The sequence below is a fragment of the Notolepis coatsorum genome (genome assembly GCF_963971535.1).
Source record: "Notolepis coatsorum genome assembly, chromosome: 7".
Taxonomy (NCBI): domain Eukaryota; kingdom Metazoa; phylum Chordata; class Actinopteri; order Aulopiformes; family Paralepididae; genus Notolepis; species Notolepis coatsorum.
In genome coordinates this window covers 146727538-146871716 of record NC_140171.1, presented here as the reverse complement: position 1 = coordinate 146871716, position 144179 = coordinate 146727538, and the positions used below count along the sequence as shown (strand labels likewise).

The following is a 144179-nucleotide window of genomic DNA, read 5'->3' as shown; positions in this document are numbered from 1 at the left end:
GGGGGGTAATCACTAGGGGTGCCCAGAGAATGCGACGGGGGGAAATCAAATGATTGTGGTTTCCAAGGGAGCTGAGCAAGAACCTATTCTGCAGGTCCTAGTGGAGGGCAAATTAACAGAGATGATGGCAGACACTGGAGCAGGTTTTTCCTGCATAAAGCAAAAATACGCCGCTCACTTACCCCAGTCTGGACAGTATGTTCGGACGGTCGGATTCTCGGGAAAAACACAATTAATACCCACATCAGATCCAATCTCTATGACGTATAACAACAAGACCATAACAATACCTGTATTAATTTCGGACAGCACCCCGCGCAATCTCTTGGGACGAGATGCAATGTGTAAACTAGGCTGTAAAATCCTATGTACGCCTGAGGGGATTCAAATTGAACAAGACGTGTACCAAATGATGCTACAAGGGACGGGGGAGAAAGAGGCCACTGTGTTCTGGCTGGGCAACATAGATGCAGAGCTGCAAAGGGTCTGTGCCCCCTGGGAGCCATTTCTGAAAACCCAACTGCCTCAGTCTAGACAAACAAACATGGAGGCACATTGCACACTACAATATTTGACGAATAGTGACCTAGTTAGGAACAAGGCATGGTTGCAGGGACAGCCCGAGCAGGTGCAGATTGACTCATCTACGATAATTGTAGGGAGACAGGGCGCGGCGTTGAGGGTTAACACGGGTAAGTATCTACGGGAACAACATAGACTAAGAGACGCCGCCCCACACATCACTCTGAGAATAAATCCTGGTTACGAATCCGAACATCTAGGTTCAATGATACAGGAATCCGAGACTCAAAGGTGGGTCTCCACGGAATCTCCGCTAATTTGGAACAGCGCAGATGGGAGTTTCATAAAAATAATGATTTCCTTTTCAGTTTTGGCAAAACCGCAAGTAATCAGATTACCAGGAGACCCTTGCGTTATTCCAGAGGCGGATGCTTTGCTGGAACAGGACATGTTGGCGCGCACCCCGGAACGGTTGTGGTCAAAACACGACACAGATGTGGGTCTAATATTGTCGGCACAGCCAGTGAAGGTCAGGTTAAAGAAGGGTTGTAGACCACCCTTTATCAGACAGTATACAGTGAAGCCAGAGTCGGAGGAAGCTATATCACATCAGATTGAGGGACTGTTAAAGGGGGGAGTGCTCGTCCCTTTCAAATCCAGATGTAATACACCTATCCACCCAGTGCTAAAGGCGGACAGGGCTAGGTACAGACTGGTACACGATTTGAGGGCGGTGAACGACGTGGTGTCTGGACCAGAGGCGGAAGTCGCTAATCCACACACCCTCCTGACAAACATCCCGAGTAGCTCGCAGTACTATACGGTCATTGATCTCACGCAGGCATTCTTCAGTGTTCCATTGGAAAAAGAGTCTCAGTATCTGTTTGCTTTTACCCACAGGGGGAAACAATACTCTTACACCCGGTTGCCACAAGGGTTCGCGCACTCGCCGCATTACTTCTCGAAGGCGCTCAAGGAAGACTTGCAAGGAGTGTGCGACACACTACTCAGCACGGTTTTACTGTATGCAGATGACATTCTAATCTGCTCGGATACACGTCAGCAGTGCCATGAGGACTCCATCAAAGTTTTGAGTGGATTAGCCGTGGGAGGCCACAAGGCATCCCGTTCAAAACTGCAGTACTGCCAGCCAAAAGTTGAGTACTTGTCTCGCGTCATTCAAAAGGGCATAAAAAGCATCTCACCCACGCAGCTCGAAGCTGTATCCAAGGCACCTAGGCCATTGACGGTCCGACAGATGATGACGTTTTTAGGGATGACTGGGTACAGCTCTGAGTGGGTGGAGGACTATACGATAGCGACAGCGCCGTTGAGGATGATGATAAAAGAGGCGGGTACAGACAAGCTTCGCGCTCCCTTGACATGGACCGAGGAGGGGGAGGACGCGTTCATAAACATTAAGCGTCTGTTGTTACAGGCCCCTGCCCTGGCGCTGCCGGATTATGAGAAGTGTTTCCACCTATTCGTCTCACATAGAGCGCAGCATGCGACAGCTGTCCTGACTCAAACACAGGGGGGGAGTGGGAAAAAACAACCGATAGCATATTACTCTAGAGCTCTTTCGCCGGTAGAGCAGGGTCTGCCACCTTGTTATCAGGCCCTGGCCGCAGCACATTTGATGTATGAGAAGGCAACGGCCGTGACAATGGGATATGACATTTGCATTTGGACACATCACAAATTGGCAAACTTGATTGAAAGAGGCAAATTTGTTCTGACCAGCCAACGGCAACAGGCTTACATGAGGCTCCTGCAGTACTCGGACGTTACGATAAAAACATGCCACGGCAGTAACCCGGCGGATCTGGTACCACTCCCGAGCGAGGGTCAACCGCATGAGTGTGAGGTGGAGGTACAGGCTTTCGTGAAACTCCGTCCTGATTTGGGAGTCGACCCGCTCGCGATAGCAGAACTCTCACTTTTTGTGGATGGGTCCTGCTATCGGGAGGGGGAAAATTTAAGGTCAGGATACGCCGTCGTACAGTGCAAACCTAACGGAGAAACACTAACAAGAAAGGCCGAACAATGCATGCAACCATGTTCGGCCCAGCTTGCAGAACTAATAGCACTAACAGAAGCATGCATAATAGCTAAAGATCGCACGGTTAACATCTTTACAGACTCTGCGTATGCGCATGGCGTATGCCACCTATTCGCGGCCATTTGGAAGGCAAGAGGCTTTAAGAAATCGGACGGCTCACCGATCCTTCACCACAAGCAGGTTGTGGCGCTTATTCAGGCTGTAAAGTTGCCCAAAAGCATTGCTATCGTAAAGTGCCAGGCACACAGAAAAGACCTGTCCTTTGTGACAACGGGAAACAACGCGGCGGACGAGGCCGCGAAGGCGGCGGCTGCGGTGCCGTCCACGGCTGTTCTGATGTTTGCGGCCGAACTGACGACTGAGGTAACTGAGGATAATTTGAGTGATCTTCAGGACTCAGCCACGCAGGCCGAGAAGCAGTCGTGGACGGAGAGGGGGGCTGTAAGGGGGGCAGATGGTCTGTGGAGGAGTCATAACGGTTTGATAGTCGCCTCCATCGATCTTCTGTCCTTAGTGATACCTGAGGCTCATGGTGTTGATCACTGTGGAAGAGCAGAGACCCTGAAACGAATCACGAAAATGGGATTTTGGTCCCCAAAGCTTCAGGTACAAATTGACGTTACACTAGCCAGGTGTTTAACATGCTTACAGGGCAATGTGCGCAAAGGAGTACCGACAGTGGCGGCTTACACACCCCTCCCTGAGGGACCATTCAGACATCTGATTATGGACTATACAGACATGATAACGCCAGTGCAGGGCAAACGATACCTCCTGGTAGTAGAGGACTGCTTTAGTCGCTGGATTGAGGCCATTCCATCTAAACACAAGAACGCGGACACAGTGATCAAGTTCCTGTGTCGCGAGGTCATTCCGAGATTTGGAATTCCCACGATATTACAAAGCGATAATGGCCGCGAGTTCATCGACAAGGTGGTTAAAGGGCTGATGCAGAAATTAGGTATAAGACAGCGCCTTTCCTGTGTCTATAGTCCCGGGTCGCAGGGGAAGGTGGAAAGGGCCAATCTGGTCATTAAAAACAAACTGTTGAAAATCTGTATGCAAACTAAGCTTAACTGGATTGATGCTTTGCCACTTGCTCTGATGGCTATTAGAAGCAGCGTAAACCGCCAAACACAGCTAACACCGCATGAAATGCTTACAGGCCGCAGCATGCCAGCACCGCCATTTAGACACCTGGCTAGGGGCCCGGCATTAGATATTTTTGAGCAAGATCTGAAAAAATATCTTCAGCAAGTGACTAAAATACATGAAGCTGTGTTTCGACAGGAGCAGAGAAAGGAGAGAAAGGGGGAAAAGGAGGCGGAGAAGGAAGCCACCAAACCGAGACTGATCCCTGGGGACTTGGTCTTCGTAAAGGTCCACAAGAGAAAGTGGTCATCACCCCGGAGAGAGGGCCCGTACGAGGTGATCCGATCGACTGGAACGGCAGTCCAAGTCAAAGGATCAGCGACCTGGTTCCACTTCAATCACTGCATAAAGGCCAGCGGCGATCTCTTGGGGGATACAATCGATCGCAGTTATGCAGAACCCGACATGGAGGGTCCGAGACGGCAACTGGAAGGTGCAGTGCCTGCTGATGCTCCCGCAGATGTTGGCAGCAGTGTGCGGACGGTCGGCCGGGCACAACGACGTCATTAAGAACCGTCACGGTCGACCCGTCCTTGAGGATGACGGGTTTGAGTGGGTAGGAGTCCCACGGGGTCCCGCTCAGGCTCAAGTACCAGCAGGCTTTCATGACCAGGCTCAGAATCAGGCGCCCCCTCTTCCCTCCATCGAGGAAGGGGGGGAGAAGATAAGACTACAACCAAACGGGGTGTTTCCCGTAGGACCGCAAGGGCATGTTTTTGATTTTGACCATTCCCCCGTTACAGGCGGGGATACTTACCATTATACTAACGAGGATCGGGTTGTGGGGGTAGATAGGAGAGTTGAGCCTGTCCCGAACCAATCACAGGGGACAGGGGTGAGGGGAAAAAGGGAGGTCAAGGACACTGAGTCGGAAGAGGTGGGGGGACAGGATATGTTCCAGAGGACAGCCGGAACGTTGAGGGACTCAGTGGGCTCACTCTGGGCCAGGTTGAGGGGTTTGCTTCCTTCCGGGGAACAGGATGGGGGCGACTATGACTATGACGAGGAAGACCCGGAGGCTGACCCGATGTATAGGGCGGCTTTAGGGAATGAGTGGTTTAAGTGGGTCCAGTACACGAGCGCGCAGAATCAGATAGAGGATTGTTATGTCTGCTCCAAGGCACGTCCGGATAGGCTGCTGGTGAAGGGCACGAAGTTCAGTTGGGCTCAGTGTGACAGGGACGCAGAGGCATGGGAGGGGCCCCATAATAGTCGCCCTTGGTGCGAGGCAGAGTGTTTGGGGTTTCTCGGCTCTAGTCGTTTTAAGGCGGCAGGAAACGTCACGGATTTCAAGGATGTCACTATGCGGGAACGTTGTAGGAAATTGGATGTACGTGTGCAGGGGGTAGCGACGGGGTTGCCAATACCCAGAGGTGTCAAACTATGGCTGACCAAGGATTTCGAGTGCTTGCAAAAGGAGGGGACCCGGGATGTAGGGGAGGTGGCAGAGGGGCGGTGCACTACTATTTGGAGCATCACGACTAACTGTACGAAAGAAGGAAAGTGTGGACACGGGGTCGTGTTAAAGGGAGTGGATACCAACCCACGGCCTGTAGCTTGCCCTTTTCATGTCCAGGATATGGCACTGGCGGACCAATACTGGCTCTGCGGCGGTAGGAGGTTGAGGAATACACTTCCTTTAGATTGGTCAGGTAGATGTGCCCGGGTTCAGGCGATCATGCCAATGGTGGTCCTACCATTATCAGTGACGGAAGGACCTTCTGAGTCTCCTATCTCTCGAACGAAGCGTAGCTACAAGGCAGACCCAAGGGTGTATCTGGACAGCATAGGACAGCCAAGGGGCATTCCAGCCGAGTTCATGGCTAAGAATGAGATTGCGGCAGGGTTTGAGTCTATTCTGCCATGGATATCGGTCAATAAGAACACCGGGTGGATCAACTATTTGTTTTACAATCAGCAGCGGTATCTCAATTACACCGAGGAGGCGTTGGATGCAATGGGGGACCAGATGCACGCGACCAGTACGGTGGCGTGGCAGAATAGACAGGCTCTGAACTGGTTAATGGCGGAGAAGGGTGGAGTCTGTTCCATGTTTGGACAGTACTGCTGCACATTCATTCCGACGAATGTGGGGCCAGGGGGAAAGTTCTCCGAGGCCATGGCTAAGCTGAAGGATTTGAGGGAGGAGTTGAGGGGGAATTCTGGCCGGAATGAAGAATGGTGGGGGAGTGGGGTGTTGGAAAGATTGGGACAGTGGGGAAGCATAGTGATGCAGACGGGGATATCCATCGGGGTGGCAGGGTTGATATTGGTTCTCCTTTTCTGTTGTGGTATGCCTCTCTTGGGTAGGCTGGTAACTTCACACGTAACGAGCCAAATGCTGATGGTGGGACAGAAAGAGATTGAGCCACAAATCGGGCCATATCCTCAGCTTTATGCTGCCTTAGAGGGAGACGAGGGGATAGAGGATTAGGGGTATGGTGAGGTAGGGACATTTTCTTTTTGTTGGTTCTTTCCTTTAAGAGTGACGGGGGATGGTCTGAGTGCAGTTTTGTTGGTTTATTCCTTTAACTAGGAATTTTAGTCTGATTTTCTAATGATCCTTCGGCATAGAGATTGCAACCATTGAAAATCATTGCATTGTTTTTTATTTTTTTATTATTTTTTGTTTATTTTACTTGTGGTCCTGGTCAAACCGGAATGGGAAGGGGCATCGGCAGAGTGTCGGTTCTGAGCCTGAGGAAGCATTGAGAAGAAGTGGTCTGGGGATCGGTTCTGGGGACTGGAGGGACAAAGGGGGGGGCTAACGCAGTGGGCAAGATGGGCACCTCCCGTCGAAGATGGGGGGGACACGTGGTGAGGTCGGTACCAGCGCCTCCCGTCCAGGCATGGGGACATGCTTCTACGAGGACTGGAGGTGTGGCGTGGTGGTTGCTGTATTGGCAAAATGTGACTTTTGGCAATACGGTGAGGAGACTATGGCGTGGGCATGGAAGGGGGGCTGAGCGATGGACACTGGGACTCAATGTTATGGAAGAGACAATGTCATTTTTTTTGGGAGGGATGTTCTATGTTTAGTTCTGACGGTCAACTTCTCCTTTCCCTGATGAGAGTCGCGGTTTCCGGCCGGAACTGTGGCTCATTTGGTAAGCGGTGGAGGTTGGGGGGATTTGTCTGTCAGGTTAGGATTATAAATTGGGGTATTTTTTTTTTTTTTTTGATGTTTTATTATTACTCTTGTTTTGAGCGGTTTTGTGTTTATTGTGAGAACGGTAGTCAGCCTTTGTTGGTCCGTTAGGGGTCCAGTGAATGAAGTAAGGTTTCTTGTTTAGTTAGACATTTAAAATTTATTATATGGCTAGGTTTCTTGTTTAGATCAGCCATTTAAACTTTTGTTATATAAATATGGTTTCTCGTTTAGTTAGACGTTCACATTTTCTTGGTTATATGATTTGGGTGGGACTAGGGATAGCCCCAAATGGGGGAATGTTGGGGAAAATGTGTATGAGGTGGACTAGTTTAATATAGGTCAACTAGCAGTGCTGAAAGACGGTCTGGCTGACGTTCTTAAAACAATTTGGAACAGATGGACATTTCAGTACGGCATGTTGTGTGCTGGTAATCTCGTACATTGTATGCTTTCATATCTTGTTATTTTCTCTCTTTCACACAGGCACAGCACACACACACAGACACACGGACACACACGTACACAGACACACACAGTCGCACAGATATACACACACACACACACACACACACACACATTCCCTGTGACACAATACACACATACAATACACATACGTCTGTACGCAGACGCACGCACACACAGACACACACACACATACACACACACACACACACACACACATCTCACTCTCTACATCATATCGTGTGTGGACATCATATCTTGTTTATCTCTCTTCATGTTCTCTCTCCGATGTTAAATCTACGTATCATCTTAATGTACGTCATGTCAGATCTGACATGATATGATACGTCATCATATCTGTCATGGGGGGGCAGGACTGAGAGGGGATTTAGGGGACAGGCAAAGGGATTGGAAACAGAGTGTTTTTGTTCAAGCTGTGGTGATCCTCTTTGACCCATAGCTCTTGCTGTTAAAGAACTTCTTTTCTTAAATAAATTACCTATTTGTTACAATTGGAAATATCGTCTCCTGCTGTGTTAAACAACCTTTCCACAACAAAACCAATTTCATTTCATCACTGTAATGTTTTAGAAAAACATAACATGCTAAGTTTCGAGAATTTCCAAGTTTTCAAATATACTTGCTTCATGTACAAGGTTCTGCATGGACTTGCCCCTCCCCCATTGAATGAGTTCATCCAACAGAAAGCAGACACTGGCATTACCACCAGGGCCATCAGTAGAGGGGACTGTAAGGTGCCTTTTCGGTATACTACCATTGCAAAAACTGTGTTCTCTGTTAAAAGTGGTAACTACTGGAATAGCCTACCAGTTGTGATTAGAGAGTGCCCTACATACTCCATGTTCAAGACCCATCTTAAACTGCATCTTAAGGCAAACCAGAACTGTGATCATTTTTAATCTGATTTAGTTTATGCAACTTGTTTATTGATTTATTGCCGGCCCACACACTGGCCCACATTAGTGGCCCACACACCGACTCACACACTGGCCCACACACCGACTCACACACCGGCCCACACACCGGCCCACAGACTGGCCCACATACTGGCCCACACACCGGCCCACACACCGACCCACATACTGGCCCACACACCGGCCCACATTAGTGGCCCACACACCGACTCACACACTGGCCCACACACCGGCCCACAGACTGGCCCACATACTGGCCCACACACCGGCACACACACTGGCCCACATTAGTGGCCCACACACCGACTCACACACTGGCCCACACACCGGCCCACAGACTGGCCCACATACTGGCCCACACACCGGCCCACACACCGTCCCACATACTGGCCCACACACCGGCCCACACACTGGCCCACATTAGTGGCCCACACACCGACTCACACACTGGCCCACACACTGGCCCACACACTGGCCCACACACCGGCCCACATTAGTGGCCCACACACTGGCCCACACACTGGCCCAAAAAAAAAAAAAAAAAAAAAAAAAAAGTATAAAAAAAAGATTTTTTTTTTTTTTTTTTTTTTTGGACCAGCCCACTTTGGTTCCGGCCCATCGGGATTCGTCCCGAACGTCCCGATGGCCAGTCCGCCACTGCTACCGTAAGAGGAACGCCGTTTTCCATAACGAGAGAAGACATAAGTCCTCGATTATGTATTGGCCACAGGCCTTACTAAGCACACATGACAGCGACCAAAACAAAAATTCCCTAGGAAATTTTTTTTTCTCAAGCAGGAGCACAACCCCAGCAGTTTAAGCTGAGGGATTACACTGTATCCCCACAAACATAGTAACACAATATATTGTAAACAAAACATGTTTGAGAGGAGGGGGGGAAGCCCCAGGGAAACCGGGGGGGTCACCCCTTCCCACCTTACCCTTGATACGACCAGGTTGAACAGGTACCCTTTTTAATATGTGAACACGCTACCTGTTCATTGTCATCACAAGCTGAGAGAAGGACTTACTCCTCGATCACATGTCACTAAGCATAGCTTTGCAGGGTAAACAACCCACTTAGTTGTGAGCTTAACCACGTTACTAACGTTACATGAACACACATGTTCTCATCACAACTAAACCAGTTCATTTTTACTCACGTAAAAAACAACGCCGATTTTCTAGGTAGAGAACCTATACCAGTGACAAGACAATTCACACACAACACGCGTCGTATCCTCAATGTATTGCAGCAACACACATTTTGGAAAACATCGTTATTACAAAACATTTAGAAGGAAAGGAAAGAAGAAGTGTTAAGTCCGGCAGGACTCCTACCTCCACCCTGAGCACAGGCCGAGAGGACTGCGAACACTGGTTAACGGGGACAGCCGAAGTCGAACCCGGCGTCTCCTGCGTTGGTGACGAGGGCAATGCCCGCCGCGCCACCCAGCCACTACGTTCTCCATGTTGACGAAGTCCTCGCTGGCAGGGCACCCGGTGTAGGGTCGACTAACATCCTCTGTCAAAGATGACGTCGTAGTCAGAGTGTTAAGGCTTGTTATTCTCACAGTAACGTTCAACAGTGTAGCATTAAGCTAACAGCCACTCCCGACTGATAGCAACAAGCTAACGTTCCTAGCCTAGTGAACGCAACGGGCTAGCGCCGCAGCTAACAGCTGACTGACTAACAGGTAGGCCACACAACTAGCACGCAAGCTAAGCAGCTATCACCTGAACTGTACACAAGAACATAATAAGCCACTTCAGACAGGCCGCCTTCTGAGTCCCTCCTCATCCTAAGAGAGAAGAGAAAAAGAAATGTCAACACAGTTTTCAACAGTTATTTAACAGTGTTATGGTTTGTAACCGACCCCAATCGCACAACACAAGACAGGTATGAGAGTAAGCCAAGAACAGGGCATTTATTGAATACAAACAAAAAGCGGCACTGTCCCTTTAAGGGAGAACACAAAATACTGGAAACAAGAATTAGGGAAAATTGGCACTGTGCCTTTAAGAGGCGAGCAGGCTAAGGGGCTAAGGCTAAAGGACAGGGCCAGGGCAAAGGACAGGGCAGGAACAGGGGCACTGGAGAGGGGAACAGGGACAGAGGCCCGGGGAGGCGGGCTGGAGACAGCGACAGAGAAAACAGGGTTAAGGCCTTGGACAGGGCGAGGGCCAGAGCTGCTTACAGGGATGGAGTAGGAGCGCGCAGGCTAGACGTCTGGAGTGGAGCGCGTCGGCTTGAAGAGCGCGCCGGCTCGGGGTCTGGAGTGGGGCGCGTCGGCTTGAAGAGCGCGCCGGCTCGGAGAGCGCGCCGGCTCGGAGAGACGCATCCTCCCGTAGAGGATTAGGAAGCGATGCGCGTCTGGAGTAGTAGCGCGCCGGCTAGACGTCTGGAGTGGGGCGCGTCGGCTTGAAGAGCGCGCATCCCCCCGTAGGATAGGGAGCGATGTGCACCGGCTTGGAGAGCGCGCCGGCTCGGGGTCTGGAGTGGGGCGCGTCGGCTTGAAGAGCGCGCATCCCCCCGTAGGATAGGGAGCGATGTGCGCCGGCTTGGAGAGCACGCCGGCTCGGGGTCTGGAGTGGGGCGCGTCGGCTTGAAGAGCGCGCCGGCTCGGAGAGAGCGCCGGCTCGGAGAGACGCATCCTCCCGTAGAGGATTAGGAAGCGATGCGCGTCTGGAGTAGTAGCGCGCCGGCTGACGTCTGGAGTGGGGCGCGTCGGCTTGAAGAGCGCGCATCCCCCCGTAGGATAGGGAGCGATGTGCGTCTGGAGTAGTAGCGCGCCGGCTAGACGTCTGGAGTGGGGCGCGTCGGCTTGAAGAGCGCGCATCCCCCCGTAGGATAGGGAGCGATGTGCGTCTGGAGTAGTAGCGCGCCGGCTAGACATCTGGAGTGGGGCGCGTCGGCTTGAAGAGCGCGCATCCCCCCGTAGGATAGGGAGCGATGTGCGTCTGGAGTAGTAGCGCGCCGGCTAGACGTCTGGAGTGGGGCGCGTCGGCTTGAAGAGCGCGCATCCCCCCGTAGGATAGGGAGCGATGTGCGTCTGGAGTAGTAGCGCGCCGGCTAGACGTCTGGAGTGGGACACTGGAAAACCTCCCGTAGAGAATTAGAGAGCGCACCGGCTGTGTCCCACTCCAGGCAAACGGCGACAGGTGGCGATGGCTGGCACCTCGTCTCACGCCGGAGATGAACCAGCATACAGATACAGATAAGATACGGATACGGAACGACCCGACGAGGACTGGAGGGGAAGTCCAGGTATTTAAAGCCCTCTGGGGCGCTAATTAGAACACACATCAGGTGCGTGATGGTAATTGATACTTGACTTAGAAGTGTGTGTTCGGCACGGACCAATCAACACAGAATCCTCACAGTACCTTAAAGGAACGGAGCGAGGCAGGGAACGTCTCCGCCTGGATGACGACCAACCACCTCAAACTGAACCTAAGCAAAACAGAATTGCTCCACCTGCCGGCCAAATCCTCCCCCCTGACCGACCTCTCCATCACAGTCGAGAATGCAGCTGTGACCGCGTCGCCGACCGCCAAGAACCTTGGTGTTGTCCTCGACGACCAGTTGAACTTCTCTGCTCACATCGCAGCGACAACCAGAACCTGCAGATTCCTCCTGAGCAACGTCAGAAGGATACGCCCCTTCCTGACAAAAGAAGCCACCCAACTCCTCGTCCAATCAACAGTCATCTCCCGCCTCGACTACTGCAACGCACTGCTAGCTGGCCTCCCGGCCACTGCCACCAAGCCTCTTCAACTCATTCAAAATGCAGCGGCCCGCCTGATCTCAAACCTACCGAAGTCAGCCCATGTCACCCCACTTCTTAGGGACCTGCACTGGCTCCCCATTGCTGCACGTATCCGCTTCAAGGCCCTCGACCTAGCATACCGTGCGGCAAAGGGAACCGCTCCCGCCTACCTCCGGTCAATGGTCTCTAACTACACACCCTCAAGACCCCTACGCTCTGCGTCTTCTGGCCGCCTCAGATCTACTCCTATCCAAGCTCCCGGAGGGTCATCAAAGAGAAGCCGCCTATTCTCAGTCCTTGCCCCACAATGGTGGAATGAACTACCCATCCCAGTTAGGACAGCCGAATCCCGTCCAATCTTTCGCCGTCGACTAAAGACTCACTTCTTCAACCATTATCTGAAATGATAAAAAAAAAAAAAAAAAATCTAACCCCGACTAACCTTAATGTCATGCACTTGTCCTAATAAACTAACCTACACTGTAACACGCAACACTTTGATGAACATTGTTACTCAGCTGATAGAGTTATACCCTTCTTGCTGTCTTGTCGCACAGAACTTGTAAGTCGCTTTGGATAAAAGCGTCAGCTAAATGACTAAATGTAAATGTAAATGAAATGCAATAAATCAACAAAGTACCTTAGAGGAACGGAGCGAGTGGGTGGGAAGACAGGGAATTAAAGGTCCAGGGAACAGGCGAACCTCACAAACAGACATACAGCGGAGTCTGCACAATTCCCGTAAGGGCTGCAGCCGACTTGAGCATGGATCTTCCGATAACGAAGCTCCAGACCCACTTTTCCTCGTGATTAGGGTTTAAACTTTCACTCGTTTGAAAGATGGGGCCTACACGGGGCCTACACGTTCAACAGTGTAGCATTAAGCTAACAGCCACTCCCGACTGATAGCAACAAGCTAACGTTCCTAGCCTAGTGAACGCAACGGGCTAGCGCCGCAGCTAACAGCTGACTGACTAACAGGTAGGCCACACAACTAGCACGCAAGCTAAGCAGCTATCACCTGAACTGTACACAAGAACATAATAAGCCACTTCAGACAGGCCGCCTTCTGAGTCCCTCCTCATCCTAAGAGAGAAGAGAAAAAGAAATGTCAACACAGTTTTCAACAGTTATTTAACAGTGTTATGGTTTGTAACCGACCCCAATCGCACAACACAAGACAGGTATGAGAGTAAGCCAAGAACAGGGCATTTATTGAATACAAACAAAAAGCGGCACTGTCCCTTTAAGGGAGAACACAAAATACTGGAAACAAGAATTAGGGAAAATTGGCACTGTGCCTTTAAGAGGCGAGCAGGCTAAGGGGCTAAGGCTAAAGGACAGGGCCAGGGCAAAGGACAGGGCAGGAACAGGGGCACTGGAGAGGGGAACAGGGACAGAGGCCCGGGGAGGCGGGCTGGAGACAGCGACAGAGAAAACAGGGTTAAGGCCTTGGACAGGGCGAGGGCCAGAGCTGCTTACAGGGATGGAGTAGGAGCGCGCAGGCTAGACGTCTGGAGTGGAGCGCGTCGGCTTGAAGAGCGCGCCGGCTCGGGGTCTGGAGTGGGGCGCGTCGGCTTGAAGAGCGCGCCGGCTCGGAGAGCGCGCCGGCTCGGAGAGACGCATCCTCCCGTAGAGGATTAGGAAGCGATGCGCGTCTGGAGTAGTAGCGCGCCGGCTAGACGTCTGGAGTGGGGCGCGCTACAGAGGCAGCCAGTTTCTCACAAACAGCCAACGCCTCCTACACAGTCCAGCTGTATAACCGGAGGTTCAATACCTATCCAGCCGCAGCTTTGGAGGACTGCAGGTGGGGATTAGACCAGCGATGCGAGCCCCTAATACGAAAAGAACGGTGGAGGTCAGAATGATCATCATCTTCCAGACACCCCAGTGACGAAGACATTATCGCCGTATTTTCTCGAAAATAGTGAGAGAGAAAACAAAGATATAACGTCAACGTATCTCCTTGCTCTTCTGTTCTCCTTTCTTCAGCTAAATACTTTCTTTTCCTCGTCAAAGTGATTGGTATACAGGCACTTTCTTGTGGTTAAAGTGAAAAAGGAGATGAGTGTGTGGCCACACCCCTGCTTATATAGGTGGCAGATGGGGGTGTGGCCAGACGGATGTTGGTATGTAAAGGTACATTTGTGAGTTTTTATTCAGTGCACATGCACTGGAGTGAGATATGTGCAATAGACGCTGAGCGAGAGCTACACGTAATAGAACGGGACCACACACACACACTGTTTCTATCACACATTTTGAAGTTCATTGATATGGTAAACTTTAAAACTCTGCAAGTTATGTACAAAGCAAGAAATAATCAATTACCATTTATGGTAAATGTAAGAAGCAAATTTCTGGATAAAGAGGGGGGATACAACCTCAGAGGACCATTGAACTTCAAAAAACCTGTGATGAAAACCAACCTGAAAATAATAAACCAACCTGAAAAAATAATGTCCTCTTTCGGAGCCACCCTGTGGAATGGGCTAGACTAAGAGGATGCACTAAAATATTGTGAAAACATAAATCAATTCAAATCTAGACAAAAAAATCTATTTTCGATAGGTACAGAAGGGAAGAAGAGCTTTAATTGCATATTAATAAAAATAATACATATGATACTGTATTGTACATTATCATATTACATTATATAATCATATTATAATTAATTTGTATATTATATTAAACTATATTTACACTATATACTATTATATTATGCTACTATATTATATTGTATATATCATGTACTATATATCTCATATCACATTATATATGTGTTGTATACACTATTATGTACTATATACTATTATATATACTATTATATACTGCAGGTATACTATACTGTAATGTGTACTGTAATGTGTACTATATGTGTGTACTGTAATGTGTACTATATGTATGTACTATGTATGTATGTAAATGAGGAAAAAATTAAAACGAAACGTAAGTCTTCAGGGGTAGGGCCCGAGAAGCCTAGTGCTTCTCCCTAGCCCTTTTCGGACAATTGGACAATGCTGCAATAACAGCTGGTAAAACGTTGGCGATTTATGGAATGACCATTGTTATGTGTCCAAAACCCTGAAAAAAAGATAACTAAACTGAACTGAACTGAACTGAACCTTCCATCGATTTTCGATCCATTAATTGACGGATCAATCTAGCCGCAGGCTATTTATTTGATGTTATCACTACATACACATTTTTTTTCTGATGAGAACATGTTGTCGTCTGACATCAAGGCCTGCAAATGAAAGCTGTAACATCTTTGATAGGTTAACCAAGTGATTAGACAAAAACAAGCCTCCCAATTTAGCATACTGTGGCTCATGTCACTAAGCTAATTGGTAAATGTTTTTGTTTTTGCATTGAAAACCCACAACACAATTAACAGATTTTTTATTTTTATTTAACATATATGGGTGAAGTTGAACATTATATTATGCAAATACATGACCATATCCAAATTAGCTTTTGCACTGCAAGTGAATCAAAGGCTGGTCAGTATTGCGCAAATTTCCCTACACACATGCACACGCATGCACGCACACACACACACACACACACACACACACACACACACACACACACACACACACACACACACACACACACACACACACACACACACACACACACACACAGGCAGCTGGGGGCAGAGAGAGAGAGCGTTCTAGTGTTTATGGACAGAGTTTATGGACAGATATATCTCAGGTTGTGTGAATAGGGAACAAAAGAAGGTGGTTTCCCGGTCTTTAACAATCACAGGTAAGCGCCTACATGTGCATGAACATGTTCACGTTTTTTTTTTTTTTTTTTTTTTTTTATACTGTATATATAATATTTTAAATGTCCCAGTTTTGGGGTTTGAAAATATGGTCACCATATGTAAATAATATCTCAAAAGAGAAAAGTAACAGTCAAAAACCCTTTATATTATTATAGCCTGCACCCTAACGTATCTAACCATTTATATTATTATAGCCTGCACCCTAACTGATCTAACCCAATCTAGAATGTTTGGTTATGACATCATCACAAATGTTCTAGAATGTTTGATTATGACATCATACTGTGACATCACAAATGTTCTAGAACAGGGGTCTCAAACTCGTGGCCCACGGGGCAATTGCGGCCCGCTGGATGATATTTTGCGGCCCCCCAGATTATTTCCAACTTTTTTTTTTAAATGTCATGTCATCACAAACACTGGCATTTAAAGGGTACAAATAAAACAATTCCTGCACCAGAATGCAGGAAATTAAGTCTTTGTAACACAAAATCTCCTGGTGGGGGACCCCCCGCTTAAAAAGTGGCCTGACTGGGGCTATATTTCGCACTATATTTCCTGGCCTGAATGATTTCCCCAGTCTGGCCCTGGTTAAAAGCCTCCAATGCTTATTAGTGTGTGTGCGTTTGAACGTTTGCATGTTTCAACAGAAGGCTAACCCTTTCACTGCCACAATCAGTGATGCGTTGCTCATGGGATGCAACATTTTGTGAGCAGAAGCGCGTGCACGCACACGCACAGATGTACACGCGCGTGCACACAGGAATGAGCTGCACTCGACTGATGCAACTGGTCTCTGACAAGAACAAGTTGCAGGTTGAAAAAACCCTCAGCACGGAACTAGGCAAAATCTGCATATGGCTCGCTGATAACAAACTATCATTACACATGGGCAAAACAGAGTCCATTCTCTTCGGTTCAAATAACAAACTCAGCAAGACCGGCGGCTTCTCAGTTACAGTGGGTGACAATATTGTCTCAAGGAAAGACGAAATTACCTACCTGGGTTCCATCCTAGAGGCAAATCTTTCCTGTGACAAAATGGCATCCAATGTAATAAAAAAAAGTCAACCAACGAACTAGATTCTTGTACCGGATCTCCTCTCTGGTAAACAAGAATACCCTGAAGACTCTGGCAGGAGCACTCATTCAAGGGTACTACGACTATGCGTGCACCTCATGGTACCAAAGCACCTCAAAGGCGCTTAAAACAAAATTACAAACATCACAAAACAAACTGGTCAGACTACTACTTGACCTGAACCCCAGAACCCACCTCACCCCTGCCCACTTTGACAACCTAGGATGGCTTAGAGTAGACGACAGAGTACAGCAACTTGCAATGGGCCTGGTCTACAAGATACACTATACGACCGGGGTACCCATGTACATGTCAAAATACTTCCCAAAGGTCAGTGAATACCACAACCACTACACCAGAGGAAGCTCAACAAATCATGTAAAACCCAGATTCGGCTCAAACAAGGGACTAAACACGTTTCGCAATTATGCCACAACAATGTGGAACGCCCTACCCAAAGCTGTAAAGGAATGTGAATCACTACCCACATTCAAAACCGCTCTTAAAGAGCACCTACGGGAGGCTGCAATTCGAAACTGGCCACCGTAAATGCCCAAAACCCCCACCACCTCCTAATAGACAGTCTCCTCCCCACCGCATGTATATATTCCCTCCCCGCCGTATGTATATTTCTCTCCCACCCACCCACCCCCTCCTAATGTACAGTCCCCTCCCCATCATATATACTCTGTCAGGATCTAGGGGTAACAGTACTGTATATTTGAATACCGTTTATGTCACAAATGTATCAGTACTATATACCTATACCATGCCATACCTATACCATGGCATAAATGTCATGTATGTTGTGTATGTCATAAATGTCTATATGAATTGAAAATGGGGGACCCTGATGGAAACAAGACAAACGTCTTTCTCAGGTCTGCATCCCCTTATTGTATGTATTGAGCCGTACTGTATTGTACCCATTCTGCAATCTGTTAAATAAAGTTTTCATTCATTCATTCATTCATGCGCCAACTCGCAGTACCCACATGGCTACTTTGCATATCAATAGCGCCGGTCGTCAGGTGTTACATTCCATTCGTAGAGGCAATTAGGCACTGTCTTTAGTCTGTCCTTATGCGAGGGAACATTTATGCGCATGCGCGGGAGCGCGCGCACGCGCCTGGGAGAGTGCGCGTGCACGCGGCGTCATTAGCGTGCAACCAGTGTTGATATGAGCATCGCAACACTGGCCACAATTCTCCACTTGCACAATCTGAATGTAGCCACTTCCGGCTGACTTCCGGTTGCCAATGGCACTTCCTGTCCCATCCAAATACATTGGTTTTAGCTACTTTTCTCCCCTTATTTAAACAACTTTGTCGTCACAGAGAGGCAATGAAACGTTTGTATTATTATAGTATAGAATGTATTTAATAAGCAAACGTTTGTCAGCAGGGTTTTTGGGCTGTATTTCATGTAAAAACGTTTACTGTTAGTTTCCTTGCTTAGCCAGCATTAGCTACCAGAAGCTAGTGGTTAAACAGGCCGGATTAGCTTTGAGCTAACTATCTTTCCCGACCCATGTATTCATTCCATTCTAAACATAACGTTAGTTTACAAAACATGACCCGTCTATATAACGTTGAGGAACAAATTATATAGACGGGTAATGTTTTGAACAACTAACGTTACGTTTAGAATGGAATGCATCGGCAAAGATCCGTTAGCTCAAAGCTATTCCGGCCAGTTTATCAACTTCCTGTCATTTAGAAATATGATTTTATAGTGAAAATCATTACCAAAACGTCCGGAAAAACCTAACGGGAGCATTATAGACTGTCATACAAATGTACAAATGCTATAAGGTGGCAAGAAATGCACTATAAACAATACTTTGCGGCGTTGTTTCTTGCGCTAGCCTCTGTTGTTAGCCAGCATTAGCCTTAATAGCTTTGAGCTAACTATCTTTGCTGATGCATAAAGTATTGTTTATAGTGCATTTCTTGCCACCTTATAGCATTTGTACATTTGTATGACGGTCTATAATGCTCCCGTGAGGTTTTTCCGGACGTTTTGGTAATGATTTTCACTATAAAATCATATTTCTAAATGACAGGAAGTTGATAAACTGTCCGGAATAGCTTTGAGCTAACTATCTTTCCCGACCCATGTATTCATTCCATTCTAAACATAACGTTAGTTTACAAAACATGACCTGTCTATATAACGTTGAGGAACAAATTATATAGACGGGTAATGTTTTGAACAACTAACGTTACGTTTAGAATGGAATGAATACATGGGTCGGGAAAGATAGTTAGCTCAAAGCTATTCCGGCCAGTTTATCAACTTCCTGTCATTTCGAAATATGATTTTATAGTGAAAATCATTACCAAAACGTCCGGAAAAACCTCACGGGAGCATTATAGACCGTCATACAAATGTACAAATGCTATAAGGTGGCAAGAAATGCACTATAAACAATACTTTATGCATCGGCAAAGATAGTTAGCTCAAAGATATTAAGGCTAATGCTGGCTAACAACAGAGGCTAGCGCAAGAAACGACGCCGCAAAGTATTGTTTATAGTGCATTTCTTGCCACCTTATAGCATTTGTACCAGTGGCGGCTCTACCACTAGGGGCGCTCGGGCGCCGCCCCCCCCTCAGCTCCTACCCTGGTTATATGACAGAACAAGAAAAATAAGTTTTTAGTTTTTAGTTTTATAGCCCTATAAATAATATAAACATGTTTAAAATTAATAATATTTACTCATTTTAAGTATGTTTGTGTTTCCAATGCACAATATAACGTTATTATCGCAATTAAAAAACACTCGTTTTCCAAAGCAGGAAGTGACATCACGTTTTTTTTATTTTTTTTATTTTTTCGTATTTCTCGGCCCGGGCTATACGCGATAGCGCTCTGAGTGCGCGTCACAGTTTGATCGCTGTATCCGTCACAGCCAATCAGTGCATAACGCTGCTTGGAGTTCACCGCCGAGGGATCCACCGATCCACCCAGTGCTAAGTACACCATAATCCTATATTTCCCTCCCACACTGCTACTTCTCTACTTCCTCCCTGCCACTCTCGACAATACAATGTGTCTCATACCTATATCCACAATCTGCTCCTCCAGAACTGACTCTACCCATCCACGCCAGTTTGCTAGCAACCCGGCTAATCTCTCCTACCCTCCTACAGCCACTAATACACCTGTCACAGTACGGGGAGGCTTATGGAATTGTCAATCAGCAGTCAAGAAAGCTGACTTCATTACTGCCTACGCCCATAGTCTAAATCTGCAGCTCCTGGCTCTAACTGAGACCTGGATAACTCCCAATAACTCATCAACACCTGCAGCATTATCTACAAACTATAACTTCACTCACACACCTCGACCTTCCAGACGGGGTGGAGGCACTGCCCTCATGACATCTCCTTCATGGGCTACAAACGTAACACCACTCCCAGAACTGTCACTCTCCTCTCTCGAATATCATGCAGTATCTGTCTCTAATCCTTTCAATCTCACCATTGTTACACTCTACCGCCCTCCAGGTACACTCGATCACTTCACAGATGAGCTGGACATGCTTCTTAGCTCCTTACCGGAAGATGGTACCCCTCTCCTTCTACTGGGCGACTTCAACCTGCCTGACTCATCTCAGTCAGTCATAGTAGTCTCCCTCCTACAATCGTTTGACCTGACTCCCACTGCCATGCCTCCCACCCACAAAGCAGGCAACTCCTTGGATCTCATATTTTCCCGTAACTCCAGCATCATTAACACCACGGTAACTCCCCTACATGTATCTGACCATTCCTTCATATCCTTCTCACTAACTCTCATGCTTAACCGAAAGGTCTTCACCCCAACTCAAACAGTCTCACTCAGACGCAACCTGCCCTCCCTATCCCCCTCCACCCTCTCCTCTGACATACTATCCGCTCTACCTTTGAGTGACACCTTCTCTGCTCTCTCCACAGAGATGGCAACCTCCACCCTCCTTTCAGCCCTTGCAACCTCCTTCGACAAGCTCTGTCCCCTCGTTGAGAAACCTGCCCGCCGCTCCCCACCCAGTCCATGGCTGACAGATCCAGTGAGAGAACAAAGACAGGTCCTGAGAGCAGCTGAAAGGAAGTATAGAAAGTCACGCCTCACTGCTGACATCGACACATATCACAACCTCTTGTTAACATTCTCCAAAACCATCACTAATGCCAAAGCTTCTTTCTTCCACCATAGGATCGAGGCCTCTGCCAAGAATCTTCGCAAACTGCATGCTACCATGTCCTCCCTCCTCACTCCCCCCCCACCCCCCCCTCCCTCATCTTTCTCTGCCGAAGACTTTGCGATCTTCTTTGAGGAAAAAGTGGAGAACATCCGCAGCTCCTTCTCCCAACCCCCACCCATTCCAAATGCTGAATCGAGAACCTCATCCTTCACTCTGTCATCTTTCTCTCCCATTACAGAAGCAGAGACCCTGACACTGGTAACGTCAAACCGTCCGACTACTTGCCAGCTGGACCAGCTACCCTCCCCACTCCTCCAGACCATAGCACCAGACATCCTCCCATTCCTAACTGCAACCATCAACTCCTCACTCAACTCGGGGGTGGTCCCCACCTCCCTAAAACAAGCCAGAGTCACGCCGCTCATAAAAAAACCAACCCTGAACCCTACTGTCATAGGCAACTACCGTCCTGTCTCTCTTCTCTCCTTCCTTTCTAAAACACTTGAACGTGCTGTATCCAACCAACTTACTACTTATCTCTTACAGAATGACCTCCTAGACCCTAATCAGTCAGGCTTCAGGACTGGTCACTCCACAGAGACAGCCCTCATTGCGGTCACAGAGGCACTTCACTTAGCAAAAGCGAAAGGCCTCTCCTCTGTCCTGATTCTCCTAGATCTATCTGCAGCCTTCGACACAGTCAACCACCAGATCCTCCTTGCGGCCCTCGCAGGAATGGGAGTGGCTGGCTCTGCGCTGACATGGCTGTCATCATACCTCAATGACCGCTCCTACCAAGTGTCATGGAGAGGGACCCTGTCGGCCACCCGCCCCCTGCGGACGGGTGTCCCCCAGGGCTCGGTTTTAGGACCCCTTCTCTTCTCCCTCTACACTAAATCACTGGGTAACATTATCACGTCTCATGGCTTCTCCTACCATTGTTATGCCGACGATACTCAACTCTTCCTCTCCTTCCCTCCCTCAGATATCCACGTCTCTGTGCGGATCTCGGCCTGTCTGTCCGACATCTCAGCCTGGATGACGTCCAACCACCTCAAACTGAACCTAAGCAAAACAGAATTGCTCCACCTGCCGGCCAAATCCTCCCCCCTAACCGACCTTTCAATCACAGTCGAGAATGCAGCTGTGACTGCGTCCCCGACCGCCAAGAACCTTGGTGTTGTCCTCGACGACCAATTGAACTTCTCTGCTCACATCGCAGCGACGACCAGAACCTGCCGATTCCTCCTGAGCAATGTCAGAAGGATACGCCCCTTCCTGACAAAAGAAGCCACCCAACTCCTCGTCCAATCAACAGTCATCTCCCGCCTCGACTACTGCAATGCACTGCTCGCTGGCCTCCCGGCCACTGCCACTAAGCCTCTTCAACTCATTCAGAACGCAGCGGCCCGCCTGATCTCAAACCTACCGAAGTCGGCCCATGTCACCCCACTTCTTAGGGACCTGCACTGGCTCCCCATTGCTGCACGAATCCGCTTCAAGGCCCTCGACCTAGCATACCGTGCGGCAAAGGGAACCGCTCCCGCCTACCTCCGGTCAATGGTCTCTAACTACACACCCTCAAGACCCCTACGCTCTGCATCTTCTGGCCGCCTCAGACCTACTCCTATCCAAGCTCCGGGAGGGTCATCAAAGAGAAGTCGCCTATTCTCAGTCCTTGCCCCACAATGGTGGAATGAACTACCCACCCCAGTTAGGACAGCCGAATCACGTCCAATCTTTCGCCGTCGACTAAAGACGCACTTCTTCAACCATTATCTGAATTAAAAAAAAAAAAAAAAAAAAAAAAAAAAAAAAAAAAATCTAACCCTAACTAACCGTACTGTCATGCACTTGTCCTAATAAACTAACCTACACTGTAGCACTCAACACTTTGATGAACATTGTTGCTCAGCTGATAGAGTTGTGCCCTTCCTGATGGCTTGTCGTACAGAACTTGTAAGTCGCTTTGGATAAAAGCGTCAGCTAAATGACTAAATGTAAATGTAAATGTAACGCGTTGTGCGTTGAAATATGACTATTATGTTGGAATCCGAGCGCGATTTGAAGCGGTCTAGCCAGTAGCGTCAAGAATATCTGTAGCCGCATTTCGCGGAGACGCTCTCTGATTGGCCGACGCCAGTATTTTTTTCCGTAGCCGAATTTCACAGAGACGATCTCTGATTGGCCGAATCCAATTTCTAGGTTATTATTCCTAGGTTGGTCGGTGGAGAATAGATAGAAGTTGTGTTGTTGTGAGAATGATGCAGGCAGCTGTTTGTCTTAGACGAGCGTACCGTGACTGCAAGTTCTTTAGACTGTTAAGCTTAGGCACTCTTTCAAAGTTGGTTAAGGTTAGAGTTTGTCTTAGAGCATGGCGATAGAACGCCAGGTAGTTTGCAGGCTGTTCGAGGCGGAAATGGACAAAGACACAGCTCTTCACTCACACAGCTTCTTGGCTAACAACAAGCTATATGGATGCGGACAATATGGATGGACATCAACACAGGCTGGATGGACAATGCCATGGAGTGGATATACTTTATCAACAAGCCAACAACAAGGTAGATTAGCGATCTTAACTCTAGTTTAATACATGATACGTTGTCTACTGATGCCGCATAACGTTGTAACGTTACAGCTACTGCTAGCTGTTAGCTCCGTTATCTTAGCTGGCCACTTAAACGGAGTAACGTTAACGTTTAAACGTTATGTCGAGGTCATACAATACTACAGTCGACATAAGGTTAACGTTACCCCGTTTCCATGAAGTGTTTAAATAGCAGCAATCTTGTTGAAAATGTAACTTTACTAAAATGCTCTCTCTCTCGCTCTCGCTCTCTCTCTCTCATTCCGCCGCATGTGGGACATAACCACTCAGACTGAGACAATGAATGGTAACTTGTTTAAAATAACGAGCTTTACAAATGTGTTTATTATTGAATGGATCTGACATCATCTGAGAGAGAGAGAGAGAGCGAGAGAGAGAGAGCGAGAGAGAGAGAGAGAGAGAGAGAGCTGTGCGTGTTTGTGTTGGGCTTTTTTTACCAAATTTTTTTTGGTATAGCGCCCCTAGTGGCGAAGTACCCAGCGGCCGCCACTGATTTGTACATTTGTATGACAGTCTATAATGCTCCTGTTAGGTTTTTCCGGACGTTTTGGTAATGATTTTCACTATAAAATCATATTTCTAAATGACAGGAAGTTGATAAACTGGCCGGAATAGCTTTGAGCTAACGGATCTTTGCCGATGCATTCCATTCTAAACGTAACGTTAGTTGTTCAAAACATTACCCGTCTATATAATTTGTTCCTCAACGTTATATAGACGGGTCATGTTTTGTAAACTAACGTTATGTTTAGAATGGAATGAATACATGGGTCGGGAAAGATAGTTAGCTCAAAGCTAATCCGGCCTGTTTAACCACTAGCTTCTGGTAGCTAATGCTGGCTGAGCAAGGAAACTAACAGTAAACGTTTTTACATGAAATACAGCCCAAAAACCCTGCTGACAAACGTTTGCTTATTAAATACATTCTATACTATAATAATACAAACGTTTCATTGCCTCTCTGTGACGACAAAGTTGTTTAAATAAGGGGAGAAAAGTAGCTAAAACCAATGTATTTGGATGGGACAGGAAGTGCCATTGGCAACCGGAAGTCAGCCGGAAGTGGCTACATTCAGATTGTGCAAGTGGAGAATACAGCAGGTTAACCGTCTGTAGTGTGGTAGTGAAATGGTTAACCTTCTGTAGTGTGGTAGTGAAAGGGTTAAGAATGAAAAACCATACCATACCATAATGGAGAGAAACAATTTCGTTGTTAAGTTTGTGGGAAAGGGTTCAATGACAAAATAAATGTGAAGTTTGATACAGTAGCTTGGACTGCCATCTAGAGTAGAACCTTTGGAAGTACATTTTGACCATTGTCACCTTGAGGCCATTATGCTTGACATCCACTTAACTTCCACAAAATCCACCTTTTGTAAAATAAAAAAGTAGATATTTAATGTATTTGAACCAGTGTTTTTTAAAAAGTGCAATCAAATGACATGAAGAATACCTTTGCAATAGGGGTGTGTAACGATGCGACCTCACAACGATTAATTTCGATTACGATTATTCAGGCAACGATTCAATGCATCATGAAATCTCTTCATTTGACCACGATTCGATTCCATTCGATACATTTTCGATACATTTTCGATCAGTTAATTCCCCAAAAAATGTTGAATACACAAATATGGCTGGGGGAACTGATTCACTCAGCATGAATGGACTATAGGTCAATAAGAACAATACACACCAAAAAAAAGCATTAAACAAAAACAAAAAAAAAGCATTTGATTCATTTAGATTATAAATATAATCTATTCTAACATTTTCAAATCGATGCAGTTGAATCGTCACATTAGAATCGATTCATTTCGATTAATCGATGCATCGTTACACCCCTACTTTGCAAGGTACTGTATGTGGGAGATGGAGAGACTCCATCAGATAGTTATACACGTGTTGGACCATGTAGGTGGAGAGTCAGGACAAACTCCCTCTAGTCTTTTGTGAACTCGCAACCCTGAGCGCTACCGGAGTCTCATGGCCAGTACAGAGAGACTCAGAATAGAAGGAGCTTCTATCCCCAGGCCATCAGGATGCTCAACGACAATGACATTATATAACAACCCATCATCTACACTCACAGCACACACATCCACATGCACACACTACTTTAAATAAACACTCACCTTAACACCCACTTTACTCACTTTATATTTATTAGTAAAGAGATTTGCACTACAATTCATACCTCATTGCACCTTATACCCTAAGTTTGTACCCCATCCCATTTCTGCATTGTACCTCACTGTTACTCTTTTTACTCTGTATTGTATATTGTATATGTATATTGACTGAACACTTTATTTGACGTACTTTTGACTTTTTCTATTTTATACTTTTTATCTATTTTTATCTAGCACACTCCCAGGGGCTCATACAGAAAAAAGCATTTCATGAGAAAGTATTCTGTATTTTACTATGACAATTAATAAACAAACTTGAAACTTGAAAAACTGTTTTGAGAAGGTGTATCAGAACGACTTAAATTCAGACTAATTAGTAAATTGAAATAATAGCTAGATCTAACAAAGATGTCAAGTCAAGTCAAGTCAAGAGTTTTATTTGTCACGGCATACAAGCATACAGTGAAATGCGGGGGGTCATGCCTGCAGCGATTGTGCAATAATACAATAATAAGAATAGGAATGAGAATAAGACATTTGTGCAATAATACAAGTAATAAGAATAAGACATAACAGGTATAATGTACATACAGTTTACAAAAAGCATGGTAAGACATGCTAAGGTCCTGCGATAGTGCAATACAATGTTAGCTACGGATGAGGCACTGGGTCTTATGTACACTACTATATACTATACTATACAATCTACATTTATACTATGTGTCCTTATGCTAACTTGCTATATCCATCTGCAGTCCCGGCGCCATGGGCGGGCATTAGGGGGCCGGGCCCGCCCACTGAGTCAGCTGTGCCCACTCTGGTCAATCAAAGTCAACTATCCAAATCCTTAGTCGGGGACAGCCCTAGTGGGCACTGATGTCAACAACAACACTACTGAAGCTAGCACGGCACTCTGTGAGAATTAGTTTTCTACCCTCAAGAACGTCTTTACAGAACATCGCCTTAGTATGCTTCATCGACGCAACTAAGGCCAATTTAATTCAGTTGGCATTTGAGAAGGACTTAACAAAAAAGTTCAGGAATGAGTGGAGGGGCAGTGTTTTAAGAAGATTTCACTCTGTCCCCAAACACTGCTTGCCTCTCTACTTATGATGGTGAGTAGCCTGTGGAGGAATTTTGTTTGCTTTTTTATGCACCTTATTTTTGTCAGTTCAGTTCAGTTTGTCAGTGAATTCAGAAGTGTTGAATAAATGGAGACTTTTTAAAGATATAGAATAGAATAGAATAGAATAGAATAGAAATGTATTATCCTGAGGGAAATTTGACACTGCAAATCACTCAACATTAAACATTTAGACAGAACAAGTCACAAATAAGAATAACAAAACAAATGGCCTAAGAATAGAATAAAATGAAATAGAATAAAAATAGAATAAAAGATACAGTAAATAAATACAGTAAAAATATACTGAAGTCTACAGTAGGTGTAATATTGCACAGTGCTGTTTAAAAAGTAAGAGTCCAGGAAGATGGTAACTGTCACTCTGTGCTCAGTGATGCAGTGAGGCACAGTGATGCATTGTATAGTCTGATGGCTGTCGGAATGAAGGACTTCCTGTGCCGTTCAGTGCTGCATTTAGGTAGTGTGAGCCTATAACATGCTCCTCCTGTCAGCCAAGTCTGTGTATAGTGGGTGGGAGGGGTTTTCCCTGATGGCCTGGAGCTTAGCAAGGTTCCTCCTCTCCGCCACCCTCGCTAGAGTCCAGCTCCACCCCAACCACGTTACTGGCCTTCTTGACCATCTTATCCAGCCTGTTTGTGTCCCCTGCTCTCAGTCCGCTGCCCCAGCAGGTCTGTTATATATATCCGTTCAGTCTGTTTTTGTATAAGTGAAAGTTCTTAAGATAGAGAGAAATTCGATTTTTCAATTGCCTCTCTGCTGTTTAGTTCAGCACCGTGGGCAGCGCCAAGCAAGCCACAGTGCCGCTGTCCCAGCTGAAACGTATAAAAGGGAACCTGTGTTGAAAAACCATTGTGCCCCCCCCGAGAACATTTTATGCCCCCCACTAATTTGTTTCTGCAGCCTGGTCTGTCCATCTGTTTACTATACAAGCAGCACTCCCATTCTCTTTTATTTATTTTTTTTAAATCTTTTTTTTAAGTACAGTACACTGCTTTCTCTTTTTCCCTCTCTCTCTTTCCTTCTCTCTCCCTTATTTATTGTAATTTTCCTTGTATACTATTGCTACTGTCATTTTGTATTTTATTTACTTGTATGCATGCACATAACCTAGCTTGTTTGTTACAGCCTCCCCCCCCCCCCTTCCTCAAAAGGCCTTTGCTTTTTGGTCAGGCTGCTTTTGTATAAGCAGTTGTTATTACTTGCTTACCTGGGTAAATTACATAAATAAAAAATAAATAAAATAAAATGTGAAAGTGTCTAATTACAATTTTACAAGAGTCAAAATTGAGCCTCTCTTTCAGCTCTTCGTTCATGAGGTTCTTCCCCCTCAGATCCTTCAGAAGACCATGCATTGTCACCTCTGTTCTCTGTCCTTTCGCGGTCCTCATCTCTCACTTCAGACACTCCACCCTAGCCAAGGCGTCACAGAGTCTGGCCTTTAGACCAGTAGGAGATGCAGACAATGCATAAGAGGGGTCCTATTAGAAAGAAGGATGAAAATGTTTTGAGTAATATTTACATCACATCACACACAGTCACAGCTTTTCTTTTTTTATTTGTTCTTTATTTAAACTTGAGTGAATTGAAGGGGTACCCTCATTTTTTAATGACACTGAGAGAGAGAGAGAGAGAGAGAGAGAGAGAGAGAGAGAGAGAGAGAGAGAGAGAGAGAGAGAGAGAGAGAGAGAGAGAGAGAGAGAGAGAGAGAGAGAGAGAGAGAGAGAGAGAGAGAGAGAGAGATGAGTTTTAATGCTTCTTGATCAAAATAAATAAAACTGTATTATTTCTGTCTTTGAGTTGCAGGTGTAGGCTTAACCCTAGGCTGTTTTCAGAGCCAAATATATGATAATATGATTTCTTTCTTTCTGCAAACAGCATTCAATTCCGTGGTGTAGCTGTTAGAGCCAGCACAAATAGAGTACTATCAAATAGTCTTATATTATTAATAACCTCATTTTGTTTTGACCCAGAGCAGTGTTGACAGTGAGTGACCACTGGTCAACAGATGATGGGGGCGGGGCTTCAAGCACCGTAGCCAATCGTAAGTTTGTATTTGGTCAGGGGGCGTGGCTTACACGAAACCCACACAAATCGAAGCTAGCAACTAAAGTTAGCTTGTCGGCTACTTCTCTGGTATGTCTGGTAACGTTAACGTTTGAAATTTCGCCCAACAAATGTCTAGCTACAATGGAAGTTCACAATGCAAATGAATTGGACAACGTAACTGACATTTACAAATCATATTAACAAGTTCCCCTCTTTAGTCCTAGATAGCTAGCTAGCTTGTTATTGAACGTAACGCTGCAGCTAATGGTAGCTACTTCTTTAGCTAACAGCTAACGTCACACAGCTAACTAGTGGGGACTGACAGCCAGTTTGCTTGTTTGTTTATTTATTTTGGTTCTGTTTGCATGACCTGGTTCTCAGGCTCCGGGGACATGGCGTCGTTAACGGCGACAGAGCCAGGTTTAGGTGCAATACCACCGGCAGCAGAGTCTATAGTGCCCGCTTGCATGTTCGCACCTGACCGGACCCGCGCAGAGGGCTCTGAGGACGGCGAGGACGCTAACGGCGAGCCCGCGGATCAGTTAGACTTCAGTAGTAAGGTAGGCCCATATTTTTTTTTACTGCAGCCAATTTGATTGATTGATTGAAAATTGTATTGTATTAACAGATTGCAGAATGGGTACAATACAGTACAGCTCAATACACACAATTGTTAAGGGGATGCAGACCAGAGAAAGACTTTCGTCTTGTTTACATCAGGGTCCCCCATTTTCAATCATCATAATTCAATTCAATATCTCAACAGTTTTAACTCTTTATGCTGTAAGCAAGGAATTGCAGTTTTCTAGCTTGGTTAGTTGCTGTCTGCATTTGACACTTTGCATTTTAGGTGTCTATAAAAGTATAAAACACATGATCAAATGAATGACACGTATGTCGCCACATAACTGTATCCAGCTGGCAATCCACTACTATGACATACCAATGCTATGCTATGATCGTTGTTTGTTAATTGTGCTTGCTCTGGTAGTTCATCTTAGTAGAATATATATTGTGCACTAGGCTTAATTGAATGTTGCATACATATATAGCTTGTAGATTAGACAAAATACGACTGGCTCTGTAAACATTGTTTCTGTCTATGCTCATTTGGCTCAGTTTCTCAAAGAAAAATATCTGGGCTTCTTCTGTTGAATTAAAAGCATCAGTAGTGAGTTATTTGTCAATGGATTCAACACTGCCAGTTGTGTGTTGTGAATCTCTCCTCAGCTGGTTCTCGTCAGCCCAACGGGGGAACAGTATGACTCGTTACTACGGCAGCTCCGAGAGCGGATGGATGAAGGTTGTGGAGAAACGATATACGTGGTGGGAGTGGGTTCAGGTAAGAAGCCAACCAGCAACACATCTTCCTCTCACTTTCTCTTTCAACGTTCCCTTGGCCAATATAAACAGAAGAAAATAGATTTTTAATATTGTGTTGTTGAAGCATGGAAAAATGATTTTTTTGTTCTGAAAAGTCATCGAATTCTGTTGAGACTTTTCCCCCCACTGTGTAGGGACCTGGAAGATGTAATATCCCATATGTTCAGTCACATGCTCCAGGCGTGACCTAGCCAATCAGGACTGCCACATTCAATAATCTACTCTGAAACAAATGAACATTTGAACTAGGGATGTCCGATATTATCGGCCTACCGATATTATCGGCCGATATTGGCATTAAAATGTGATATGTTTTAAAAATTTTATTTTATTTTATTTTTTAAAATTTATTTAAAATGTATTTAACCTTTATTTACCCAGGCAAGCAAGTAAGAAAACATTCTGATTTATTTTATTGTCAAAAGTATTCATAATGTTGTGTTAATTCCACAACAAGAGATATGTAATGTTAATTACCTGAAATTATTCAGTTTTTTGGGGGGAAACCCCACATATATCGGTATCGGTTGATATCGGTATCGGAAATGAAGAGTTGGACAATATAGGTATATCGGTATCGGTAAAAAAGCCAATATCGAGCATCCCTAATTTGAACATATTATGCTGAGAGATTGTCGTTAATTAGGCATGCACATTTTTGATTTTCAAAAATGTGAAGTAGGAAGTTCGTCATGTAAGCTGTCAGCTTATGCACTTTGCGCCTTCCCTGGCAGCTAGGCTATTTGTCTGTTGCTCAGTGTCCATTCTGACAAGCCCGCCCCCCCCGCCACACACACACACACACACCTGCTACCAACAAAGCCCTTGTGTATGTGTTTATTTTCTGCCCACCACAGCAACATGTCTGACCCATATGGCTTGTCGAGGTCAAGGGGCATGTGTGAAGGCTTTCTGTTGCCCTGCTGTAGTGAGTCAGTCATCAGCCAGCTAGCTCTTGCTGGCAGGCTGGCTGCTTGGTTTCACTATAGGGGTGGGTGATATGGTGAAAAATATCATATGCATTTACATTTAGTCATTTAGCTGACGCTTTTATCCTAAGTGACTTACAGGTTCTGAACCCAGGACCTTCTAGCTGTTCTCACACTCAGTCGCTGTTAAATTCATCTCTATCGTAGAGAAAACTAAATCTGTAATGTGTCCGAATAGCAGACTTAAATGATGCTCACGAATATTATGTGATATAGTTTGTCTTGTCCAGTAGCCTAATAGCCATTTCTGAGACAAACTGACTGACACAGCTGCACTCACCACCACCTCGCCTGGACAAACTGAAAGGTCCCACTTAGAGCCATATGAAATCCGTTTTATTTTTTTCCAAATCCATTTTATTTTTTTCCAAATTCAGTTTTTTTCCGTTTTAATATTTCAGAATTCTGTATTTTGCTTTGTATGCTCATTTTACCATCAGAAATAGTGTCTAATAAGTGGGAATGAATAAATGTCCACAATTTAATAAGATATAACAGTCCATTTAATAGGGCTGTCTTAAATACTTCGAAGCTTCGTTCGATGGGCATGGGATTCGAATGAAAATAAAATTCGATTATAAAAAATAAATAAAAAAAGTATATATTTTTGCAAAATCAACTCTGCCTCTCTTTGTTAACTACAACAAGCAATGCTGTTTGTTATTTAAGATGAGGTCGGACTCGGCACTGACAGATTTGTGTTCATTGTGCTGCTTTTATAAAGTCCCACAACATAAAAAAAAGAAAAAGTAAATTTTTTTTTCTTCTTTTTTTATAGTTGATTCCATTTTTATTGCTCAATTCCACGATTCCGTCCGCGATTCCGTGATGGCTCTAGTCCCACCCTGTTTTAGATTAAACTGCAACGAGTATGAATTACTAGTAACTAGTTTTTTTTATCACTTTTTTCTTTTCTTTTCTTTTACATAAAACATGACCACACAATACAGTAATAATAATAATAAACCAGACTTCACAGGACAATAATAGTAATAATAATAACAATAATGATAATAAATACAGAACATCTAATTATATGATCACAGACGCCACAAAATACAATTCTTCCCCCACTCCCACCCCAGGACCACGGACCCCAGAGGATCAGCACCCCATGAATGAATCTTCAATAAAAAAACAGCATTTAAAAAGTGAATTGTATCCTTTTTAAATTCCCTTTTTAAAATGGAAAATTGTGCTTAGAAAAGTACTTGAAAGTCCTTGAATTTCATTTAGCAATGTCTGTGGGAACTAGTGGTGTAAAGGTACACATATCCGTACCGAACCGTTTCAGTACTGGACCTAAGGTTCAGTACGGCTGTGTACCGAACTAATACAACGGTACGTTAACCACTAACGAACGCACGTGCAGAATTTTCTTTCCGTGCAGAATTTTATTCAAAACTCGATTACAAGATTCCTTTATTGCCACACAACCAGGTTGGTGGTATTTGGGATCGGTACAGAGTGTATTAAGCTCTACAGTACATAAAACTGGAACACACACAACTCGATTATTAATTTCAATATAGAATATTCGTTGACAGCCATACAAGTACAATTAGTTACTGCACACTACATCACCCCTGAGTGGAACATGGAAAGCCAAACTTCCCCCCACTGTACCGTAAACCTGTGACTTCAAAACCGAGGTACGTACCGAACCGTGGTTTTTTGTGTACCGTTACACCCCTAGCGGGAACCCTGGAATATATCACCTTCCATCCTTTCACCGTTTGTCCCGCTGTAGACGGTGGGGAGTACGGCCTGGTGGAGAAGGACATGGAGGCCTCTGTGGCCACTGTGCGCTCGCTGTGTGAGCAGACGGAGGCCGACCTCATCCTGCTCCGGGAGAGGATGGACGCCGCCGGGAAGATCCGGGACTACCTCATCCGTCGACGCGTGGGCGAGCAGGACTTCTTGGAAGTCAGGTAAAGCAGGAGCAGAGAGAGAGAGAGAGGAGTTAAGTCACCGCTTGGAACTGATATACGATAAGATATTGCTTTATTGATCCCCTTGCGTAAATGTAGGTATCATAGCAGCATGTGGGAGGGGGAGGTACAGGTAGTAGAAGACATACAGGTACAGGTCACATAATTATAGTACAATAAAAGGGCAGTGTAAACAATATACAATATAATTAACTCTGGACACAACAAGGTGTGAGATGAGGGTATGTGTGCCCTCTCAGTTATTTCCCCCCACAATAAATAGTTACAATATATAATCTAATAACCTAAATCTAATATATAATAAAAATGCTAAAATGCTAAATATATGCAATATATAATCTAATAAACCAATAGTCTAAATCTAATCTAATAAAAAAAAATGCTAATTTAGCATATATTCATATAGTTCACAGGGCTCGAAATTGCGACCGAAATTGTATCTGTGCGACATCAAAATATAATTCGGAGCATTCGTGCGAGTGCAAATAATTGTTCTGGTGCGACCATATTGCGATGCTCTTATTTTGAAAATCCCGTGGAGAGTCGTATCCACTCGGCTCACAGCACAGCAGTAGCGTCTGGAACGCGGACATTGCAACAGAGCAAGGCTAGTGTGACTATAACAAGTCCCTGCTGTTTTATTCCGCAACGGGTCAAATGCATCTAACATGCTTTGCAATCCTCGCTGTTCCTTTATGCCCACGTCGTGTTAAAGACCGAAATGAAAGTTACGTTAGTGTAAGCTAACAAGCTAATCCTGATCAGAGCGATAGACAGAGAGAACAGCAGAGGGGACTGAGGAAGGGGGGCGGGGGCAGGGGCAGGCATTCTCCCTGTGTGTGTGTGTGTGTGTGCGTGCGTGTGCGTTTGGAAAGACCAGATGAAGTATAGTATATTTATAGTAAATGTACAGAGGATGGACAGATAATGTTGATATTTAAACATAAAAAATACAATACATAATAAATGTATTCATGATCATCATGCAACATAAAACAATTGCAGGAACGGTTTGGGAGAGGAAGGGGTTTTAGGTTGCGTGTTGTGAGTTCCAAAAAAATGTACTTAAGTTTAAAGCTCAATATATCAAAACGTGGCACTTTACAGTGAACAGGAGGTCTATTTGTATTAAAAACAATAGATTGTTTTTCATTTAAATGTCTGGAAGAGCTCAAAAATAAATCTAAATGTTACTGATTGTGTTAAATGGTCATATAATATTGTCTCATATCGATCGCAGGCAGACCAGGCTGCAGAAACAAATTAGTGGGGGGGCATAAAATGTTCTCGGGGGGGCACAATGGTTTTTCAACACAGGTTCCCTTTTATACATTTCAGCTGCCCACGGTGCTGAACTAAACGGCAGAGAGGCAATTGACAAATCAAATTTCTCTCTATCTTAAGAACATTCACTTATACAAAAACAGACTGAACGGATATATATAACAGACCTGCTGGGGCAGCGAACTGAGAGCAGGGGACACAAACAGGCTGTATAAGATGGTCAGGAAGGCCAGTAGCGTGGTTGGGGTGGAGCTGGACTCTAGCGAGGGTGGCGGAGAGGAGGAACCTTGCTAAGCTCCAGGCCATCAGGGAAAACCCCTCCCACCCACTATACAGAGACTTGGCTGACAGGAGGAGCATGTTATAGGCTCACACTACCTAAATGCAGCACTGAACGGCACAGGAAGTCCTTCATTCCGACAGCCATCAGACTATACAATGCATCACTGTGCCTCACTTACACTGCATCACTGAGCACAGAGTGACAGTTACCATCTTCCTGGACTCTTACTTTTTAAACAGCACTGTGCAATATTACACCTACTGTAGACTTCAGTATATTTTTACTGTATTTATTTACTGTATCTTTTATTCTATTTTTATTCTATTTCATTCTATTCTATTCTTAGGCCATTTGTTTTGTTATTCGTGACTTGTTCTGTCTAAATGTTTAATGTTGAGTGATTTGCAGTGTCAAATTTCCCTCAGGATAATACATTTCTATTCTATTCTATTCTATATCTTTGAAAAGTCTCCATTTATTCAACACTTCTGAATTCACTGACAAACTGAACTGAACTGACAAAAATAAGGTGCATAAAAAAGCTAACAAAATTCCTCCACAGGCTACTCATTAGTAGAGTGGCAAGCAGCGTTTGGGGACAGTGAAATCTTCTTAAAACACTGCCCCTCCACTCATTCCTGAACTTTTTTGTTAAGTCCTTCTCAAATGCCAACTGAATTAAATTGGCCTTGCGTCGATGAAGCCATACTAAGGCAATGTTCTGTAAAGACGTTCTTGAGGGTAGAAAACAAATTCTCACAGAGTGCCGTGCTAGCTTCAGTAGTGTTGTTGTTGACATCAGTGCCCACTAGGGCTGTCCCTGACTAAGGATTTGGATAGTCGACTTTGATTGACAAAAAATGTTAATTTAAATTTTTTACCAGGGTGGGCCCCCTAATGCCCGCCCATGGCGCCGGGTCTGATCGCAGGCCCCTGAATCGAATCGTATCGTATCGTGGCAGACTTTGTGATATCGGCAAATATCGTATCGTTGTCCAAAGAATCGATATTGTATCGTATCGTGATGAAACTGGTGATTCCCACCCCTAACTAGGTCTACACTATACTATAGTTTAAGGCTACTTTCACTGTTTTACTGCATTACAGTACTGTTATATTGTGGTTTTTTTATCAATAAAAAAACATATATTACTTACCGGTATATATTGTTGGTGCTCCTTACATTTAGGTGGGTGCTCCTAATTTTTTTTTCATATAGTGTATAAATGGCAAAAACTAGGGATGTTCGATATTGGCTTTTTTATACCGATATCCGATATACCGATATTGTCCAACTCTTAATTTCCGATACCGATATCAACCGATACCGATATATGCGGGGTTCCCCCCCCAAAAAACACATTATGCATACTTTTCACAATAAATAAAATAAGAATTTCTTCTTACTTGCTTGCCTGTGTAAATAAAGGTTAAATAAATGTAAAAATAAAAACGTATTTCTTATTTTTATATATTTTTAAACCGATAATTTCCGATATTACATTTTAATACCAATATCGGCCGATAATATCGGACATCCCTAGCAAAAACTGATTTCAGGTCAGCATCCATGGGCAACCTGGATAGGATATGGAGAGAGAGAGAGGTGGGGCTTGATGGAACAAGGGATGGAAAGATGGCAGTGGGACAGAATGGGGAAGTTTGCTGTGTGACCCTGGCCGGATGGATCTATTGATTTATTTATTGATTGATCAGCAGGTTCACATTGGGTAGTTGGGGGAGGGGGGGGGGGGGGGCAGTCAATGTTTTGTAAATCAAGGGCTCTCAGTGTAAACCAGCTCAGTTTCTGGTCAGGGAGGGGGCACAAATACTGGACGTGTGTGTGTGTCTCACTCACTCGCTCGCTCTCTCTCATATATCTACTTTTCTCCCACAGGGTGGCGGTAGTAGGCAACGTGGATGCCGGGAAGAGCACCCTCCTCGGGGTGTTAACCCATGGCGAGCTAGACAATGGCAGGGGCTTTGCCCGTCAAAAGCTCTTCAGACACAAGCACGAGATGGAGAGTGGCAGAACCAGCAGCGTGGGCAACGACATCCTGGGCTTCGACCAGGAGGGACAGGTGTGTGTGTGTGTATGTGTATGTGTGTGTGTGTGTGGGGGGGGGGGGGTTCGCACAAGGTCCTTAACACATCAGGTGCCTTTCAGCAGAGGGCGCTGTGGGCCGTGAGTGCCAGCGCTCTGTTCAATGGGGATAAATGCCGGTGTTTGCAGTGCTAAACCTATATTAAATATTATAGCTATGGATCTAATAAGTTCCGGTGAACATGCAAAAAAACAGATACGTTTTGTTCATCCATGATCAAATAGTTCTGAATCAAGAAATACATTTAGTTTTTTATTTAAAGTGTAACTAATTGTCGGAAATTGGTTTTAAGCCATAAATATTGATTTTTTTTTTTTATTAAAAACGTTATATAAAAGTTAATTGTATCCTTTTAAATGCACTTAAAAAATGAAAAATAGTGCTTGGAAAAGTCCTTTGCAATGTCCATCAATATATTTGAGACCTGGAACACAGGACCTAGAATAGGGAGATTAAAATATCAGGACAGGATAGGGTAGAAGAGGTCAAATAGGGACTTGGGAGAGCCCCCTAGTGGTCAACTGGCTTGCCTGGTATGACCAAGCACTTTAAATCAAACCTTTTTATACCAAGGACATCAAATAGATATATGATTGTGGACCTCATTTGAAAATAGTTTTCCCCAGGGCCCCCGTCTCCCTCTTTAGTATTAGATTGTGAAGAATTTGACCACTGTCTAGTAGGGTTGGGCGATGTGTTGAGTTAAAATGTTTTAATTACAATCAATTAACTTTAATAAGGGATATAAAAAAGGTCAGTATCGATGAACATTCTGAATGTATTTTTGATGGTGCATTTATTTAGGCTGTTTTAAGCATTCTATATGCCAACATATCCAGTTAAAACACCACAAATTCACTATTAAGTAAAAGCCAAACCATACGTTAACGTGGAAGCTTAGACATTTCAAGCATCAACAATATGGGGCGGCCGGGTAGCGTAACGGATTAAGCGTCTGTCTACCACCGCAGAGACAGTGGGATCGAATCCGGCTGCCGCGGTACCTCCGGCTTGGTCGGTCGTCCATACTGACACAATTGGCAGTGTCAGCGGGTGGAAAGCCGGTGGGGTGGGTCCTGGTCGTTGTAAAACAGCGACTCCTACAGGTCGGTCAGGGCGCCTACACAGCGAGGGAGGGAACTGGGGAGGGTAGTGTGATCCTCCCACTCGTTACACTTCCCCAGTGAGAGTCCTCGCTGTCAGGTGAAAAGAGGCTGCTGGCTGGGTCCTATGTATCGGAGGAAGCATGTGATAGACTTCAGCGCTCCCTAGACCGGCAAGTGGGGGGCAAATGCGCGCAACGACCAGGAAGGGTCATAACGACTAAAATTGGGATGGGAGAAAAATACAGAAAAATAGGAGGAGAAAAAGTAGATAAAAAAAAGCATCAACAATATAACTTTCTGAATGAATGTTTTATTCCTGGAATTAACGTTAGAAACCTTCGAAAATATAAATACATTTTCTGAATTTATATTCTCCTCTTGTCCAAAGTCGGTGAATGATCCTCCCTCTTCCTCTCTACCGTTGTCCTTCCTCCCTCTTCCTCTCTACCGTTGTCCTTCCTGTCGGTCCCAGGTAGTGAATAAGCCTGACAGCCATGGCGGCAGCTTGGACTGGACTAAGATCTGTGAAAAGTCTTCCAAAGTGATCACGTTCATTGACCTCGCCGGCCACGAGAAGTACCTCAAGACCACTGTCTTCGGCATGACCGGACACCTGCCTGACTTCTGCATGCTGATGGTGAGAGGAGGGAGGGAGGGAGGGAGGGAGGATTTTATTTCTCCACATGGTAAATACACAGGTCACACCATGTTTACAGGAACGTTTTGGAGTTGTATTTCGAGTGTATTTCATGACTGTTGGGAAGTAGGCTACACTGGCACACCTACTTCCAGTGAATGACGCTAAGCTAGGCTAACAGCTCGGCTGTTCCCTAAGCCTAATGCATGCACGGAGAAGAAAAGGGTATGTAATTATACATTTGTCCAAAATAGCTGGTTCAGATATGGTTAATCCAGCTGCCCTATGATCAGATGAATCCATATTATTTATTTTTCCGACATCAAATGCGTAATTTTTTATCGTACAAATATTGTCATATTTATTTGAATTATTATTCATTAATTAATTCCAAGGAGGCCTGTAGGGTTGACATGAAGGAATCACTATGATTTGTCCCAAATAAAGCCCTTAAGAACACGGAGCACACCAGTCTGTCAAGTTAAGTGTGCTCCTCAGCACTCCTAAATCTTGCTCTCAGCCACGGCCGAATCCAAGCTTAGGGACGGTTGGGGAATCTCACAACCGGCCCTAAGATGTCTCAAATGGCCCTGAGAGCAAATTTCTTGTCATAAGTCATTTGAGACCCAATGGCTTTACTCTGAATGTAATGCTTTCTCCGCAAGTTCTACTGTGCAGTCATTTTATAATGCCTTTCCCTCTCTCTCTCTCTCTCTCTCTCTCTCTCTTCATAGGTTGGCAGTAACGCTGGCATCGTTGGCATGACCAAAGAGCACCTCGGCCTGGCATTAGCTCTCAACGTGCCAGTGTTTGTAGTCGTCACTAAAATAGACATGTGCCCAGCCAACATCCTACAAGGTAAAGAGACACTTCACACTATCAATTGATTAGTATCAACTGTTAATAGTTTTATGTGATATTAGTAGGGCTGCAAAATCTAAAGAATTTGCAATATTCAAAGTCGACACATTCTATGGGAATTAATAGCTGTAAGGTACTGAAAATATGTGACAATAAAGGAGTCTGAATCTAATGGGATTATATGGGAATTAACAGGTTATTTGCACAGGATGTATTTACCATGTCATGTGCAGATAGAATCATAAACCATTTACCTTAACCCCTTAATGCCTGTATTTATGACGTGAAATAAATCTCGGCCCGGTACTTAAAGCGTTCCGTCTTGGGACGGATTTCTGTCGATTTGATTTGGAGTTCCGTCAATTTGATTCCGAGTCTGATGGATTTCCCGTCAATTGGCTACCTGGTATAATATGATTTGTAGATGCATACAGATTGAAACTAAATGGAGCCAATCGGAGGCGTCAAATATCATGAAAAAGGGCATTTTTTCCCTACCGGGGCCACGCCAAGCAGAGTCATGGCGAGCGATAATGGCAGGACGCACGCAGCGACCGAGAGACAGGATTACGCTAATAGTTTGTTGTCGGAAATGTATAATAATCACAAGATACATTCAGACTGTTGGATCTAAATAAATGGATTTATGGACACATTTATGCCCGGACCACAAAGCTTATCGAAGGGTTAGCGGAGGCGCGACGGCTCTACCGGAGCACGTCAGCCTGTTATATGAAAATGTAATTGCACTAACGTTACGCACGCCTGCTATACCGATTAGCTAACGTTAGCATAATAACGTTAATGGAAGGAGTAAGCCGGCCGCTAAAAAGAAAACCCACCGCAGTGTTCTCAGACGAAAAGGATGAGCGGGGCCACCCAACAAAAGAAAGTTTAGAGAGGAATGGAAGTTTGAAGATAGCGGTGTTTCAAGAGACTGGCTAGGCTACTGCGGGCTAGTGGTGAGTTAACTTGTTCTGTGTGCCGCAAGTATGTCAAAAAGAAAAACAAGCAACACATTTGTCATTTTCGTGTTACTTCACAGTACAAATACGTGAGTCCTCTGCTGTGGTTGTGAGTATCCTTTATTAGCTTAACTCCGTAGCAACATCACACAGGTGTATCTGTAGACCAGGGGTAGGCAACCCTAGTCACGCATGCCTGCATAGGCACGCAGGGGCATTTTCATAGGCACAGGGGGCACCATACATTTTTTTATATATATATATATATTTTTTTTTTGAAATATTATAGTGAAATATTTTGCACTGTTGTCGCATTTATCTTGTTGAAATCCTCCCACAGGTTCTTTTTACTACCACATATTTAACACTATGGTCGCCAAAAATGCCTTACCACATCATTCCCCACCTTGCTCATTCTGCCAAAGACGCCGTACCACGTCTTTGATATCAATATTTAAAAAATCTGTGATCGCAATCATATTTCTCCCCTGGAGACTTGAGATCTACTGTTGATCCCCTCTCAACTCTCCAACGGTTCAAGAGCGCCATCTGGTGGCCGATCGACGGATCGCTCAAACCGGAAACAGGAAATGGAAGCTGGTGCTCATTCCAATTCGGTCCGATCACTCGCTAATAGACCCAGGACTCGAGCGCGACACAATGGATAGTGATCCGTTACCAATAACTCGATAAACAACATGATTTGGACGTATATACTATTATACAACCTGGAGATGGATCGCATATTTCTACATCCCATAATAGGAATATTTCTGCTCCACGTTCATCGCCCAACGGCCCGAGGAAGCTACGGTTAGTTTCAGCGTTATTTTTTAACATGTTCGATATAAACTGCTCTGATGATCATATCATCCACACTAGATGAATCATCTAACGTTGGCCACGGAATTATAAACGACCCCCCCCCCCCCCATCCGGTCAACATCAGATGATAAGTAGTAACTTCTAGAAGCACGTCCATTTGAAATTTCTTATCTCGCGCCGATTGCTATCAAACTGTATACAATCATCAATATAATGCATTTAGGGCTATAAATCACGTTCTGGAGAAAGCTGCAGAAAATGATAAAAACATACTTATACTTTAGACCGTATTTTAGTATGAATATGTGAATGAAAAAGTATAACGTTGCTACACCCTGAACAATAGATACTTGATGTTGAATGGGCCATAGTAATGTCAATTTAGCAATACAATTTAAAAAGTTATAGCCCTGCAAAGAAGGGGAACTTCTCCATAGATAAATAGAGCTGGCGTGGGATGGTTTATTAAGAATATAAGCCTGGCGACCAAAGTGTTAATTGAGACCCTTTATTTGTTTATTATTTCAATTTAGCTGGAAATACATTGCTACATCATTCAGTAACATTTGCAGAGCCTTATAACAAAAACATTATTACGGTCACCATTGTGACCAGTGGGATTAATCAACAAATTGTATTATTTAGTTTTCTATTTCATTGAACATTGCACATGTTAAAAGCCATTTTCTTTACTCAAAATGTGAGTATTACCAAGTCAACTTGTGTTCTTAAAACAATGACAATAAACATTTTTTTTTTATTATGTTGAAATAATGTGGTTGTGTACTTATTTTTCTGTTAACTTATTATGGATTGAAAACTGAAAACCTTAATGCACAGTAACTGAACTCAATATTTTTAAGTTCTGGTAACTTATTATTATTACTTTTTTTTACAGTGTAGTCTTGCGATCAATCAAAACTTATTTACACGATATACCTCACATTCACCCTCCATTCACATCCTGGTGTTCTCCTGGTGTTCTTCATTAGGCATGACAGCACACGTACAGTACACACACCGATGGTGTGTGATGTGTCCAAAAATGAATGGGCAAAGTGAGTGAAATGGTTGCACTGTATGCAGCTGTTTGTCTGCATTGCATCCCCCCCCCCCCCCAACTCAGATTTAGGGTTGATACAACCATCATAATAATATTGTTAATAATAACAATAACAATAATGATGTAATAATGTAAAAATTATCATTAAAAATACCTGATTATGAGAAAAAAAATTACGATGCATGGAATATTGTTGAGGCACACTAGTTACAACTATATTTCAAACAGGCACTCCATGTCAAAAAGGTTGCTGACCCCTGCTGTAGACAGTCTTCTCCCCACCGTATGTATATATTTTCTCTCCACCGTATGTATATTTTTTCTCGCACCCACCCACCCCCTCCTAATGTACAGTCTCCTCCCATCATATGTATATATTTTCTGTTAGGATCTCTGGGTAACAGTACTGTATATTTGCATATCGTATATGTCACAAATGTAACATTACTATATACCTGTAGTATGTCATGTATGTCCCTATGCCATAAATGTTGTGTATGTCATAAATGTCACTATGAATTGAAAATGGGGGCACCCTGATGTAAACAAGACGAAAGTCTTTCTCTGGTCTGCAGCCCCTTAACACTTTGGCTGCCAGGAAACGTGTTTACACGTCATTGCCGGCCATGCTCAAGTTGCCGGAGGACGCTTTACAGCGTCCTTATATCAATATTTAAAAAATCTGCGATCGGATTCATATGTCCCCTCCGCTGGCCTGAGATCCACCAGGAGGACCCACTGAGCTCTCTGGCGGTTCAGGAGCGCCATCTGGTGGCCGATCGGCGCAATCGCTTAACAGGAAGCGGCATAGAGGTTGTGCTGGACGTCCGTATTACTTCCGGGCACTCGCTATAGGTCCCGGCATTCTAGCTCGTCACAATACACAGTGATCGATTGCCAATAACTCGATAAACAACATGATTTGGACGTATATACCATTATACAAGCTGGAGATGGACCGGGTAAATCTACATCCCATAATGATACAATTTCTACTCTACGATGATCGCCCAACGGCGCGCGGAGACTGGGGTGAGTTTTAGCGTGTAACGTTACCGTCTTCGATACTAACTGCTATTATCAACATTTGACCCACATTAGATGATTGGTATAACGCTGCCCACGGAATTATAAACGCCCCCTAGGCCATCCGGTCAACATCAGATGATGTGTAGTAACTTCTAGAAGTACGTCTAGTTGGAATTTTTTATATCGCGCTGATTGCCATAAAACTATTGCATCATCAATATAATGCATTTGGGGCTATAGATCACGTTCTGGAGAAAGCTGCAGAAAGAGATGAAAACATACTTATACATTAGACCATACTTTACTATGAATATGTGAATGAAAAAGTTTAACGTTGCTACACAATGAACAATACATATAGGACTTTGAATGGGCCCTAATACCTGATTATGAGAAAAAAAAATTACGATGCATGGAATATTGTTGAGGCACACTAGTTACAACTATATTTCAAACAGGCACCTAATAATGGCAATGTAGCAATAGAATTAAAAAAGTTATAGCCCTGCAAAGAAGGGGAATTTCTCCATAGACAAATAGAGCTGGCAACCTATGGTATATCATGAATTTAGCCTTAGGCAATCAAAGTGTTAACAATTGTGTATTGAGCCGTACTGTATTGTACCCATTCTGCAAGCTGTTAAATATTGATTGATTGATTGATTGATTGATTGATTGATTGTTATTAACAGATTGCAGAATGGGTACAATACAGTACAGCATTTTCAATTCATCATTTTCAATTCATCATAACATATATGACATACATGGCATACAGATAGACAGTACTGCTACATCTATACATTTATGACATACAAGATTTACAAATACAGTATTGTTTGTGATACAATAAGAGTCTAAAAAAGAGAGTATATACATTTGACAAAGAAACTACATTGGAGGAGGTTGGGTAGGTTGGGGGGGGGGGGACTGTACATTGGAGGTGGGGGGGTGGGTGGGTAACTGTACATTGGATTATCGACGAAACCGAAACAAGTAGGCTCCCTTAACTCTTTCAGTGCCACGTAGGGATGGGAATCGAAAACCGGTTCCGGTTGGGAACCGGTTCCTAATTGGCCGATGCCTGGAACCGTGTGGTTCCCGTGACTTTCGATTCCCTTATCGCTGCCAGGTTTTTCCTAGTTGCGTAATAATGTTAGCGTTGGCATGTAGCCATGGCAGACTCTATTTGATTCATTAAGGGCTCGAAATTGCCTTGGTTTTGGTAATATGCTCCCGAAATGCTCCCGCTGTTTGGCTACTTCTATGTGCAGTGAAAACTACTTGAATGCTTTATAACCTAGTCATTGATTTAGTTTAGGGTGGGCTAAAATTAGCCGCGGAGCTATCGCTAGCTAACGTGAGCTAACGCTATTTAATCAAGCTCACAAAGAGATAAACAGCTGACAGCGGATAGTACAGGTACAAATATAATAAAACAGCGGGTGGGGACTGTTGTGTAAACCTTGTACTCGTTAGTTCACATATAATAAGAGCCGGATTGTTTATTTACTAAGTCTCTACTCTGAGTCCGTCAGACAGGAAGTACCATGGTGCAACATACAAATGTGTCCGTGTAGCAACACAAGCCAATACTTTACAGGACAGGGGCCCGGGGAGGGAGCTCTGTGTGTCTGTGTGTGTGTGTGTGTGTGAGACAGAAGTCAGAGGAATAACGACTGTTATTCAATAGATTAAATTAGTTTAAGAATAAAAAAATAAATACATTTTAAGAGAATCTCAAATACATTATTTTATTTAAGTGTAGGCTATAGTTAATGTTTTATTTTTTACAGTTTTTGTATTTTTCTGACATGGTAAATGGCTGCTTTTTTATATAGCGCTTTTATCCAAAGCGCTTTACAATTTGTTCCTTACATTTTACCCAATCACTCACACATTCACACAACGACGGCGCAGGCAACCATGCAAGGTGCCAACCTGCTCATCGGGAGCAGTTAGGGGTTAAGTGTCTTGCTCAAGGACACATCGACACGCTGCCCGGGAGGAGCGGGAATCGAACCGGGAACCTCCGGATTGCCAGACGACTGCTCTACCTCCCGAGCCACTGTCGCCCCTGACATGGGGGCTCAACAATAAATGACAATCAGAAATGTCAAGTTGCATGTTGTTATTCTAACCAGCTTAGTTCTGTTGCATTTCCAATTTATTTATTTAAATTATAAATTGATCAGGTATCGATAAGAGAATCGATAAAGAATCGAATCGATAAGCAGAATCGATAATGGAATCGTATCGATAAAATCCTATCAATTCCCATCCCTAGTGCCACGCCTGGTTTTCCGTTTTACCGCTTGAATGCCACCATCGGCGCCAATGTTAACGTTAATATCGCCTAATCTATGTTTTAAATTATGGCTATGTGTCTAATCTGCCCATCGCATTATCAAAGACTATTTTCCAGTCAGTGCTGTGAAGACAGATTGTTTTTTTATCGCGTCGTTTCCGTTTCAGAGCAGTTAGAAAAGCCCCCGTTTTGATATAAAAAACAGCTCATTCTGGAGCATTCTATGAAAATCGTCTTTTAGTGGAATATTCCACAACGTTGATATTCGTCGGCCTTTTTATGAATCGTTTTCAAATAAACGCTAGATGATCAATATTATACGTGCACACAAGCACATTACGGCCGCGCACTGATAATCGCTCCGTTGATTTCCTCTTGGACTTTTACAGTGAAACCGAAAGAAGACATTTCACAAAACAGCTTATAACTTCATCAAACTTACTCCGATTATCCTACCACTGATAACATAGAGTCCTTACCTGACATCAGATGGTATCCAACTGGTATATTCCAATTCCTGATCACCATTCGAAAAAATCGATACGTGTATGGATCCAACGCGACACAGTAGATCTCCATTATCCGCGGGGATCTGAGGCTCCAGAATGAACTGTGGTAACCCCGGCTGGATCAGTGAACTGGAAAATGTGGAGTACCGGATTTTTTTCCCCATTCATTTTCATTGAGTCCATTCCAAAATCACTTATGTCATCTGGGAGACGACAGGGGGCGCTTTTTTCCACAGTGATCACCGGCGCAGCTCGGCTATAGTCGGGTAGGCTCGGGTGATGCAATAATTTTTCAGATCGCAAAAAAAAAATAAAATTAATAATTCTGAGAAATCTCGTGAGTGGCACGCAACCACCTATAAAAAAAACCAGAGAAATCTCGTGAGTGGCACTGAAAGAGTTAAATATACCAAAATCTGTGACTGCTGGTCCAAGCAACGTTATAGCATAAATGGATAAAGGAAAATTCAAAACAAAATCAAAGATTAAAGAAAAAAAAATCTCCTGACTAAACTTTTTTTCCAGGCCAAGTCATATTCTTATTTTAACCTCCACTGTATTTTTTTTTAATAGCGTTAGCATTTTAACCCTTTAATCGCCGTTGACGCTTTTCAGCCTCATTCCCCGCCATGCTTATTCTGCCGATGACGCTGTACAGCGTCATTGATATCAATATTTCAAAAATCTGTGATCGAAATCATATTTCTCCCCCGGAGACATTATATGTACTGGTGAGCCCCTGTCAACTCTCTAACGGTTCAAGAGCGCCATCTGGTGGCCGATCGGCAGATCGCCCAGGGCATAAACAGGGAAGTGGACGCTGGTGCTCATTTCAATTTGGTCCGATCACTCGCTATAGGTCCCGGGACTCGAGCTCGACACAATGGATATCGATCCGTTGCCAATAACTTGATAAACAACATGATTTGGACGTATATACTATTATACAACCTGGAAATGGATCGGGTATTTCTATATCCCATAATAGAAACAATTCTGTTCCACGCTCATCTCCCAACGGCGCGAGGAAGCTACGGTGAGTTTCAGCGTTATTTTGTAATGTCTTCTATACTAACTGCTCCAATGATCATATCACCCACACTAGATGAATGATATAACGTCGCCCACGGAATTATAAACGACCCCCCGCCCATCCGGTCATCATCAGATCATACGTAGTAGGGCTGGGCGATAAAACGATAACGATAACTATCACGATAAATTATTTCCTCGAAATAAACATGAAACGTGGTCGCAAAGTTTCGATATATCGATTTTCCAAGCTTGGATATGAGCACGCACTAACAACCAATCGGTGAAGGAGATGGCCGAGAGCGAAGGAGACCCGGAAGGAGACCCAGAGGTAGGACTAACTCAACGACAAGGCTTGCTAGGCTAATTAGCTTGCACGGCGATGTTTTATATATTTACGTGCCAAGTATGTGTGTGGCGTGAATTCTGAGGCCACGTTTATAGTAGTGTGGGTTATACAGTGGACGTCGTTTCAATATATTGTGACGGAAGAGAGTATTTTAGTGTCATATTTAGCACATTGTCATGGAATACACCGCTTAGAAGCAACAGGCTGGCTAGGATAACTAGCTTGCACGGCGATGTTTTATATATTTACGTGGCGAGTATGTGTGTGGCGTGAATTCTGAGGCCACGTTTATAGTAGTGTGGGGTATACAGTGGACGTCGTTTCAATATATTGTGGCGGAAGAGAGTATTTTAGTGTCATATTTATTACATTGTCATGAGATATTCCGCTTGTCGGCTAACTGCTAACGTGCGCGGACTGATGACGACATAAACTCGACTCGAGACATTCGCTTAGAAACAACAGGCTGGCTAGGATAACTAGCTTGCACGGCGATGTTTTATATATTTACGTGCCGAGTATGTGTGTGGCGTGAATTCTGAGGCCATGTTTATAGTAGTGTGGGTATACAGTGGACGTCGTTTCAATATATTGTGGCGGAAGAGAGTATTTTAGTGTCATATTTATTACATTGTCATGAGATATTCCGCTTGTCGGCTAACTGCTAACGTGCGCGGACTGATGACGACATCAACTCGACTTGAGACATTCGCAGCAGCATAAGAAGTTAATTAAACTTGACAGACATTATATCGACGATAATTATCGATATTGAATTATATGAAAATAATTTTATAATTTTATCGCGATAACGTTTTTGGTCATATCGCCCAGCCCTCGTAGTAACTTCTAGAAGTACGTCCATTTGAAATTTTTTATCTCGCGCCGATTGCTATCAAACTGTATACAATCATCAATATAATGCATTTGGGGCTATAAATCACGTTCTGGAGAAAGCTGCAGAAAACGATAAAAACATACTTATACTTTAGACCGTATTTTAGTATGAATATGTGAATGAAAAAGTATAACGTTGCTACACCCTGAACAATAGATATAGGACTTTGAATGGGCCATGGTAATGTCAATTTAGCAATACAATTTAAAAAGTTATAGCCCTGCAAAGAAGGGGAACTTCTCCATGTTAAATACGGCTGGCGAGGGATGGTAAATTATGAATTTAACCCTGGCGATCAAAGGGTTAATGTTGCGTTTCTTTTTCAGTAAAGACGAGACCCAAAGTGTATATTTTCAGCACTACGTTTGTTCACCAATGATTTTGAAGTGTTATTAATTAATATTGTAAAAATCTCTGCATTGCATCAAAAACCGGATGATTTAGACACAAGGAAATGAAAAAAAGAGAAGACTTTTGACGGACGTAAACATTTCATAAAACTACACGACCCAGCTCACACCAGCTGCTGTCAAAGCTTTTCTTTACCTTTCTGTGAATGTCTAGAAAAAAAACACGTGGCAATCTGGTGAAAAATAATAACAATAACAATAACAACAATAAACATTATACAAAAGTAACTATATTTACAGTAGATTTCATTCACTATCTTTGCTGCCCTGTAACGGGCACCTGGTGGTACTAAATCCAGATTGAACTCAGCCATTGAAAAGAGGAGATTTGACCCGAACCATAGATGTATGACTTGGCCATAATAAGGTAATTTATAGGCCTGATATTCTATTATTCTATATTCATATTTTAAATAGCATGTGGTACAATTCAGTACTGTATCTACAAAACCCCCTGTAATTCAACTGCCCTTTATTGATTTGCTTAGTTTTTTTGTACACTTGATCTCAAGAAGGTGCTGAATGTTTCACGTCTGGTCATTGTTAGCATGGTGTTATTCACCGTCAAAAAATAATAATAAAAAAAGATAATAATTTATATTCTACTTTTGGTTCATTACAATGAATTTACTCAAGCATAGTAATAGACACAATATGCCTGCCACTGGGAATACATTCCCTGAGGTCTATAGATAGCCCCAGATACCAATAACATGCAAATGGACCTTGTAGAAGTGGAGCAATCCTCCATATAAAAAAAATAATATATATATATATTAGGGCTATCCCCGACTAAGGATTTGGATGGTCGACTATGATTGGCCAAAATTTGCCGTTAGTCGACTATATATATATATATATATATTTTTTATCATTCCATTTGGGCTGTGGGCGGTGCTTAATGTCTGAAGGAGTCGACTGAAGGCTTCTTGTCCTCTGCAAAAGCATGCAATTGATCCACTGATGGATACATCTTGATATTTGTCTAGTCTAGTGTGTTCATTAGATGAAAACTGATACCGATATTACTTTTTAATGCCAATATCGGCCGATAATATCGGACATCCCTACCCCTAACCCTTTCACACATGTATCATGTAGTTCCCCTTTCACTGTCAGTGTTTCCCCTAGGACTTTCTTCAGGGGGGTTGGTAGCCCCCCCAAAACTACTAGTGTTGTCGCCGGGTGCGCGTGTCACTGATACGTGGTGTCAACAGTGTCATCATAGACATCATAAGGCGGTTGTTAGTATCGGTGCATTTTTTTTACACTGAGCTGAAATGAAACGATTGCACATAAATTAGGTAAATAAATATTAACAATATTTATTTACAACCCATAAATGAACTTATTTACAATTATACATACAGTAGTGACAACACACATATGAACTATTTACAATACAGGGAGGCACATACAACACTCAACTATTTACAACCAGTGTCAGAGCGAGTGCACTCAAGTTGTTCGGAAATTCTGAGGGCTCAAGAGTGCACACTGGACGCTCTCACCAAAGAGTCAGTTTATCAGAGCGGAGCAGATTTTCAGAGTGAATTTATTAACTCACCTTAACTAGGGCCCTATGAAATCCGTTTGAATCTTTTCCTGTTTTCGGATATGAATTTCCCAGTTTTCGGATTTCTCTGTTTTTAATTTTCCCGTTTTCGGATTTCTCAGATTTTATATTTTTTCCTTTGGATTTAACCAAAAAAAACAAACAACAACTTATGTTTTTAACTAACTTTAATAACAGTACATCTGCAAACAGTCCCAGTGTAGTTCAGTGCCAGTTCAGTTATGAGGTTTCTTTTTTCCAATTCAGTTCAGTTCAGTTCAACTGCCACTGCAGTGAAATAACTAAATAATAATTAAATAGTTAAAAAATACAAAATTATAATTTGTTTAAAAGAAATCAGAAAAAAACTGTAAAATGTCATTTATTTCAAAGAGATTAGAGGTGGTAGAGATTTAAAGGTTCATGCTTCTCCCCATTTCTGGCTGACCATCACCATTGTGATACATGCTGCCTTTGTGTTTTCCTCTTTTGTCGGTCAGCAGCGTTTTGTACTTGCTGAAGCTTCTCTGTATAATAATTTTTTAAGTTTAAATATCAAGATGTATTGTTGAAACAGGTTACCTCGCCGGAGTATTTAAACCCCGCCCGCACGGCTCAGCTCGGCCCAGATAACAAACCACAGCGTTTCTAATGTAGTGCAGTTGCTGCCACAATGCGTTAGGGGGCGGTATTGACCGTCTGCAGACTGCAATCGCAGACACACTCAGAACAGTATGAATTATGAATGGCAATAGCGAATAAAAGAAATAACGAGTTAAACGCGTATATACGTGGTTACGTATATACAAGCGTCTGCTCCCAATCACGTATACGTGGTTGGCCAGGAATGTGTAAAAAAAAAAAAAAAAAAAGTCCTTGAAAGTCCGTGAATTTCATTTTGCAATGTCTTTGGGAACCCTGGATGGAGAAATGCACTGCATATTGAATGCACAGTGCAGGTGCACAATTCCAAACCTATGAACAATGTCTGCAAGTTTTCCAGAACATTTCTGACCCTTTGCAACCCTAGATGCAAAATGTTCACTTAACAGCTTACAGTAGTTGTCCGTAACAGACAGTGCTTTGATTCTAGAATAATTCACTCGTTATCTTTTTGTGTCTGTGTGTGTGTGTGTGTGTGTCTGTGTGTGTTTGTGTGTGTGTGTGTGTGTGTGTGTGTGCATGTACGCAGAGACACTGAAATTGTTACAGAGGTTATTAAAATCGCCGGGCTGCAGGAAGATCCCTGTGCTGGTCCAGAACAAAGATGACGTCATAGTCACAGCCTCCAACTTCAGCTCTGAGAGGTAGGAGAGGAACACTTAACACTTTGAGTGCCAACGACGAGATTTCTCGTTAGTTCATGCAAACCGTTCAGTGCCAGAGAGACGAGAGATCTCGTTCTTGATAGTTTTTTTTTTATTAGCGATTTCCATTCATATTTCATCAATCTAGCCTCACGTTACCACTGAAACTCTCTCTGAGCTCCATTGGGAAAATGCCGCCCCCTATCGTCTCTCCGGATGGTACTGCACCCCTTTGGATTGGATTGAATGAAACGCATGGAGAAATAAAAGTCCTGCTTCCACATTTTACTTGTCAGACAAGTAACCAGAGACGATCGAAGTCATTGTGGACCACCAGAACAGCGGATAATGTGTGTTTCCAGTAGGGATGCACGATATTGATTTTTTGACACCGATACCGATAACTTTATGCTCCTCAAGCTGATAACCAATATCGATAACCGATATTTATTGTATTATAATTTTTTTTTAAATATATATATTTTTTTGATAATTTTTTTTTTTTTTTAGTATTTATACGCTCCGACGTCATCCGTACTGCCATCGGTACTCGAGAAATTATGGAGTTTTTTTTGACGAATTTAAACATCGCAAACTAATCTTGTTTGCCGTTTTCTATATCTCCTGCCTCGGTGTCTCTGCCTGCGCGAGGAGCGGGCTGTGCTCACACACACACTCACTCACTCACACACACGGGTGCTGCCGAGTACAGACAGCTCTGCTCTCATCATGGCGGACAGAACAAAACGTTCAAAAGTCTGGGTCTATTTTACTAAAGTCGATGCTGACAACGCTCGTTGCCACAAGTGCAACAAGACATTTGCCAGTAATGTATAAGCGCTGGTACTTGTCAATGTGGCTGGCGGGGAGCTAACGTTATTAGCCTGAGCTCTGAGTAGAATAATGGCCGACAATCCGGAGGTAAATAAACGAACGAGAGCTTCTGATTGGTGGTAAGAAGAAGAGGTCCGATTCCGTTCTGGAGCCTCTGAACCTTGGTGCTTTCTGGCGAACCAGCCCGCGTTTACACCTATTTAACAGAACCAACGTTCCACCGTCCTCTGTCATCAACGGGGGGCGTTACTCAGGCGGTCGTAAACACAACCATAATTATGAACACGACAGTGGCAAAATGTGCCGTGTGCAAAACAGCTTCAAATGTTCAGCATCTGCACCATGCTGATCCACTCAACAGGTAGCGATCTCAAGATGAGATTAGATTCAAATGTATTGTCATTATACAGCACAAGTACAATACACCATCCAACCAGAGTGGATAAATAAATGCTCCAGAAATAAATAAATAAATGAATGAAATAAAAATAAACTTCTGTAACCGAGAGATTTGAACCTGTGACCATAGGTGACCACAGGCAACTGCACTAACCAGTTGAGCTAAAAGGTCCGACGTTGACTGAGACCGACTAATCCATAGTTTACATTTGTCAAGAGCCAATTGCGCAGTCATTCAGTATCGGCATTAATAAATGAGAAGGCATGCTAATATGTAGGGCTGTCTTAAATACTTCGAAGCTTTGTTCGATGGCACGAGCTTCGAACATAAAAAAATAAAATAGACGTTTTTTTTTTGTCTCAAATCTTGCGCCTCCATTCCAATGAAACAAAAGTAAGCGGCGCCTTCCCGCCTCCATTCCAATTAAACAAAAGTAAGCGCCGCCTCGACTCCACCTCTCTACAACACGCACGTGGAGATTATCTGTGTTGAAAACAACAAGGACATGTGCAGCAGACATGTCGACGAAGAAGTCATCAGACGTGTTGGTTACACTTTAAAATATGCAAATACAATGCCCAAAAAGCCGAGTGCCAGATATGCCAGAAGAAAATGGCATATCACAACTCTACAACAACTTTGTCAAATCACCTAAAAAACTTAACTATCGTTGTACACGACGGCGACGCCACACAAAACATTAATAAGGCTATGCCTGTGCTGCTATGACTAATGTGTTACCAAGTTGGCTAAATAAAAAAATGTTGTAGGTGCATTGTCTGATATAATTATAAATGATGAATTAAATATAATATAATTGTTTGCTTGATAGACGAAGGTTGCAACATAATTATGTAATGTCATGTCGTTGGCTGTGAGAGCAGCCCCACTGCACCCAGGCAGCGCAGCCGAGTGAAACCTTGTTGGCTGCGTCACAGTCACGAAAGGGGCTACTTAATTAATTAATCCAATCCACTTTATTTATAGAGCACATTTAAAAACAACAAAGTTTACGAAAGTGCTGTACAAGTCCCACAACATAAGATACAAAAATAAAAAATTTAATATTATTAATAATATATATATTTTTTTCGAAGCTTCGAATTAAACTCGAAGCTCGGCCCCGAAGCTTCGATTGCCAAAAAAAGCTTTGAAGGTCAGCCCTACTAATATGTCATAATTTTGAGATCAGTCGGAAATCGCTTCCTGTTGAATGGATTGATTGAGTGCAATGCCCAACCTCTGCTGTTCACCATTTTTGCTTGTCTTGACAGCCTAGAATACGACACGCCCACTCAGGGTCAGTGGCGTCGTTAGCCCTGGGCTTCCGGGGCTTTAGCCCCGGATGTTTTTCTCCTAGCCCCGGATCTAAAAAAATAAATAAAATTGTTTACATTTTTTTTTTTTTTTTTTTTTTTAACTTTTTTTTTAACTTTTTTTTTTTCAGCATCCCCATTGTCTGTGCTGAATGTTTGTTAGTGTTTGGTCTTTTTTGTTGGTTTTTAGTACTTTTAAAACATTTTTAGTAAGTAGTTTTCATTTGATCCTATAATTCTTTCATTCACCGATTTGTGGACTTTTTTTTTAGTGTCCTGAAAGGCGCCTTATAAATCAAATGCATTATTATTATTATCATCCAGGAGGGAAAAGACACTTTGGATAGTAGGGACTGCATCTCTGCCTGTCCTGACCAGGAAACACTTTGCAACTGTGATCTCCTCTGGCAATAGTTGGATATTGTAATGTGTGGCGAGGGGTTGCAGCAATTCCACTGAGAGAAACTGGTCTGAGGCTGGATAACATGCCTGTATGCCTCTCATAAGTTGTTATCCAACTCATGAGAACCTGCTCTCAAGCTCTTGCAGCATTCTGTCGACGACTGGATAGAACAGTCTCTGTCTCAGCTGATCTCCTGAGCTGAGGTCTGAGCTTGTGCCACAAGATGACTCAACTACATACTCGTCCATCCTTTTCTGCTTCCTCCTTTGGCTGGTAGTATGTTCCTCAATCCAAAGGCCATTACATATGGCCTTTGTCCTGTCATACATGTCCACTGCCATCTCTGAGGTGCGATAACCTTTGAGTGTGTCCTGCACTGTGCTTTTAAATAGTACAGATATTGAAGATGTGCACTTTAACGCAGCAGCACCTGGAGCCATCCATACCCATGTCCAGTGTCCTATAATAAGCTTTAATCGAACCTCGGATAGTCCGGTTGGTTTGGGGTGGTGTGAAAGCTCATTCACTCTTGCAAGTGAACCCTGCTGAGGTTCATTTGAGATGTGAATGCAAAGCCGACCAAAGGCAGGAAAAGACCCAAAAATCTAATCAATTTTTTATGAGAAGACTGAAACATATGTATATAATGAAACACACAATAGTTTTTTTTCGATTGCCTACGCATGATTTTGAAAACGGGGCCCGGTGTTTCAAAACACACAATTAGCACAACCACACACACAATTATCAGAACACCTCAGATCCTTTGCTAAATTAAACACTTGTCAAAACCATACACTCATTTTGTTACCATATGAAACACACGTTACATAATGACTTAATTCTGTTTGAACCAGTTACACACACTGCTGTGCTTAACCTAAAACACATTTAGCAATTCTACTTCTCAGTGATTAGAGTACTGTAAGTGAAGTATGCAGAGAATGTGCAAATATACAATAAATGCACCAAACACTACACAAGACCAATGCTGTAGACTGATGAAAATATAATTTATTTATCTACATATACCCAAATCAATGATGCAGACTGATGAAAAAAATAACATTTTCTCTCCATATACCCAAATCAATGATGCAGACTGATGAAAATATAAATGTTCTCTCCATATAACCAAATCAGTCAACATTTCAACATGGAGAATCACAACAATACATGTCCCAGTTTTCATGCTACTATGTGCATAACACTGTAAGCTCAGCAAATATCAGACAAACATAAAATACTGTATCCAGTACAGGTTAAAATTACAGTAACACAATTTTTTTTTTAAAGAATTTAAACAGAAAATACTAGACATTATCTCTTTGCCTAGCTGGATCTGGCAAGATAATTTTTTGTTGTGATTCTCCATGTTGACATGTTGACTGATTTGGGAAAATGGGAGAAAATGTATATTTTCATCAGTCTGCATCATTGGTTGTCTTGTGTAGTGTTTGGTGAATGTATTGTATATTTTCACGTTCTCTGTGTACAGTACTTCACTCTCCTTCCATTTTGGTTGAAGACAGGTGAACTCACCTGCTGCATTTTTATAGTGCTTAAACCTGATTGTGTATCTACAATTAAGCAATGGTGTGTTTGTGCATCTGATGGCTGTGTTTAACCAATTGGCTCATATGTGTGGTAAATTGACATTCTGTGTCTAATGTAATGCAAGTGTGTTTAGTGTTTTGCAAATCACTGTGTGCAGGGAGCGAAATTAACTTTTTGACTCACCGGCCAGTGGCGGGTAGATGGGAAGAGTCTACCCGCCAAGCATATTTCTTACCTGCCAAATGTTTTTTGATTAAAAATATATATTTTATATAATTTTTTTTAAAATAAAATATATATTATATAATCATACTTGTAGTTGTATTATCTGCGAGACATCGCCACCACGCAATAAGTCAAAATGCTCACTCTGCAAACAGCTCCACTGCCTGTGTGTATACTTGAGTAGCCTCCAGCTCCAGCAAGGATTCTCCGGCCCTGCAGCTAGACCCTATATTCAGCTAGACCCTACATTCAGCATGCAAGGATTCTCCGGCGATGCAGCTGGACCCTATTTATAACGTTACGGTTCTTTTGTCAAATCACATTCAACATGCCCTCAGCTAGAATACGCATTCAATCAATGTTATAAGACATTGATATCAGGAGCTATCTGTAGCTACTGCTAGCCCGGTAGATAACGTTAAGACAATTTAGTTTACTGGGACAGATAGATCTACCGTGAGCTAGCTAAGCTAGCTAACGAGGGAACGGAGGTATTATGCACTCGAGTCGACTATTGCTGGAGCATTTGTTGATATCAGCAGCTATCAGTAGCTAGCCAGCTAGATACCGTTAGACAATGCCTCGTCATGTATTAAACTAAAAGTGAATAGTTGACTGGGTCATTGTTTAAACAGTAACGGTAGCTCATGGAGGTCCGATATAGACTAGAGCAGACTGCCCGCATATCGCAATGGTGGCGTTTCAGGAAGTAAACAAGCCAAATGAGAGCTTCCGATTGGTCATTTGCTTTCTTTCTCATGAAACCAGTCACGTCACTCTACTGTGATTGGACCGTTGACTTGAGTGCAATGTGGGACTTGTAGTTTTTTAACGATCTCGCGGCGGAGAAAAAAAAGACGAGAGAGGCTATAATCTGTACTCTCACAATCAAAATAAGAGTATCGTTATGAACTACACGTCTACACGCCACACGGCGGGCAGCCCTCTAAGTGTCAAGCGCCAAAGGTAAAAACTGAGCGCCCCTGGCGGGTGGCAGGCTTTAGTTTCGGTCCCTGACTGTGTGTATTGTTTTGCAAAAAGTGAGGCTGACATTGTAGGGGTGCACATCTGGGCCTATATTTTGCTCCTTGAGTGTAAGATTTTGATAATTGTGTAATACCTTTGATTTGAGTGTTTATGCAATTGAAGAAAACTGTAAAGACTAGAGATGAACTGTTTATTTATTTTGTACATAGGCTGTGCATATGTTTGTTTGTTTGTTTATTTGCTTATGTGTATGATTCTTAACTGTTTTTATTTTGTTATTGGTGTATATGTGTATGTATGTACAGTATATGTATGTATATATATATATATGTATGTATGTATGAGTATGTATGTATATATATATATATATATATATATATATATATATATATATATATATATATGTATGTATATTTGTACTCCTGTTGGGGCTTCTTGTACCAGATCAATGTTTTAGCTAAATAAATAAATAAATAAATAAGAAACTGATGATTTGGTCCTGTTAACTTTGAATTTTCTATGGGGACTGCCCAGATCCCTCTCATGGACCTGGACCTCACTTTGAGAACCTCTAATGATTCTAGTTATTCAGTATTCATCTCTAATTACTCTAAAATTGCGTATTTCTGTGCTTAAAAAAAAGGGGGGGGGGGGGGTAACCCCCCCTCCACCCCCCTGGGCTGAAGCCCCCAATGTTTTCTAACCCTAAAAACACCCCTGCTCAGGGTGTCCGCGGATCCTTAAAAAGTCTTACATTTGTTTATCAACCATTAAGGCCTTAATTTGTCTTAAAATGTCTTAAATCCACCTTTCAGAGGTCTTAAAAATGCCATAGACAGGAAAGATAAAATGCCATGTCATCTTATGTTTTATTATGAAATCTGGGGAAAAACGGATAACAGGAGATAAAGTCGGACTTTTTATTTACCGTTTTCTAGCATCACGCAGACCGGAATGGAGCGGAATCAACAGGTCCTTATGTTTGCTGGGAACTATTTCAGCAACGGAGTCTATAGCTAACGTTAGCAAGCCATAACACTAACGTTATGTTTAGTTTTAGCATTTGCGTTTGCACTCGTTATGGGAAAGTGCAAATTTAACGAGAACTGGCTCGACAACCCAGTGTTTGCATCATGGTTGGTCCCAGTCAAAGACCATTATGAGGCCCACTGCAAACTCTGCAAAAAGATTTTAAACTGGGGACAATGGGAGTGAAAGCAGTCCAGTCGCACATGCTGAGTGCTAAGCATACCTCTATTAACACATTGTCTGCCACGCCCCTTCCGGGAAGTGCATAGGCCTTGCCACCCATTAAAGGCCAACTTGCAGGTTGTATTTTTGTTCAATAAACAATGTGACTAGGCCAACGCTGACTTTCATGAAGAGGGGAAAAAATTTATCGAAATTGCCCCAGTTTTAGCGTTTTTATCAAACATTTTGTTGACCAAACCACAAGCTCCACGCAAATGCATATTTTAATCCATGGATCAATAACGTGCGTGTGTCATCTTAATGCTGACGTCAGGTTCAGGGCAGCGAGGGACTCTGAGAGTCACACACAGCTAGTGGCCGGAAGCAGAGAGCCTTGCTACTACTAGCTAGGGGTGGGACGATACATCGATCCAGATCGATACATCGATGTAATTATCAACAATCGAATCGGATCGATGCGATGTAATAAGATCGATTCATATCGATACTCTTATTTTGAAAATCCTGTGGCGAGTCTCATATCCGCCCAAGAACAACAGCAGTAGCTCCGTGTGTGTAGATGTTACAGCATAGCATTCTCCCTTTCTGTGTGTGTGTGTGTGTGCGCGCGTCTTTGGAAAGACCAGATGAGGTCAGAGGAGTTTGATGTTTAAATGTTATTTAAACATAAACAATATAATACATAATAAATGTAGGCCTATACATGATCATGCAACATCAACAAATTGTTGTAGGAACGGTTTGGGAGAGGGAGGTTGTGAGTTTTGAGTTCCAAAAAATGTTCTAAATGTTACTGATTGTGTTAAATGGGCATATGATATCATCTCATATCGATCGCAGGCACCTGAATCTAATCGTATTGTATCGTGAGAGACTTTGTGATATCGGCAAATATCGTATCGTTGTCCAAAGAATCGATATCGTATCGTATCATGATGAAACTGGTGATTCCCACCCCTACTACTAGCCGAGGAGTGATGAATGAAAATGTATCTGTTTCACCTAACACTATTGCTCCGTGATCATAGCCATCCATCTCTAAAGCTAACCACTATTTGTAAAAGCCACAACCACGTTACCATATTTGTAATAATGTAAATCATTGTGTCGTTGTACATATTGTGTATACAACGTTAGAAGCTAACATAGCTTAGCTTGGTAGCTATTGTGCTAACAACATGCTGCGACGTCTAGCTTGTTAGCCGGCATGAATGCCCGATTTAAAATGGTTCTTTCCTCTTTGTATACCTTTGTCCTCACACGTATTCTGCCAGGGAACTTATGGACACGACAATAGTAGTAGTTATAAGGTGTTTGAGCTTGTAACGTTAGTTAGCTCATAGCTATCGTACACAAAATGACAACATGTTTTGTGTATTCCAGTAAAGGGCGTTTATCACAGAATCTTTTTTTTCTTTCTGGAACGAGTGAAAAACGAGTGTTTTTCAAAATGGTATAAAACGGAAATGAACCGATTTATAAAAAAAAAAAAAAAAGAAAAAATCGTTTCGACAATGTTGACTGCAAACAAGTCATTGATAAGCGACGGCCATATTAGACACAGCCATAATTTAAGATATAGTTTCTGCGTTCGCAAATATGAGAGCTCTGTCATTGAAGTGGGTGGTGGCACGCAAGGGGCACCGGACCCGTGGCACTCAAAGTGTTAATACTATATCTATATCTGTTAGGGGTGTAACGGTACACAAAAGCCACGGTTCGGTACGTACCTCTGTTTTGAAGTCAAGGTTCGGTACGGGTTTTCGGTACAGGGGGAAAGTTTGGCTTTCCATGTTCCACTCAAGGGTGATATAGTGTGCAGTAACTAATTGTACTTGTAGGGCTGTCAATGAATATTCTATATTGAAATTAATAATCGACTTGTAAAAAAAATGAAATAATAATTATTATATTAGATTGTGAAAAAAACAGCCCCCGGTGGGCGGTTGTTAGTGGTTAACATACCGTTGTATTCTTTCGGTACACAGCCATTCGGTACGGCACACACTGAAACGGTTCGGTACGTGTACCTTTACACCCCTAATATCGAAAGGTTATTTTATAACCTAGTAGGGCTGTCCCCGACTAAGGATTTGGATAGTCGACTATGATTGGTCAAAATTTGCCGTTAGTCGACTATCAATTTTTTTTTAAGTATAATATACATATATATATATATATTTATTTTTTAATCATTCCATTTGGGCTGTGGGGGGTGCTTAATGTCTGAAGGAGTCGACTGAAGGCTTCTTGTCCTCTGCAAAAGCATGCAATTGGTCCACTGATGGATACATCTTGATATTTGTCTAGTCTAGTGTGTTCATTAGATGGGTGAAATCCTCTTTCAGTGCCTCTGTGCCTGTTTTCGTAGGCAGTTAGCCTCTGGTATGCGTGCCATTAGCGTTAGCCACGCTTCTAGGCCTCTCTTCTTTTGGAAAGAATGATTAAAAAAATATGAAAAAAATTTAAATTATTTTTTATTCGACTAAGAGGTTGGCAGTCGACTACGGCTCCTTTCGACCGATTAGGCGACTAATAGGGGTCAGCCCTATAACCTAGTTATATGAATACTGGCTGAGCGTCTCGCTCTGCCATATTGAGATAACCTCTTATCTCCACGCACCTAGCGTGCACGCGAAACAAACAAATGCACCCACTTGCACGTGACCAAGCCACTCCCATGCGTCTCCCTATATGCATGCATTAAAGCATTCCGTCTCCAGACGGATTTCCGTCAATTTGATTGGGGAGATCTGTCCATTTGATTCGCAGTCTGACGGAAGTATTTGCATGATTTGTAGATGCATACAGATTGAAACAAAATTGAGCCAATCAGAGGCGCCAAATATGGAAAAGGGCTTTTTTTTCCTATCGCGCCAAGCAGTCATCATCACTCAGCGACTCCAGAGACAGGTCGCCTTTTTTGCAGCCTCACGCGTCAACTGCTTGTTTACCAACGTCACAGCCACCACGCTGCTTGCACTCGCTGCTATATACCGATTAGCTAACGTTAGCTTAATAGCGTCTGTTAAATGGAAGGAGTAAGCCGGCCACTAAAAAGAGAACCCACCGCGGGGTTCTCAGATGAAAAGGATGAGCGGGACCACCTAACAAAAGAAAGTTTAGAGAGGAGAGGGCGTTTGAAGAGACTGGCTAGGCAGCGCTACTGGGGGCTGTAGTGGTGAGTTAACTTGTTCCGTGTGCCGCAACGATGTCAAAAAGAAAAACAGAAACAACACGTTTGTCATTGTCGTGTTACTTCACAGTACAATATGTGAGTCCCCTGCTGTGGTTGTGAGTATACGTTTATTAGCTTAACTCCGTAGCAACATCACACAGGTGTGTCTGTAGACAGTCTCCTCCCCACCGTATATATTCTCTCTGTCAGGATCTATGGGTAACATTACTGTATATTTGCATATCGTATATGTCACAAATGTAACAGTACTATATACCTGTAGTATGTCCCTATGCCATAAATGTCATGATGTCAATGTCATGCATGTCATAAATGTCACTGAATTGAAAATGGGGGACCCTGATGATGTAAACAAGACAAACGTCTTTCTCTGGTCTGCATCCCCTTAACAATTGTGTGTATTGAGCCATACTGTATTGTACCCATTCTGCAATCGGTTAAATATTAATTGATTGTTATAACGGATTGCAGAATGGGTACAATACAGTACAGCTCAATACACACAATTGTCAAGGGGTTGCAGACCAGAGAAAGACTTTCCTCTTTACATCAGGGTCCCCCATTTTCAATTCATCATAACATATATGACATACATGACATACAGATAGATAATACTGCTACATCTATACATTTATGACGTACCAGATTTACACAGTATTGTTTGTGATACAATAAGAGTCTAAAAAAGAGAGCATATACATTTGACGAAGAAACTGTACATTGGAGGTGGAGGGGGGGGGAAGGGTTGGGTAGGCGGGGTGGGGGGGTAACTGTACATTGGATTATCGACGAAACCGAAACAAGTAGGCTCCCTTAAAACGCCAACGCTATTAAAAAGAAATACAGTGGAGGTTAAAATAAGAATATGACTTGGCCTGAAAAAAATTTCAGTCAGGAGATTTTTTTTTGCTTTAATCCCTGCCTATATGACGCCGTAAATGGTCACGCTCACCCTTCCCAGTTCGATTTCCATAAGCGGAAAAACATCCAAGGGACCTCAGGGCGCTAAGAGCAAGACGCTCAGCCAGTATTCATATAACTAGGTTATAAAATAACCTTTCGTTATATATCTCATTACTGGCTATCGTGTCTCGCTTTGCCATATTGAGATAAGGGGCAGAGCGGACGCGCGGCCCGACAAGTGCACCCCCTGAGGGCCCGTAAGCCCCAGCCAGGGAGGAGGGGAGTCCCGTCCACCCGCCCGTCCTAACGAAGGGGGAGGCAGCAACTCCACCAAAGTGCGAAAAAAGGGGGAACCAGGCACCCCTGAACGCACAGCACAGGCGGGACCACGTGTGACACAGCACCCCGCGGTCCACACCCACACACCCCTGCGAGCCCACCTGATGGCGGGATGCAGGAGAGGTCCCAGACCTCAGAACCGCCTGGGAGACAGAACCCCCAATCATGTCCATGAGGTAAAACCTAACAAAAGGACTCGGGGAGGACCAGGAGGCCGCAGCACAAATATCCTCCACCGAGGCCCCCCCTAACACGGCAGCAGAGGCCGCCACACCACGCCATGTAGTGCATATTACTACCACCCAAATTACACGTGCCTGCTGACCACCGCGGGATCGGAAGTCCAGACGGGGGAGGCACTAACGTAATACCCGGCCTGGCGAGGGCGGGGCTGGGGGGAACCCACACTGCGACCTCCTGGGCCTAGAGTTCCCCCTCTGACAACATTTTTTAGATACAGGGAACCCTGCTCCGTCGACAGATACAACACCAGGCTCACCAAACACAGACGCAGGACGTGTGGTGTGGGAGCCGCTTGACAGCACAGCATTCTCATAGACAGACCCAGGCCTAGCTAGCAACTGGGTGTCAGCCCCTGTCTTCATGAGAAGCGAAATGTGGGGCCGCTTGCTCTTCACTGGAAGAACGCGGCCCGTAGCCAAAGGGAACAAATCAGAGCCCTGTGTCCCGTAGTGTAGCGGGGGGGGGGGGGGTAACCGGAGAGTGTGCTAGACACAGCTAGATGGCAACGGTTTTTTAGGGCGTGCCCATCTAATATAGCCGATCCCTCGGGCCGCCGAGGCTGTCGGCCTTGTGATCACCTGTTTTCTTTGTGTCCAGGGTATCTCAGGCGGGGGAAACATAGCCGCTGGCCGGGGGCCTTGCCGCGGCCGCTGGCGAGGCCGTGCTCTCACCTTTGGCTGCGCGGTGTGGGGCAGCGTGGGGCCCAGGTCAAATACCGCCCGCGCCTCCGTGGACAGACCAAGGTCCACCCGCGGAGGGGGGAGCCCTGAGGAGGAGACCCCTCCCCTCCTCAAGGGGAGATTGCTCCAACCAAAGATGCCTGTGAACAACCGTTGACAGCATCCTAGCCCTCCCTGCGGTTATAGCTTGCGGCTAGGTCAAAAGCTGAATAACCTCAAAACCTTGCGCGATGGTTTTGACGTTATTCAGATCCTTACAATAATAATCACAGATGTATTGTCATTTGAAACAAGTTACCAATGCATTGTCCCATGGGATTATGCCCCCCTGCGGCGAAATTAATTAGTATCCCCCTCAGTCTCTCTCTATCTCTCGGTTTGCCAGTCGCAGACTGTGTGGATGACTGTCACTCAAAGTGCTTATGGGCGGAGCCAGGCCAACACAGCCTGAAATCCAAAGTGAGAAAAATGTGGCTTTTGAGTACTTGATTAGAAATATAAAACAATGATTTTTTTGTAATAAAACCTTACAGAGGTGTTCCATAGACTCACAGGAATTCTGTAATGTTGCCCAAATAGTGCTAGGAATAGCAATGCATGCAGGGACCGAAACTAGAGAGCGCCACCCGCCATTTGCGCTCAGTTTTTACGTTTGGCGCCTCCCACTGAGACGTCTGAGCGCCGTGTGACGGGCAATCAAATAGTCATGTGAAAACCGAAAATCATGATCCAATTCTTTAGCGGAGTTCTCACTCGCTGTCTCAGCACAGACATGAAGCGCGCACCGCGCACTGCTGCTACCCCCTCCCCACCTGTTTCTGTATGCCTGCATGTAAACAGGCTATTGCCTCCGAGTCACCGTGACGTTAGTTAGCACTGCTGCTGCTCCTACCCCTGTATGCCTTCATGTAAACAGAGGCTATTGCCTCACCGTGACGTTAGTCTAGTCAGTGTGGGACCTTCGTGAGATAACGTTAGCTACCGTTAGAAAATGACCCAGTCAACTATTCACTTAGTTTAATACATGAGGCATTGTGTAACGTTATCCAGCCGGCTAGCTACGGATAGCTCCCGACATCAACAAATCCTCCAGCAATAGTCCAGTGCATAATACCTCCGTTGGCTAGGTAACTAGTCACCACGAAATGTCGCAGTAAACTAAATAGTTCACTGAGGCGTTGTCCCAACGCCATCCAGCAGTAGCTACAGAAAGCTCCTGACATCAATGTCCTACAACAACAACATGCGTATTCGAGTCCCTGGCTTACATCGCATGAGTGAGGGCTGCTGACTAGGGTCCAGGTGCAGCGCCGGAGAATTCTTTTGCATGCTGAATGTAGCGTTTAGGGTCCAGCTGCACCCCCGGAGAATCCTTGCTGGAGCTGGAGGCCACTCGAGTATACACACAGACAGTGGAGCTGTTTGCAGACAGCGAGGTGGCGATGTCTCGCAGATAACACAATCACAAGTATGATTATATAATATATATATTTTATTAAAAAAAATGTTTTATCTAAAATAATAATAAAAAAAAATGTTATCAAAAAAAAGTTGGCAGGTAAGAAATATGCTTGGCGGGTAGATTCTTCCCATCTACCCGCCACTGGCCGGTGAGTCAAAAAGTTAATTTTGCTCCCTGAATGCATGTCCCCTTTAACCATCGGAATCCGCATTCATTAATTTTATTTTGTTTCGTACATGGGGGTACAGTTCATCTTTGCACAATATCACCAACATCTTTATTTTTTTTAACATGATACACCCATGGCCGAAAAAAGGAGCAGGATGAAGAAAACGTTTCCTGCCCCCTTCCAAACTTCATATTCATTTTAACATAATGGTCAGCTCAAGTGCACCTTACAGCTTCATACCATATAATAATAATAATCATTACCATAATTATGATAACAATCATAATAATGATAATATGAGCATGAATAATAATAACAATAATAACGCTAATAACAATAATAATATTTCTAGATACCAATAAACAAAAAAAACTGCGTCATGAGCCTCAGATGCATGAAAAAAATAAAAAATTAAAATGTATACCTGCTGTTCATATGTTCTCATTGTTCTGTCTTTAAAAGTATTGATGAACAATATGCCGCCTGGCTTCATTGCCGCTGACTGCTGACCCCCTGCTCCTCCTCTGTCCATCTCTCCCAGGATGTGTCCCATCTTCCAGATCTCCAACGTGACGGGGGAGAACATGGAGCTGCTGAAGATGTTCCTCAACCTGCTGTCCTCCAGGACCTCCTACAGCGACGACGAGCCCGCCGAGTTCCAGATAGACGACACGTACTCCGTACCGGTACGACACACACACAGACACACACACACACACACACACATACACACGCACATACACACACACACACACACACACACATACACACGCATATATCTATGTTAACCCTTTCAGTGCCACACGACAGAAGGTTAACCCTTTACTATCACACAACCGACGGTCACGGCCGTTGTGTGGCAGTGAAAGGGTTAACCTTCTGTGTATTGTCGCAGTGAAAGGGTTAACCGTTTGGTAGTGCGCCAGTGAAAGGGTTAAATATGGGGATTGATTGATTGATTGAACATTTTATTAACAGATTGCAGAATGGGTACAATACAGTACGGCTCAATACACACAATTGTTAAGGGGATGCAGACCAGAGAAAGACTTTCGTCTTGTTCACATCAGGGTCCCCCATTTTCAATTCACGATAGATGTAGCGTGTAGCGTAGAGGTCTCTTCTAGAGGTCACTTCTAGAGGTCACTCTTCTACCTCTGCCAGAGAGCAGAGGTTAAATTCCCGGCAGCAGTACCTCCAGCTTGGTCAGTCGTCCCTACGAAACACAATTGATGTTCGCCGGTTAGGAAGTGTCAGTGGTGTGTGAGACCTGGTCGTTTGCAATAGTGACCCCTACTGGTCGGTCAGGGAAGGGTTCTGGTGGAGACGGTGTCAACCTCTGCTCCCATTGAAACTCCTCGCTGTCGGGTGAAAAGAAGCAGCTGATGACTTATGGCTGGGGCGATAAAACGATAACGATAATTATCGCGATATATTTTAATAATCGTTATCGATTGATAATAAAAAAAAATATCTAAAACAAAAATTATAATAATACATATCTCTTTTTTTTCTTTTTTAACTGCAACAGGGCAGTTTTAAAACCAGAGACTTGGACAGACTTGTCTTTCTTGCCTGCAACTTAAAGTAATCACTTTGCTTGTCCAAATGACAATACTGACCAAATTGAGATTTATTTTTCTCTTGTCCATTTTGCTTTCTAATTTAAAATACAGTTTGAAACCGTCTGTACACAGTAGGCTATGTGTGCTAGCAGAGCTAGTCTCCAGTCATGAGTCACGGTGCACATTTTTTGGTTTGTCCACCAAAAAAGCGCCAAAAGATAGAAAAGAAACGAGCAGACCCAGAACTATTCAACACCCCTGGAGCCACAGCCAGCAGAGAAGCCTGTTTACTTTTGCTTTCAAACCAGCTGCAGCCTGAGAACTGGAGTGTGAGGGGCTGTAACACTAAAGATGGTGGCAACGACAAATAATTGCTGCAAAATAAACATACATCTGTTGTTTAAAAAAAAAAATCTTCGATATTATAACAATATAGATAATTATCGATATCGAGTGATATGATAACATTATCATATCGTTATCGTGATATCATTTTTGGCCATATCACCCAGCCCTATGATGACTCCACATGTATCAGAGGCAGCATGCGGTAGTCTACACCCTCCCCAGACCGACAGTAGGGCAGCATGCGGTAGTCTACACCCTCCCCAGACCGACAGTAGGGCAGCATGTGGTAGTCTACACCCTCCCCAGACCGACAGTAGGGCAGCATGCGGTAGTCTACACCCTCCCCAGACCGACAGTAGGGCAGCATGTGGTAGTCTACACCCTCCCCAGACCGACAGTAGGGCAGCATGCGGTAGTCTACACCCTCCCCAGACCGACAGTAGGGCAGCATGTGGTAGTCTACACCCTCCCCAGACCGACAGTAGGGCAGCATGCGGTAGTCTACACCCTCCCCAGACCGACAGTAGGGCAGCATGTGGTAGTCTACACCCTCCCCAGACCGACAGTAGGGCAGCATGCGGTAGTCTACACCCTCCCCAGACTGACAGTAGGGCAGCATGTGGTAGTCTACACCCTCCCCAGACAGTAGGGCAGCATGTGATAGTCTACACCAGGGGTCAGCAACCTTTTTGACATGGAGTGCCTGTTTGCAATATAGTTGTAACTAGTGTGCCTCAACAATATTCCATGCATCGTAATTTTTCTCTCTCTCATAATCAGGTCTTTTTAATGATAATTTTTACATTATTACATCATTATTGTTATTGTTATTATTAACAATATTATTATGATGGTTGTATCAACCCTAAATCTGAGTTGGGGGGGGGGGGGGGGATGCAATGCAGACAAACAGCTGCATACAGTGCGACCATTTCACTCACATTTGCCCATTCATTTTTGGATACATCACACACCATCGGTGTGTGTACTGTACGTGTCTATATTAATCCCAGCGGAAGAGTGCAAGAGCGCTTCCGCATTCTTCCCCATTCGCCCCCATTCGCCAGTAAGCAATGCGCATTTCCTTTTCCTTCGCCCAGGTGCTCGCCGCGCATGAGGTCCTCGCTTGGTTCAGACCCCCATTCAACACGGTTAATCACAGATGCCAGAACGCGCCATATTAAAGCCTTTGGTTCATATTAGCAACGCTGGTCAATCACATTAACGCTGGTCAATCACATTAATCACAGAACACGCCATATTAAAGCGCTAATACGGTATATATATATATACGCGATGGACGCAGCAGGCGATGTTTGCATACTTCATATATGTGTCTACCTCTTCTTGCTGTCATTACATCCATGTATGTGCATCTTCTGTGTTTGTTTCCTTATTTGATCAATTGCAGGTATGAAAACTACCTGCGGTACATTCAGCGCCTCTACAGTCGCAGAGAGTGCTGGGCACTCAGTTACCGGGGCGCGCACGGTCTCCTCACCCGGGGAAATAACACAAACAATTATGCTGAAGCAGCGATGCGGTTATGTGGTCCTCGTTTGGATAATATGTAACGTTACAATGTACAGCGAAATAACGTTATGGCGTTATGTGGTCCTCGTTTGGATAATATGTGAAGTACAGTTGACAGCTGCGTTGTGTTAATGTTACAATGTACAGGGAAATAACTTTATGGCGTGTTATGGCGTTATGTGGTCCTCGTTTGGATAATATGTGAAGTACAGTTGACAGCTGCGTTGTGTTAACGTTACAATGTACATGGAAATAACGTTATGGCGTGTTATGGCATTATGTTGTCCTCGTTTGGATAATATGTAAAGTACAGTTGACAGCTGCGTTGTATTAACGTTGCAATGTACAGGGAAATAACGCTATGGCGTTGCGAGTGAATCTGGTTCGCGTTGCGATAATATACATGTATTCCATTTCGGCGTCTGAGCGGGGGAAAAGAAAATGCTCATTTGGAGGGCGTTACCGGGGCCAATTAGGGCAAAATGCGGAAGCGCTCTTGCACTCTTCGGCTGGGATTAATGTAGACGCGTACTGTACGTGTGCTGTCATAGCTCCACCTACAGGCCTAATGGAGAACACCAGGAGAACACCAGGATGTGAATGTGGGTGAATGTGAGGTATATCGTGTAAATAAGTTTTGATTGATCGCAAGACTACACTGTAAAAACATTTATAATAATAAGTTACCAGAACTTAAAAATATTGAGTTCAGTTACTGTGCATTAAGGTTTTCAGTTTTCAATCCATAATAAGTTAATAAGTACACAACCACATTATTTCAACCTAATAAAACTATGTTTATTGTCATTGTTCCAAGAACACAAGTTGACTTGGTAATACTCACATTTTGAGAAAAAAAATGGCTTTTAACATGTGCAATGTTCAATGAAATAGAAAAATAAATAATAAAAGGTGTTGATTAATCCTACTGGTCACAATGGTGACCGTAATAATGTTTTTGTTATAAGGCTCTGCAAATGTTACTGAATGATGTAGCAATTAGGGATGTCCGATATTATCGGCCGACCGATATTATCGGCCGATATCGGCAGTAAAATGTGATATCGGAAAATATCGGTATCGGTTTAAAAACAAAAGAAAACAATAACAACATTTGTTATATATATATCCAGTGAAATTATTAGTTACCTGAAATTATTCAGTTTTTTGGACGGGGAAACCCTGCATATATCGGTATCGGTTGATATCGGTTGATATCGGTATCGGAAATTAAGAGTTGGACAATATCGGAATATCGGTATCGGTAAAAAAGCCAATATCGAGCATCCCTAGTAGCAATGTATTTCCAGCTAAATTGAAATAATAAACAAATAAAGGGTCTCAATTAAATATGTGGTAGTAAAAAGAACCTGTGGGAGGATTTCAACAAGATAAATGCGACAACAGTGCAAAATATTTCACTATAATATTTCAAAGCAAAAATTTAATAAAAAATTATACTTATTTTTTTTATTTTTTTTTTTAGTACTGCCCCCTGTGCCTATGAAAATGCCCCCGCGTGCCTATGCAGGCACGCATGCCTAGGGTTGCCTACCCCTGGTCTACACCCTCCCCAGACAGTAGGGCAGCATGTGATAGTCTACACCCTCCCCAGACAGTAGGGCATCATGTGGTAGTCTACACACTCTCCCCAGACAGTAGGGCAGCATGTGATAGTCTACACCCTCCCCAGACAGTAGGGCCGCATGTGGTAGTCTACACACTCTCCCCAGAGAGTAGGGCAGCCATGTGATAGTCTACACCCTCCCCAGACTGACAGTAGGGCACCATGTGGTAGTCTACACCCTCCCCAGACAGTAGGGCAGCATGTGGTAGTCTACACCCTCCCCAGACAGTAGGGCAGCATGTGATAGTCTACACCCTCCCCAGACAGTAGGACCAGGAAGGGAATTGGCATAATGACTAAATTGGAGGATGGAAGAAAAGATGAAAAAGGCACCTAAAAAAATGTGGACATTACATTATAGACGTTGAGCATGTCCTCATTTGACCCCACATCCCCAAATGTCCTGTTTTTGCAGTATGTTTTCTGAAAGGCGGTCCTGATTTTTCGCATAAACACACACACACACACACACACGCACGCAAGAACTCACTCTCTTTCATGCACACTTACTCTCACAAAGACATCCCTGTGGACATAAACAGACATTTTCATATTAACCCTTTCTCTACCACACTACCAAAGGGTTAACCCTTTCACAACCACACGACAAAGGGTTAACCCTTTCACAACCACACTACAGAAGGTTAACCATTTCACTACCACACTACAGACGGTTCTGCCTGTAGTGTGGTAGTGAAATGGTTAACCTTCCGTAGCGTGGTTGTGAAAGGGTTAAACAATTTTTCTCACACTCCTTCTACCCCATCAGTCCCATACAGAATGAATGATGGTGTCTCGCATGAAATGGTTGTGAAAGGGTTAAACAATTTTTCTCACACTCCTTCTACCCCATCAGTCCCATACAGAATGAATGATGGTGTCTCGCTTGTTTCATGCAGACTGGTTAGAGAAAGGAAGTAGTGTCAATATACCATTTTAAAAACCCAAAACATTTTGAATGTGTCTCCACTCAGGGTGTAGGCACAGTAGTATCTGGGACTACGTTACGTGGATTGATACGACTTAACGACACGCTGCTCTTAGGCCCAGATCCGCTGGGCATCTTCATCCCAATCGCTGTCAAATCCATCCACCGCAAGAGGATGCCCGTCAAAGAGGTCCGGGGGGGACAGACGGCCTCCTTCGCCCTCAAAAAGGTTTGTATATATTGAAATTCTTTATTCGGAATAACCCCTTGAGATGTAGCATCTCGTTTTCGAAGGCCTCCTAACACAATACAACGTATGTAAATATTCTGAAGAAAAATAAAAACACACCAAAAACATTGGACATCGAAACAGTCTACAACAACAAAATCAACTGAGAAATTACATTACAAAATAAGTAAACCAACATACAAGATCACAAAATAAACAGGACAAACCAAATCAAGCAAGGATAGGAATGGATCGTTACTTCGTACGAGATAAGTAGTGAAAGTCATGATAGTATGCAGTATATAAATGATAAACAAAAAATTATAAACTAAAAACATGTACATGTACTATGAAAGTAAGAAAACAGCGAATTTTTTTATAAATAAAAAGATGAGATGGAACGAGTATTTGGTAAGTTATTCCAATCAGAAGGGGCTTTGAACAAAAAGGCTTTCTTGGCTGTTGCTTTTGAGAGTGTTGAAAGTGTAGGTATGGAAAAATAGAGTTGGCTAGAATGCCTTGAATAATAATTGGAAGAATATGGAGTCAAGTATTGTTTTAGATATTGCGGATAATTAAGATGAATATATTTGAAAATAAATTGTAACCAGTGGCGCTGTCTTCTTACAGTGGGAGAGGGCAAATTCAGTGTTTCATACATTAGACAGTGATGAGTTGTAAAAGGGCATCCAAGAGCAAATCTGCATAATTTATTGTAAGAAGTATTGAGAGGAATGAGATTTGTTTTGGATGCAACCTGGTAGACAATATCTGCATAATCCATAAATGGCTAAATAAATTGAATTACAAGCTTCTTTCTAACAGAAAAAGTTAAGCAGTTTCTGGAGCGGTAGAGAATACCCACACTAAGATACATTTTTCTTACGATATGATCAATGTGACACTTAAATGATAGTTCAGAGTCAAGCCAATGTATAACTATGTGTGATGCTTCACTCAGTGTTTGGTCCTTGTGGTGTCTGGATTCACACTGGCATGTAGATTAATCTGCAACCATAGAATATATTGTGTAACCTATTTTATTTGTACTTTTTTTTTTACTCTCCTAAACAAAGGCCTAGTACTTAGTTTAGTTTATTAGTTTAGTTTATTTTTTTCCATGCAGTATAAAAACAACACAATAACGACAACTGTAAAGTACAAAAGATATACAGCAGGAAGAAGCGGAAAAGCCCAGACGGCTTATAAGAAGCCTCCACCTATAATAAATTAATAAACATAATTATTAGGGGTGGGAATCGCCAGAGACCTTGCGATACGATACTATCGCGATACTTGAGCCGCGATACGATAGTATCGCGATACTCGATATATCGCGAATATTATATTATATATATATTTTTTTTTTCTTTTTATCAATTTTTTTTCTTTTTTTTACTGCAAAGTAAAACTGTCAACATGTTTTATCTAATAAAATAAAGTTCAGTCTGTTCATCTCACTTCAATCATTTGTATTGCAGAACATGGTATTTTCTCAAGCAGACAGATGTAAACACTGTAATCTGTGTTGCATGTACCTGACAAACTGAACTGTTTGTATTACAGTCATATTCCAACTTAACTGAATGCACATGTGTGTGTGTGTAAATGAACAATGCAACTTCCTTATACAATTTATTTTATTCTTTTTGAATAATTAAATATCGATACTTGGCGTCCCTGTATCGATACAGTATCGCCACGCAAAGTATCGCGATACTACTACGTATCGATTTTTTCCCCCCACCCCTAATAATTATATTACATATAGCAAGTTGGAAAACAATATCAATGTAAGGACCTTGTTGGAGTATGTGAGAGTTAAGAAGTAAGTGTGTGTGTGTGTGTGTGTGTGTGTGTGTGAGTCAGTGAGTGTGTGTAAGTTAAAATACAATACACTGTTACAATATAATAATCAGATGTTCCTTCAAACCTTTTTTGTATGTTTTTGAAGAAGGTTTTTTTTGCCAGATGGAGAAAATCATTCCATAATTTCACACCTCTATATGTAATAGAAAAACTCTAAGCCTGTTGGATGAGATTCTAATCAAAAAATGAAAAATTACGCGAAACTTAGATTCACTGAAGAAATGAGAGTGCTGAGCAGTTAGTAGTTTACAAATATTTTAGTTCTGGTTATTCGGTTACAAGTATGAACTTCCTGTGTTTGTGTTCTCACCACTGACCCGCTCCTTTCTCCCTTCTTCTGCCACCTTTCATCCCTCTCTCTTTCTCCCTTCTCCTTCTGCCATCTCTTTCTCTCTCCTTCTGCCATCTTTCATCTACCTCCTTCTGCCATCTTTCATGTCTCTCTCTCTCCTTCTGCCACCTTTCATCCCTCTCTCTCTCTCCTTCTGCCATCTTTCATCTCTCCTTCTGCCATCTTTCATCCCTCTCTCTCTCTCCTTCTGCCATCTTTCATCCCTCTCTCTCTCCTTCTGCCATCTTTCATCCCTCTCTCTCTATCCTTCTGCCATCTTTCATCTCTCTCTCTCCTTCTGCCATCTTTCATCTCTCTCTCCTGCCATCTTTCATCTCTCTCCTGCCATCTTTCATCTCTCTCTCTCTCTCTCTCTCTCTCTCTCTCTCTCTCTCTCTCTCTCTCTCTCTCTCTCTCTCTCTCTCTCTCTCTCTCTCTCTCTCTCTCTCTCTCTCTCTCTCTCTCTCTCTCTCTCTCTCTCTCTCTCTCTCTCTCTCACACACACACACAGATCAAACGTTCGTCCATAAGGAAAGGCATGGTGATGATCTCTCCTAAGCTGACGCCGCAGGCCACCTGGGAGTTTGAGGCTGAGATCCTGGTACTTCACCACCCCACCACGATATCTCCCCGATACCAGGCCATGGGTCAGTGACACACACACCACCACGATATCTCCACGATACCAGGCCATGGGTCAGTGACACACACACCACCACGATATCTCCACGATACCAGGCCATGGGTCAGTGACACACACACCACCACGATATCTCCACGATACCAGGCCATGGGTCAGTGACACACACACCACCACGATATCTCCACGATACCAGGCCATGGGTCAGTGAGACACACACCACGATATCTCCACGATACCAGGCCATGGGTCAGTGAGACACACACCACGATATCTCCACGATACCAGGCCATGGGTCAGTGACACACACACACCACTAGGGGTGGGAATGACCAGTTTCATCACGATACGATATAGATTCTTTGGACAGCAATACGATATTTGCAGATATCACAAAGTCTGCCACGATACGATACGATTCGATTCAGGTGCCTGCGATCGATATGAGATGATATTATTATATGCCCATTTAACACTTTGAGCGCCACGCCGGGTTTTCCTTTTTACCCGCTGAATGCCACCATCGGCGCCAATGTTAACGTTAATATCGCCTAATCTATGTTTTAAATTATGGCTATGTGTCTAATCTGCCCATCGCATTATCAAAGACTATTTTCCAGTCAGTGCTGTCAAGGCAGATTGTTTTTTTATCGCGTCATTTCCGTTTCAGAGCATTTAGGAAAGCACCCGTTTTCAGATAAAAAAACAGCCCATTCTGGACCATTCTATGAAAATCGTCCTTTACTGGAATATTCCACAGCGTTGATATTCGTCAGCCTTTTTATGAATCGTTTTCAAATAAACGCTAGATGATCAATATTATACGTGCACGCAAGCACATTCGGGCCGCGCACGGATAATCGCTGCGTTGATTTCCTCTCTGACTTTTACAGTGAAACCGAAAGAGTCCATTTCACAAAACAGCCTATAACTTCATCAAAATTAGTCTGATTATCCTAACACTGATAACATGGAGTCCTTACCTGACATCAGATGGTATCCAACTGGTATATTCCAATTCCTGATCACCATTCGAAAAAATCGATAAGTGTATGGATCCAACGCGATACAGTAGAACTCCATGATCAGCGGGGCTGAGAGGCTCCAGAATGAACTGTGGTAACCCCGGCTGGATCAGTGAACTGGAAAATGTGGAGTACCGGATTTTTTTCCCCATCCATTTTCATTGAGTCCATTCCAAAATCCCTTATGTCATCTGAAAGACGATAGGGGGTGCTTTTTTCCACATATAATTTCCGGCGGAGCTCGTGTATTAATACTCGGGTAGGCTCGCGTGATGCAATATGATTTCAGATCGCTAAAAAAAAAAAAAGAGAGAAAGAGAATTCAGAGAAATCTCGTGAGTGGCTTTCAACCACATAAAAATAAACCCGAGATATCTCGTGTGTGGCAGTTAAAATGTTAACACAATCAGTAACATTTATATCAACTCAAAAAAGGCAACGGAAATATCATTTGACATTTTTATTTGTGAGCTCTTTCAGATATTTAAATGAAAAACAATCTATTGTTTTTAATACAAATAGACCTCCTGTTCACTGTAAAGTGCCACGTTTTGATTTATTGAGCTTTAAACTTTAAGTAATTTCTTTTGGAACTCGCAACACGCAACCTAAAACCCCTCCCTCTCCCAAACCGCTCCTACAATTGTTTTATGTTGCATGATGATCATGAATACATTTATTATGTATTGTATTTTTTATGTTTAAATATCAACATTATCTGTCCATCCTCAGTACATTTACTATCAATATAATATGACTTCATCTGGTCTTTCCAAACGCACATGCACACACATACACACACACACGCACACGCACACACACAGAAAGGGAGAATGCCTGCCCCCCTTCCCCAGTCCCCTCTGCTGTTCTCTCTGTCTATGGCTCTGATTAGCTTGTTAGCTTACACTAACGTAACGTTCATTTCTGTCTTTAACGCGACGTGGGCATAAAGGAATGGCGAGGATTGCAAAGCATGTAAGATGCATTTGACCCGTTGCGGAATAAAACAGCAGGGACTTGTTTTGAGTCGCAAAATAGGCACACTATGTAGCCTTGCTCTGTCTACACGCGTTTCAGATGCTACTGCTGTGCTGTTGAGTGGATACGACTCTCCACATGATTTTCAAAATAAGAGTATCGCAATATGAACCGATCTTTTTACGTTGCATAGATCGATGTATCGATCTGGATCGATGTATCGTCCCACCCCTACACACCACCATGATATCCCCCCGATACCAGGCCATGGGTCAGTGACACTGGCAGAGATGTAGTTGTTTTCTTTCTAAATGTGTTGTTTAGATCAGTGGTTCCCAAAGTCGGGGTCGCGACCCAAAGGTGGGCCGCGAGCAGCCACGGGAGGGCCGCGAGATGATTAAAAAAAAATAAAATCTAAATTTTTATTTTATTTTATTTTTATTTATTTTTTTGTCAGGCCACTGAACTTAGAAGCAGGCCAGGACAGTGTTTCTAGTTGTATTCTAAAATTATATTCTATTGTATTCTAAAATGTGACTATATGGTTTTATATTAACTTAATAAATAAACAAACGAAAAATCTACTTATTTCAACGAACATTTCAAACTAAATAACAGATTATGCACATAAAACGCTGAAAACAACCGAAGCAACAATAGTATTTTAATGAGGCTATTATTATTATCATTATTATTTTGCAACAAGTTAGCCCTCTCATAAATAGCACATATAAATGAATAACTAACTTGAACTAACTTAATAGGATTGAAGTGATATTTGGCTTAAAAAATCGGTCGCCTGAAAAAAAAAAAAAAAAAGTCTGACGATGTGCATTGGGCCGCGGCTCTCTGACGCCTTATTTTCTGGGTCCCGGCCTGAAAAGTTTGGGAACCCCTGGTTTAGATGTTCAGTGATGTACTTTCTAACAGACACCATGAGCATTCCCTTTACCAGCCCTGCCTGTTCAACTGAAGGATGGCCAATATATCCATAGTCATTGTCATTCCGTCCAATTTGGACTTAACCCTTTCACTACCACACTACAGAAGGTTAACCTTTCACCACCACACTACAGATGGTTAACCGGTTAAAAAGGGTTAACCTTCTGTCGTGTGGTTGTGAAAGGGTTAACAATTTGTTGTGTGGCAGTGAAAGGGTTAACCATTTGCTAGTGTGGTAGTGAAAGGGTTAACCCTCTGTAGTGTGGTAGTGAAAGGTTAACCTTTGGTAGTGTGGTAGTGAAAGGTTAACCTTCTGTAGTGTGGTAGTGAAAGGGTTAACCTTCTGTAGTGTAGTAGTGAAAGGGTTAACCCTTCTGTAGTGTGGTAGTGAAATGGTTAACCTTCTGTAGTGTAGTAGTGAAAGGGTTAACCCTTTGGTAGTGTGGTAGTGAAAGGGTTAAAAGCACAATCTTAAATGCTGCCCGGGAGCCACATGCAAAATGTACTTTGTTGAGAGATCCATCGTCATGGAAACCTTGTTACTTTTATCATGTGGGGATCCACCAGAGCTTAAAGGAAACATCTCTCTCGCTCTCTCGCTCTCTCGCTCTCTCGCTCTCTCGCTCTCTCTATCTCGCTCTCTCGCTCTCATTCTCTCTCTCCTCTCTCTCCTCTCCCCCCCACATCAGTCCACTGTGGCAGCATCCGACAGACTGCCACCATCCTGACCATGAACAGAGACTGTCTACGGACGGGGGACAAGGCCTCGGTCCACTTCCGCTTCATCAAGACCCCCGAGTACCTGCACTGTGAGCAGAGGCTGGTGTTCAGGGAGGGACGCACCAAGGCTGTGGGCACCATCACCAAGGTACCAAGGCTTGTGGAGGATCATACAGCTAGGCTTTGAGAAAGAAATGGATGTTAAATGCATTGGCTACTACTAGTGACTGCAGGGTGCGTCAGGGTTCGCACAAGGTCCTTGACGTGCTTAAAAAAATAAAAAGGTCAAAGCCTGGAATTCCTTGAAAACAGCCTTTTTCTTCTTTTTTTTTTACAAGGGGCTTAAAAAGTCCTTCAAATTCAAATCAACCATTCACATTGAAAGTTGTGTTCATCCATGATCGAATTGTTCTGAATCAAGAAATATATATTTTTGTGTAACTAATTGTCGGAGATTTGTTTTAAGCCATAAATATGGGACCAGATTATTTTTTTTCTAGAAAAAAACTGCATTTAAAAGTGAATTTTATCCTTTTTAACACATTCTGTGCCACACTTCTTCCGGGAAGAGCATAGCCTCAAGCCACCCATTAAACCAATGTAATCAGTCACCTTGTTTGTAGAGCTAAATCTATATTCTATATCAGGGGTGGCCAACCTTTTTTGAACCAAGATCTACTTTTTTATTTACCACCTAGCCCGAGAGCTACCAGCCAAAATTGTATATTGTAAGCAGTCATTTGAGGCTTTATAAAAGCAGCATAATGAACACAAATCTGTCAGTGCCGAGTCCGACCTCATCTTAAATAACAAACAGCATTGCTTGTTGTAGTTAACAAGGAGAGGAAGAGTTGATTTAGCAAAATTTTTTTTTTTTTTTTTTTTTTTTTTTTTTTATAATCAAATTTTATTAATCAAGATCTACTTGAAATCAGCCCGCGATCTACCTGTCGATCGCGATCGACTGGTTGGGCACCACTGTTCTATATTATAGCCATGGATTCAATACTATAGTCATTTGACACTGGGTTTCTTCCGGTCAAGATGCAAAAAAGAAAAAAAAATCCCTCCATACGTTCCTGTGTTATACCGTGGTGAATATAAGTATGGTTTTAGAGCGGTCTAGCGTAATTCATGAAATGCTGAGTTATAGCCCTACACGTCGATTATATTGTAGACGCTAGCGTTTCTTGCCTGAACTCGCTATTGTTCCGGATTCAAATCTACAATAGATGTATTATGTTCCATCATGAATGCATGAAAGGGGGGGGTCGTTTCTGATTATTTGATCGTCAGTAGCGGCATTCGCATTGAACACTAAAAACGGTTATCATCCCGATCAGTATGAAAGCATTGCAGGATCAAGCTTACCTGTGGCCGGGAGTAATCCAAAAAGAATATTCAAATTTTTTGATCGCTATCTGATAGATCCAATGTCCATTTGCTCGACGGCATAAACGACCATAACATACGGATTGGGCATAGTTGCCGAGCTTCAATGTAACCGAGAGAACTGTGCGCCCCGCCCGAGAATACAAATCCAAGACCTGGAGTCTTCTTCTTCTTCTTCTTCTTCTTTTTTGGAATTTCCGGCAGTGTAGACGCATCATGGCGTATTACTGCCCTCCGCAATTCTTTTGATGGGCTCTTCTTCTTCTTTTCCCGCAGTCTACTGGAACCCGTCATCCCCTACATTGTCCATTGGAGTGCAGCTAATGCTGCTACTTCCTGTCTGAGCCCCCCTCCGCGGGACCCTCCTTGCCCCCTGCGATCTTATTCTGGGCTGCTTGGTCCCTCTCAGCCCCCTCACCCAATTCCCTAGCCACCTCCTCCCATTTCAGACCTTCCATTCCCAAATGTTGAACCGCTATCCTAACAATCATCTTCACCATCTCTGTTCTACCCTTAGCCTCTGCCAGACCATTAACTACCCCTGCCACGAAGGCCACAATACCTAATTTCTCCTCCCTTACCCTCTCTCTATCGTCCTGCTCTACCCTCTCTGCCAAATGCCCTTCTCCAACCCCCTGCTCCCTTTCTTGGCTGCCTTGTCCTACCCTGCTAACCGCCTCAGCATACGACAACTTACCCTCCCTTCTCACTCTCCGAATCGTGACCTCCTTCTTCATCACCTCGACCTCCTTCTTCATCACCTCACACCCCCTGAACGCTACACTACACCACAGCCCAGGATACAATGTTAGAAATGGTGCTCGATACCGCCGCCTGGTAGGATGCGGCCGGTACTGCACCTTCGGATTCCCTGTATGCATTTTTCAGGCAACACACAGCTCCCCGAGATTGAATAGGGTATTAAAATAGAAAAAAAGGAAAAACGACCCAGAAACGAGAATCTTCGTTTATGGCACTGAACGGTTGGGGCACAGAAACGAGAATTCTCGTGAACGGCACTCAATGTGTTAAATGCCCTTTTAAAATAAAAAATAGTGCTGGGAAAAGTACTTGAAAGTCATTGAATTTCATTTGCAATGTCTGTGTTCAGCTGATGGATTTACTCCGCCCCCCCCCCCCCCCCCCCTTCTTTCCTTCTCAACACATCAGTGATTAACTCTCTCAAAGTCTTCTTGTGACTTTGTTGATTTAGACCACTGTATGTTCACCATCTCAAACCTAAAGATTTTACAGGGATGCAATGCAGTGACGGTAACATTTTCTGGTCACGTAAAAAAAAACCTTCCTTGACATCGGCCCTCGTGTTTTTTCAGCTTCTCCAATCAGTGAACACGCAGGCAGCCAAGGCCCAGCAAGCCAAAATGCTGGCCAAGAAGATTCCTAAGGATGTTGTCACGGCAGCCACTGAGGAGGCCACGGCACGGCCGGGTAGTCCCAATTCAGCACAGCTACCGGTAAGACTTGTCTCCATGACGACGACATGGTGTGTGTTCACTAGTTGATGGCCTGTCTTTCACCTGCAGGCTGTCACTGTAGATAATTATATATACAGGGTTCGCACAAGTTCCTTGAAGTGCTTAAAGAAAAAAAGAAAAGTCAAGGCCTGATCTAAAGTGTAACTAATGGTCGGAAATTGGTTTTAAGCCATAACTATTGGAACATATTATTTTTCAATAAAAAAACAGCATTTCAAAGTTAATTGTATCCTTTTAAATGCCCTTTTTAAAATGGAAAATGGTGCTTAGAAAAGTACTTGAAAGTCCTTGCATTTCTTTTTGCAATGTCTGTGGGAACCCTGTATATAGTGTATGTGTGTAGAAGAGGGGAGGTCATTTTGAGTGTCTGTTTCAGTGCTTGTATCTGTCCTTTCCTTTTGGCTTGTTGGTCTCTCTTCCAGTCGGCCAGCTAATACCTCTCTCTTACTGCCCCCCGTTCACCCCGCCCTCTGCTTCACCCTCACTAAAACCTCCCCCCTGCCCTACTGTCACCCACTCCTGTGCCAATATCCCCTTCCCTCGCCACCGCTTTTAATTCCACTCATCATCTCCATTCTCATCATCTCATCATTTGTCACTCCTCTTACCATCTGACCCTCTCACCCCTCCCCTCCTCCATTTCACCGAGCCACCCTGCCCTTCCTCTTGTCTTAATAACGCACCCCCAACGCACCCCCAACGCACATCTTTATCCACTCTTTCCTTGTCACCTCCCTTGCATTCCCTCCCTTGTTGCCTCCCTCGCTTGCTGCTCTGCGTCAGACTGTGGGGGAGGAGGAGACACTATCTAAAGATGGCAACAAAGAGAACAAGGTAAAGGCACGTGTGTCTCAGTGAAGACCACTTGCCTGTGAAGAGAAAACCCTGCAGGCTGTGACCGCAAACCCCCGCCCTCTTTTTTTTTTATCCTCCCAATCACAACTGTGTCGTTTCCCTCGGTCAAAGTTACGATTGGAGGATCAAGAAAAGGGGTGCAGGGTTTGAGAGGACTCATACAGTGTGTGTGTGTGTGTACCTCAGTGATCACTTCTTCAGTAACCTCCTGAGCTTGAACAGCCATCCAGCCAGCCAGTCAGCAAATCAGCCAGCCAGTCAACCAACCAGCCAGCCAGCAAATCAGCCAGCCAGTCAACCAACCAGCCAGCCAGCCAGCAAATCAGCAAGCCAGCCAGCCAGCCAGCAAATCAGCCAGCCAGCCAGCAAATCAGCCAGCCAGCCAGCCAGCCAGCCAGCAAATCAGCCAGCCAGCCAGCAAATCAGCCAGCCAGCCAGCCATATTTCCCCCCCCCTTCTTTTTCCGTCGTCTGGGAGGGCGGAGACTATCACATGCTTCCTCCGACACATGTGTACCCAGCCTACCGCTTCTTTTCACCTGGCAGCGCGGACTCTCACTGGGAGAGTGTAACGTGTGGAAGGTCACACTACCTCCGAACTGTAGGAGTCGCTGTTTACAACGACCAGGACCCACCCTCGCCGGTTTTCCCACCCGCTAACACTGCCAATTGTGTTAGTATGGACGGTCGGCCAAGCCGGAGGCACCACAGCCGGATTCGATCCCACTGGCTCTGTGGTGGTAGACAGACGCTTAGTCCGCTGCGCTACCCGGCCGCCCGAAAAGTTTAATTTTGATGAACTGATTCACTGATATTGACCAGGGATGAGCATAAGCAATGTTCTCCCAGTTTGAGTACTCTCATTAACTCATAGTGCTCCAGTAATTGTTTAGGGACATTTGTTTTCATAACGCATCTTAACCTCTTAACACTTTGATTACCACTGGTGTACATGGTAAAACCCCGTTAAATGCCACCACCGACTTCAATGATAGCGTTGTGAACGCATATTCTCTCTTAAATTATGGCTATGTGTCTAATCTGCCTGTCGTTTATCAATGACTTGTTTGCAGTCAACATTGTCGAAACGGATTGTTTTTTTATCGGTTCATTTTCATTTTATAGCATTTTGAAAAGCCCTCATTTTCAAGGAAAATATAAAGATTCCGTGATAAAACGCATTTACTGGAATATTCTAGAATACACAAAAACGTTGTCATTTTTTGGCCTATTTATGAATCGTTTTCAAATAAACGCTAGATTATCGATAGTATATGTGTACTTATGCACGCTATAGAGGCGGGCTGAAAAATATATTCTCATTTCCTCATCAGCGATCACAGCCACACACACGCATAGGGAAAAAGCTTATATCTCCGTGAAAACAGGTCTGATTATCCTAAAACTGGTAAAATAGATTCCTTACCTGAGATCAGATGTTATCCAAAAAGATTATTCCAATTCCTGATCGTCATTCCAAATATTGATCACGCTTATTGATTACAGTGTTGAGTCCTGTAAATACATAATCCATGCGTTTTCCGGGCCGGTGAGCACAATCGATCCTTCAGATGCCTTGAGGGGAAAATAAAATGAGGAAACTAACCACTCCCCCTGCATCAGTCTGAACTGATGGGGTGCAGTTACACAGGGAGAGACGATAGGGGGCGGTATCTTCCCAATTGTGCTCAGAGAGACTCTGCAGCACTAACCCGAGGCTCGATTGATGAAATATGAATTCAAATCGCCAATAAAAAAAAATATGGCAAACAAACGATATATGTCATTGGCGGGCACTCAACTGGCGGCATGAACTAACGACGTATAGCGTTGGTGGCATCCAAAGTGTTAACAGGCGGGCAGAAAAGTGGCTTAGCTTTATACTTATAGCACATGCATGAGCCTGGTCTCTTTTGAAAGATAACATTCTGAAGTTACTAATGCAAAAAAGGAAAATCACTTTTAGTGACATAACAACGCACAGCAATATACCCGATGCTTAACACTTTGAGAGCCCACCACGTGATAACACGTGTTATCAGCCCGCCCCCTGAATGCCCACCACGACAATTAGCGTGTGATTTTTTTTATTAGCGCTCTGAATTCATATTTCATCAACGGAGTCTCCCGTTGGTAAACCAGCCCCATCAGGAGCTCAGATGTGAAAAAACCGCCCCCTATCGTCTCCCAGATGGTAATGCACCCTTTTGGAATAGACTCGATGAAAATGGATGAGAAAAGAAAAATCCGGAATCCACATTTTACTTCTCAGGCATGTACCCCGAGCCGATCGGATTCATTGTGGACCATCAGAACAGCGTGGAATATGTGTTTACAGTATGTAGCGTTGGATCAATAAAAGCGATTGATTTTTGGAATGGCGATCAGGAATTGGAATGATCTTTTTGGATAACATCTGATCTCAGGTAAGGAATCTATTTTACCAGTCTTGGGATAATCAGGCCTGTTTTCACGGAGATATAAGCTTTTCCCCTATGTGTGTGTGTGGCTGTGCGAGCGATCAGGAACTAAGAGAATCGATTTTCAGCTTGCGGCCCCAGCGTGCATACGTACACACATATACTATCGATAATCTAGCGTTTATTTGAAAATTATTCATAAATAGGCCGAAAAATTACAACGTTCTAGAATATTCCAGTACAGGGCGTTTATCACGGAATCTTTTTATTTTCCTTGGAAACGAGGGCTTTTCAAAATGCTATAAAACGGAAATGAACCGATAAAAAAACAATCCGCTTCGACAATGTTGACTGGACAATGAGTCATTGATAAGCGACGGGCAGATTAGACACATAGCCATAATTTAAAACATAGATTAGGCGATATTAACGCTAACATTGAAGTGGATGCTGGGCATTCAAGCACTAAATCGTGCGCCCCCTGCTGGCACTGAAAGTGTTAATCACGTATTGCCAGTCAAAACAGTCGTGTCACAATTTGCAACAATTACACTACCTCCACTCTGTCTGCTACTGGTCTCTCTGCTCACGGAAGATGTCATGTCCGTATTAATAGTCCATGTGCGCCACGCAAAGTGAGCGGTGTAGTGTCCCTGGGAGAGTGATGGATGGACTCTTTAACTGGTGTTTCATGAAGTTTAATTTTTTATTCACAAGAAAAGATACTCAGAGAGATATGCCACATTCACATTGTTCAATAAAGTTACATGACACTTGACACAAATGTTTTCCAATAACAGTGACATAGCCAAATACATAAAATGAATACAAAATAAACAGCCCTTTATTACTACATAGGATAATTTGACATCCCGTACCTTGTCCTCTCTCCTCAACAGGGGGCTTAACCATAAACCATAAGGAAAGTCTTCTTTCACGATCTATAAGCAAACAAAACTCTTTAAATGCTGGTACTCTGGACCTTACTGAATGATGTTGTGTAGGCTAGCCAGCAATTAGCAATGACCAAGCTAGCAAGAAAAATTACGTATTCTTCACAGTGACAGGAATAACTTTAGAGTTGTCAAAAAACACAAACAGTTAGTGCAAACCAAATATTAAACCATTTAAAGTGCACATCAGTTACCTTGTAATCAATTCCAAATTATCAAAGAATCACGGAGATATTTACAGAGATATTTCTTTAATTTTCTCATCAACCGTCACCTCAACCGTAAAGCTAGACTCGCGCTATAGGCGGCTGCTTCCTGTTTGGCGGTGCTTCAAAATAAAAGTTCCCTATCTCACACAAACCAAATGACGCTACATAGAGGGTCGTTTACAAGCGGACATGTTGGAACTTGGAAATTAACACAAACCGCTGTTTCCATCCCTTAGATAACACCAAGCTAAGTGCACTCCCAACACAGCAAACTTTACGTGGTACTAGCAGTGTTGTCTTCCTACAACAACTCAGTGCTGGTGGGATTTCAGGGTGAGATCTCTTGTTTCAGTGGCCCAAACAAGCACCCCCAGTGGACGGGCGGCACGGTGGCAGAGTGGTTAGCACTGCTGCCTCACATTAAGAAGGTCCTGGGTTCAAACCCCAGCAGGGGGCCTTTCTGTGTGGAGTTTGCATGTTCTCCCCGTGTGTTTGCGTGAGTTTCCTCCAGGTACTCCGGTTTCCTCCCACACCATAAAGACATGCATGGTAGGCAGGGACTGTAGATGAAAACTAGCTCATTAGCTAATTCTGGAACATTTACATTGATGTGGAAACTGAATATGTTGATTAGTGTGCACTGTCCCTAAAAAAAATTCAAAATAAATATCAAATTCAGTTGAAACGGTGAGTATCGATTACTCACACCCATCCCTAATATTGACATCAATATTGACAATTTGTGTGCCAGACTCACCGTCTAAAAGCCTTTCTCACCCACTGGAGTAAAATGAGGGACATCTTAAGTTAACCTAGATGTACCCACTTTGTCTTTAACCCTTTCACTACCACACTACATAAGGTTAACGTTTCACTGTAGTGTGGTAGTGAAACGGTTAACATTATGTAGTGTGGTAGTGAAAGGGTTCCCCCGTTGTTGTGTGGCAGTGAAAAGGTTAACCTTCTGTAGTGTGGTAGTGAATGGGATAATGAATTCGTTCCCCTCTTGTCTGTGTGCAGCCGAAGACTGGAGGAGGAGCGCGCAAGAGAGGCGGGCAGAGACACCGAGGCAAAGCTCTGAACGCCACCGCCACCAGCACAGCCACTCCGGCTGGAGGAGTGGGCGCGGTCTAGACCTACCGTTTCCCCCTTCTTTATGCTCCAAGCTGTTTCTCTCATCCCCCTCTCTCTCTTTCCCCCTCTCCTCCTCTCTCTCCTCTCCTCTCCTCCCCCTTCCTCTTCAGTCCATGTCCACCCACCCATCATTAATACACCAGTCTCTGAAGATCGGACTGTAAAAGCAGCTATAGGGTTCACTTCTGCACTTCCATCTGTTTTTCACTCATGGCTACGACGGTAGTATCTTTATCATCTCACCTGAAGAGCAAAAGGTCTCTCATCCACTCGACATCACACACACACACACACACACACACACACACACACACAGAGGTTAGTCCTTCTATGAGGAAAGCCATTGCCCCCCCCCCTCAATTATACAAGCCCTTGTTCTAATAGAAACAAATGGACTTCATGTAGCAAAGAGATGGAAAAAGTTGAACTAATGAATCGTAAGTTATGTGTCCCCCTCTGTTCCGATATTACTTTTCAACATGGCTTGGGTATCTGCTAAGCCAGAGTAATTAACTGGGAACTCATAAACCGCTCACCTACTCTTCAGAGAAGTAATACAACTCGAAACACAAGCAGGGAAGAGAAGAAGCCCCAAGCACAACCTTCTCTAAATTAATCGAACACCGCCTCCCGATTCTAAAGTTTGAGGAGCCACTTGCACACACGACTTCGTCTCTAGAGATTCAGTCTGTGTGCTCTCTTGATTGCCTAGGATTTAAGAGAACACATAGGTGGTTTGTCATCACCTAAAATTAATAACGGCAAGGAAGAACTTTGTGTCCTTTATTTTGCGACGGGGTAGTTAAAGCATCTTTTTGTTTTGTACTTTATATGAGAAAACCTTTGCAAATATATGCAAATTGCTGAGAGCGTTAATACCTCTGTTGCATTGTTGATGAGATTTCAAAGGAGTGGCTTTCGAAACAGGTTTTTTTTGTACATGCAGCAGAGCCCCTAGATGTTCTATGGCTTGGCACACACAGGTCATCATCTCACCTACAATAAGGTCATATTATTTGGTGATTAGGTTCCGGACTCATCTGGGGTGTGTGTACAACGACATTTAGCCCACAAGAGAAAGGATTTACGCGTTAAAAATGCATTTATTTTCTTAAGCTTTCATATGGTTTTATCAGGTTGTTTGAATGTTTTTATTTTAAAAAATGTTTGGAGAGGGTGACATTGTGTTGTTTGTTTTTCCAGCTACAGGTAGCTGTTGCCCCTCAGTACTTATCTCCATTCAGTTCACCGTGCTCTATTCATATTATGATCCACGAGCCGGTCAATCTCAAACTGGCCTGAGATCAGTGGCTCTGGGGGCGACTGCTTTTCTCCTTTATCGAGTATTAGATTTTAGATTTTATGATGGACACGATCACAGTGAACTGCCAGAATCTTTCCTCTTTTCTTTTTTCTAAGAACTTACTATTAATGCATGACATTATTTTTTGAAGAGAGAACACATTTTGTGTGTGTATGTATAAAATTACAAAATTGTGCAGAGGAGAAAAAAAAAATATGCCATTTAATTTAAGTGGTGCAAGTTTGTGTTGTAAATCCTTTTAAATAAAGATGTTTCAGAATATCAACATGTTGTATCTGGTACTTCATTGGTGATATATCCATTGTTCTGTACAGATTAAAGGTGCTATAGATAAAATGTTTATGTTTTTTTTAATAATACATCCACAGAGCTTTTAGAAAGGTATGCAATAGAAGTATCGCTGTTCCTCCCAAAAGATGGATTAATTAATGAATTTATCATAGAACAAAACAAAAAATGCAGGTCCCAATGATTGTTGTGATTGAGATGTTGCATGCATGTATCCCCTCTATACTTCCCATTTCCCCATGTGGACTGCACCTGATTGGATAAATGACATGTATGCTCTAATGCGACATCTAGTGGCTGAATGTTGTCTATAGCACCTTTTTAAGTTGCCTGTTCTCAACCTACTTTGCATTCCGCTGACGATACAAGAAGAACGCTGGGGTGAGTTTGAAACGCATGATGTCTGCAGCCAATAAATCACCTTGCATTATTCGCTAACCATTGATTTCTAGTTGTGTACTGGACTAGTGGGAAATGTGGTTTCTCACACCTCGACTTTTAACTAGGCAATATAACCTTTTTCGATTTTAGGTACCGCTCTACTTTTCCGTAGCAATCCATTTCAATCAAATACATTCAATAGGTTGGAAAGAGTCGGCCTTCGGGCAAATCATTATTTTTTCAAACACTCCTAGCATTAATAATATGGCAACAATATCGGCTCATTGCTTCGGTAGCAGGTCGATCAAAGTTTCCTCCTGTGAACTCCTCGCCTCGTGTTCAGAGCTGGCGCACGTCGCAGACTCACAGCGTATGGAAATAGAAACAGTCTTTGATGCGGCGGAGCTTGGGATCAATGAATGATTTGATGAACGCAGGCGAGGAGGGCATTTCAAGGTTGTGCACTGGCAGTTTATTAAGGTATTAATAAACACTCGCTCTCTCATCGCGTTTGCTTACCCCCTCTATGACAAGCGTATGAAAGTGGTCCTTGCCGCTTTGATTGAATCAAAACACATTTTCAATTTCTCACTGTGGCCGTTTCTGATTTTATTGACTTGCACACCATCCAATGTGTGTAGGCCCATAATCAAATCTGCAGCAGAATTAATAAGCTGGATCGCATCCAAAATATTCCTAAACGCTTGTTCTCTTCCAAGTGTGACAAGATGGGACTTCCTTCAAATGTACTGTTAGACCCTGGCAACTGGGCCTGTTATATTTTGTTCCCTAGGCAAGATTTCAAACGGGTGCCCCCCCCCCCCCCCCCCCCCATTCTGATTGACAATACAATATAATGAAAACCAATCTGGACACAACCTGCAAAGATTGGCCCAGCATTTATTTGTCAAAATGGCTAAGAAATCCACCTTTATCACCAATCTGACATGTTTAGAGGCGAGACCTGATGTGTGGTTCCGGTGAGCCCACTTTCATTCAGATATCTTGAGGTGTGAGAGGTCAAGTGACTGTTCAAGTCAAGAGTTTTATTTGTCACGGCATACAAGCATACAGTGAAATGCGGGGGGTCTTGCCCGCAACGATTGTGCAATAATACAATAATAAGAATAGGATGAGAATAAGACATTTGTGCAATAATACAAGTAATAGGAATAAGACAACAGTTATATGTACATAAAGTTTACAAAAAGCATGGTAAGACATGCTAAGGTCCTGCGATAGTGCAATACACTGTTAGCTACGGATGAGGCACTGGGTCTTATGTACACTACTATACAATGCTATACTATACAATCTACAGTTATACTATGTGTCCTTATGCTAGCTTGCTATATCCATCTGTTTACTATACAAGAACCACTCCCGTTCTTGTTTTTAAAGTGATCTTTCATTGTGTAAACTAAAGTGACCGTGAGTGTGAGCGTGTGCAGCAAGTGTGTGTGAGTGTTCATGCTAAAGTGACTGCTAGTGTGTGAGCGTATACAGTGTGTGTGTTGTGTGTGTGCTCATGTGTGCTTGTGTGTGGAGAGTTCAGTGTTCAAGACTCTGATGGCCTGGGGGAAGAAGCTGAGCCAAAGTCTCTCTGTCCTATTTGTTGCTGGTGTTCGCAGGCATTTGCCTGACCGCAGCAGCTTGAACAGGCTGTTGTTGGGGTGATGAGGGTCTTTCATTATTCTGCAGGCTCTGGATTTGCACCTCTTGTTATATAAGACCTGCAGGGGTGGTAGTGCAATACCTGTAGTACGCTCAGCTGAGCGCACCACTCTCTGTAGGGCCTTCTTGTCCTGTGCCGTGCTGTTTCCAAACCAGGCAGTGATGTTTCAAGTCAATATGCTCTCTACAGCTCCGGAGTAGAAGGACTGGAGTATCTTCCCCGATACTCTGAACTTCCTTAACTGTCTCAGGTGGTAGAGGCGCTGCTTCACCTTCTTTACGACTGAGTCTATGTGTGTTGTCCATGGCAGGTCCTCTGAGATGTGGACCCCCAGGTGCTTGAGGTGTGAGAGGTCAAGTGACTGTTGTAAATGGTTGTACTGATTATTTTCTAATAGAAATTTGGAGCAGGTCTACAGTTTCAGGTGATGATGCCTCCACCTTCACTCAGCAGCAGGGCTACAGTTTCAGGTAGGGATGTCATGTATGTTGTGTAAATCCAAAGCTTCATTTAAACTTGTGTAATTCGGCAGTTCAACAAGTTGAAAGTACTAAACTCCTTGGAGTGATGCTGGATTGCACTCTGTCTTGGTCTCAGCATATTAATTATATTGTTTTAAAAATGGGAAGAGCAATTGGTATTTCCAGGAAATGTGCTTCTTTTGTTGCCCGTCCCCTTTTATGTCAGATAGTGCAAAGTTTAGTTTTATGTCATCTTGACTATTGCTCTGCGATATGGTCATCTGCTGCCAGTGGTGACCTCAGGAAGCTCCAGGTGGTCCAGAACAGGGCAGCACGGTTGGTACTGGGCTGCTCACTAAGGTCTAATGTGAGCCGTATGCATGCCCGCCTCTCTTGGCTTAACGTTGAAAATAGATTGTCTTTTAATATACTTGTGCTGTTCAAGTTGGTCATGAGCAGTAAAACTTTTTTTTATACATAATCAGATTGTTTTTAGTAATACTGTGCACGAGCATTACACTAGAGGTTCCAGTAGTGGGCAGCTTGAATTGCCAGGTCCTAGAACCAGCGCTTTGGGGAGATCTTTTATTTATTTTTAGAGCATTAACTCTTTGGAATGGCCTGCCTCGGAACCTCTGCTGCATTTACAAAGAAACCCTCCCCAACATGTCTCAATGACTACAGACCGGTGGCACTCACCTCTGTGGCCATGAAATGTTTCGAGAGGCTGGTCAAGGATCACATTTGTGCCTCCCTCCCCAGTGATATGGACCCTATGCAATTTGCATACAGGTCAAACGGGTCCACTGACGATGCGGTCTCCCAAGTACTGCACAGCACCCTCTCTCACCTTGACCGCCAGAAGGGGGGCTATGTGAGACTGTTGTTCATTGACTACAGCTCAACGTTCAACACCATAGTCCCCACCAGACTGGTGGACAAGCTGATCGAGCTGGGTCTGAGCTCCGCTCTGAGCGCCTGGATACTGGACTTTCTGAGCTAAAGGCCCCAGGCGGTCAGGGTGGGGGGTCAGACCTCCAACACCATCACCCTGAGCATCGGGTCCCCCCAGGGCTGTGTTCTGAGCCCCCTGCTGTACTCACTATACACACACGACTGTGTGGCCAAGTTCAGCTCCAACTCCATAGTGAAGTTTGCGGACGACACAGTGGTGGTGGGGCTGATCTCGGACAACGACGAGAAGGCCTACCGGGAGGAGGTTGAGGTACTGGAACGCTGGTGCCAGGACAACAGCCTGCTCCTGAACATTGGTAAAACCAAGGAGCTGATCGTGGATTTTAGGAGGAGACAGCAGGAGACACACACACCACTGAGGATAAACGGGGCTACCGTGGACAGGGTGAGCAGCTTCAAGTACCTGGGGGTCCACATCTCAGAGGACCTGACATGGACAACACACATAGACTCAGTCGTAAAAAAGGCGAAGCAGCGCCTCTACCACCTGAGACAGTTAAGGAAGTTCAGAGTATCTGGGAAGATACTCCAGTTCTTCTACTCCGGAGCTGTAGAGAGCATCTTGACTGGAAACATCACTGCCTGGTATGGCAACAGCACGGCACAGGACAAGAAGGCCCTACAGAGAGTGGTGCGCTCAGCCGAGCCTACCACGGGTATTGCACTACCAACCCTGCAGGTCCTATACAACAAGAGGTGCAAATCCAGAGCCTGCAGGATAATGAAAGACCCTCACCACCCCAACAACAGCCTGTTCATGCTGCTGCAGTCAGGCAAACGCCTGCGAGCACCAGTAACGAGGACAGAGAGACTTAGGCTCAGCTTCTTCCCCCAGGCCATCAGAGCCTTGAACACTGAACTCTCCACGCACAAGCACACATGCGCACACACACAACACACACACTGTACACGCTCACACACTAGCAGCCACTTTAACATGAGCACACACTCACTCATGCTGCACACGCTCACACTATGGACACTTTACAGAAGGAAAGATCACTTTAAGAATAGTATAGCTTGAGATCGTATAATATAGCATTGTATAGCAGTGTACATAAAGACCCAATGCCTCATCCGTAGCTAACAGTGTACTGCACTGCCACAGGACCTAGCATGTCCTACCATGCTCTGTAAATAGCTCATGTACAGATACCGATATGCCTACTTTGTTTACTTGTTATTGCACTATGTCGCTCTATTGGTTGGACTCTTATTATTATTACTTGTATTATGCACATTGTTGCGGGCGAGACCCCCCGCATTTCACTGTATACCTGTATGCCGTGACAAATAAAACTCTTGTATCTTGTATCTTGTAGATTCACTTTTAAAAATAATCTTAAATTGTTTTTAACACTGTAAAGTAATTTTTAGTTTTTGTTTTACACTAATGTAATTTTAGCTATCTTAATTGTTACAGTAGTTTCATTATGCATTGTGTGTACTGACTTAATAATTTTGTTTTTGCAATAGTGATTGTTTTTGTATGTTTTTTGTGTGTGGACCCCAGGAAGACTAGCTGGTTGCTATCGCACCAGCTAATGGGGATCCCTAATAAAATAAAATAAAATGTCATAAATGTCATTATGAATTGAAAATGGGGGACCCTGATGTAAACAAGACGAAAGTCTTTCTCTGGTCTGCATCCCCTTAACAATTGTGTGTATTGAGCCATACTGTATTGTACCCATTCTGCAATCTGTTAAATAAAGTTTTCATTCATTCATTCATTCATTCAGGTGATGATGCCTCCATCTTCACTCTGCCTTTAGAAGTGAGCCGCAACAGCCTCTGAGATACGGTCATGTTGCGTCGCCTGTGTTACAGCTACACGAATCAGAAAGGTCTTTATTTGTCAAGTCGTTTTCACATACAAGGTCAATTTGCTTTTGGTCGTTTTCGGTGCGACATTAGCGGACAGACATTAACAGACAGATAATACAATAGAGAGGTGGTGGAGTAAGATCAAATGAAATGAACTAAGTTGAGCACAATAGAATATAGTGTAATTATGAAATAAAATATAGGCCAGGCCTGTACAACTGTAAATAAAGAGGTTGAATAATATTAAATGGGATATAAACTAAATAAAATATAGTACAATAGAATCTGATGATTTACAATAAAGATAAAATAGGAATAGGCCAGGGCTGTGCAATGGGCAATTATGTGGAAAGGGTATATGAGTCATTGAAGTATGAACAGTTATGTTTGGTTGTTTATGCAAGTATTTAGTCCAGTAGGGGTGTGTTAATGTGGGGGGGTGTCAGTGAGGGTCCCGGGCCTTGTTGATGAGGCTCAATGCAGAGGGGAAGAAACAGTTCTTGTGGCGTGAGGTTTTTGGCCCTGATGGACCGCAGCCTCCTGCCAGAGGGGAGTGTCTCAAAGAGTTGAGACCAGGGTGGTATAGGGGTCGGCCACAATCTTACCTGCACGCTTCCGGGTTCTGGAGGCGGACAGGTCCTGGAGAGATGGCAGATTGCAGCCGATCACCTTCGCAGCAGAGTGGACGACACGCTGCAGCCTGCCTTGGTCCTTGGCCGTGGCTGCAGTGCAGTGGCGCCATTTCAGTAAAAGCCAAGGTATGGCCCCTCATGGATTTTTTTTGTCAAATCTGTTGTGCAATAGTCACTTTTGGTGAGTTGTTTCTATACAATTCACTTATATGACATTTAGGTATGAGACAGGACTACACAAGCATTTTTAGTATACAAATGTGTCAACAGACTAAAGCAGGGAACCACAATATTTTGCATACAAATGATGCAGAATGTAATATCATAACTGTCTATTATTTGTCTTGCAATTGAGCCAATTTTCCTTAGGTACGGTTTTGAGGTGTGTGTTCAACAGAATGTAGTATCAAAAACACATTCACAAAAAGTATAGGTTACTGAATGCTGACCTGCACTGTTATAATCACTAAGCCATTGTAAGACCTTACCTGTGTCCCTGTATCACTTGTCTCTGCTGCCCTTTGATATTTCAGTTAGTCACAGTAAAAGTCACCTAGTAAAAGTGAGATAATTGACAATATCAAAACATGCTAGGGCTGTACCGAATAGTTCGAAGCTTCGTTCATAATTTTGACATTCAAATTCTAAATCATCATAATTTTTTTTATTGAGTTAGAGAGTTCCCATGTTTGTGGTGCTGCAAAAAAGCAGACATGGGGGAAAATAGACATCCTAACTAAACTAGACAGATTAATCTAAAGGTCAGTCCCCAACCAGGTGAGATCAGGGTAGGTTGAAGGAGAGAGAGAATAGATGGGTCTTAAGCAGGGATTTAAAAGCTTCGACAGAGCAGGTGTACCAGGTTAATATGTTCCCCTTGTGAATTTCGCCAAAACACCCTTTTTCATTGTTTTGTTAGAACCTCCTACCTTTGTTTTGGTGTGGATACTGAACGTGTAGCAGGTATATATGTGTAATACACTGTTATGTATTCAATGAATAATCCTTCCTTCACGTATTTTAATTTGTTTATTATTATTTTCTATTATCAAAGTATTTTATTTTGAAATCGTCACTTCCTGCCGAAGTGACGTATTTCCCCTTGCGTCCCTCTTCACGCCAGTCTGTCTGGGTGTATGAAGAGGTAAGAGCTGCTCAGTGGTTCTAAACATATCTTTGGGTTAAAAGAACGTTATGATGGTGTAAATGTGTGGATAAGTTGCCGGGCAATGAACCGGGTTGTATATAATAAGTATCTATGTTAAAGAGGAGCAGTTGTGCACTTTCTGTGAAGCTATTTAGAAGTGACAATCTTTTGGTGTGTGACACATGTGTGTAGGCCTCAACTTGACGCTGATATATATTTTCCCATTAGAGCCTGTGAACTGAGGGCGCCATCTTGTGGCCAAGATAAAACAAGACATTGACAAGACCTTAACCCTGTTTTGTATCTGGTTTGACAGGTAATGAGTAAATCTTATTAGTGGTTTTGTATTATTTTAATGTATCTGTTTTAACAGGTGAATGAGTGACCCATATTGTTTATTTTGTATTGGGTTATTGTACTGTTTTATTCCATGTGTTATTTCAATGTGATTTAAAATGGAGTCTGTCTGGGTGTATGAAGAGAGCCTGTGAACTGAGGGCGCCATCTTGTGGCCAAGATAAAACAAGACATTGACAAGACATTAACCCTGTTTTGTATCTGGTTTGACAGGGCCATTAAAAAGCCTGAGATGCAGTGCTGTCTCCTGCCTGGTTACTGACACCACACAAGAACACAACGCAGCATAATCTATCGGTTACATTGGTGCCGTGACCCGGATTCATCTGCCATCGATGTCGTCTCGATCGCCGTGGGAAGCTGAAGCTCGCCTTTGTTCCAAGTTGGTCACTCTCGGCCGTGTGGGGCATTTTGAATAAATCAAATACTTTATTAGATAAGGTTTAAAAAAAAATTAAAAAAAGGAGAAAAGGTTGACAACTGAAGAAAGGAGAATAATTACTTTAAAGTGTCAAATAGGAACATTGGAATTTGGATTATTGGATATTGTGTGACTATATATATATATATATATATATATGTACGTATGATTTTTATTTTTGTATATTTCTGTGAATTTTTCATTTGTCATGGATCCAGCAGCTAATTCAGAAGGGGCTGGGGTCTCTGAAGGAGAGAGTTTCTCTGGGGTGGGCTTTGGGAGAGGTTGGTTTTTGGGTGATGAGGGCCAAACGCCTAGGGCGGGTGGGTTGCAAACCCCACGGTTTTGTTCCACTGGTGGCCAGGTCCCCCGGTATGAATTGCCAAGCCCACAAACAGCTTCTCATGTAGATTTGAGTGCTCTCATCTCAGAGTTGGCCAGTCAGATTGGTCAGTCGATTGCGACCCAGTTACATGGTGACAGGGGTGTTAATAAGTCCATGTCAGCAGCAGAGAGCCCTAAATCGGAGCAGATAGCTCCTGAGTTGAATTTGTCAGGTGTAAAGCTCGTCATGCTTAAGGAGCCACCAATTTTCAGGGGCGATGGCAGTGATAAATACTCTGTTCGTGAGTGGGTGGAAGTAGTGGGGGTGTATCTTATGAAGAAAAACACACAGAAACACCAACAGTCACAAGAGATATTGTCTAAGCTAATGGGGGGGGGGGGGCGAAAGATGTAGTGAGAATTACGCTACGACACAACCCCACACTTGACCCCATCAAAACTCCCGACTTGATCTTTGACATTCTGAAGCAGCACTTCGGTGAGCTATCTTACTCCTCCATGCCCATGGCTGACTTCTATAATATCAAGCCACTGCAGCGGGAGGGAGTGATGGAGTACTGGATTAGACTGAACAATGCTATTGATATAGCAGATGAGTGTCTAAAGAGGCAGGGGCGTAGTGTCGAGGATCCAGGACGTGAAGTGTCAATGATGTTCATTAAGTACTGTCCAGACCCGGTCCTTTTCAACAGGCTCAGCATCAGGGCGGCTGGAGAGTGGTCGACCAGTGAGGTTCAGGAGCGCATCGACAGCCACCAGCGTGAGCTCAGGACATGCACCCAAGCCAGTTCTCAAGCCCTGCAGATACATGCAGTGAGCCACACCCAGACGGCCATATCACAGCATATGGAGAGACCACCGCCAGTGCATGTCAGCACAGCTTCACATCTCTCAGCTGTCCCAACTGCGGCAGCATACGATATGGCATCAGTCTCAGCCCTCACCCCACAGCTTTCGCCCACAGCAGCCCAGTTCATTCCGGCTCCGACAGCCGCTCTCACTCCACAACTTCCCCAGGTGCTAATAGCCCCTCACCCGGTACCAGTGCCCACTGCTCAACCTGGTTTTGAGCCAGGTCATCGCCAGCCAGTTCCGGGCCTCACTGCAGATGTTGACGTAGATGGCATGCGTACTCTATTCAGTCTCTTGGGTCGCATGATGACACAGCAGAATGTGCAGGTGGCAGCTCATGCACCGGCACCGGCCCTGCCAAGACAGTTTGCTCTGGGTCCTTTTCAGATGAACTGCCGGGTCTGCGGTGATACCAGCCACTCCACGCTCATGCACTGCAGGAGAGGGAATCTGTGTCTCTCATGCTTCACTCCAGGTCATTGGAAGAGAGACTGCAACAGGCGTGGACAGAGGCAGTCAGATCAGGGCGACCACAGTCGGGATCAGCCTTCGGGAAACTAGAACACCCACACTCAGAGAGGGGCAGTGTGGGGGGTGGACAGCAAACCCTCAGTGAAGCTGAGTCACGTCTCGAGCTTCTCTATGTTAACACCTGTTCAGCCATGCCAGAATGCCAAGTCGTGGTTCAAAGATCAGCAGAGGTGCCAGCTTTCAGTGAATTGTTCTACACTCCGGTCACAGTGAGTGACAGAGTTGGACTGAAGGGCATGATTGATTCAGGATCCATGGCTTGCACCCTGAATGAGGAGGCAGAATGTAAGCTCAGAGAAGCTGGGGCCCTAGTGGGAGAACCTCAGTCAGCAGGACGGATTATGCTGGTTGGCTGTGGAGGAAAACAGACCCACCCCAAATGCATATATGACTTAACACTGACCATCTACGGAGTGAAATGCTTCGTCCCTGTTCTAGTGGTCCCAGGTCAGCGCGATGACCTCATCATCGGATCAAACGTTCTCAAGCACCTAATGACTGTCATGAAAGGTAGTGACACCTACTGGAAACTCATATCTGCGGCAGGCAAGCATTCGCCTCCTGATCATGAGCAGTTCTTGGATATGATGTCATGTACCACCAGATGGAGGGGAGACGAGGCCCCCGACAGGATCGGCACTGTGAAGTTACCCCGTGCCATCACGCTGCTCCCTCAACGCGAATACCTGGTGTGGGGCAGGCTGCCCAGCAATGTGCCAGTGTCTCCAGGCAGCACGGTCATCGTGGAGCCTTGCACCTCTAAGGCCAGACCGAGAGACGTGCTCATTGGGCGGGTTATCACGCCAATGTGGGGAGACCGGTGGGTGCCTGTGAAGATGACCAACCTCTCACCCAGACCAATCACCCTGAAACGCAACTCCAAGGTCGCTGATGTCTCACCTTGCCTTGCGGTGGAAGACCTAGACATCCAGCAGGGCTCCTGCACGATGGAGGCAGGAAGGCCAGGACAGGGTATCAGGCCGGCTGCCACAGATACCGACCTCAGGGACAGGCTCTCCACCCTCGGTTTGAGTGCCCTCGACATCGACTCGTGCCATGCCAGCTTCTATTCTAAGAAAGAGCTTGTTGAGCTTGTCGAAGAGTATCAGGATATTTTCTCCAGGCACTCACTTGACTGCGGCAAAGCAGAGGGGTTTGTGCATCGCATCCGCCTGACAGATGACCGGCCGTTCCGCATGCCATACAGGAGAGTGCCCCCTGCCCACTACGAACATCTCCGGCAGGTGCTCACAGGGATGGAGGAGATGGACATCATCCGCAAATCCATCAGCGAATATGCATCTCCCCTCGTCATGGTCTGGAAGAAGGATGGTGGGCTGAGGATTTGTACGGATTTCAGATGGCTGAATGCTCGGACTCTGAAGGATGCCCATCCGCTTCCTCACCAAGCCGACTGTCTGGCAGCCCTCGGAGGCAATGCCTTCTTCAGCACAATGGACCTAACCTCCGGGTTATACAACGTCCCCATGTTGAAGACAAAAAGTACACTGCCTTCACGACACCTATTGGCCTGTATGAATGCAACAGAATGCCACAGGGACTCTGCAACAGTCCAGCTTCCTTTATGCGGATGATGTTGGATATCTTTGGCAGTCTCAACTTCACCAGTTTGCTCTGCTACCTGGATGACCTCCTTGTATTTGGCCCCACCGAAGAGGAAGCCCTTAGCAGGCTGCGAGTGGTCTTCCAGAAGCTGAGGGGCAGTAATCTCAAGCTGAGTCCGAAGAAATGTCATCTCCTGCGGGAGTCAGTCAAGTTCCTTGGTCACGTAATCGACCGGAGTGGTGTTGCTGTGGATCCAACCAAGGTGGATGTGATTTCTAACATGCCAAGGGAGGCCGTAATGGAGGAGGATGGCTGCACTCCATCTGTGAAGAGGCTTAGGTCCTTTTTGGGCATGGTATTTTTCTACAAGAGCTTCATCCCTGGATGCTCCGCCATTGCCAAGCCTCTGTTTGCCCTGACAGGGGGCCAGAAGAGGAAGGGTCGTGGTGGAAGGAGTGCCGGCATGTTCAGGAAGTTGACCGCTGCAGATTGGAGTCCTGCATGTGAGGAAGCCTTTCATAGGCTCAAGAGGGAGCTCCTCAGCTGTGCTGTGCTGGCTCATCCAGACTTTTCGAGGCCCTTCATCTTGTCTGTCGATGCATCTCTGGATGGACTAGGGGCAGTCTTGTCACAGCTACCCGCTGGAGAGGATAAGGCACGCCCCATTGCCTTTGCCAGCAAAGCCCTCAGCAAGTCGCAGCAGAGATATCCCGCCTATCGTCTTGAATTCTTGGCCTTGAAGTGGAGCGTCACAGAGAAGTTCAGTCACTGGCTGAAAGGGCACGGCTTCACGGTGTGGACTGACAACAACCCACTCACCGACATAATGACAAAGCCCAAGCTTGATGCCTATGAACAGCGATGGGTGGACAAGTTGTCGGCCTACAACTTCGACTTGAAATACATCCCAGGTCCAAGGAATGTTGTTGCAGACACACTCAGCCGTGACCCCTTCACTTCTTCCATCAGCAGGCGTCTCATTCAGGAACCCTACAGTAGCTTGGTGCATGAAGCAGAGGGTGAAGAAGCTGGCAGAGTGCAGGATGCTTTCAGGCTTAGCATCCAGCATGTTCAGGTGGTCCAGGGATCTGAGTCCGCACCGGACATGGCTGGTTCCTGCGGCTCCTCTGAAGTAAGGGCTGCCCTGCTGCATCACAGTGACTGGACGGCTACTGCAGAGAACAGGGCTACTTGCCTCGTTCACCAGGTACAGCAGCTGCAACCTGCTGGTCAAGATACCTTACCTTCACTCACCTTACGTGAGCTGGAGGATCACCAGCTTCAAGATTCTGCCATCGCCGGTGTGCTGCCATTCGTTGTCCGCAAGCGACGTCCTTCCAGGCAGGAGAGAAGTGGTATAGATGCAAGATCACTGGCTGTGCTGAAACATTGGGAGAAGCTCAAGGTCCGAGACAGTGTCTTGTACAGGGAGACAAGAGACCCAGTAAGCAAGATAAAGAGGCTTCAGTTGGTGCTGCCGGCAAGTCTGATGGACAAGGCGTTGGAGGGAGTGCATGATTTGGCAGGACACCAAGGTCGGGCCAGAACCCTCCATCTGGCAAGGCAACGTTTCTTCTGGCCTAACATGGAGAGGGATGTGAAGGAGTACGTTCGGTGCTGTGTGAGGTGTGTGCTTGCTAAGACTCCAGAGCCTGCAGCACGAGCCCCGTTGGAGAGCATAAAGACCTCAGCTCCCATGGAACTCGTCTGCATCGACTTCTGGTCAGCGGAAGGCAAGAACAAGAACTCTGTTGACATGCTTGTGATAACTGATCACTTCACGAAAATGGCACATGCCTTCCCATGCAGAAACCAGACGGCCAAACAGATTGCCAGAAAGCTGTGGGACTGTGTTTTCTGTATCTACGGGTTCCCTGAGCGCATTCACTCAGACCAGGGTGCCAACTTTGAGAGTGAACTGGTGTCCGAGCTGCTGCAGTTGTCTGGTGTGGCCAAGTCTCATACCACCGCCTATCACCCCATGGGCAACGGGGGCACAGAGCGGTTCAATCGCACCCTGGGGAATATGTTGCGAGCACTCTCTCTCAGAGCCAAGCAAGAATGGCCTCAACAGATCCAGACGCTGACCTTTGCCTACAACGCGACCGTCCATGAGACCACTGGCTATGCGCCGTTCCACCTGATGTTTGGGCGTGTGCCGAGGCTTCCAGTGGACGTTGTATTCAGGTCTGCCCTGCATGATCCCGTTGTGGTGGATTTTAGCAGCTACTCTAAGACCCTCCAGACGTACCTGTCTGAGGCTGCCAGAATCGCTCAACAGCACACCGCCAAAGAGCAAGCGCACCAGGCTGGTCAGTACAATAAGAAGGTCAAGGGCGTCAGTCTACACGTTGGGGATCGTGTGCTGCTGGCCAACAAGGGAGAACGGGGCAAGAGGAAGCTGGCTGATAAGTGGGAGCCTGTGGTGTACACTGTTGTTGAGAAAACCCCCAAGATTCATATCTACAAAATCAGTGATGTCTCAGGCCGGCAGAAGGTCGTCCACAGGAACCTGCTGTTGGATGTCAGTTTCCTCCCTGTTCGGGATCTACTGGATGATCAGTATTCAGACATCTCATCCGATGCTGGTGATCTCAGTGGCTTGGACGACGAGTCTTCTAGGGAGCGGACATCATTGTGGGTCCTGTCTGACTCAGACCAAAATGAGGATGGAAGCACAGTGGCAGATGTCATTGACTCGCCTCCCTCTGATCACGTTAATGACGCACTGACTGACACAGCCTCCACTCTGGCCAGTTGTCCACTTGACTCTGAAGAGACACAGACTATTCCTGTTGTCGACTCGGACAGGCCACAGACCCCTGAACACAGACGTGACAGCCCTCAGCCCGACCTATCTCAAAGCTTTAAAGTCACTTCATACACATATTTATAAATGGGACCGATAGGACGCTGTCGCATATGAGTGCCTGGGGATCGGGTGTGATGCGGTGTAGACTGCACCTCTATGTTCTTGAAGGGTTGTGGGTCTGATCAACCTGTAACGGTTTTTAATCTGTTTTACGGATAGTTTTTTTTCAACTGAACTCAGGGATTAGATCTTTGTGTTGACTGATCCAGAGGGGCAGAATTGAGCAGTGTCTTACGCACGTCCTTAGTGTTGAAGTGCAGCTTTGGTGCTGGGTGATTTTGGTGAAATTCAGGGGGGGTGAAGGTAACAGGTTAATATGTTCCCCTTGTGAATTTCGCCAAAACACCCTTTTTCATTGTTTTGTTAGAACCTCCTACCTTTGTTTTGGTGTGGATACTGAATGTGTAGCAGGTATATATGTGTAATATACTGTTATGTATTCAATGAATAATCCTTCCTTCACGTATTTTAATTTGTTTATTATTATTTTCTATTATCAAAGTATTTTATTTTGAAATCGTCACTTCCTGCCGAAGTGACGTATTTCCCCTTGCGTCCCTCTTCACGCCAGTCTGTCTGGGTGTATGAAGAGGTAAGAGCTGCTCAGTGGTTCTAAACATATCTTTGGGTTAAAAGAACGTTATGATGGTGTAAATGTGTGGATAAGTTGCCGGGCAATGAACCGGGTTTTATATAATACGTATCTATGTTAAAGAGGAGCAGTTGTGCACTTTCTGTGAAGCTATTTAGAAGTGACGATCTTTTGGTGTGTGACACATGTGTGTAGGCCTCAACTTGACGCTGATATATATTTTCCCATTAGAGCCTGTGAACTGAGGGCGCCATCTTGTGGCCAAGATAAAACAAGACATTGACAAGACATTAACCCTGTTTTGTATCTGGTTTGACAGGTAATGAGTAAATCTTATTAGTGGTTTTGTATTATTTTAATGTATCTGTTTTAACAGGTGAATGAGTGACCCATATTGTTTATTTTGTATTGGGTTATTGTACTGTTTTATTCCATGTGTTATTTCAATGTGATTTAAAATGGAGTCTGTCTGGGTGTATGAAGAGAGCCTGTGAACTGAGGGCGCCATCTTGTGGCCAAGATAAAACAAGACATTAACCCTGTTTTGTATCTGGTTTGACAGGGCCATTAAAAAGCCTGAGATGCAGTGCTGTCTCCTGCCTGGTTACTGACACCACACAAGAACACAACGCAGCATAATCTATCGGTTACACAGGCGCCCCTGATGACGGCAGGTAATTTGTTCCACAGGTAGGGAGCGCGGTAGGCAAAGGCTCTGTGGCCGGCGGATTTCTTTTTAACTCTAGGAATCGATAGAAGCCCCGCATTTTGTGAGCGCAGAGCACGAGCGGGCGAGTATCGGGATTTTTTATATGTGCATTAAATGAGGGGGAGGAATAAAAAATTACTCAGAGGTTTTTTATGGTGGAGCTCTGGGATACATGACAAGTATCAAAGTTGAGGGAGATGTCCTGAAACAGGCCTCTGTGGTTTGGGGGGCCAACAATTAACATCTCAGTTTTATCTGCATTAAGGAGTAGAAAGTTTTGCGACATCCACTTTTTGACGGCAAGCAAGCAGGCCTCAAGGTTTTGTAGTTGGGAGGAATCATTTGGCTTAATAGGTATATATAATTGGGTGTCATCAGCGTAAAATGAAAGTTTATGCCAAATTTGCGTATGATATTGCAGAGGGGTAGCATGTAAATCGAAAATAGCAAAGGGCCCAGGACAGAGCCTTGTGGGACACCACATTGCACTGGGAGGGTCTCAGATGTTAAATCATTATAGACCACGCAGTGTGTTCTATCAGTTAAATAGGATTTAAACCAAGCTAGTGCGAGACCCCGAATGCCAACATGATTCTCAAGCCGACCTAGAAGAATCGAGTGATCGATAGTGTCAAAGGCTGCACTGAGATCAAGCAATAAGAGCACAGAAGTGAGGTTTGAGTCAAGAGAGAGCAGTAAGTCATTTGTGACTTTGGTAACCGCCGTTTCGGTGGAGTGCTCTAAAGCCAGATTGAAAAGATTCATTAAGATTATTGTTTGATAAATGGTCAGTAAGTTGCGTTGCGACGATCCGTTCTAACACTTTGGATAGGAACGGAAGATTGGAGATGGGTCTGTAATTTTTCAAGATTAGAGGGTCGAGGTTCGGTTTTTTAAGTAGTGGTTTAATGACTGCTGATTTAAAGGCCAGGGGCACCACGCCAGTAGACAAGGAGGTGTTGAAGATATTGAGTATGGCAGGGCCTAGAGTTGGGAAGAGTTTTTTGATGAGAGTTGCTGGAAGAGGGTCAAACAGACAGGTTGAGGGTTTAGCCACGCCAACCAATTTAGAGAGGGCACTAAGTGAGACGTTTTCAAGGCAGCATAGCGTATGGTTGGAATCAAAGTCAGGGGGAAGGCCCATCAGAGGTTGGTGTGTTACAGCTACAGGTGTATAGTGTGTTACAGCTACAGGTGTATAGTGTGTTACAGCTACAGGTGTATAGTGTGTTACAGGTGTAGAGCCTGTGTTACAGCTACAGGTGTATAGTGTGTTACAGCTACAGGTGTATAGTGTGTTACAGCTACAGGTGTATAGTGTGTTACAGCTACAAGTGTATAGTGTGTTACAGTTACAGGTGTATAGTGTGTTACAGCTACAGGTGTATAGTGTGTTACAGGTGTATAGTGTGTTACAGCTACAGGTGTATAGTGTGTTACAGCTACAGGTGTATAGTGTGTTACAGCTACAGGTGTAGAGTGTGTTACAGCTACAGGTGTACAGTGTGTTACAGCTACAGGTGTAGAGCCTGTGTTACAGTTACAGGTGTAGAGTGTGTTACAGCTACAGGTGTATAGTGTGTTACAGCTACAGGTGTATAGTGTGTTACAGCTACAGGTGTATAGTGTGTTACAGTTACAGGTGTAGAGCCTGTGTTACAGCTACAGGTGTATAGTGTGTTACAGCTACAGGTGTAGAGCCTGTGTTACAGCTACAGGTGTAGAGTGTGTTACAGCTACAGGTGTATAGTGTGTTACAGTTACAGGTGTATAGTGTGTTACAGCTACAGGTGTATAGTGTGTTACAGCTACAGGTGTATAGTGTGTTACAGTTACAGGTGTATAGTGTGTTACAGCTACAGGTGTATAGTGTGTTACAGCTACAGGTGTATAGTGTGTTACAGCTACAGGTGTATAGTGTGTTACAGTTGCAGGTGTATAGTGTGTTACAGCTACAGGTGTAGAGTGTGTTACAGCTACAGGTGTATAGTGTGTTACAGCTACAGGTGTATAGTGTGTTACAGCTACAGGTGTATAGTGTGTTACAGGTGTAGAGTCTGTGTTACAGCTACAGGTGTATAGTGTGTTACAGCAGGTGTAGAGCCTGTGTTACAGTTACAGGTGTATAGTGTGTTACAGCTACAGGTGTAGAGTGTGTTACATCTACAGGTGTAGAGCCTGTGTTACAGCTACAGGTGTATAGTGTGTTACAGCTACAGGTGTAGAGTGTGTTACAGCTACAGGTGTATAGTGTGTTACAGCTACAGGTGTATAGTGTGTTACAGCTACAGGTGTAGAGTGTGTTACAGCTACAGGTGTATAGTGTGTTACAGCTACAGGTGTATGGTGTGTTACAGCTACAGGTGTATAGTGTGTTACAGCTACAGGTGTAGAGCCTGTGTTACAGCTACAGGTGTATAGTGTGTTACAGCTACAGGTGTAGAGCCTGTGTTACAGGTGTATAGTGTGTTACAGCTACAGGTGTAGAGTGTGTTACAGCTACAGGTGTAGAGCCTGTGTTACAGTTACAGGTGTATAGTGTGTTACAGCTACAGGTGTATAGTGTGTTACAGCTACAGGTGTAGAGTGTGTTACAGCTACAGGTGTATAGTGTGTTACAGCTACAGGTGTAGAGTGTGTTACAGCTACAGGTGTAGAGTGTGTTACAGCTACAGGTGTAGAGTGTGCTACAGGTGTAGAGTGTGTTACAGCTACAGGTGTATAGTGTGTTACAGCTACAGGTGTATAGTGTGTTACAGCTACAGGTGTATAGTGTGTTACAGCTACAGGTGTATAGTGTGTTACAGCTACAGGTGTAGAGCCTGTGTTACAGCTACAGGTGTATAGTGTGTTACAGCTACAGGTGTAGAGTGTGTTACAGCTACAGGTGTATAGTGTGTTACAGCTACAGGTGTATAGTGTGTTACAGCTACAGGTGTAGAGTGTGTTACAGCTACAGGTGTAGAGTGTGTTACAGCTACAGGTGTAGAGTGTGTTACAGCTACAGGTGTAGAGTGTGTTACAGCTACAGGTGTATAGTGTGTTACAGCTACAGGTGTAGAGTGCGTTACAGTTACAGGTGTATAGTGTGTTACAGTTACAGGTGTATAGTGTGTTACAGCTACAGGTGTATAGTGTGTTACAGCTACAGGTGTATAGTGTGTTACAGCTACAGGTGTATAGTGTGTTACAGCTACAGGTGTATAGTGTGTTACAGCTACAGGTGTATGGTGTGTTACAGCTACAGGTGTAGAGTGTGTTACAGTTACAGGTGTAGAGCCTGTGTTACAGCTACAGGTGTATAGTGTGTTACAGCTACAGGTGTAGAGTGTGTTACAGCTACAGGTGTAGAGCCTGTGTTACAGCTACAGGTGTATAGTGTGTTACAGCTACAGGTGTAGAGCCTGTGTTACAGCTACATGTGTATAGTGTGTTACAGCTACAGGTGTAGAGCCTGTGTTACAGCTACAGGTGTATAGTGTGTTACAGCTACAGGTGTATAGTGTGTTACAGCTACAGGTGTAGAGTGTGTTACAGCTACAGGTGTAGAGTGTGTTACAGCTACAGGTGTAGAGTGTGTTACAGCTACAGGTGTATAGTGTGTTACAGCTACAGGTGTATAGTGTGTTACAGCTACAGGTGTATAGTGTGTTACAGCTACAGGTGTATAGTGTGTTACAGCTACAGGTGTAGAGTGTGTTACAGCTACAGGTGTATAGTGTGTTACAGCTACAGGTGTATAGTGTGTTACAGGTGTAGAGTGTGTTACAGCTACAGGTGTATGGTGTGTTACAGCTACAGGTGTAGAGTGTGTTACAGCTACAGGTGTAGAGTGTGTTACAGCTACAGGTGTAGAGTGTGTTACAGTTACAGGTGTATAGTGTGTTACAGCTACAGGTGTATAGTGTGTTACAGCTACAGGTGTAGAGTGTGTTACAGTTACAGGTGTATAGTGTGTTACAGCTACAGGTGTAGAGTGTGTTACAGTTACAGGTGTATAGGGTTAAAATGTGGAGCACAATTTATTCCCCAGTAACTCCAGGGTCCGGGCAATTTTTTAACAAGGTGCGTAAAAAGTAATTGAAATTCAAATCAACCATTCGCATTGAACGTTTTTTCCATCGTTGATACAATTGTTCTGAATCAAGAGTAACTAATTGTCGGGGGGAAAACAGCATTTAAAAGTTAATTGTATCCTTTTAACACTTTCAGCGTCACCCATTACCCTTATACTTGTAGCTAATGCGCCAGGTTTCCATAGCCTATTTTCACTGTGCGTCACTATGTTTGGAGAGCTATATCTATATTCTATATTATAGCTATGGAGACAATACTATGGTCATTTGACAGTGACTTTCTCCCGTCGAACATGCAAAAAAGAGATAAACCGCGCGTTATCCCGTGGTGAATATTCTATAGTTTAGGAGTCATCCGGGCTAATTCCTGAAAAGCTGAGTTATAGGGCGCTACGTGAATTCTGCTATACGTGTTGGCGTTTCTAGCCTGGACATGCTACTATTTCCAAATCAAATGTATATAATAGGTATTATGTTTCATCATGAATGCATGAAAGGGGGGGGGGGGTCGTTTTTTTATTCTTTGATTGCCAGTAACGGCATTCGTTTTGAACACCAAACACGCTGATCAGCTGGATCGATATGAAATCATTGTAGGATCAAGGTGGAATTGACATCAGATAATCCTTACCTTTGATCTGGGGTATTCCAAAAAGAATATTCCAATTGTCTGATCATGATTTCCAGTATTGGTCCCCGACATAATCCGGCACAACACATGCATCGAGTGCATTGGACGCGTTTCAATGTGATCGGGTGAACCGCTAGACTTGCTTGACCCAAAATACTGCACCCGGAGGCAATTAAATGTAACACCCGGTGTGAAAAAAGTTTTCAAAGGGTGGGCGATATGGCCACCTAGCAGGATGCGGCCGGTATTGCACTCTAGCGATCTCAGAATGATTTCCTATGGTAACCCAGAGGTCTGTGTGCCTGAAATAAATACAAAAAATCGAATAAAAGAAATAACGATCCAAAAACGTATATATATACGTTTATGGCGCTGAACACGTATATATATACGAGGTTGGCCGTGAATGAGTTGAATGCCCTTTTAAAATGAAAAAAATAGTGCCTAGGAAAGTACTTGAAAGTCTGTGGGAACCCTGTACTTAGCATAGACTGGCTGGTACCCCTGCATCCCTCAGGGTGTCTATAGTTTCAGATCTACACTAGTGGACGGCGCTCTGTGTCGAGGGCCCGCTCCGGTCTGGATACTCTCGGTCGAGCTGAGATAGTAGAGTCAGCAGATTCCAGATGTCCTCACCTGCCCTGTAACAGACGTCCACGCGCCCACGTTTAACCGACTTCTTTTGATCGTGGCCACGTGGGAATAAAAAAAAACATCAATCGGTGGATTACCTCTCAACGTGAAGAAATCGAAGAGCCCATCGAACACTGTGTCCACTCCTCTCTACCAACACTGTAGAAGCACCTGGCTGGGGTTTCATTTTCAATTTGTGTGTATAATGTATTTTTCATCAGAGCATAATATTTAGCATTTAGCATTTTTTGATTATGTATTAGATTAGATTTAGATTATATATTGCATATATTTAGCTTTTAGTATTTTTTTTAATTTCTTTTTATATATTAGATTAGATTTGGATTATTAGATTATATATTGTAACTATTTATTGTTTGTAGGGCAAAATAACTGAGAGGGCATACATACCCTCATCTCGCACCTTGTTGCCCATATGCGCATGTTCAGAGTTAATTATATTGTATATTGTTTACACTGCCTTTTTATTCTATTATTATTATTATTATTATTATTATTATTATTATTATTATTATTATTATTATTATTATTATTATTATTATTATTATTATTATTATTATTATTATTATTATTATTATTATTATTATTATTATTATAATTTTTTGTACTTCTCCACTGTACTATAATTCTGTGACCTGTATGTCTTCTACTACCTGTACCCCCCCTCCCACATGCTGCTATGATGCCTGAATTTCCCCAAGGGGATCAATAAAGGAATATCTTATCTTGTCTTTGTATGCCTTTATCTATGATTGGGATCACTTTGACGTCAGTTACGTCACCTCTGGTTTCTGGTTTTATGAAGCAATATATTCAATTATTCTTGCTTTTCTCTGTGAAATTAACCTTTCACTACCACACTACAAAATGGTTAACCCTTTCACTGCGACAATACAGAAGGTTTTTCTGTTGTGTGGTAGTGAAAGGGTTAATAAAGACATTAGTATCAAATCAAATCAAATATATTTGTAAGGCCCGACAACACACGTTAATGTCCCCATGGGCCGTACACTTCTTCTTTAACACATTCCCTGCCATGCAATTTGAGCATCTTATACCATTCTCTGCCAGCACTGTAAGTCTATGGAGATGTTCACCTTCTTTGCAGGGCTATAACTTTTTAAATTGTATTGCTAAATTGACATTACTATGGCCCATTCAACATCGATTATCTATCGTTCAGGATGTAGGAACGTTTAACTTTTTCATGCATACATTCATACGAAAATACTGTCTAGAATATAAATATGTTTTTATCGTTTTCTGCAGTAATTCCTAGAATGTGAGATATAGGCATAAACGCATATATAGATTATCAAATGCTGTTTGTTGCCGATCCACGCTATATAAAAAATTCCAACTGTACATGATCCTAAACGTTATGACTGATCATGCGCGGATGAACGGAGGGGGGGGGGGGTCGTTTATAATTCCGTGATCGTCGTTAAATGCTTTATGACATGTAGTATGGGTGATATATTGATCAGAGCAGTTTGCATGGATAATAATAAACAAACAGGCTGAAAGTAACGCCAGCGTCCTCTTACCGTTCGACGATGAGACTGGAGGAAAAAGATCCCACTTATTTGACGGCGATCGCCTAAATCCATTTCCGGTTTGTATAATCATAATACACGGCCAAATCGTATCGATTATTGCGTTCGCTACACACGGACGTGTGTCTACAGTCCTGCAACAATATGCGAGTGGCCGGACGCATTTCGGAGACGCACCGAGATCGACTAGGCCATTTCCGGTTTGGCAACTCGCCGATCATCCACCAGGAGGCAGTATTGAAGCGTTGCAGAGTTGTGCCGGCTCACACTGCATCAGACCAGGGTCCGTGAGGGAAATATGAATAACATGGCGAAAAAATGAAATATGATCTCAATAACGTCGTACGCCGTGGATTGGCAGAATTAGCATGAACTTGAAACACGCTGTACGACCTTTTTGGCGCAGGATGTGTTAAACAAGTCAAGAAGAAACATCACAATAAGTCAAGAACAAAACAACATACCCCATGCGAAGGTAAGGACAAACTCACTAAAACCTAGCAATAGGAGTGGGTTAGAGAGTTCCCATGTTTGTAGTGGGCGGAGATGGAGCAATAAATATATGTAGTGAGCATATGCATACATGGTGACAGTAGAATCATAGTATATAAGAAAATTGTGAAATAGAGTAATAGATAGAACTACTGCAAGCGTATGGATACAGGCACAACACCAGGCTCACCAAACACAGACGCAGAACATGTGGCGTGGGAGCCGCTTGACAGCACAGCATTCTCATAGGCAGACCCAGGCCTAGCCAGCAACTGGGTGTCAGCCCATGTCCCCATGAGAAGCGAAACGTGGGGCCGCTTGCGCCTCGTTGAGGGCATGCGGCCCACAGCCAAAGGGAACAAATCAGAGCCTGTATCCCGCTGGTGTTGGGGGGGGGAGTGACCGGAGAGCGAGCTAGACACAGCTAGACAGCGACGGTTTTTTAGGGCATGCTCATCTAATGTAGCCGATCCCTCGGCCGCCAAAGGCTGTCGGCCTTGCGATCACCTGTTTTCTTTGTGTCCAGGGTACCTCAGGCGGGGGAAACATGGCCGCTGGCTGGGGGCCTCGCCACAGTCGTTGGCGAGGCCGCGCCCTCACCTCTGGCTGCGTGGTGTGAGGCGGTGTGGGGCCTAGGTCAAATATCGCCCGCGCTCCAGCGGAAAGACCAAAGAGTCCCTCTGCGGAGAGGGGAGCCTTGAGGAGAAGAAACCTTTTCTCCTCCTCAAAGGAAGACTGCTCCAACCAAAGATGCCTGTGAACAAGTGTTGATAGCATCCTGGTCCTCCCTGCGGTTATAGCTTGCGACTGAGTTAAAAGCTGTATAACCCCAAAAACACGTGCAATGTTTTCGACGTCGGCTGGCCCTAAGGCCCCACTACCTGACACCATTGTGGACAGAAAAGCAGTCAACTGAGCAATGACACTGGTCGCCGCTAAATTCCGTCCTGCGGCGGTATAAACTTCATCAGCCCATACAGCCACCTGCCGGGCCGACTCGCCCTCTGGCGTCGGCTTCCGGGTGGGACACCGTTCAACCATGCCAGGGCAAAGGACCGATGCTACCTGGCCCACAAGCCACAGCACACCTGCCTTGCGCCCTGTTGTCAGCCCATCCACCCGTAAAAGGGGTAAATAAGCCTCAGCAAAACCCCCCACATTAGACACCGATTGACCTTCAGCAATGCACCGGTTAAGCGGAGGGAAGAGTGGTGACAGCCCACGGCGGGGAACAAAGGAACAGTGATCCAGCATCGTAGCATTAGCATTAGCCGCGCACTCCACGATAGCTGGGAAAACATCCAATTCAGAGTCATGAAGACCATGTTTACCCAAATATCCTGCCCCTCGCGCCAATACACAACTCGGCTGTCTCACAGGACAACGAGCAGTATCCTTCGACGTCCCTCGATCCGCTGTCACGAGATGAGGAAACCCCAGGACAGGCCTCATGCGCTGTTAGGATGTGCCGAGAAGATTCCAGGGGATGGTGAACCTCCGGCGAAAACCCAACATTGTGTAATTTCTCCCTGTGTTTCGTAACAACTAGTTCATGGAGTGCACTGCAACGTCCGTGTTGGAAACAAAAAAAAATGAAGGTAGAGTGTGACCATGTCCGGCGTCATATAGCAGGACGCAGGGGCATGGCCTGGTCACGTGCATGTGAGTGCAATTGTTTGTTCGTGAGCACAGTAGGTGCTAGGAGATAAGAGATATCTCATAATGGTGAAGAGCGAGACACGATGGCCAGTATGATAATATAACTGCGAAGCCGTCGGTCTTGCTGAGTTTGTTATTTGATCCGAAGAGAATGGACTCTGTTTTACCCAGGTGTAATGATAGTTTGTTATCAGCGAGCCAGTTCAGAGCTGAGGGTTTTTTCAACCTGTAACTTGTTCTTGTCAGAGACCAGCAGGGCTGAGTCGTCCGCGAACAAGAACAAGTTGCAGTCACAAGCTGACGACATGTCATTTGCATAAATTAGGAACAGTAGCGGTCCTAGTATGCTTCCTTGTGGAACACCACAGCTCACTGTGTGAGGGGGGGATAGAGTACCATTTACCTCCACCATCTGTTCTCTCCCCTCAAGGTAGGATTGCATCCAGCTCACTGATAAACTATCAAAACCAATTGCTTTTAGCTTGTCAATCAGAATGGAGTGATTGACAGCGTCGAAGGCCTTTTGTAGGTCCAGCATGACCATGCCGCAGTATTTACCCGCGTCCACCTCTTGTTTGATGTGGTCGTTCAAATAGAGAAGGTATGTGTCAGTGGAGTGGGATGTTCTGAAGCCAGATTGGAATTCGTAGATTAGATTTTTTTCCGCCAGGTACTTTTCGACCTTTTCGTAGACTATTTTCTCCATGACTTTCGAGATGAAGGTAAGAATATAAACAGGGCGGTAGTTGCCTGGGTCTAATTTGCTGCCCTTTTTGTGCAGAGGGGTCACTCTCTCAATTTTGAAGTCCTTGGGGACGTGTCCCTGTTTTATGGAGAGGTTTATTATGTGTGTGATGACTGGGGTGATGGCGGCTGCTGAGTCTCTGAGGAATTTGGAGGGGATGTTGTCATGGCCAGTGGCCTTGTTAGGTTGGAGGGCGCTCAGTTTTTTTTGAGTACCTCATCGGTTGTTACCATTTCTAGTTTGAAGTCGTCTTTGCGGACCCCTAGGTTTTTGTAGTATGCTACTATGTGTTCTACCCCATAATGCCCTAAGTGGGAGGGTAGTTTGTTTACCAGTGTTGTGGCTATGTTTGTGAAGAAGATGTTTAAGTAATTGGCTACATCCAGCTTGTCTGTGATGACCGTGTTGTCCGTCTTTATGTTTATGTTTGAGAATCTGGTTTTAAGTTTTTGACTGCAGCCTAGTTGATTATTGAGTAATTTCCAAAGTTCACGTGGTTTGTTTTTGTTTTCCTCAGTTTTGTCATTGATGAAATTCTTTTTTGCGGTTTTTATCATGGTGTTTACGTCATTTCTTAATCTGTTTCTTTGAATTTTTTGTTCAACCACGTGGGCTTGGAGTTCACTGTTTGAGCTTTTGGAAAGCTTTGTCTGACTTTTATGAAGTTCAGAGCATTTTTTGTCTCTGGTTTTCATAGCGGTCAGTATTTCAGTGTGCATCCATGGCTCAGCGCGATTTTTAACCCTGGTGGTTCTTAGGGGTGCCATGTTGTTAAGTATTGTTGTGAATTTGGTTTTGAATCCAAGCCATGTTTCTTCAACCTGTGTACCACTGAGTTCATCTGACCAGTCCATGCTCTCCAGTTCTTGGTTAAAGGCCTCTCTAGAGTAGGTTTTGAGGTCCCTAGATGTGACTGTTTTGTGACAGCCAGCCTTTTGTTTTAGCTTTTTGCGGGTACAGAAAATCATATAATGATCACTTAACCTGCATGCTATCACCCCTTTATTGGAGATCATGGACTTGTCAGAGGTCAAAATGAGGTCAATGGTGGTTTGTGTTGAATCACATACCCTTGTGGGTTGGGTGATTAGCTGGCTGAAACCGTGCAGATCAGAAAACCTACTGAAGGCCTTGAAGACGGGTGCTGCTTTACGCATATCCGTGTTCCAGTCCCCAATAAGAATTTTTTCTACACCCTCCACCACAGCTAAACACCCATCAAGTGTGTCATAGAAGCCACTCTGTTATGGCGGTCTATAGATTGTGCCTACTAGTACTGATTTTGCCCTATCGAATAGGATTTCAATCCAAACAGTTTCAATTTCGTCATGGTTAAGGTCAGTACGGTTGATGAATTTGGTATCTTTGTGAATATACAGACAGACGCCACCTCCATATTGATTCCTATCCCTCCTGACTATTGAATAGTTTTCGATTTCTGGATCTCTGGATCCTGTACAGATGAGTCTAGCTTTGTTTCTGTGAAACACAATATGTTTGCCTTACCGTTTAAAAACAAGGTCTCACAGGCTGTTTGTGTTTAGGTGAAATATATGAAGGCCATTTGTGTTGATTATTTGATTGATGTCGTCAGACTGGAGGTATTTCTGTTCCTCTGTGTCCGGTCCTGTGGTGGTGGGAGGGGGGGCTTTGTTGCTGTTTGGTCCGTGAGAGGGAAGGGGGGGAGGGGGGTGGGGGTGCTCCTTTGTCCTCTGCTAGAGTCTGTATTCCTCGTCGGTGTGAAAGTCCGCGATGTGTGGGGGGGGGCTGGTTGTTGATTACAGATGCGTCTGGAGGTCCTCCATGGTGGGGGAGGGGGGGTGGGTCTGCCCTTTGTCCTGGGCCAGGTGGCCCAGCTAGCCTGGCGGGGCTAGCTAAGCTAACAGGTGGGTCCTTGGTGTATATGATGTCGACGTCCCGCGCCGATTTGGGTTCCATGGCTGGGAGCTCCGGCTCTCTCCCTCTCGCCTCGGCCCCTTGTCTCATCTGCGGTGGCTTCGGTGAGGGGATGTTGCCGCCTGCTGGTCGGTTGGTGCATCCGCTTGCTGTGTATGTCAGACAGGAGCAAATATAATAGAAATATTGATTTTCTATCAAACTTGCCTGTCGGGGGTAGTTTCTTTCTTTCGGGATTCGCCGCTAGCAGTCTGTGAATAGCTGCAGCTCCAATGGCTGGATGTTTCCTCTCCGAGCCATTCAACAGGTAAAAGTCACAATGGGACTGTAGATTCTCGCTTTTGTTACTTTCCACCGCCGTTTCCTGACGATTCTGTGCTGAATTCAGGCACACGTCTGTAGAACTGCCGCGATTACAGCATTACCGCGGTATCGCTGTTACATCACGCCCACCGCAGAGTTAGGCTGAATACCGCATCACAGCTGTTTTTTATAATAATAATAAAGTACCCTGCTCTCGTTGGGCTTGCGGCTCTGCAGATATACCCTACTCCTCTGTCGAGGTTCCAAGCGACCCTATTGGGTACCAGAAAAGTCACGTGAAACACTGCAGACCACTGATTGGTCAGAAGAGAGACGCGTCACACGTTGGAGCGTCCTGCAGTGTGTCACCACCAATCGGCAAGCGCGTATTAGGTTTTTACTTCTTGAATGTCAGCCATTGATCAGAGCTCACAACACGGCTAATACATTAGCTCCCGCCGGAGTGGATTACCGTCGCTCCTCAGGAGTACTAAACGAGGCATAATGATTTTACTGCAATGAATGTTATAATAAAAGCCCTTCGTTCTATACACTTGTCTGATTGAAAACTTTATTAACAGACCGCAGAATGGGCACAACTCGGCACGCTCTGAGCAAAGAAAGGAACTGAGATATGAATTGAGTAATGCTTGCCTTGCTATGGTCCGGTAAATACGCTGATGTTATTGAACGTGTAACTATATAACGTTAATGCCACAAAACGAATGCCTTTGTAATCATAAGTAGTAACGTTATAATAATAATAAGAAGAAGAAAGGGTCGGGGGGGTAACCGCCGGGCGTGCCGCTACCACCCCTGCCCGCGACACAGAGTGAACGGCGCACGACCAGAGGGGAGACTTCGAATCCGTGTTTCACTTTCAATAACGAATGCGTGCTTGCCGAATCCCAAACAATATTCATGCTGCAAAGTCATCCTCTAAAGATAGACATTTAGACTAGAGGCAGGCTATATGCTATAAAGAGTAGACTACAAAAAAAAATAAAAATGCATTCAAATTTTATATTTTTTTGTGTGTGCGGTAATAACGGCAGCGGTAGGAAATATTTCGCAAATTTGTGCGGTAAGGAAAACATCAATACCGCGGCAGCTCTACACGTCTAATCCACAGTATGGCGAGTAAGAAATGCGTTGTTGCTGTTTTTTGTTGATGGTATCCATGGGAACAGCAAGAGCTGGGTATTTTGCGACCGTTCATGTCGAGATCCGGAAGTCGGCCACATGTTTCTATGCAAATCTGTGCCGTCAATACAAAATAATCACATTTTTACCAATTAGTTGAGTAGGAAAGCGGATACTATCATGCACCCCCTGGAAATATATTGTTAACCAGTGTTTCTAGATTGGAAAAAATTTGTAGAAAATGATAGGCTATGTTAAAAATCTGTCAGTGTCCCATGTATAATTTATATGCAAATTAATGACGCCATCGTCAAAAAACGAATGTCGCTATTTCAGCCAATATTGCAAATAACTGAACAAGTAGGTTGTCTAGACCCATATTTTGAGGGTCAAAAATCATAATAAAACTATTGCCAGAATGATCACCTGTTTGTGGCGAGCTAGTATGCTAATTAGTGTCACCTTTACAAAGAATAAAGCATTTTTACCAATAAAGACACATCATATTGTAGATGACTGAACAAAAAAAGATGTGGACTCATGTTTTGAGGGTTAAAGATAGTAATACAATTTCTGAAGTGGTCACATATGTAATGTCCATGGTTCACAGAGTGAGATTATGTTCATAATGTTCATTGAGTTTGGTAATGTTTAGTTCTGACCTACAGAGGGCGCTCTAGGTTTTACTCCTCAAGAGCAAGACACTCTGGTGATCTTGTCATTGCGATACAGAGACGCAGCGGGAGAATTGGCATTGTGGTAGTTCTAGCCATAACAGCAGGAATGTGTCTGTAAACTTGGAAATGTTCAGTAAAGAGTCAAACTGGAACCAATGTGTCGGAGCCTTCATTCCAAAACTTGACAACATATATATCTGGCATGCTTATATACAAGAGTGCTGCTTTCAATGCCATTTCTTACATAGATCTACATGTATGTAATACGGTAAATACGTCCTCTGTTCTGGATATCTTCTTTGTTGACACAACTAATACAATCGTTGTATACTGTGCAATGACAATTAAAAGTCTATTCTAACTATCAAGTATTTTTTTCTATTTGTATTTTGTGCCCTAAACATCATCATCACTAAAACAATTGTCAAAGTCTATCTCTTCGATCTCCATCTCTTCCTCCGCCTCATCACACTCGTACTCTCCATCATCCTCATCCATGTTATTTTTTGTTATATATATACTGATGATCCTCCTGTACCAGCATGACCAACATCTCACATACTGGTGACCCTCCTCTACCATGTCAGCATGACCAACCTCTATATACTGATGATCCTCCTTTACCAGCATGACCAACCTCTATATACTGATGATCCTCATCTACCATGTCAGCATGACCAACCTCTCTACATACTGATGATCAGTGTTGGGCAAGTTACTTTAAAAAAGTAACTAGTTACAGTTATGTTGAATGCCGATGGGTTGTCTCTATCTATCTCAGGTCACTTACTCGAGATATAACCCTGTGGCCGCCCGATATCCCCCAGCGAGGTGCTAAACTCGCTAAGTTCTCGGGTCAATTACTATTTCTATCACGCTTACTTCATAGTCACTAGTTAGTTATATCCAGTTGATATGAAATATAAGCATAGAAGAGTTGTTAACCTCTTCTTTGTTTGTAATAAACCGAATGTATGTCTGGGAGAACTCTTTTGCCTATAATAATAATAATATTATTATCATTATCATCATTATTACCATCATTTTACGAAAGGCCGGTAATGCTAATCATTTGTAAGCCTAATGATATTACTACTCTTTTAATAAGTATTATTACTGCTAATAGGGTAATATTAGCGTACTACCACTAACAATCATTTGCAAGCCCCATAGCCCCTTATCAGTTCGACAGGTCCATCAATCCGTGGCCACCGATCGTCCGGCCCTGCAGTGGCGAGACTCTCAGTTTCCCACAAACCCAATGGAGCCCGTCGAACACAGTGGCTACCGGCGCTTGCAAACAACAAACAGTGAAACTAAGCATTACTACTGTCAATAGTATACATATATATTATATCCTTTATATAACTTTAGCTGAAAAGCAGTAACCAGCAATTGATTCAATCTGCATGGCTTCCAGAATATAGCTATACCGTTTTACCTCAGATGAGAGCAGGGCGAGGCCAGCGTCGTGACACATTGCGATAGAAAGCAGTCCACGAATTCAATAGGTATTATAACAAAGTTGTTTTAATTAGAAAAAGCAAGTTACAAAGAGACTGCATTGGAAATGTCCAATTCAGTAAAAGTAAGTATAAAACAAAGCATCTCTCTCTTAGCATAGCAAAAACTCCTTGTCTTGTCATAGGGACGCCACTCTGAAAAATAGACAGATTCTGTTCCATACAACGCTCAACAGTATCTGACGCTATAAGAATGGTGTCTGAAGTCTAAAAATTAAAATCTGCCCGACGAGACTGGAGCTGTCACTTATATACACAGGTCCGTAGCGTCATATAGTAGGCACAGTAAAACACTCCTCCTTCCAACTTGTATCTTTGCCATTGGCTCCTGTCTACTCCACCAGCCAATCAACACACAATTCAGCAAGGATGAACTCTCCTCCCCTTCTAGTTGTTACTGTAACTGAGAGAGTAATAGATTTCTTTGTGCTGGGAAAAACCCTATGTCTTCATCTGTTATCTAGTAAGCTAGCAGGGGCCCACAAGGTCATAGACACATTCCTAAAAGCGTCCAGCATTATTTAAATGAAACAATTGCCCTGCTGTAATATACAGTACATGGTCCTTCTAGCATGAATAGCCTAATACGCTTATATATATATATATATATATATATATATATATATATATATATATATATATATATATATATATATATATATATATATATATATATATATATACAGATATATATATATATACATGTACAATACAGTACTCATATACTTAACATTGGTGGATATGCCCACACATCTTAGTAGTTTAAAGTATAGCTATCTGCCTCCTAACTGCAAGGGTTAATTCTGCAGGCAGAGATTCACCCACTGTCAAGGTCACATTCCTGGCTTCAAGAACTGTAAGCGAGGAGGCCCCTTCTCTTTCCATTCTGACTGTGCAGCCCAGCCCAGACACAGACACTAGTGCAAAGCGCACAGTATATATATACATATACACATATATATATATATGTATACATATCACATATAGACACATACAGTAACATATGCCTAGATTTAAAACAGATATATACAATAAACATATGCTTAATCCTTAATCCTTAATCCTTAATCCTTTACATCATACAAGTGACAGAGAGAACAGGATGTCATAATACAAAAAGGGTCACTTCGTGGCACTTCAACAAGTTACTAGTTACTTCTTCCAAAAAACTAAATTACTTACTCAGTTACAAATTATAAAAGTAACTAGTTGCTTCAGAAAGTAACTATTGCGTTACTTTCAAGTAAATTTTTTACATAAACAACATACACAAATCTAAACTATTTTAATGTTGCTGTGGGACAAAGTGAGACTAGCCTCCAATCAAATGCCATGTATGTAGATATTATAATTACTATGTTTATATAGAGGATCATACAAATACAAACACAATAGATGTTTTGGAACTTTTGATATGTATTGCCCCTCAACAGGCCACAACTGGGCAACATTAAATGATGCTTGTTAAGCACTATACCAAAAATAAATAACAAATATATACTGATTGATTGAACATTTTAATTAACAGATTGCAGAATGGGTACAGTACAGTACAGCTCAATACACACAATTGTTAAGGGGATGCAGACCAGAGAAATACTTTTGTCTTGTTTACATCAGGGTCCCCCATTTTCAATTCATGACATTTATGACATACACAACACACAGATATAAGAATCTAATCTAAACTAATTTAATCATGACATTTAAGACATGCATGACATACAGATATATATATATATATACAGTGCCGTCTGGGAGAAATGCGAGGCCTGGTGAGATTTAAACACGAGGCCCCCCCCCCCCTAAAGGTAAAACTTTCTTTTTTACGTTTTTTTCTTAAAATTTTAAAATTTTAAAAAATTTGTCATACAGTCAACGTATTCTTAAATAATAGCACTGCCCGAGGCTGGGTATACAGTCAACATATTCTTAAATAATAGCGCTGCCCGAGGCTGGCCATATGATACAGTCAACGTATTCTTAAATAATAGTGCTGCCTGAGGCTGGGCATATGATACAGTCAACGTATTCTTAAATAATAGCGCTGCCCGAGGCTGGGCATACAGTCAACATATTCTTAAATAATAGCGCTGCCCGAGGCTGGGCATACAGTCAACGTATTCTTAAATAATAGTGCTGCCTGAGGCTGGGCATATGATACAGTCAACGTATTCTTAAATAATAGCGCTGCCCGAGGCTGGGCATACAGTCAACGTATTCTTAAATAATAGCGCTGCCCGAGGCTTAGTGGCAATGCACCTGTACAGTCGTACACCTGGCAGTAACAGGGAAAATGCATAAAACACCCCTGAAACCTGATAAACAAGCTTAAAGCCAGGTAATTTTTTCAAGCACGACATGCAGATTTGCAGTTTTGCCTTATTTGAATCGAACTCTATAAGCTCTATGAGAGAGAGCGCGAGAGAGAGAGAGAGAGCGTGAGAGAGAGAGAGCAAGAGCGAGAGAGAGAGAGAGAGAGAGAGAGAGAGAGAGAGAGAGAGAGAGAGAGAGAGAGAGAGAGAGAGAGAGAGAGAGAGAGAGAGAGAGAGAGAGAGAGAGAGAGAGAGAGAGAGAGAGAGAGAGAGAGAGAGAGAGAGAGAGAGAGAGAGAGAGAGAGAGAGAGAGAGAGAGAGAGAGAGAGAGAGAGAGAGAGAGAGAGAGAGCGAGAGAGCGAGAGAGCGAGAGAGCGAGAGAGCGAGAGCGAGAGCGAGAGCGAGAGCGAGAGCGAGAGCGAGAGCGAGAGCGAGAGCGAGAGCGAGAGCGAGAGCGAGAGCGAGAGCGAGAGAGAGAGAGAGAGAGAGAGAGAGGGAGAGGGAGGATAAAGTTCACCAGTCCATATTGTCCCCCCCATTGGGATGAACTTGGGAGTCTGTTCCTAGTTTATCTGCCACACGTTAGCACTCGATAACGCTAGTTAGCTGTCCCTGCCTTTAGCTAAGCCGACATGGCTAGCCTGACTGAACTTTCTAACACGCAACAACTTTCATCTTCAGTCCATCTGCCGAACGTCCTCTTCGTCTTGGCATAACCTAATCACTATACTTGGTATTGATAAGCTTACGGCATGCAGCGTTATTTCTTCTGCTCCGATGCTGCACAGCGCTCCTGTGGATAGCGCCGAATAGTCAGACCCCGTACCTGTAAGTTATGTAACCCCTCCTCTCGTTGAAACCAATAGTATATCTGCAGAGCCGCAGAGTTCCAATAGTGTATCTGCAGAGCCGCAGAGCTCCAATAGTATATCTGCAGAGCCGCAGAGCCCGGAACAAGTCAGACACATTCTACAAACGTGTCTAATGTGAAATATATAAGCATGTAAGCAAAACTAGATTTTAGGTCTTTGATGGAAAGTGATTGTTAACATAAAAAATTTGTATTTGTTTATAAACAAAAATAAATAAATTATTTTTTTATTTAAAAAAATAAAAAAAATTGAGGCCCCCCTCCTCGTGAGGCCCTGTGCGACCGCACTACTCGCACACCCTGTGAGGCGGCCCTGTATATATATTTCTGAGCACCTGAAGACTGTGCTATTAAACCAGGAGGTGCAGCACTGTTGATAAGGCTGTAGCCTCCACTACTGATGATCCTCCTCTACCATGTCAGCATGACCAACCTCTATATACTGATGATCCTCCTCTATCAGCATGACCAACCTCTCCATATACTGATGATCCTCATCTACAATGTCAGCATGACCAACCTCTCTATATACTGATGATCCTCCTCTACCAGCATGACCAACCTCTCTATATACTGATGATCCTCCTCTACCAGAATGACCAACCTCTATATACTTATGATCCTCCTCTACCATGTCAGCATGACCAACATCTATATACTGATGATCCTCCTCTACCATGTCAGCATGACCAACCTCTATATACTGATGATCCTCATCTACAGTCAGCATGACCAACCTCCATATACTGGTGATCCTCCTCTACCATGTCAGCATGACCAACCTCTCCAGATACCTTGATGATCCTCATCTACCAGCATCATCTACCATGTCAGCATGACCAACATCTCCAGATACCTTGATGAACCTCCTCTACCAGCATGACAAACCTCTATATACTGATGATCCTCATCTACCATCTACTTGGGGGGGATGCGGGCCGGAGGGGGACTTTCGTCTTGTTTGCATCGGGGTCCCCCATTTTCAATTCATGATACAGCACAGCTTGAATACATGCACACCCTGATAAATAGTTTTATTTGGTTCTAACTGGAGTTCATCTCTTGTTTTTTATCTCTTGTTTTTCATCTTCTGTTTTACATTTATTTTTATTCTATGATACATGTTTTTCTCTATTCTATGATTAATTTTCTTTGTGATATATGCTTTCTTATGTTCTATCGGTGTATGTTATCTTGTGTATATGTATGTTGTTGGACCCCAGGAAGACTAGCTGCCGCTAAGGCATCAGCTAATGGGGATCCGTTTAAATAAACAAATAAACAAATCCTCATCTACCATGTTAGCATGACCAACCTATATATACTGATGATCCTAATCTACCATGTCAGCATGACCAACCTCTCCAGATACCTGGACCACGGCACTGGCTCCCCGACCACGACACTGGCACTGCAAGCTAATACATGTGTCCGAACTGGCTGAGTCTCTGAGCTCAGAGTACTGCAGCACTCTGCTGGGATACTATGACTTTTCTGGGGATGACTGTGCCAGCGCTTTAAAAGGAAAGAGACAGGTGAATCCGTTGAATAAGCTGCAGAAGAACCCTAGATTCCAGAAGGTTTTTAGTCAGCTTGGCGCATTGTCGCTGGTAACAGATGAGCTCCAACAGGAGATCAAGTTCAAGTTCAAGTTCTTTAATAGTTGTCATACAGAAGTACAGAATACTTTCATACAAAATGCTTCTTACTGTTACGCTCCAGAGACTGTGCTAGACAAGATAGTATCAAATAACATAATAACATAATATAGCATGAATTTAGAAGAAGAAAAATGAGGTCACAGTGTTCGGTATAGACATATGTACAATGTTCTGAGTTACCATATAATATACAATACACAATACTATGCAGTGTACTAATGTACAGTACTATCTAGTGCAAAGCAGAAATGGGATGAGGTACAATTTTAGGTACAATTTACAGTAAGGTGTACGAGTTGTAGTGCAATCCTTCATCCATAAATATAAAGTGTGGGGAGTGGGTGCTACAGTGTGTTTGTTTAAAGTGGGTGTGTGCTATAAAGTGTGTGGAGTGGGTGCTACAGTGTGTTTGTTTAAAGTGAGTGTGTGCGTGTGGATGTGTGTGCTATGTGCGTTTGGTGGTTGTTGTTGTGTAGTGTTCATTCATTGTTCGTTTAGCAGCCTGATGGCCTGGGGATAGAAGCTTCTTCTGAGTCTTTCTGTGCTCGCCTTGAGACTCCGGTATCGCTTGCCTGACCGCAGCAGTTCAAAGAGGCAGTTGTTCGGGTGACTGGAGTCTTTAATGATTCTCTTAGCCTTGCCCTTGCAACGCTTGTTGTAAATGTTCTGGAGGGTGGGGGGCCCCCCTCCAATTGTGCGTTCGGCTGAACGTGTCACTCTTTGTAGTCTGCTTCGGTCTTGTGCAGTGCTATTCCCAAACCAGGAGGTGATGTTGCCGGTCAAGATGCTCTCTATTGTACATGAGTAGAAGTTCTTAAGGATCTTCTGGCTGACTTGGAACTTCCTTAGGCGCCTGAGGAAGTAGAGGCGTTGTCGTGCCTTCTTCACAACACTGTCAATGTGTGTGGTCCATGTCAAGTCCTCGGATATGTAGGCTCCGAGGTACTTAAAGCTGTTGACTCTCTCAACCGGTGCCCCGTCGATGCTGAGGGGGCTGTAGTCCTTGACCCCCGACCTCCTGAAGTCCACAATCATCTCCTTTGTTTTGCTGACGTTCAGGGAGAGGCTGTTTTCCTGGCACCATCCCGCCAGGACCTTGACCTCTTCCAGGTAGGCCCTCTCGTCGTTGGCAGAGATCAGGCCCACCACCACTGTGTCGTCAGCAAATTTGATGATTGTATTGCTACTCCGCTGAGCCACACAGTCGTGTGTGTACAGGGAGTAGAGGAGGGGACTCAGAACACAGCCCTGGGGGGCCCCTATGTTGAGGGTGATGGATGAGGAGGTGCAGTTGCCTGCTCTCACCACCTGGGGTCTGCCAGTCAGGAAGTCCAAGACCCACTGGCAGAGGTCATAGCCCAAGCCCAGGTCCCTGAGCTTGGCTATGAGTATGGAGGGGACTATGGTATTGAATGCCGAGCTGTAGTCGATGAATAGCATTCTCACATAGTTCCCCTGCCTCTTGATGGAGTCCTTCACATGCATTATGGATGGCCATGGTCGGATGAAGTCAGTTGATGCTGTGTGAGCCAAGATGCTGCAGAAAATGATGGGTGCTGATAAAGTCCTGGATGCAAACTCCAAAGTAGACCTTGAACGCCTGCCTCCTCCCAAGGTCTGTCTCATCCCACATGCAAGCCAACTTCAGAGTCGCCTGCTACAAAAGAGCAGAACAGCCAATATTCAAGAGGCCCAAAGCCTATGATCAAAGTATGGACTGGGAAAAACAATGGATGAGGAGGTGTTAGAGCCTGTCTGGACGGTTGGACCCATCCTCCGTCCTTCTCTTGTTGAGGTACTGGCCCAGAAAGTGGAGTAAGAAGAGCAAGAAGCTCTTGATAAGGAGGCAGATTATGCAAAAAATAACATGGATGAGGAGGATGGAGAGTACGAGCGTGATGAGGCGGAGGAAGAGATGGAGATCGAAGAGATATACTTTGATAATTGTTTTAGTGATGATGATTAGTAGTTTAGGGCACAAAATACAAATATAAAAAAATACTTGAATGTTGTGTCAACAAAGAAGATATCCAGAACAGAGGACGTATTTACCGTATTACAGACCTACGTAAGAAATGGCAGTGAAAGCAGCACTCTTGTATATAAGCATGCCAGAGATATATGTGACCACTTCAGAAATGTTAACCCTCAAAACATGAGTCCACATCTTTTTTTGTTCAGTCATCTACAATATGATGTGTCTTTATTGGTAAAAATGCTTTATTCTTTGTAAAGGTTACACTAATTTGCATACTAGCTCGCCACAAACAGGTGATCATTCTGGGAATAGTTTTATTATGATTTTTGACTGTCAAAATATGGGTCTAGACAACCTACTTGTTCAGTTATTTGCAATATTGGCTGAAATAGCAACATTCATTTTTTGATGATGGCGTCATTAATTTGCATATAAATGATATATGGGACACTCTGACAGATTTTTAACATAGCCTATCATTTTCTACACATTCTTTCCTATCTAGAAACACTGGTTAACAATATATTTCCAGGGGGTGCATGATAGTATCCGCTTTCATACTCAACTAATTAGTAAAAATGTGATTATTTTGTATTGACGGCACAGATTTGCATGGGCAAAATTACATAGAAACATGTGATCACTCTAGGGATCATGTTAGTGTGATCTTTGACCCTCAAAACATGGGTCTAGGCACCTCATTTGTTCAGTTATCTGCAATATTGGCTGAGATATATGAAACAGATTTCTTTGCGATTTTTTGATAATCGCGTCCTTCATTTCCATATAAATGATACATGGGACACTCTGACAACTTGTTAACATAGCCTATCATTTTTTTCACATTTTTACCATTCTAGAAAGTCTGGTTAGAAGTATATTTCCGGGGGGTGCATGATACCCCCCTCTATCTACTAGACTATAACATGATTCATAATACATAGACTGAAAACTATATCCCCGATCTGCACAAGTGATGGCTTATTTTGAAGGTATGCATCTGTACTTTCATAATATGTAAAAAAATCTAATTTGAACAAGCCTCAACAAGTCCCTACTGTCTACGGCTAGTCACAAATGTTTAAAGTTCTTAGATGGATCCCCCCACTGCCTCCTCCTCCTCCTCCTCATGTCACTGCAGGGCGCCACGGGGAGCGGCGTACTGGCTCATGTTAGGCAGGCCATGCATTATGCAGCAGCTTAGGCCACTGCGCTGGATCTCCATGTCCTCGGCTACAGTCCACCTGTCGCTGCTCTGGTCGTAGTGATCCACGTTGGAGATGGTGTTGAAGCCATTGAGGCCTCCGGCCACGAAGAGCAGGTCGTCCAGCACCCCGATGCCAAAGTTTCTGCGGGGGGTGCGCATGGTGGGCAGGGCGCGCCAGGAGTCAGTCAAGGGGCTGTAGGCCTCTGCGCTACGCAGGTCATTTACTCTGTCAAACCCTCCCACCCAAGGACAGGACACATGAGAGGAATGTTTTAGTATGTGGTTAAGGCAGGCAGGCAGGCAGACACTGTATTAATCCACTTAGGGAAATGAGGGCATCACAGCAGCATTGCAAGTCAAATGATACACATCTATAAAAATATCTAGTATAAAGCATTTGTCTCTGTGTGTACCTACCACATAGACTTGTCCTCCGTACGCAGCGACTCCCACTCCGCTACGCCTGCTGCTCATGGGGGTGATCAGAGTCCACTGGTTGGTGTCTGGGCTGTAGCACTCAGCTGTGAGCAGACACTCCGCCCCGTTGAAGCCACCACAGATGTAAACCTGTAATAAGAAAGCATATTCTAATTTAGTTTATATATTCCATTTTATTTCATTCTACTTTAATTGTCTGTTAATGTTGATGCACCAAAGGACCCAGACAATTTTTTTGTATGTGCAAGCTTACTTGGCAATAAAGACATTTATGATTTCTGATCTCCCACCTTGTGTTCCTCAGTTCCACCCACCCTGTTTTCATCTACCACCTTGTGTTCATCTACCACCTTGTGTTCATCTACCACCTTGTGTTCCTGAGTTCCACCCACCTTGTGTTCATCTACCACCTTGTGTTCATCTACCACCTTGTGTTCATTTACCACCTTGTGTTCATCTACCACCTTGTGTCCCTCATTCCACCCACCTTGTGTTCATCTACCACCTTGTGTTCCTCAGTTCCACCCACCTTGTGTTCATCTACCACCTTGTGTCCCTCAGTTCTACCCACCTTGCCATGGAGGGCTGCTGCCCCGGCGGCGCTCCTGTGTTTCAGCATGGGTGAGATCAGTGTCCACTGGTTGGTTTCAGGCTCGTAGCGCTCGGCGGTCTTCAGTCGCACGTTTCCGTCAGACCCTCCCATGGCGTAGATACAGCCGTCCAACGCAACCACGCTGACGTGACCGCGGCGTGAGTGCATGGGAGCCGCCTTCAGCCAGCTGCGAGTGACAGGGTTGAACCTGCTCACACTGTTCAAATACTCTCTGCCGTTTTTGCCGCCGACGCAGTAGACCAGACCGTGGAGATAAGCGGTGCCATGGCCGGCCCGGGGACTCTCCAGCTCAACGCTCACGTCCATCCATCCACCGGCTCGGATATCGTAAGCCTCCATGCCATTGGTCACGCCACTCCCCCAGACAACACTACAGCCTCCGATGGCCAATAGGACCTCCTGGGGCAGGCGTGGGCGGGTCAGGGGGTTTGGGAGCCTGTTGGAGCCAGGGGGGTTCAGGACGCTGAGGATGAGGGGCCTGCAGTCGTGGCTGTCCCTCACCACAGGGTTGTTCTTGACGTTGTTCAGGAAGTAGTCAGGCCTCATCAAGCCCATGCGAACCTGGGAAGAGACAAGCAAGTACAACTTAGACAGCGGTTGTAGACGGTTTTACTGGAATTCTGTTGCTAGGGAACAGTTTGGACCCAAATGTTTGAGAACCACTGTACTAGGAAACCTAGTGTTGTTTTAATGTAATGCACAGTAATACAATTGGTTACCTTGGGCAGCAGCAAATGGATGTGTGTTTTACGCTCCTCGCGGGAGTGGTCGATCCAACGGAGGACGGCCTCGAACACCGTCTCCTCGCTCTTCACGTTCAGATCATCCCTCTCGATGATGTCCACCAGTTGCTGCGGGGACAGCTCCACAAACTCCTGTGAGACGCGCAGCATCTCTTCAAAGTGGCACACGATGAAGAGATAGGCCTTGCGCCTCAGGTCAGGGCAGCAGTAGATGTTCACAAACCTCCAGATGCCAACACAGTTTTCCAGAGACAGCTGGCCTTCTAGGAAGTCACAGCACGCTCCTACTATGCCAGTGACAAGAAGCTGGTCTGCAGCCACCAGAAGCTCTTCCACGTTCTCTGCTGTCACCGGCACAAAGCGTGTGTAGGCGTACTCTATGATGAGCTGCATCATACCCGGGGACACCCCAGGGATACTGTAGACTGGTTTCTCTGAGTCACTCCAGCGAGTGAAGAGGGTTCTGTGGGATGCAGAGTATAGAGATATCTGATGAGTAAACAGTAGCAACATTCTGTCCTGTGTACTAATATATATTTTCACTGTAGAAGTATAGGGTCTTAGCACAGTAGAAGTATAGCATATTTTCATAGTAGAAGTACAGTATAGTATCTGTTTACAGTAGAAGTACAGTATAATATCTTTCTACAGGAGAAGTACAGTATAGGGTCTTAGCACAGTAAGGCTGTCCCCGAAGCCTGTTTTTGGGATTCGAACTTCGTCAGGGTTTTTCGAACGAACGTTCGAACCTTCCTCCTCAAACTAAATCCTCAATTTGAATAAAGTGATTAATCTGATTAAATGAGTCTTTTAATACTATAATATTGGTGTAGCCTCCTCTTTATCTACAACTGTGAAGAAAACCCCCATTGGTTTAAACATAATGAATAGACACATAAAGAAAATATATTAAAAGATAAATAATAATAATTATTATTATAAAAAATGACAATTTAGAATTTTGATTTAGAATTCAAATGCCAACGTAACGAACGAACGTTCGAACATTCGGGCTCAGCCTTATAGCACAGTCAAAGTAAATGATTCAAATCAAATTAATTCATTGAAGCGTCTAAGATGAAGGAAACATCCATCCCTACCAAGCTAACCTGAACCAAGATAAACTTACCTGAAATAGGCGCTGCAGCAACACAGGATGACCTTGTGGGCATTAAACTCAGTGCTGTTGACTTTAATAACCACATCACAGAACCTTCCCTCCAGACGCAGGTCATTAAGGATTGTACAGGACATGGCGCTTGTTTCCTTTTCCATGTGGTGATTTTAAAATTGTATCTACAGAATATATTCAAGCGTACAGACAAGTAGCTGGACACAACAAGTGAGATATTGAGAATTGTTGAATAGATACACAAATGTTCTAGAATGTTTGATTATGACATCATACTGTGACATCGCAACGGAACATCATACTGTGACATCACAACGGAACATCATACTGTGACATCAGAACGGAACATGTTTGAGTCAATTTGAATAATATAAATAATATGTATGATATAATGTAATGTAATGTAATAAATTATAATATAATATATTTAGCTTTCATTTGAATAATATAGTCATGTCTAAAAACATGACATTCTAAATAAAATATATTTAATTTAAATAAAAATAAATGTACAATAATAATAACTTTATTTATATAGCACCATTCATACAGATTGCAGCTCAAAGTGCTTTACACAAAAAACGAAACAAAAGGATTTTTTTCTTTTTTCTTAATTAAATAATAAAGACATTAAAATGATAAAAACGGGAATAAAACAACTAGATAAGATAGCAAAAATAGCTAAATAAGACAAACAGTAAGACAATAACATAAGACAATACAAAAAATTACAAATAAAATAATAATAAAGACCGAAAAATGTAATAGTTAAAATAATAAAATAGCTAAATGAGTTAGTAAACAATAAGAAAAAATGCATAACAGTCAAATAAGACATTAATAAATAACAAATAAAACTATAAAAAAAACTACATAAAATAATTATACAACTGAGTCTGCTGTCCTAATGACCTGCAGGAGAGTGTTCCACAGTTTTGGGGCGTAGCAGCTGAAAGCACTGATCACAGCATGTCACGGCACCACTTGTAACTCTGCTGTGGACACTGAGCACCCGGCACTATAGCAGACACAGGGATAAACAGAGGGAGGCTGCTGATGCCAGTGGGTGGTGGTGATGGTGGTGATGATGATGACGAAGAAGAAGAAACTATGAAAATCACTTTCTTCTTCTTCGTCGTCGCCGTCATCATATTATTATTATTACACTAGATGGAGGTGTCTCACCTCAGAATGGACACTGATTGGGTGGTAACGGGAGGTGATTAGGAGGTGACTTACAGGAGTGGCTGTACTTTTGTTCAAGCAGGATTTGTTTGGAAGTAAAGCTCAGAGACTCCATACTGGAATTACCATCCATTGTTAGAATCACAGCTACATGTGCATGAATGCACGCACGCACACACACACACACACACACACACACACACACACACACACACACACACACACACACACACACACACGCACACACATGCAAACGCACACACATACACACACTGCTGTGCATCAAAATGGAATGTGTGATGAAAAATAGAGTCAATGCCAGCTCCCTGCAGAACATGTATTCTCTGGCGTTCTGTTAAAGTTGCCCACTGTTGACTTGTACAAGAATTCCCCAAGGCACACAATACCGATCGATACATCTAGCCAAGGGTTTGTTCGTGTGTGTGTGTGTGTGTGTGTGTGTGTGTGTGTGTGTGTGTGTGTGTGTGTGTGTGTGTGTGTGTGTGTGTGTGTGTGTGTGTGTGTGTGTGTGTGTGTGTGTGTGTGTGTGTGTGTGTGTGTGTGTGCGTGTGCGCGCGTGCGTGCGTGCGTGCGTGCATGCGTGTGTGCGTGCGTGTTTGCATGAGTGAGAATGACTGCATGTGTGTTGCTCTGCTCGCCACAGGGAACAGAAAATAAATAATTATGCTGCAACTAATGTCGGGCAGCATGGCTAGTGGCTACATGAGTAGAGCTCCGGACTCATGATCGCCGGTTCGATCCCCGGTCAAGGCTGCTGTCGGAAAGTGGTGTTGTTGTCCAGCAGGGGGCAATCTGTCCTCTGGACTAGGCAGTAACAATGCCCCTGTTACGGTGATAGGGACACCGTACAGCTGCGAGTGCCGTCCTTCGGATGAGACGCTAAACCGAGGTCCTGACTGAATTCTGTCGTTAAAGAACCCAGGACGCCTATCGCAAATAGTAGGGGGTTCCCCGACGTTCCTGGCCAAATTCCTAATCAGGTCTCTGATATCAAGGCCACGGTGCCACCTAATCATCTCTTCCCCTTAATTGGCTGATATCAATCCCTGTCTCCTGAGCCGTTCAGCCATTGTGTAGTGTGATGTGTGCTTGATGCCAGTCAATTGAGCCTGCGTAGCCCAAGGTTGGGTGCTACCAGTGGTGGTGAAGGAGGCAATTTCCACCCTACATTGTAAAGCGCTTTGAGTGTCTAGAAAAGCGCTATATAAATTATTATTATTATTATTATTATTATTATTATTATTATTATTATTATTATTATTATTATTATTATTATTATTATTATTATTATTATTATTATTATTATTATTATTATTATTATTATTATTATTATTATTATTATTATTATTATTATTATTATTATTATTATTATTATTATTATTATTATTATTATTATTATTATTATTATTATTATTATTATTTATTATTATTATTATTTTATTTTATTTTATCACACAGGTATCCATGATACGTGACCCTGGGTCAGTGATGCAGTGGTCATAGGACGGGGTTGCACGCCGTTCCACCTCTTTGAGCAGGAGCACGCACACGCACATGCACGGATGTGCACGCGCGTGCACACAAGAATGCGTTCCACTCGACTCTGCGCCAAGTACCCACCTGGCTACTTTGCATAACAATAGCTCAGGTGGTCAGGTGTGTTCAAATACTACAGTTGGACCATTCAACACAAAACCTGTGAATGAAGTGTTACATTCCATTCCTAGAGGCAATTAGGCCAATCTTTATTCGCGAGGGAACATTTATGCGCATGCACGGGAGCATGTGCACGTGGCGTCATTAAAACACAGTCCAACCCCTTATGAAATCACCACTGCATCGCTGCCCTGGGTGGAGTTAAACAACGACCAAGGGAGAGAAAAGGAAGCGCTGTGGAATGAGAGAAGATTGCAGGAAACGGTCAAAAGGCGACACATTACAGAACGTCGGGGGAGAAAGAGACAGGGAGAGACGAAGGGGCTAAGGGGCGAGAGTGACTGATATGTGCTGCTCACTCTCTCTCGTCCTCTGGAGTGTAACGGTCCAATTTGAAGGCCAGGGGAGTTGGGCTGGACATGAATATTGGATGAATGACATTCTGGGGAGAGGCAGCTCATGCACATTTTTACCCAGTAGAAGCTGGAACATGGGAGCATAGTCATAGTTTTATATAACTAATGCCCTCAGGTCACCGATACAGAGCTTCGACACTGAAAGAAAGGGGCTTAGTTAGCTTCGTGCCTATATGAGACTGCTAAACGCCTAGGTCTGGTGGAGGCTTATTATTATTATTATTATTATTATTATTATTATTATTATTATTATTATTATTATTATTATTATTATTATTATTATTATTATTATTATTATTATTATTATTATTATTATTATTATTATTATTATTATTATTATTATTATTATTATTATTATTATTATTATTATTATTATTATTATTATTATTATTATTATTATTATTATTATTATTATTATTATTATTATTATTATTATTATTATTATTATTATTATTATTATTATTATTTTATTTTATTTTATCACACAGGTATCCATGATACGTGACCCTGGGTCAGTGATGCAGTGGTCATAGGACGGGGTTGCACGCCGTTCCACCTCTTTGAGCAGGAGCACGCACACGCACATGCACGGATGTGCACGCGCGTGCACACAAGAATGCGTTCCACTCGACTCTGCGCCAAGTACCCACCTGGCTACTTTGCATAACAATAGCTCAGGTGGTCAGGTGTGTTCAAATACTACAGTTGGACCATTCAACACAAAACCTGTGAATGAAGTGTTACATTCCATTCCTAGAGGCAATTAGGCCAATCTTTATTCGCGAGGGAACATTTCGTCATTAAAACACAGTCCAACCCCTTATGAAATCACCACTGCATCGCTGCCCTGGGTGGAGTTAAACAACGACCAAGGGAGAGAAAAGGAAGCGCTGTGGAATGAGAGAAGATTGCAGGAAACGGTCAAAAGGCGACACATTACAGAACGTCGGGGGAGAAAGAGACAGGGAGAGACGAAGGGGCTAAGGGGCGAGAGTGACTGATATGTGCTGCTCACTCTCTCTCGTCCTCTGGAGTGTAACGGTCCAATTTGAAGGCCAGGGGAGTTGGGCTGGACATGAATATTGGATGAATGACATTCTGGGGAGAGGCAGCTCATGCACATTTTTACCCAGTAGAAGCTGGAACATGGGAGCATAGTCATAGTTTTATATAACTAATGCCCTCAGGTCACCGATACAGAGCTTCGACACTGAAAGAAAGGGGCTTAGTTAGCTTCGTGCCTATATGAGACTGCTAAACGCCTAGGTCTGGTGGAGGCTTATTATTATTATTATTATTATTATTATTATTATTATTATTATTATTATTATTATTATTATTATTATTATTATTATTATTATTATTATTATTATTATTATTATTATTATTATTATTATTATTATTATTATTATTATTATTATTATTATTATTATTATTATTATTATTATTATTATTATTATTATTATTATTATTATTATTATTATTATTATTATTATTATTATTATTATTATTATTATTATTATTATTATTATTATTATTATTATTATTATTATTATTATTATTATTATTATTATTATTATTATTATTATTATTATTATTATTATTATTATTATTATTATTATTATTATTATTATTATTATTATTATTATTATTATTATTATTATTATTATTATTATTATTATTATTATTATTTATTATTATTATTATTATTATTTTATTTTATTTTATCACACAGGTATCCATGATACGTGACCCTGGGTCAGTGATGCAGTGGTCATAGGACGGGGTTGCACGCCGTTCCACCTCTTTGAGCAGGAGCACGCACACGCACATGCACGGATGTGCACGCGCGTGCACACAAGAATGCGTTCCACTCGACTCTGCGCCAAGTACCCACCTGGCTACTTTGCATAACAATAGCTCAGGTGGTCAGGTGTGTTCAAATACTACAGTTGGACCATTCAACACAAAACCTGTGAATGAAGTGTTACATTCCATTCCTAGAGGCAATTAGGCCAATCTTTATTCGCGAGGGAACATTTATGCGCATGCACGGGAGCATGTGCACGTGGCGTCATTAAAACACAGTCCAACCCCTTATGAAATCACCACTGCATCGCTGCCCTGGGTGGAGTTAAACAACGACCAAGGGAGAGAAAAGGAAGCGCTGTGGAATGAGAGAAGATTGCAGGAAACGGTCAAAAGGCGACACATTACAGAACGTCGGGGGAGAAAGAGACAGGGAGAGACGAAGGGGCTAAGGGGCGAGAGTGACTGATATGTGCTGCTCACTCTCTCTCGTCCTCTGGAGTGTAACGGTCCAATTTGAAGGCCAGGGGAGTTGGGCTGGACATGAATATTGGATGAATGACATTCTGGGGAGAGGCAGCTCATGCACATTTTTACCCAGTAGAAGCTGGAACATGGGAGCATAGTCATAGTTTTATATAACTAATGCCCTCAGGTCACCGATACAGAGCTTCGACACTGAAAGAAAGGGGCTTAGTTAGCTTCGTGCCTATATGAGACTGCTAAACGCCTAGGTCTGGTGGAGGCTTATTATTATTATTATTATTATTATTATTATTATTATTATTATTATTATTATTATTATTATTATTATTATTATTATTATTATTATTATTATTATTATTATTATTATTATTATTATTATTATTATTATTATTATTATTATTATTATTATTATTATTATTATTATTATTATTATTATTATTATTATTATTATTATTATTATTATTATTATTATTATTATTATTATTATTATTATTATTATTATTATTATTATTATTATTATTATTATTATTATTATTATTATTATTATTATTATTATTATTATTATTATTATTATTATTATTATTATTATTATTATTATTATTATTATTATTATTATTATTATTAAAGAAAAGTCAAGGAATGGAAACTTTGAAACGCATTGAAGTTGTAAACGGACTGCATTTACAGTATATGGCACCTTTTTCCAAAGTGCTTTAATAATAACAGCTTGGATTTATATAACGCCTTTCAAGAAATCCAGGGACACTCACACTTTACAAAGCAGCAATTTACAACTTATGCCTCACATTCACACACAGACAGCAGAGGCAACCATGCAAGGTGACAACCTGCTCATCGGGAGCGGTTAGGGGTTAAGGGGGGGCGTGGCTCAGGGGTAGAGCGGGTCGTCCAATGATCGAAGGGTTGGTGGTTCGAATCCCGCTCAAGCCCATGTCCATCCCACTGCCGTTGTGTCCTTGGGCAAGACACTTAACCTACTTGCCTCGTATGAATGTGTATGCATGTGAATGAATGTTGGTGGTGGTCGGAGGTGATTATTCGCCACGCTTCCGTGAGTCTGCCTCAGGGCAGCTCTGGCTGCAATTGTAGTTTACCACCACCGGTATGACTGTGTATGAACGAATAATGGACTCTGTAAGCGCTCTGGGGTCTCTGGGGTGTCACGAAGAGCGCTATATAAATCCAATCCATTATTATTATATTAAGGGTCTTGCTCAAGGAGAAGCTGGAATCGAACCGGGAACCTTGATGACTGAGCCACTGTCGCCCCCAAATTGTCACCATGCACCTTGCACACATATAGAACCGTAGTGCCTCCTTGGCATCAACACAGTTTGAAAGGGGGTGACAAGGCCATCAAAAGTGCACTGTAGGTTACCAGGCTATTATATTGTATAGCATTCAACATTCAAGTAGTTAGTCCATGGGCCAGAGGCCAAAATTTCACTTGTCGGTACCACTCAAGGTGACGAAACTTACATATCATTTTTTAAAAGATCTATGTCTGTAGATCAGGGGTCAGCAACCTTTTTGACATGGAGTGCCTGTTTGAAATATAGTTGTAACTAGTGTGCCTCAACAATATTCCATGCATCGTAATTTTTTTTCTCATAATCAGGTATTTTTAATGATAATTTTTACATTATTACATCATTATTGTTATGGTTATTATTAACAATATTATTATGATGGTTGTATCAACCCTAAATCTGAGTTGGGGGGGGGGGGAATGCAATGCAGACAAACAGCTGCATACAGTGCGACCATTTCACTCACATTTGCCCATTCATTTTTGGACACATCACACACCATCGGTGTGTGTACTGTACGTGTGCTGTCATAGCTCCACCTACAGGCCTAATGGAGAACACCAGGATGTGAATGGAGGGTGAATGTGAGGTATATCGTGTAAATACATTTTGATTGATCGCAAGACTACACTGTAAAAAATGATAATAATTAGTTACCAGAACTTAAAAATATTGAGTTCAGTTACTGTGCATTAAGGTTTTCAGTTTTCAATCCATAATAAGTTAACAGAAAAATAAGTACACAACCACATTATTTCAACCTAATAAAACTATGTTTATTGTAGGGATGCTCGATATTGGCTTTTTTACCGATACCGATATTCCGATATTGTCCAACTCTTAATTTCCGATACCGATATCAACCGATATCAACCGATACCGATATATGCAGGGTTTCCCACCCCAAAAAACGGAATAATTTCAGGTAACTAATAATTTCACTGGATATATATATAACAAATATTGTTATTGTTTTTTTCTTTTTTTAAACCGATACCGATATTTTCCGATATCACATTTTACTGCCGATATCGGCCGATAATATCGGTCGGCCGATAATATCGGACATCCCTAGTTTATTGTCATTGTTTTAAGGGGAGACACTGCAGGTGAATAGGGTAAATAAATTAACTAATAGATATCACAATGAAACTTCCCCAGTTGATTACTTATATTAAGACAAGACTTTTTTGTATTACAAGTTTTCTGAAATTGTATGTTTAAATATGCAAATGAGGCATGATCTACTTAAATATGCACTAATTTGCATATAATTCCAGGACAGAAATCTGAACATTGGATAAAGCCATTTTCAAAATTATAGTTTCATTTTGTTGACATATTAGAGCCAAAGGTTATTACAGAGGGGATTTTGGATATCTCTTTTTATCACTCCATAAATCAGAAAATACTCCATTCAGTCCATTTTTATGGTAAAATTCCATATTTCACCATGTTTTTAGGAATAAAATGTGATATAAATCAGGGTATGAATGCGATATCAACAAACCCTTCTGTAAATACCTTCAGAACATAGATATGAATGAAATGAATAAAATGTGTTGATTAATCCCACTGGTCACAATGGTGACCGTAATAATGTTTTTGTTATAAGGCTCTGCAAATGTTACTGAATGATGTAGCAATGTATTTCCAGCTAAATTGAAATAATACACAAATAAAGGGTCTCAATTAAATATGTGGTAGTAAAAAGAACATGTGGGAGGATTTCAACAAGATAAATGTGACAACAGTGCAAAATATTTCAATATAATATTTCAAAGCAAAAAAATAATTTTTTTTTTTTTTTTTTTTTTTTTTTTTTTTAATGCTGCCCCCTGTGCCTATGAAAATGCCCCCGTGTGCCTATGCAGGCACGCGTGCCTAGGGTTGCCTACCCCTGCTGTAGATGATATTTTGGTATGATAGCCCTTTCGGAGTGGTAGCTTTATCATAATTATCAAGTCATGAAGTATACCCACCCCCTCAGGAAATAGCATTTCAGATGCTGGTGCATATCCTGCTTTAGACTCACGTACAGTGGTGCAGTGCTCATGGGACGCGGCAGCACGGCGTTCCACCTCTTTTCTGAGCACGCGCACACGCACGTACATGCACACGCGTGCACACAAAAATGCGTTCCACAACTTTCACTCGACTCGTCGTGCCGTGCGCCAAGTACCCACCTGGCTACTTGTCTTTGCATAAAAATAGCATAACAATAGCATAACAAAGAACGAAAAGAGAAAAACCAAAATACATGCACTGTACCAATTGGTGGGGGTTTGCTTGAGCTGTGGAACCTCTTACTATGTGACAAATGGTCCCGACTGGAAGGATGAGACATTTCTTAAGTTGTGCTTCAGAAGGAAACTGTCCTCATCTAGGGTGTTGTACAGAGGGCTAAAATTTTCAACAAAGGCCATTGATTAAATAGATTAAATAGCTTTGATAAAGCAGGTCTTACTGTACCCATTGGTGGGGGCTTGCTTGACTGTTTTGAAACCATTGTTGTGAAACAAATTACATTGACAAAAGTTCAAGTAAACACAAGTTGTCTGATTATTTTAAGTTTGCTTTTGTGTTTGTGTGTGTAAAACAATTTCTTTAATTGAATTAACTTAAACTAGAAAAGTAAATACAAACTAAATTAACAATGTAAGTTACATTGTTAATTTAGTTTGTATTTGCTTTTCTAGTTTAAGTTAATTCAATTAAAGAAATTGTAACTACAATGTACCTACAATTACATTTAAAACATTGTTTGTTTTTCCACCATATCTGTTGACAATATAATTTCTTTATATATTGAAGGCTTTTCAGCTTCTCTATTTCAAGGCAATATTGACATTTTACACGATTTTCGCCTAAATGATATACTATATTTTAGCCTTGTGTCATCTAGGAGCAACAGGGACACAAAATACAGGCCTATACTATTTCTTGTCAGGGGTGATTGTGAGCCTTAAATTATAAGAGCAGTACTAGGCTCCTATTAAACTATACAGAACAGCCACTAGGATAATGTCACAAAGTGGTCTGTCTTTATCATACATATACAGGACATAAAGGACACCACAATGAGATAAGGAACCACTTAGTTTTATAAACAACCTATTAAACAGAATAACATTATAAACTAAATTAACATTGAAAATGAATTATACATTTAATCCCACAGTATACAGTATTGTTATTAATGGGAATAGGCCTATGTCAAGATCTGATTATAGTCAGGCTCTGGATCATCCTGCAGTTTTTGGTTGCTGCATGTCTGTAACTTACACATATAAAGAAAAAAAATATATTTAAGTTTCGCCACCTTGAGTGGTACCGATATCTGGTCTGGCCCATGGACTAAGTAACTCAAGTATTGTCTGTGCTCTGGTCAGATAACATATGGGTAATAAGGAAGATAAGGGTGGCACGGTGGCACAGTGGTTAGCACTGCTGCCTCACAGCAAGAAGGTCCTGGGTTTGAACCCCAGCAGGGTGAGCAAGATTAACCTTTCACTACCACAATCTTCTGTAGTGTGGTAGTGAAAGGTTAACCTTCTGTAGTGTGGTAGTGAAAGGTTAAGCGTCTGTAGTGTGGTAGTGAAAGGTTAACCTTCTGTAGTGTGGTAGTGAAAGGTTAACCTTCTGTAGTGTGGTAGTGAAAGGTTAAGCGTCTGTAGTGTGGTAGTGAAAGGGTTAACCTTCTGTAGTGTGGTAGTGAAAGGTTAACCTTCTGTAGTGTGGTAGTGAAAGGTTAACCTTCTGTAGTGTGGTAGTGAAAGGTTAAGCGTCTGTAGTGTGGTAGTGAAAGGGATATCCTTCTGTAGTGTGGTAGTGAAAGGGTTAACCTTCTGTAGTGTGGTAGTGAAAGGTTAACCGTCTGTAGTGTGGTAGTGAAAGGTTAACCGTCTGTAGTGTGGTAGTGAAAGGTTAAGCGTCTGTAGTGTGGTAGTGAAAGGGATATCCTTCTGTAGTGTGGTAGTGAAAGGGTTAACCTTCTGTAGTGTGGTAGTGAAAGGTTAACCGTCTGTAGTGTGGTAGTGAAAGGTTAACCTTCTGTAGTGTGGTAGTGAAAGGGATATCCTTCTGTAGTGTGGTAGTGAAAGGGTTAACCTTCTGTAGTGTGGTAGTGAAAGGTTAACCGTCTGTAGTGTGGTAGTGAAAGGTTAACCGTCTGTAGTGTGGTAGTGAAAGGTTAACCGTCTGTAGTGTGGTAGTGAAAGGTTAACCTTCTGTAGTGTGGTAGTGAAAGGTTAACCGTCTGTAGTGTGGTAGTGAAAGGTTAACCTTCTGTAGTGTGGTAGTGAAAGGTTAACCGTCTGTAGTGTGGTAGTGAAAGGTTAACCGTCTGTAGTGTGGTAGTGAAAGGGTTTAGAGGGGCGTGGGGTACTGCTGCAAGACCACGGAAGCAGGGGCGGAGCTAGGGGGTGGCTACCTGGGCTCAAGCCCCGGATGTATTCTGAAAAGCCCCGAATCTATTTAAAAAAAAAGAAGAAAAAAAAACAGATCCATGCCTTTATCTCAAGCCAACTCGACTACTGTAATGCACTCCTTACCGGCCTCACGAAAAAATACGATGATAACTATTTTATTGCAATGCACTATTGCATTATTTTATTCTATTTTACTAACTATTTTATTGCACTGCACTATTTTACTTTGTATCAGTGAATCATAGACGCCTGGCCATAAGAGCATTCGGAGCATCTCTGCTCTCCCACTATTGAACTTGGGGGAGCAAAGGTATGATCTTGCTCCACCACTTTTTGATTATATGAAAAATATGATATATCCCCCCCCAATATATAAATCTAACCATAACTACGTTATGGTTAACTGAGTTTTATAGTGAAAAGAGCAGCTTTATTGGTCAAGATTGAAGGCTCTATATTGCAGGAAATTGCATGTACAGGTAAATTAAATAAAAAAAAAAAGAAAAAAAAAAAAAGGGGGGCCCATCTGGGCTAAGCCCCGGATCTCCTACAATCCTAAATCCGCCCCTGCACGGAAGGTGTCCCCGCCACACTAAAGACACGGGGGGAAGACAAAGGAAAACACACTAGGAACTCAAATATACTAATTAATGAACCTCTGTGTGGTCTTCCTCTTAATGAACCTCTGTGTGGTCTTCCTCTTAATGAACCTGTGTGTGGTCTTCCTCTTAATGAACCTCTGTGTGGTCTTCTTCTTAATGAACCTGTGTGTGGTCCTCCTCTTAATGAACCTGTGTGTGGTCTTCCTCTTTAATGCACCTGTGTGGTCTTCCTCTTAATGCACCTGTGTGTGGTCTTCCTCTTAATGAACCTGTGTGTGGTCTTCCTCTTTAATGCACCTGTGTGTGTTCTTCCTCTTAATGAACCTGTGTGTGTTCTTCCTCTTAATGAACCTGTGTGTGGTCTTCCTCTTAATGAACCTGTGTGTGTTCTTCCTCTTTAATGCACCTGTGTGTGTTCTTCCTCTTAATGAACCTGTGTGTGTTCTTCCTCTTAATGAACCTGTGTGGTCTTCCTCTTAATGAACCTGTGTGTGGTCTTCCTCTTAATGAACCTGTGTGTGGTCTTCCTCTTAATGAACCTCTGTGTGGTCTTCCTCTTAATGAACCTCTGTGTGGTCTTCCTCTTAATGAACCTGTGTGTGGTCTTCCTCTTAATGAACCTCTGTGTGGTCTTCTTCTTAATGAACCTGTGTGTGGTCCTCCTCTTAATGAACCTGTGTGTGGTCTTCCTCTTTAATGCACCTGTGTGGTCTTCCTCTTAATGCACCTGTGTGTGGTCTTCCTCTTAATGAACCTGTGTGTGGTCTTCCTCTTTAATGCACCTGTGTGTGTTCTTCCTCTTAATGAACCTGTGTGTGTTCTTCCTCTTAATGAACCTGTGTGTGTTCTTCCTCTTAATGAACCTGTGTGTGGTCTTCCTCTTTAATGCACCTGTGTGGTCTTCCTCTTAATGCACCTGTGTGTGGTCTTCCTCTTAATGAACCTGTGTGTGTTCTTCCTCTTTAATGCACCTGTGTGTGTTCTTCCTCTTAATGAACCTGTGTGTGTTCTTCCTCTTAATGAACCTGTGTGGTCTTCCTCTTAATGAACCTGTGTGTGGTCTTCCTCTTAATGAACCTGTGTGTGGTCTTCCTCTTAATGAACCTCTGTGTGGTCTTCCTCTTAATGAACCTCTGTGTGGTCTTCCTCTTAATGAACCTGTGTGGTCTTCCTCTTAATGAACCTCTGTGTGGTCTTCTTCTTAATGAACCTGTGTGTGGTCCTCCTCTTAATGAACCTGTGTGTGGTCTTCCTCTTTAATGCACCTGTGTGGTCTTCCTCTTAATGCACCTGTGTGTGGTCTTCCTCTTAATGAACCTGTGTGTGGTCTTCCTCTTTAATGCACCTGTGTGTGTTCTTCCTCTTAATGAACCTGTGTGTGTTCTTCCTCTTAATGAACCTGTGTGTGGTCTTCCTCTTAATGAACCTGTGTGTGGTCTTCCTCTTAATGAACCTCTGTGTGGTCTTCCTCTTAATGAACCTCTGTGTGGTCTTCCTCTTAATGAACCTGTGTGTGTTCTTCCTCTTAATGAACCTCTGTGTGGTCTTCTTCTTAATGAACCTGTGTGTGGTCCTCCTCTTAATGAACCTGTGTGTGGTCTTCCTCTTTAATGCACCTGTGTGGTCTTCCTCTTAATGCACCTGTGTGTGGTCTTCCTCTTAATGAACCTGTGTGTGGTCTTCCTCTTTAATGCACCTGTGTGTGTTCTTCCTCTTAATGAACCTGTGTGTGTTCTTCCTCTTAATGAACCTGTGTGTGGTCTTCCTCTTAATGAACCTGTGTGTGTTCTTCCTCTTTAATGCACCTGTGTGTGTTCTTCCTCTTAATGAACCTGTGTGTGTTCTTCCTCTTAATGAACCTGTGTGGTCTTCCTCTTAATGAACCTGTGTGTGGTCTTCCTCTTAATGCACCTGTGTGTGTGGTCTTCCTCTTAATGCACCTGTGTGTGGTCT

The 144179-nt window shown here is 43.4% G+C and overlaps 1 protein-coding gene across 2 annotated transcripts; it reads left to right on the top strand.

The window, feature by feature from the left end:
- Nucleotides 1–29080: 29080 nt before the first annotated feature.
- On the top strand, nt 29081–88595 carry gtpbp1l (GTP binding protein 1, like). Of its 2 annotated transcripts, XM_084319234.1 has the most exons (14): nt 29081–29137; nt 29432–29610; nt 30281–30392; nt 33173–33353; nt 36839–37022; nt 38625–38789; nt 39524–39647; nt 51786–51900; nt 66371–66515; nt 71877–72059; nt 74771–74906; nt 78534–78712; nt 81291–81431; nt 86909–88595. In XM_084319234.1, exons 2-14 carry the CDS (start codon nt 29443–29445, stop codon nt 87020–87022), a joined length of 1947 nt encoding a protein of 648 aa, XP_084175360.1. In that variant the 5' UTR covers nt 29081–29137; nt 29432–29442; the 3' UTR covers nt 87023–88595. The 2 variants fall into 2 exon arrangements, with proteins under 2 accessions (XP_084175360.1, XP_084175359.1); XM_084319233.1 differs by lacking the exon at nt 29081–29137 and having other exon boundaries at nt 29242–29610.
- The last annotated feature ends 55584 nt before the right edge of the window (nt 88596–144179 follow it).

Bases quoted from the DNA above. Each gene is read 5' to 3' on its own strand.
- gtpbp1l (XM_084319233.1), top strand. From the start codon at position 29,416: ATGACCTGGTTCTCAGGCTCCGGGGACATGGCGTCGTTAACGGCGACA. The intron at 38,790-39,523 runs GTGAGAGGAGGG...CTCTCTTCATAG, and splicing joins CTGACTTCTGCATGCTGATG to GTTGGCAGTAACGCTGGCAT. The intron at 74,907-78,533 runs GTCAGTGACACA...CCCCCACATCAG, and splicing joins TCCCCGATACCAGGCCATGG to TCCACTGTGGCAGCATCCGA.